This window comes from Mus caroli, unplaced genomic scaffold (assembly GCF_978045245.1).
Source record: "Mus caroli unplaced genomic scaffold, Mus_caroli_1 scaffold_4, whole genome shotgun sequence".
NCBI classification, from domain to species: domain Eukaryota; kingdom Metazoa; phylum Chordata; class Mammalia; order Rodentia; family Muridae; genus Mus; species Mus caroli.
In genome coordinates this window covers 111,169,594-111,310,621 of record NW_028227259.1, presented here as the reverse complement: position 1 = coordinate 111,310,621, position 141,028 = coordinate 111,169,594, and the positions used below count along the sequence as shown (strand labels likewise).

The 141,028-nt window shown below is 40.1% G+C and overlaps 1 protein-coding gene across 1 annotated transcript; it reads left to right on the top strand.

Moving 5' to 3' along the window:
• The first annotated feature begins 32,199 nt into the window (after positions 1-32,199).
• On the top strand, positions 32,200-133,427 carry Hfm1 (helicase for meiosis 1). Its single transcript, XM_085836978.1, has 39 exons — positions 32,200-32,258; positions 34,676-34,773; positions 38,740-38,852; positions 40,021-40,321; positions 51,888-52,150; positions 52,419-52,466; positions 58,960-59,030; positions 59,619-59,751; positions 60,554-60,705; positions 61,657-61,734; positions 61,942-62,097; positions 65,222-65,422; positions 65,505-65,593; positions 67,497-67,540; positions 67,726-67,827; positions 68,239-68,384; positions 70,057-70,151; positions 71,374-71,507; positions 74,196-74,243; positions 77,592-77,672; positions 82,357-82,448; positions 83,696-83,802; positions 83,891-83,938; positions 85,026-85,123; positions 85,204-85,335; positions 90,991-91,076; positions 91,636-91,719; positions 91,833-91,990; positions 93,498-93,601; positions 93,996-94,142; positions 108,359-108,439; positions 109,001-109,116; positions 118,381-118,460; positions 119,983-120,086; positions 125,337-125,576; positions 128,130-128,220; positions 131,340-131,451; positions 132,177-132,328; positions 133,220-133,427. The coding sequence occupies exons 2-39, from the start codon at positions 34,703-34,705 to the stop codon at positions 133,287-133,289; spliced, it is 4,428 nt and encodes a 1,475-aa protein (XP_085693104.1). The 5' UTR covers positions 32,200-32,258; positions 34,676-34,702; the 3' UTR covers positions 133,290-133,427.
• The last annotated feature ends 7,601 nt before the right edge of the window (positions 133,428-141,028 follow it).

Below are 141,028 nucleotides of genomic sequence, written 5' to 3'. Positions count from 1 at the left end.
TGCCAGGGCCACAATAAGGGATTGGGCCAGGAAATTCCCTACCCCTTCTAGGCTGGAATTTTGGCCCGCCTTGTTCAGGTAACCCCACTACCGGGAGTCATGCCATAGCCAGAACTTGACCACACCAGCTCTGACATTCTTAGACGACAGTCCACCTCCACTAGAGCAGCCTAGCCCAGAACAGAGAGACTGTCCAGCTATAGGCTGTAGGCATGTTTATTCAATCAATAATTTTTACTAGCTCCTGGAATATAACTGTGATTTTCATGCTACAATCTGTTTACATGGTATACAGGTGTATGTGTGTGTGTAAATATATACATAGTAAAACAATTTCTAAGGAGTTAGTATTATTACCATTCATTAGATTAGTTAATACAGTGAAAGGCCACAAATATTTTTTTTTACTTTAGCATTAATAGTGAAGAATTATAAGTAGTGTTTTCTGATAGTTCTTCTTCTTCTTTTTTTTTTACAAGAAAGCCCCAATTTACCTGTTGCCCATGAAAAATACATTTACCTCATGATCTTCCACAAGGCACAGATGGAGAAAATATGACAAAACTCTATGCTGATTTTATTAGTCAGGGTTCTTTAAGGAACAGAATTGACAGAATGAATATGCATATGTGTGAATGTATGTATTTATGTGAATGTGTATATATGTGTATGTGCTATTTATCAGAGTGGCATGCATGCTGTGGTCCAGGTTGTCCAACAATGGAAAGGCAAAGGATCTGGTATCTTTGCTCGATGTCTCAGTAGTTCCAATCTGCCGCTGGTGTCCCAGGAAATTCCTAGAGAGCTTCTGGCCTTCAGTTTTGGATTTCCAAAGGAGTGGTTCCAACACCAATGACACCTCAGCATCAGGGTAAATGGACTTGCCAGCGAAAGTGAGGGGAGCAGGCAAAGAGCAAAACTTCCTTCTCTTCCGACTGTGTGGGCTGCCACAGGTGGCCTAGATTCACGGTGGACCTTCTCATCTCAGATGATCGGGATTTACAGTGGATCTTGCACCTCAAACAAACAAACCTAGAAAAATCCCTTATAGGAAGGCCCACATGCTTGAGTGTCAGTTAATTCCAGATGCAGCTAAGCTGAGAACCAAGATTAGCCCCCATACTCTTGTCCTTGTTAAAAGCATGGCTGCGGGGCTGAAAACATGGTTTAATCGTTCAGAGCATGGGCTGCTCTTCCAAAGGACTGAGGTTTAAGTCCCAGCACCCACATGGCAGCTCACAACTGTCTGTAACTCCAGTTCCAGGTGACCTGGCAGACCTCCATGGAAGCCGAACATCGATGTAAATACATTTTTAAAGTTTCTTTTCTTTAAAGCATGACTGGACCGTCGGTGGGTCTGATGATAAGAAGGAAGGGAAGAAACTAGGCATGATGGTTATGTGTAATTTCAGCACTTGGGAAGATGAGACAGGAGGATCATCACAAGTTTGAATACAATCTCGGCTACATTAGAGAGACCTTATTTCAAAAGCTAAAAAAATAAAATAAAATAAAAGTGTAAAGGGAAGGGAGAGCTGTCATAGGTGTGAGGCAGTGGTGGAGCTCTTCACTCCCCTCAACTTCAAGGCCCTGAGTTCACTCCCTAGTACCACCACTATGAACACACACACATTCACTTACACTACACACACTCAACACATAGACAGATATCATTCAATGCTAGAAATAAAACTTGAGACCGGTGATTCATGTAATGTATGTCAAATAGCCCAAAGAGTTGTTTGTGAGCCTTGAAACCTGGGGCTGAGAACATAGCAGAACAGGCCAGGACATGCCCGGGCAGGCCCATCGTTAAGACATTCCTGAGGCTGCTTGGCCATAAAGATAAAGAGAATGACATGCCCGGCCTGGCACCTCCCTATCTCCCGCCCTTCTGACCTAAGTTAAATGTTAACAGGCTGCTGATGTTTAAATGAACCAATCATGTGAAACCGCGCCAATTCCTTCCCCAGCCCCAGCCCCTTTTCTATAAAAACCCCTAGCTTCCAAGCCTCGTGGTTGAAACCACTGTCTCCTGCGTGAGATGTGGTTTGACCCGGAGCTCCGCCATTAAACTACCTCATGTTTTTACATCAAGACGGTCTGTTTGTTCGTGATTCTAGGATGCACGCTGAATCCGGAGTTGAGTGGGGGTTTCCCCACTAGGTTCTTTCAATACCTCTATGTGACTCTTCCTCCAAAGCAAGGACTTTGATCTCAGAGATATAGGGAGCCAGTGGGGAATCAAAGTCTTCTCAAAGACCTTGAGTTATATACTTTGTATGTGAGTGTATGCATACATGTGTGTAGGAGGGTACATGTGGGTAGAAGCAAGAGGATTTCCTCAGGTTTCATCATTTCTCAGGTGCTGTCTATCTTTTGTTTTGTTGAGACAGGGTCTTTCTTTGACTTCGAACTCTCCAACTAGGCTAGGCAGGCTGGCCAACATTCTATAAGTTCCACCCACTTCTGCCTTCCTGTTATTGGGATCACAAGCTCACACACAAACCCCACTTTAAAAATATGGGTTCTTGGCATCCAATTCAGGTTCTCATTCTTCTAGGTCAAGGGCTTTACCAATGCATTGAACTCTCCAGCCCAAGCTATACACTTCAAGAATATAGAGCTCCCATCTCTCATGGTCATTGCATAGGTAAGGAAGTAATGTGGGAACCAACTATCAAAAGAGAAAACAGAGACCCACAAAAGAGAATCTTTAGTGCCTTCTTAGAAACAACATAAAAGAGAGCATCTCAAATATCAGCCTTAAAATTAGAACAGAAGCCAATATACATTCTGGTATTTGATCCTAGAAAGAGACAAAGATCTTCTAAACACTCTTCTATCTGACAGAAATCATGTCTCCCAGATGGTGTTAGGCTTCAGTAATCAGGATTTCTGGCCCTGTGAATCACATCTGGAACTTGTCAAAGCAAGTTAACTTTACAAGACAGCTCCTTGTGGCAGCACCCCTGGCCAGGGTGCTCCTTCTGTCGAATTCCCACTGTCCTTTCCCCTTGAATAGTCACCGTGATTATAAAAATGAGGGGAATGTTCCCTTAAACCTCAGGTTGTGCTTGGGGGAAAAGTGGGGGAAGATAACAAAGTTGCCATGATAATAACTAACAATCAGCATTCCAAATGTTCTTCTCTCTCAAGCAAACCTTGAGTGAGCAGTTACGGAAATGAATGTGGCTATCTTGTTATATTTGCTCTTCTACAGTATGAGATTAGGAAATCCTTTTAACAAAAGTAGCAAAAGGACTATTCAGTTGCAAGGCCTGCAAATCTGTTGTTAAATTCTATAAGAATCCAGAGTCTGAGACTGTTTGACTAGACCCTTCAGTCCCAGCATGGCTTCAGTCAGTAACTCATCAGAATGTTACCTCTGCCTGTTACGAACCAAGAAGTATGCCTTAGTTCACAGCTCTTTCTACTGTAGTGTTCTAGCAAGCCCCATTGGCAGATACTGAAGCATAGGGAGACGATTTGTGACAAGCCAGGCCCAGGAGGGTGCACCCCATGCATTCCAAGAAAACACCAGGCAATGTGAGAAGGGAACAGTATGTGATCAGGCTCCAGCTCTGTGGTTCATGTTTATTCAATAGTGTCAAAGCCCTCAAGGTCATATGGATCCTAACATGGACACGCCCAAGGTAAAGGGGTAGGAGCTCCTAGGTGGATTCTTTTTAGCCCAAGGCCAGTAGTCTTTTAACAGCAAGTGCTAGTAATAATAGAGCCAGGAAATAAGATGTTATAGACTTGTGGCATCCAGGGAGGTGAACTTAGTCTTGTGTAGAGTAATCATCCCTTAGTGTCTCACTCTATATCTGGCTCTTAGGATCCCCGGGCCTCAGCTTCATTAGTCTTCAGAATGAAACATTGGCTTGATCAATGATTTTCACACACACAGTGCCTTGCCATTTATTTCTTCATAAACCTAAGATACAGGGCTAGGAATTACCTACTTGCTAAGATGCACCTTTCTGTGTGTAGATGCACACGTGGTAATGAAGAAGTATAGCAAAGTAAAAACAAAATTCGAGGCTTTTAGGCCCAGGCTTGGGAGTGTGGTCTTTGTGGCTTAGTACTCCAGGTGCTGGTCATAAAACAGATAGCAACATTCCTTCCTCCACCCACCCGCTCTCTGGGTTCAAAGAGTGTTCATTCAAAGAAAGTCACCCTGGCCCACCCTGACCATTGCTGGAACCTGCAATGCAAATGTGCTATCTTTAGGGGCTCTTAGATTGTTAGGGGCTCGTAGAAACTGTCTTGAGAAATAACCCTCACAATTACCAGGTATTCCTCGTGACACTTGTGACTTTGTACTTCCTTGTGACTCTTAACTGGTATTTTTGGTATTTTCCAACAATGCCCTCCCCACCTCCTTGAGTTGTGGTTTCTTCCTTTAAATACCCCCTTACTCAGCTACTCGGGGTGCCACGGTCCTCTACCCCTGCGTGGTGTATAACCATGGGCCCGAGAGCACTCTTGAATAAAAATCCTCTTGCAGTTGCAGCAAGACCATTTCTTGTGTGATTTGGGGTGTCGCCTCTCCTGAGTCAGAACGTGGGGGAGTCCTCACGTTGTGGGTCTTTCAGTAACATCTGGTGTAGAGACATCTTTCAAAACCTCCTTTATCAAGGGTTCTCAAATGCTTCAACCCCACTTCTAGCCCACCGTCCAAAGACAGTGAAGAAAAGATGGTAAATAGGACAAGAGGATGTGAACCTGTTTAGAACTAGCTCTTTGGGGAGATTCCAAAGGCTTGTGCAGGCCAGGATCTTTGGAAAATCGGCAAAGGCAAGATAGAGCTTAGTTAAGGCTTGTTCCCTTCTCACAATACACCTTTGTTTCTTAGAATGGATGGGGCGCACCCTCCTGGGTCTGACCTGTTACAAATTTTTACCCTATGATTTGCTATCTTTATCAGGACACCAGCAGTTCAGTTCAGTAGTGTCAGGATATCAAGCATAAATCAGCAATGGTGGTATGATCCAGCAGAAACTGCCAGGTAGCCACTGAATTGGCACGCGTGACCAGGAACAGCTAGTATGCTAGTCTCTGCTGTGGCTCTCTCAACAAAGTGAAGATCAGCAAAAATGCAAGGCCAACAAAGTGTGTGAGGCCAATGAAGTGTTGCACAGCTAGCTCTCTCCAAACATCATGTGCCCTCTCATGGGTCTTGCCTCAGCAAAATACCATGTGAGTCTACATCACATGACTCAACCAGAAACTTCCACTTCAACCTAGTCTTGGTGTATGCATGCTGATTGATGTACACTGAGAGATGCACCCAGCCTTCCACCCTGCTCCTGGCCATCAGCTCATGTGAGACCCTCTGAGTCATTCATTCTTCATGGCCGGTACCCCAACAAGGGCCTCTGGAGGTTGTTGCTGGGAGCCATCTCAGTGATGGCCAGGTCTCACAGAGGAGGTAAGGAATCTACAAGGGGAGAGTAAGGCAGGCATGGTGATCAGAGGAATCTTGCAGCCTGACTGATTGGCAGTCAGCACGCTTCTTTATTATTAGTACAGAACTCAGTAGACAGGGATAGAGTCATGTTGTTCCAAAACAGATCATGTCATTTTGGCCCCAGACATACATTTTAACTTCCTCTTGGTCATAAATTTAGTCATCATTGATGAACTGTGACAGAACAGAGTTATCTTTCACAATCATTTTCCCTCATCACACCCATAACCCAACATTTAAGAATCTTGCACTTTCAGCCAGGCGGTGGTGGCACACGCCTTTAATCCCAACACTTGGGAGGCAGAGGCAGGCGGATTTCTGAGTTCAAGGTCAGCCTGGTCTACAAAGTGAGTTCCAGGACAGCCAGGGCTACAAAGAGAAACCCTGTCTCGAAGGAAAAAAAAAAAAAAAAAAAAGAATCTTGCACTTTCAAGGGCACTAGACAAAGAGAAATTCTCCATGCCAGCCTGGGCAGATTGCCAAGTATTGCAGTGTTTTGTTAACTCTTAATGGTCACAGTGTTAATTGTCATTAAGCCCAAGAAAAATCTTCAGACCAAAGCTGCTGCAGTTATTATTCAATTTCTGCTGTAATAAAATGTTTATATCAAATAGGATTTATTCTTATATCTAATCTTGGTATTCTTTTGTTGCTTGGTCATATGACATGAGAGTGGGCCTGCACAAACTAACCTTTCCAAGAAGGGAGGATCTTAGTATTTCATTCTTTTATCATTTATCCACACCATTCTTTATCTACCAATATAAGCCCCTGTGTAGGTCAGAGATAACCCTAGCCACTCTAACTCTATTGCTGTATCTTTTCCTTGAGTGGCACACCATATGTAGCCCCCAATCTTATATGCTACACAATCACCTGAGCCTATAGTAGGAAAAGACTTTAATTTGATCTGCTGCCAAATCCTTTAGCTCTCTGAATTTGTTTACCTTTTTAAGTTTACTTTGTTCTGATCATCTTGTTCCTGAGTGAGAACAGAGGCAGATGTTCCAAGTCTATCTTGGAGTCAAAGCCTCATAAGGAGATCTCTGGTGTCTTTATTTGAGTCACAACCTCCAGGGCATAAGGAAGACCTTCAAGTAGCGCTTTAAGGATAGCTCCCTAAAGTGGGAGAGGTAGTATGCTCAGAACTTCTTTCTTGGGGAAGCTTAGAAGCAGTACTCCTGGGAGAAGGCATAAACGATTCATAAGAAATTTCCCACCAATCCAATATTCCTACGTTGCACAACTATTAAGAGCACACCAAGCCCCCCCCCCCCAAGCATGTAGCACAGGTCAATTAAGACCAAAAGTGGAAGACAACATGACAGCAACTGCATCACGCACCTCAGCTTTGCTGGATCTTTGTCAAGCAGCTGTGCTGGCTTTATGACTTGCACTGTTTCCATTAGACGTGGTTGTGCCAGGTTACCTTTGTTCCCACGTCTATTCTGTTATACTTTTGATCATAATTTTACCCAGACTCTTCTGGAACCATGGAGAACAAGCACACTCAGTACGCTTGTTAGTTTAAACCACTATGGGACTAATTCTGCTCCTCCCCTGCCCTAGAGCTGCCTTTTGGGAAAGGAGGCTGTAAGCCTGCTCCTGGTCCATGAACCAGTTTGCACTGAGTTTTTCTTGTTGCCTCCCCTTCCTATTTCTTGACTTTTGGGAAAGGGAAAGACTTGATTCGCATAACTCTTCTGATACTCTTTCCCCTCTTCCTGATCCCAGGGTGACCTTTCTACCTACTGAGCCTTTTTTTTTTGGGGGGGGGGGGTTGAGACAGGGTTTCTCTGTGTAGCCCTGGCTGTCCTGGCACTCACTTTGTAGACCAGGCTGGCCTCGAACTCAGAAATCCGCCTGCCTCTGCCTCCCGAGTGCTGGGATTAAAGGCGTGCGCCACCACGCCCGGCTTTTTGTTGTTGTTGTTGTTGTTGGTTTTTCGAGACAGGATTTCTCGTGTAGCCCTGGCTGTCCTGGAACTCACTCTGTAGACCAGGCTGGCCTCGAACTCAGAATTATGCCTGCCTCTGCCTCCCAAGTGCTGGGATTAAAGGCGTGCGCCACCACGCCCGGCCTATTGAGCCTTTTTAACCTTCTGATTTACACACTGGTGGCATGCAGCAGAGTGGACAAGCGCCCTGAATCTGGATCCACCTGTACCTGGCCTCTACTTATATAACTAAGCTACCTGACCTCAAGAAACGTTCGTAGTCACATCTGCTCCAGTTCTACTTTATGTAAAGCAAGATTATGAACATCCCCACCAGTTTTTTATTAATAAACGTTTTAAATAAAAAAAATGCTGTGGTACTAATTTATCATAAACATAGAGATTTACACAAACCAGATCTATTGCCTTACAGTTCTAGAAGTCCTGAGCAGATGATGAAATCTGCTTCTTTTTTCTTCCATTTTCTACACTTGATCTTAGCCAAGGGGCCACGAAATGATACCTTTTTCTTTTTTCAGACCATCTGTATTCTGTAGAAGCTGGTCCTCTACATCCAAGCTGCCTTCTAACTGGGCACTCTGCTTCCTTCTTCATTATACATCTCTGTTACTTAGCTTTCCCTCTTTCATTGGATTCTAGCCTGGATAATCTAGGCTAATTTCCTCATCTTAAAACTCTTAGCTTAATCATATCTCATACTTTCTTTTGATTCATAAGATAGCAAGCACCTGCCACAGTTTGGGGGAGTAGGAGATGAGCATCTTGGGGTGAGGCATTATTCTGTCCTCTACCATCTAACAGGATTATTATGAGGAATGAGGTGAAAGAATGGAGGTCCATACATGCTTCTCCAACACATGCATCTTATCTAGACTAGTGGTTCTCACCCTCTGGGTCGTGACCCCTTTGGGGGTCAAATGACCCTTCCACAGGGTCACATATCAGATATCCTGCATATCACATATTTGTATTATTATTCATAACAGTAGCAAAATTACAATTATGAAGTTAACAAATGAAATAATATTATGGTTGGAGGTTACCTTATCGTGAAGAACTGAATTAAAGGGGCACAGCATTTGGGAGGTTGAGAACCATTCATTTAGACCCTCTTTTCCAAGAATGAGCTTGTCTGGGGTTTCCTCCTGGCTTTTCTTTCTACCTTGAGTTCCTCTTGTCGTTTCTTCCTTACTCAAATTTCCCAAGAAAACCTGGGAGGGACAGTATACCTCCAGTTGGTACAGTGTGGAGTCACATCCTGAAAAACAGAGTCCCATCCCACCAAAGGAAGGATGCTTTATGAAATTCCCATGTTAGAGAGCGTATGCAGCAAGGTGAAATTCAATGCAGTGGAAAGAGGCTAGAACTTGACATTGAGCCGAGGCAGTCTTCCTCGGTTTGTCTGAAGAGAGCCAGCTGGTCTTCCACAGTCCTGAAGAGCTGTGCTAGCCTGGCTGAGCTAAGGCAAGACTGCAAACCATCAATAGTCATGTGACCAAAAAAAAAAAAAAAGGACAGCACTGAGATCCTAAGGCCAGGAAGGAAATTCCTCTTCAACGCTGGGAAAAATGTAAGAATGTGTCTTCTCTCAAGTAGGGTCAGGAAGTCCCCAGAGGGAAGCCTCTGTGTCTCGTTCTGTGAATGACCTCTAGAAATCAGAAGCCTAAGCCGTGTGGGAACCAAGGAGCTGTTTTAAGGATTAGAAAGAACACTAAAGGCAGGATCTGTGATTGTAGGAAAAGGAGAAAATGCATTCATTTAGAATTCAGAGCAGCTGCAGGATATGTAGGCCAACAGAGATGTCTGGTCAGGAGACACCAATGACCTCTGGCACTTATTGCACATCAGTAAGGCTCCCCTGGTTCTGAGTTACTGCCACGTTCAGGACCAGATGCTTGGGACTTAACAGTTTATCTTGTCTTTTTTTTTTGTTTGCTGTTTTTATTCATTTGCTTATGTTCTAGGTAGGTTTCACAAGGATCTCGTGGTGAGTCTACCCCAGCCTGTCCATCATGCTGGCATTATTTTATCTTGAATTGTCGAAGCAAATTGTTATCGTGTTGTTTTATTCTACTTGTGGCACTTCAGCTGAGGTTTTCCTTGACTTTAAACTGAAGGATCATGTTGTCTTACAACAACATTTCTGGGAGAACAGAGTTGGATAGTATACACTCACAGGCTTGGTATTTAGAAGATATTCTGTCCCCAAAGCACAACATCAGGACCCTCACAGCCTAAAGAAACCAACTTAAAAAAAACAAAACCCACTAATCAGGTGATTTTTAAATTAGAATTTAATGTTACATACTTTTGGACAGGATACTTCTTATAAAGGGTATTTATAAAACCAGAATAGGTATTATATGATTACTTCTGTGCTGAGGATAAGTGTATTCTTTTGTTTCTTTTTGTTTTAACAGTCACACCAATTCAGGAGTAAGCTACCTACCATACCCACTTTAAATGTACTCTTAAAAAACAGTGGGGGGGCTTGATCATGGAGTGCTTGCCTAGTGTGGACAGGGCCTTGATTGCTATCCCAAGCACCTAAGAAAAAAGAAAAAAAGAAAGAAGAATTGGAATTGGAAAAAGAGATGGAGAGAGGTAGGGGTGGGGGAATCTGGTTCGTTCTATCTCCTCTTATAAAGAAGGGAATGACTGTCTTGGAAATCAGTCTACGAGATGGGGTCAGAGAGGCAGACAGGAGATGAAATCTTACTAGTAAGTCTTAGAAGAAGATTACATTTTTATACCAAACATGCAAGGGAAAGACCATGAAAGACCATGAAATCCTTCCTCTGTTCAGATTTTCAGATTAGACACATTGTTTAGGTAATAATGTGGAGGGAAGAGACACAATCCTCTGTGTAGGGAGAGTCAGGAGACACGGCCCCAGGTTAATGCACGAACTCTTCTCACACAGCCAGATCCATATTTCCTCTGTTTTCTGGCCCTATGGTAATGGACAACTTGTTTAACCTGATGTCTTGGCTTTCTTAACTGCAACTGAAATAAAAATATTGAGCCCTCGTAGGTCCAGTGCAATTTGACAGAAGAGTTGTCTGTAAATAAATGTAATTTAAAATATTATGTCATGACATTGCAGTGCCTGCTATGTCATGAGACCAAACATGTTATCTTATTGTCTGTGGGTGAGAAATGACAACAATCTGGGATAAGGCAGTGACAGAGAGGTTGGGAAGGGCATCAAGCAAGTGGAACCGAAAGAACTTGGTCTGAGCTGATTAAGGTGGCTTTAAAGGTAATGGAGAGCCAGGCCTGGTGGTTCAAGCCTATAACTCCAGCCTCTGAAGAGCCTAAGGCAGAAGGACCACAAGGCCTTCTTTGAAACAGGGCTTCCTAGCTACAAGTGAAGTTCGAATCTAACAGTTATCTTAAAATAATTAAAATGAATTATTTTAAAAGGGAATTATCTGATATGCCAAGTCCTGCATGGCTAACACAGTTCCCACCCCTGGAGCAGAGCTACCAGGGCATGGGGCTTGTTTGTTAATATATATATATATATATTATATAATATATATATATATATATATATATATATATATATATTACTTTATGTTCCTCCTTCAGGAAATATTCTCCCTGTCAAAGTTATCAGGGAATGTTCTCTCTGCCAAGGTTAATGACTCCCTGATAATTGGAAGCAGTTCAGGAGGCAAGGATGTATCTAATGCCCTTAGCAAAATGATAAACACTTCAAGACAGCCCTTAAGGCTGTGGGAAAGAACTCTGAAAACATGAGTTCAAGAATATACAATTTCTTAACTATGCAAAATATAAGGATGCAATGTGAATTTATATGAGGGGTTTCATGAACTTAAAAGAACATAGGCAGCTGCCCTGTAAGCCAACTTGTCAGAAAGATAATAAGGAAGGATATAAAAAGATTTAGGGATTGCTGATCACAGGGCAAGATCCCACCCAGCTAAGTTTATTGTTTGTGCTTACAAAGGTAGACAGATTACTGACTTCAAAGTCAGCCCAGGTAGGGTGGGAATGGTATGGTGATCTCAGAGCCAGATCCCACCCAGCTACCTTATTGCCTGTGCTTACAAAGGCAGGCAGATCTCTGAATTCATTGCTATGTTAAAAAAAAGTACTTGCTGTGTTTTCTAAGAGTCAAAGGGCTGATTCATGGTATAATCAAAAGGGAACCTGGGGTGGACAACTGAATTGATATGGAAATAAAAGACTGGGATTTGATCTGCAAGAGCTGATCTAGAGATCTCTGGAGAGTAGAACACAAGGCTGTCAGTATGTACCCACCATTGACTTTAAGTTGTTATTTCGACACTCCCAAACACCCTTTCCTCAGAACCTCTCTCCAAGTTGAAGCTGGTCCTTGACACTGATATACTGAGCACATGAAGAGAAAAGGAGGGCTCAGTTTTTGATTAAGTGTCAGACAACATCTGACATGGTGGCACATACCTGTCAGCATTAGGACTCAGAGGCAGAAGGTTCTAGAGTTTGAGGTCAGCTTGGGCTATGCATTGAGACTCCATGAAGGAGGAAAGAAGAAGAAGAAGAAGAAGAAGAAGAAGAAGAAGAAGAAGAAGAAGAAGAAGAAGAAGAAGAAGAAGAAGAAGAAAGGGGAGGGGAGGGGAGGGGAGGGGAGGGGAGGGGAGGGGAGGGGAGGGAAGGGGAGGGGAGGGGAGGGGAGGGAAGGGAAGGGGAGGGGAGGGGAGGGAAGGGGAGGGGAGGGGAGGGGAGGGAAGGGAAGGGAAGGGAAGGGAAGGGAAGGGAAGGGAAGGGAAGAGAAGGACAGGAGAGGGGAAAAGAGGGGGGAAGAAGAGGACAGGAAGCTCAGGGAGCTATTTCAATTCACTGGGTAAATGTGGGAATCTATACTTCAACTGTCTGGGTTTATGGTCTTTTCCATACCTCCCTTTGTGTAGGTCACACAGTCACTGTCATCTTGCTTGAATTTCTGTGTACTGAGTTCACATCTTATTCATACGTGTGCACAGATTAGGAACTTTTTCTCTAGCTAAGATTTGGGTGTTGTTAATACTGTATATGACCTTATCCTTGGGTGGTGTGTTAGCCAGGGTTCTCTAGAGGAACAGAACTAATGGGATGAATCTATCTATAGTAAAAGGGAAAGATTTATTAGAGTGACTTATAGGCTGTGATCTGAGCAGTCCAGCAATGGCCGTCTCCTGATGGGAAGACAGAGAATCCAACAGTTGTTAGTCCAGAAAAGCTGGATATCATAGCTGGCCTTCAGAATGTTGGACACACACACACACACACATATTCTAATATCGGTGAAGAAATGCCTTAGCAGCAGAGCAGATGAACTGCCAGTGAGAGTGAGATCGACCAAAGAACAAAAGCCTCCTCTTTCATGTCCTATATGTGGGCTGCCACCAGAAGGTGGGGGCCAGGATTTAGGGTTGATCTTCTACCTCAAGTGGTCCAATCAAGAAAAAGCTCTCACAGATGAGCCCAGCTGCTTGGGACGTAGTTGATTCCAGAGGTGGTCATGCTGACAACCAGGATCAGCCACCACAGGAGGTAACAACATTATTTTTAACTTTATTTAATATTATTGTTAACTTCTTTTATTATTGCTACACATGCACCTGTGTTCCAGGATAGCCAGGAATCCTTTGGGGGTTATACCTTGGCCCCTTGGCATTGTCTAGCTATGCTCACTTGCTCTGGGAGGGCTATCACTTTCAGGCTAAGGCCTCTCTCCGAGGTATAGCTTCATCTGGTGCTCTATAATGCATTCATTCACTTCACATTTGCTCTGTATTCCACGATGACTTTGATGTCCCCGTCCTCCTGCCTCCTCCTGGGATCACAGGTAAGTGTTGCAGTGTGCTTCGTCTTTGGCTCTAAGTGCAGCCAGGGTGTTTGCAGACTGCCCTGTCTCAATGCCACCTGACCATTGCGATAAGGAAGTTCAGCCCCTTTTCTGAAGGACCTGGAGCTCTGAACTCTCATGGCGTCGTCCCCTTCCTTCCCTTCCATTCCCTTACAGGCCTGAAGCTGTATACCTGTATTTATTTCTTCTTTTATTTTCCCCCCTTCTTTTTGCAGTTGCTGCAAGTCTACTCAGTTCTCCTCAGGGACTTTGAGTTTGAAACTCAAAGGCCAGGAAGAGGGTCTTTTCAATCCTGTTTCTTCTCTAACAGATTTTCCTCGAGGCCATGAAAGAAGGGGAGATGGCATTCTCCTTCAACACTGACCTGCACCCTGGTTTACCCAGGACAACACCAGTGTGATCTTTTTTCCTTCTTGTGCCCTCTCGTTAGTGCCGTCTCAAACCCTCATGGATTGATCAGATGGTGAGTTTTACAGTCTCTCTGCTTCAAAAGTCCCCACTTAAGGAGGTTCAAGAGATGGTTCAGTCAGTGAAATGTTTGTCCTGCAAGTATCAGGACCTGGGTCTAGACCTCCAACACAAAAAGTGTTGTGTAAGCTGACATGTGTCTGTACCCCAGCACTGGGAGACAGAGATACACATATTCCTGGAGCTCACTGACTGGCCAGGCTGGCCAAATCAGCGATCAGTGAGTGCTAGATGCTGAGGGGGTGGCATCTTAGAAAATAAAGTGGAGCTCAAATGAGGAAAGCACCCATTGTCAACCTCTGACCTACACACACACACACATCCACACATGCATGAATACACACAGACACACACATAGACACACATGCATGAATATACACAGACACACACACACACACACACACACACAGGAGTGTTGTTATATACATATAGTGCCTTTCCTCAAATACTTGCCTGAAAAAAAAAAACTGTCTTATTTTGCCAAGAATTCTTTCCCTACATATAGTGAAATAAATGAAAATTAAGGAAGATCTCTAAATAAGTCAACTAGAAAAACAATAATTTCAGTATACACACATAAGGGTATGTGTGTGCCATTTAGCCTTTTCTCTTTTACATCATCTTCCCTTCTCCTCTTCTCTTCTCTTCTCTTCTCTTCTCTTCTCTTCTCTTCTCTTCTCTTCTCTTCTCTTCTATTTCAAGACAGGGTCTTATGATGTAGTTCTGGCTTAACTAGAACTTGCTACATAGAGGAAACTGGCCTGAAGCTCAGAGCGCTGCCTACCTCTGCCTCCCGAGTGTGGTTTTAAAAGATGTGCTTTTCTGTGGTTTAAAAAGTCTTCATTGCTCCTGTAACTTGTAGTGACAAAGAAGACCTCAGTTGTCTACTGCTGCAGGCTCATTCTTCCATTTTGGAATTCTGATTGTCTGGGAAAAAGTGGGAACACAGACAATTCCTTGACAAAAAAGTTGTCACTTTCTGCCATTGATATGGTCTTCCACTAACATAGTTTCTAGCAAAATGATCAAATTTATATGTGTCCGATGTAAATTTTTATGTGCATGTATATATGTATGGGCCTGCAGGCAGTGTGTCTGGTCAGAGCCCAACTCACTGACTCCAAACCCACACCTTCCTGCTGTATTTTTTGGGAGAAGATGAATGTTGGTTGTATCCTCATACGGCAAAGGACTGGAAAGATAAAGGACATGATAAGGATCTCGGTCTCATCTTGCATGGTGTAATCTACAGGCGCCATCTCTGGATGTTATTACATTCCAGATTAAATTTTAACATGAGTTTTGGAAGATCCCATTGGCTGACCTTGTAAAAGAGCTTTAATTTCGTGTAGAGAATGCTATTTTCAGATGTGCTGTTAGGAAACATGATTTGGGCTAGAAAGATGGCTCAGCGGTTAAGAGCACTGACTGTTCTTCCAGAAGTCCTGAGTTCAATTTCCAGCAACCACATGGTGGCTCACAACCACGTGTAATGGGAATCCGATGCCCTCTTCTGGTGTGTCTGAAGACATTGACAGTATACTCCACACATGAAATCAATAAAAATAAATATTTTTTAAAAAGGAAACATGATTCTTTTTTTAATATTCTTTTATAGACCTGAGCCATTACCTTTGGGATAGGAATAAGATTAGAAAATAGATGGAGCATGCTTGCTGCTTTATCACAACTATCTCCAAGAAATACCCAAGGGGCCACATGAGAAATACCCAACTCACCCTATTCCAGTGGTCTGAGCTCTTTTTATTTATTTGTTATCACAACTATCTCCAAGAAATACCCAAGGGGCCACATGAGAAATACCCAACTCACCCTATTCCAGTGGTCTGAGCTCTTTTTATTTATTTGTTTGTTTGTCTATAAAATTTCAAGGCGGGGTTTCTTTGTGTAGCCCTGGCTCCTGGAACTTGATCTATAGATCAGGCTGACTTAGAACTCAGAGATTCTCCTGCCTCTGCCTCTCAAGTGCTGGGATCAAAGGTGTGTGCTGTCACCACCCAGGTGTGGTCTGAACTCTTAAAGGTGCTGCCACCTTTCAATAGTGCCATCCTGTGAACAAGTCTTCAGTCATGGTGAACAGTGGGCCATGAGGGGCACAGACTATTCTCATGTCGGTACACGCCACCCCTAGAACACATTTTCTACTACAGTGGACCATGAGGAGCTCAGCCAATCTCACATCAATCTGTCAGATGGGAGAGGGAGCTGTTCTTTTGAGTATTTAGGGGAAAATGCATGAAGGCAAAGAAAGGGTGGAACTTTATGCTTAGAAGAACGTTCTGGAAGCAGATTCTGGGTTCCTCAGATACTCAGTAGCTCTGGCGCTTCCTTCTTTGGAACTTGAAGCTTTCTTCCCTCTGCCTCCAAGATCACATATATGCCAAGTTCCCTTTCAGAGTGATTTTTGGTTCTTAGGTTTATTTTTCTTGTTGTTGTTTTGGGTTTTTATGTTTGTTTTTTGTTTTTTGTATGGTTTCACGTGGTGCAAACCATCCTTGAATTCCCTATGTAGCTGAGGCTTCTCACAAGCTCCTTACCCTCTTGCCTCCACCTCCCATGTGCTGGGATTGCAGTATGTATCACTGTGCCAGACTATGCTCCAGATAGATAGATAGATAGATAGATAGATAGATAGATAGATAGATAGATAGATACATAGATACATAGATACATAGATACATAGATAGATACATAGATAGATAGATAGATAGATACATAGATAGATAGATAGATAGATAGATAGATAGATAGATAGATAGATAGATAGATATCAGCCTACTTTTGTGCCTCACGCATGCTAGACAAGCACTCTATTGCAGAACTACATCCCTAGCCAGAATGTCTCTTTCATACAGCAACTAATTTAGTTCATATTCTTAGGCTCTGGTTATGACAATGGCTACTTCATTAGTCTTCCTGATTTTTAGTCTCCATTCTTTTCTTCTTTCTGACATATCAAAATTAAACTCTTTTTTTTTTTTTCTGGTTTTCAAGGCCCTCCAAAATCTAGCATTGACTGTTCCTATGAATTGGGTTTCTAACTCTTTCTTCAAACTGTTTTCCTAACTATGGTCTGATCTGCCACACTCTTCATAGGCTAGTCTCACCAAAGCCTGATTTTGTCTTTATGACCTAACTTTTTGGTCTGTTCCCTGTGATAGTTTGTATATACTTGGCTAGGGAGTGGCACTATTAGAAGACATGGCCTTGTTGGAGTAGGTGTGCCACTGTGGGTGTGGGTTATAAGACCCTCATCCTAGCTGCCTGGAAGTCAGTATTCTGCTAGCAGCCTTCAGATGAAGATGTAGAACTCTCAGCTCCTCTTGCACCATGCCTGTCTGAGGGTTGCCATGCTCCAACCTTGATGGTAATGGACTGAACCTCTGAACCTGTAAGCCAGCCCCAATTAAATGCTGTTTTTATAAGTCATACCTTGGTCATGGTACCTGTTCACAACAGTGAAACCCTAACTATCTTTGACTTCCCTTGTACTCAAAGTCTGCATCTTCCTCCTGGAATTCCTCTATTCATTTTCTTCTCTCTGTTCCTGCTGTTTCCTAAAGCAGACTGTGGCCTCTACTGAATGACCTGCAAGAAAAGTCTCTGGTGTGTTAAAAATGCCTGCCGTGTGTGGGGAATGGCCAAGCTCCCTTTTCCTGTGCACCCTATATTTATTTTAGTTCATGGCATTCCAACTTAATGTCATCGCCATAGCAAACTGGACCAGATGTGTTTGAGCTAAATGGCTTAAGAGGTGGTTTGTCATGACCCTGACCCTATTGTGGCGGGTCCTTGTTTAGGAAAGGATAAAACACTGGGAAAATGGCTTATGGTGATAAATACAACATTCTTGATTCTCTGTGCAGCCGCTGCCACTACCACACGAGGAACATCAAATCCAGGTGCTCTGCATGGCCTGAGAAGCAGGTCCCTTTGCCACTCCAGATTTCCACGTATTTTTGAGAATAATCTCTATCACTGCAGTAAGTTGGTGCATGTCTTTTATTTAAGTCAAGAAGGGTCCCCCCCCCTCAGAAATATTTCAAATGGAAAGCACATGGGTAACTCAGGCAAGATCAGTTGGCTACTTTTCAAGAGCCTCCATAAGATGGATTATCTTGGTGGATTTATCGCAGCCTATGTTCTGGTTCTCAGCCTATAGATTTAGATACTGGGTTTTATCAACATAACACAGATCTATTTCCCATTACTGGTACACATTAATCAACTCACAAAGACTTAGAAAAAGCCAGTTTATCTATAAATTAGTAGCTGTCCTAAAAACTGGAATACTTTACAGAACATCATATTCCTTAAAGACGAGAGTGAAGAGGAGGGTCTGTGTATCACAACATCCATGGAGGTGGGTAGGATTAATTCCAGGAGCTGCACATAACCTTCAGCTGATATCACTGCTGGGGAAGAGTGATGACCTTTCTTCAGCTCAGTATTTGGCAATGGATCATCTGTGATGGAGAGTTATCCATTCAGGGGAAAAGGCTCTTTCATCTGTGTCCAACGGTTCTTTCTCTTCTGAATGATGACAATAATAAATCATACCTAAGAAGTTGACTCAATAGTTGGGTCTGGAGGACTGAGGTAGAAGTAAGAATTAGAGATGCCCCTCCTAGTTACTTGATTCGAACATATGGGTGCCTAACAGCCATTTTATTTATGTAGAGATAAGATTGTGGGTTCAGTTTTGGACATAGAGTGATGTGGGAATGACTTCCAGATTGAACTGCACTGTAGGGAGTTATCTATGCAGACCTGTTACTCAGGTGTGGGAACTGTGCCAGAAACATAAATTTGGGATTCGTCAGCGTATATATGACTGAAATCACGGGAGTTGATATAGGAGTCCATGGTGTTGCCCTCAGGGAAATACCCAGAAAACAAAGAGTAGATGGCCTGGGGCAGGATTCTGATCTCACCAAAGTTTAGCTGTTAGGTAGAAAATGAGAAGCAGATATAGAGACTAAGAAAGAGTAGACAAAAACTCTGCTCACATGGAAACCGAGGCCCAAGATTATTTACACAAAGTGGTGTTTCTCACACAGAGTGGGACAAAAGTTCTGGTACAAAATGAGACTGGCACTTCCAAGAATGAAGTGTCTTGGATGTTGCAGACCAGACACTGCTGCCCCTGAACTCTCTACCCTCCTGGGAAAGACTTCAAGGAGACTTGGCAAAGTCCCCTGAACCATGACATGTCCACTCTCTCTGATGGAGGCCTCTTTATTTATTTGCTACATAAATGAGAAATTTAGCAGGATTAGCAACAAAAGAATGACAGAGATGTTGCTCTTTGGTGCCCTCACAAGAAGTAGCATCAGGGGTGCTATGGGCTAGTGGGGGTAAAATGAAAGTAAGCTGAGAATTCCAAGGTTTGCCTGGAAGAAAAAAGCAAAGGCATGTGAGTGAGTGAGTGAGTGTGTGTGTGTGTGTGTGTGTGTGTGTGTGTGTGTGTGTATGTATGCATGTGTGTGTGTGAGAAAGAGAGAGATAGTCTTTGTGTGTGTGAGAGACAGAATACAGACACAGACATACAGAGACAGACAATATATGTTTGAGAGACAGAGACAGAGTGTGTATGAGTTGTGTGTGTGAAAGAGACAGACAGACAGACAGACCAACCAACAGTGTGTGTGAGAGAGAGAGATAGAGATACAGATACAAACACAAACACAGACAGTGTATGCGTGTGGTGTGTGTGTATGAGAGAGAGAGAGACAGACAGACAGACAAACAGACAGACACAGACACAGACACAGACACAGACACAGACAGACTATGATGTTACTAAAAACTAAAGGAGGAACCAAATCATGGTATTGCAAAACCGTTTTTTGAAGGGTGGATATTAGTATGGGAGGGTCTTAGCATGTAGCCTAGGCTGGCCTGGAGCTCACTATGCAGATCAGGCTGGCCCTGAACTTACAACCAACCCTTCCTCTGATTGCCTTTTTGGTCCTGGGATTACAGGTATGCACCACCATGACTGACTTTAAAAAACTCTTAAACATTATTATTAAATAATATTATTTATTTTTCTTTTTTGTGTGTCTGTGTAGTATGTGTGTCTTTGTATTGTGTGTTGTGTGTGGTGCGTGTGTACGCAGGTGTCATTTGAATAAACATGTGTGAGTGTTCTTGTAGAAGCTGGGGGTATCTTCCTGAATCACTCTTCACCCTGCATTTTGAGACAAGGTCTCTCACTGAATCCCACACTTACCAGCTGACTAGGCTGGCCTGCTAACACCCCCAGAGACCCTCCTGTTCCTGACCCATCCTGATGCCTGGCTTTTTACAAAGGTCTGAGAGATCACACTTAAGATTGTAAAGTATGAAAAAAAAAAAGATTGTAAAGTATGGGTTGCAGGCACTTTACCAAATGAAATCCCTGCCCATCCTATCAAAATATCCTGTACAAAGTTACTTTTTAATTTACCACAGAAACTCTGCTTTAGTGTGTAAAATAGAATTTTGTCTTTAAAACAATGGATCATTAATCACTCTACAAAATAAGTTTAGAAACACTAGACTGTTTCCTGAACTATTTGATGCCCCAGGAGAGTGACTTGAAACAATGATGGCAGAAGGATGTGGAGACTTGAGTGACCCCACCATGACTGTCCTAGTTAAGCTAAGGTCAAAGGTTAAAACTGGGCAATACTGAGCATACACCTAAAATGGCAGTTGACAACTTCTGTCTATAGCATGGAACTCCAATAAAATTAAGGACCACTGCCTGCCTCGGCACATGCTCCTCTCCCACTTCTCTCCAGACCCAGCTTTCTGGGCTTAAAGTGGCAAGCATGGATACAACCCTGGTTTCTGGCCTTCATGGATATCTTAGCTCATATACATATCCCGACTCAGAGAGGCACACATACATGGCTAATTAAAAATAATGTACATTGTAGTGTACAGATAATAGGAAGCAGACAGAAAGTAAGTTCTGTGCTAGGCTAAGTCTAGTTCAGTAAGACCTTGCCACCAATAAACAAACAAACAAACAAGACCAACAGAGTAGTGTCTGGACTGTTACTCAACAGTATAGTTCTTGGTGGTATATACAAGGCCCTGAGTTACATCTCTCAAAACACACAGAGGAACTTTACATAGTAGACTATATATTAGAGTTTCTTTCATCAAACTAAATGTTAAAGCATGTAAATTGCTTTATAACGCTTAAGTTTTAGAGTAATCGATTTTAAATTTTGATTTGCATATGTCAACTGAAAAGTATACTTTCAAATAACCAAGATTTATTTACTGTTGATCAAATAACCGTTAAACACTGATTACTCTGTGCTGGGGACAAAATCATAAGCACTTTTTGAAGAGTCTAAACCCACTAGGGAATAGACATGATGTAGTTTTATTTTCCCTCCTCCCTTGCTTTCTCAGAAGCACCTACAGCAGAGGCATAGGTTTCTAGCATCAAACAGCCTAGCCATCTTAAACACCAGTCTCATCCTTCTTGAGTATAAAGCCTCAGCTTGCTCCTGACTCAAGAACCAAGTCAGGGAAGCAGGGGCCTCTTTACCACCACCGTCTGCTCCCTCATCCTTCTCAAGCTTTCTGGGCTTGAGGATGGGGAGGAGAAATGAAGCAGAAAAGGTATTATTCTTTTTACTTGTTTGCATCCATTGCTGAAAACCCTGCATGATTGCTGCTCTTAGAAAAGGTTCCTGGGGCGGGGCAGTGGTGGTGCACGCCTTTAATCCCAGCACTTGGGAGGCAGAGGCAGAGGCAGGCAGATTTCTGAGTTCAAGGCCAGCCTGGTCTACAGAGTGAGTTCCAGGGCTACACAGAGAAACCCTGTCTCAAAAAACCAAAACAACAAACAAACAAAACAAAACAAAACAAAACAAAACAAAAAAAAAAAAAAAAAGGAAGGAAGAAAGAAATGGGTCCTGGGATGATTGGTGAGATGACTCAGTGGGTAAGAGCACTGACTGCTCTTCTGAAGGTACTGAGTTCAAATCCCTTCAACCACAAGGTGGCTCACAACCGCACGTAATGAGGTCTGATGCCCTCTTCTGGTGTGTCTGAAGAAAAGTATAATAATAAATAAATCTTTGGGCCGGAGCGAACGAGGTTGACCAGAGTGAGCAGAGGTCCAAAAATTCAATTCGCACATAAAGGCTCACAACCAGCTACAGTGTACTCATATACATAAATAAATAAATAAATAAATAAATCTTAAAAAGATCCTGGGCATGTGTGTCTGACCTGTAGCAAGTTTCTAAAGACTGGTGTCTGCAGGAACCCTGTGGAGTCCTTTAGAGAAATGTCTTCCTCTAGACTATCATGGGAGTTATAATATACTGCCTCTTACTGCTGGCATCTCTTCAACCAGCAGAATGCCCATATAGCAGGGGTGCAGGGGTGCAGGGGTGCAGGGGTGCAGGGGTGCAGGGGTGCAGGGGTGCAGGGGTGCAGGGGTGCAGGGGTGCAGGGGTGCAGGGGTGCAGGGGTGCAGGGGTGCAGGGGTGCAGGGGTGCAGGGGTGCAGGGGTGCAGGGGTGCAGGGATCCCAGGATCTGCATGGCATAGCTCTCATTCCTCTGTGTTCTCATATTCATCCATGGATATTCTTGCAATGCCTATGTGAACAACCTTTTCTCTGCCCTCACCCGTTGACTCATAGTTGCAGACTGGGCTAATGAGATCACTGCCTAGAAAGAAGTTGAAGAATGAGATTCTTGTGTTATGAGCACCTTGAACTTTCTAAGCTCTTTCTTGGTACTCCAAGGCTTGGGTGGTGTATGCACCATGAGAGTTTCTGGATCCCAGCACAGGGAGGTGGGGCTAAGGTGGAATCTGGAAGAATGTAAGAATGTCTGAGTTGAGAAATGAGAGTCTAAATTAAGCTTCACCTAAGTTTCAGAGAGAAATGACATGGGGGGGGGGCAAGAAAGAGAGTGGGGGAAAGAGAGAGGAGAGAGGGGAGAGATCCAGAGATGTGTAAAGGGAAGGGTCATTTCAAGTGTTCTGCTGAATACTGAGAAATAATCATGGAAGGAAAGATGCATATTTGTCATGGTTTTATTGAGAGAGCCTGGCCTAATGTGGAAGAGTGATAGAGGATGACTCCCAACACCAACCTCAGTCCTCCACGTGCATATGTGCACACACATGCTCCCAACATATGCACGTATGAATAATAACACACTCATGGAAATGGAAAGAGAACATAACAGCTTTCTTATGTTCACATAGAACATAAGAAACATAGAAACATTAATACACAAAAGTGAAGAGGCAAGCCTTTATATAGTGAAGTCTGTTTTCATTTTTAACACATAACACTTCAAATATTTGATAATAATGCAATTAATAACACGACAGCTCTCACAATGTAGGTTACTGTGCTAGGCTCTATCTGCATAACCCTAGTTCTCCATCAGATTGTTTGAGGTGGGTACTGCTGCTTCTGTTTCACAGGTGAGGAAACTGAAGTACAATGTCTTTTAGGAGCAATGAGCTCCAACATAGGCACCAACACAGGCCTAGGGAATGGCAATGCCCACACTCTTATTCACACATTATCCGTCTCCCTACAACTCTTCTAATAACAACGGTGATAATTAAAACAAATCATTGTTCGTTAAGCATAATTACTCCAAATCTATAGGAGTTTCAAATATTAACTTTGTCATGGTGATACTTCTGTGAACAGTAAGAAGAACTTTAATCCTAGAGGGAGTTTATTAAGGATCTATCACATGCAAATTTTGGAAAGCATCATTTAAGACTATAAGCTCTCCATAATAGCATTTGGTCAACCTAACTTTTTTTTTTGGTAAGAAATCAAAGTCTATGAACTTTTCTGTCATAAAGCGTATATATTTCAAAAGATCTATTGTACCACTTAGGTCAAAAGTAAAGCATAATAAGATATGTACTTGCTTCTCATCCATTGCCAAATAACAAAAAATGGTCTGAGGACTTATAAAAAATTATTTTAAACCACGAGATGAAACAAAGCAGCACTGAGAGAAACCTAAGTCCGAGAGCTCGACAGAAGTCTACATACACCCAGCAGCAAGTATGAAGTGTTCCTGTGAACCCAGCAGCCGATGAGCTGAGACCCCGGGACCTAAAGCAGTGCATCAAAGCAGGAATCATCCAGAGAGAGCAGAGTAAGCCACCCACCTCCTAAGATGCCGAGCTTAAAATATTAAAGCTGAGGCAATGCTGTAGCAAGGACTCTGCAGCTATGGTGAGAAGAGACTCTGCTCCGGGACTCTGGTTTAGCGCACAGAGGCAGCTGGTTCCCCGAAGCAGCATCAGCGCATCCCATCCCTGTGTTCTGGGAACGCTATGATTAAAGGGCTGCGGAATCACAGAGAACTCGGGCTTTGCTGATTCCCCCTCCAATATCTCTCAGAGTTGTGCGAGACGCATTTTAGGAAAAAAAAAAAAAACCCAACTCGTTGAGATCACAAGTTTTAAAAGTAAGGAGCTTGAAAAAGATTAGATATGAATGACGATCACTTCATGACCTTTTGGCTAAGATCAGGTGTAAAAGCTATAAATACATTGTTGCACATTAGCTATATTCAGATATACTGTTGTTTGTTTTTGTTAGGATTTTCTTATATAAAAGTTATGTATTTTTTCTGTTCATATAGATTATAGAAGAAATGACCAACTGAACATTCATTCTTCTCTGGACTGCAGAATATACTGTGCACAGGACACAGCCTTGAGGACTCTGTCCTACCTCTCAGACTTCGGAGGCTTTCCCTCCTCTGTGCCCTGCAGAGCCCTTACATGGTTCTGTTCAAGCTTGGGCCACCCATATTGTTACACTGTTTTCTGCCCACACACACAGGGTCATTGTAGGATCTAGCTGGTGGAAACCAGTCACATCTGAATGTCTGAGTCAGACACTGCACCTCTGCTGTCATTAGATTTTACTGACAAGAGCTCAGGCACAAAGGCACTTCTTGGTTCCTGCACTCAATCACACGAGGAGTCAGTCATCCTATCCCTAGCATGGTGAGCCCAGTCATAACTTCATTTGTATAGAAGATAAGAAAATGGATTTTAGTGAATATTTGGCAATATTCACCTAGGGAGAAAGAGAGGATAAACAGAACTGTTAAGATTATTTTACTTATATAGTCACAGGGGGTATAGTATAGTTGCACAGTAGCAAACTCACTCAAAGTCCTGGGTTTCAAAAGATCTAAAGATCAAAAGATCTCAGCATGTACACACACACACACACATACATACACACATGACAAGGCACACTGAGGTGAACTTTATTTATTGATTTTTAAAGATTTATTTATTTACTATATGAGTACACTGTAGCTGCCTTCAGACACACCAGAAGAGGGCATCCAATTCCAGTACAGATGGTTGGTTGTGAACCACCCTGTGGTTGCTGGAATTTGAACTCAGGACCTTCAGAAGAGCAGTCAGTGCTCTTAACCACTGAGCCATCTCCCCAGCCCCGTGAACTTTATTTATAGTGGAGGTGCATACATCATTTGCCATAAAACAGTCTCAAAATTTGAAAATTACAATCTGAAACTAGTAATGTATTTTACAAATTTAGGAAAATTTTATTCTGAATTCCTATTTATCTTGAAATAGCCAGGATTTATAAATGTATATCTTTAATTTCATGTCTCATCCTTTTCTAGATCATATCATTAAGATAAAAAGGCAAACATTTTGGCCAGGCAGTGGTGTCGCATGCCTTTAATCCCAGCACTTGGGAGGCAGAGGCAGGCAGATTCTGAGTTTGAGGCCAGCCTGGTCTACAGAGTGAGTTCTAGGACAGCCAGGGCTACACAGAGAAACCCTGTCTTGAAAAAAAATCCAACAAACAAACAAACAAACAAACAAAAAGGAAAACATTTTGAATTTTGCAAGAGCTGTAGATAATATAAAGAAAAAAGAGTAGGGTGTGGTGACACACACCTGGAATGTCAGTGTCTGGGAGGCTAAGGCTAGCGGATTGCCATGAATCTGAGCAGGGCTGGGCCACACAGTGAGTTCAAATCTAGCCTTGCCTACATAGTGAGCTTGAGTCAGCCTGGGATATCCAAGAAGGTCCTGTATCAAACAATTAAAAGAAAGAGAAACTATGTAGGCATCCCACTGATCACTAAAAAGTGTTAGGTCACAAAGCAAACCTCTGATGGCAAGGCTGCTGACAATGTCGTTAGATGTTGCCCCAGGCCCATCTAGGGTGAATTCTTACCTGGTAAACAGATAAAACAATTATTTTATTTTATGAGAGTTTTGCCTACATGTACATCTGTGTACCATCTGCATGAAATGCCTGCAGAGCCCAGAAGAGGGCATTGGATTCCCTGGGACTGCTGTTATAGTCAGTTGTGAACTGGTGGGAAAGCAAGCACCTTATATGACAGTCATGGGTGGGTCTTTGAGCTGATGCAGGCTGTTCGGGTTAATTGGGAGACAGATGTATTCTGTCTGAGATACTTGACCTTGGGGGCTGACTTTCCTGACAAACAGAAATCCACATCACTAGATTTCTGAGGAATGCTACTTAGGTCTGTTTGGGGGCTGGATAGATGGCTTAGTTTAAGTGTCTTAGCTGCTATTATATTAATCCTGCAGAAGATGCAGGTTTGACTCCCAGCACCCATAGGGCAGTTTATAACTGGCTATAACCCCAGTTCCATCTCTTTCCCGAGAGGAAACTGACACGGGATATGGCAACAACGGTTTAGACACCAAAGACTTCTTGTCATAACACGGTCTTAGTTAGGGTTACTATGGCTGAGTTAAAACACCATGGTCAAAAGCAACTTAGGGATGAGGGGGTTCATTCAGCTTACACTTCCACATTGTAGTTCATCACTGAAGGGAGTCAGAGTGGGAACTCACACAGGGCAGGAACCTGGAGGCAGGAGCTGATGCAGAGGCCATGGAGGGTGCTGCCTACTGGCTTGTTCCCCATGGCTTGCTCAGCCTGCTTTCATACAGAACCCAGGACCACAGCCCAGGGATGACTCCTCCCACAATGAACTGGGCCCTTCCACATCAATCAGTAATTAAAAAAATGCCTTACAGGCTTGCCTATTGTCTAACCTTCTGAAGGCATTTTCTTAATTGAGGTTCCCTCCTCTCAGATGACTCTAGCTTGTTGACATAAGACTAATCAACAAATACATCTCCAAAAAGAGCAAAACCTAACTGAGAACTCGATATCCAGGAAAAATACTTTGAAGGCTGAGACAGGATTACAGTGAATTCAAGGAGAGCTACAGAGAGACCCTGTCTCAAAAACAAAACAACAACCATATAGTAAATAGTTCGAAGAGAAGGTAGAATAAGGTGAAGGATCTTTCAGATGAAGAACCCTAAGGAAAAATCTCCCCATCCTACCCATGGCACAAGAACTACTAAAGGAAACTTCAAGTTGAAGAATATCAGCTCAAAACTTTTCTATGGGGAAGAAATGAGGAACAGGAGAAATGCGAACTATATGGGAAATTTTAGAAAACTGAGTTATCTGTTAGTTCCTCTAAACCATACACAATTTTTGACAAGCAAAAATGAGAACATTGTATAAAGAGTTTAAAAAATATATTTTAAAGGGGGTGGTGTTGCATGCTTTTAATCAAAGCACTTGAGAAGTAGAGGCAGATGGATCCCTATGAGTTAGAGCCCAGCCTGGTCTACACAGCTAGCTCCAGGACAGGCCAGCCAAGGCTACATAGTGAGACCCAGCCTAGGGCTTTGGAGATGACTTAGTAGTCAAAGTGCTTGTTCTGCAAGTCTGAGAATATAATCTTCAGATCCCATATAAATGCTGGGTGCCTCACCTATTATTCAAGCCTTGGAAGTCAGAGACAGGAAATTCCCAAGTCAGGTGGCTAGCATAAGGATGATCAAGGAGGAATCCAGAGTCAACACAACTCAAGTGCATTTGCTCCCATGCACATATGCACACTACACACACTTGTCAATGAAAACACAGGTGGAGCAATACAACAACTGTAACATGAAGAATGGTGGAGATGGAGGCAAAGGGACCTAAATGGCTGTGTTACTATAGTAATACTAAACAAACTGTATAAAATTTAAGAATACATATCAAAGTATCTAAAGCAACAACTAAAATAATCATTAAAGAGCTAATATATAAATTAAAACCCAAAATTCAAGACTCCTTAATCTGAAAGAAACCCAGAAACAAACATTTGAGATGACATATATTAACAAAGTAGTAGACATGAGTATAATCATATTGATTATTACATTAAGTATAAATGGACTAAATACTCTAAACAAAGAAATGAAGGTGATCACAAGAGGTTAAAAAGCAGAGCTAATTACCTACTGACTATATAAGTATATTTTAACTGCAAAGGTGTACTTTGGATTGGTTATAAGATAAATATATAGACACATTAATAGAATTAAGTCCCCCAAGCTGAACCACAAATAGCCTATATGTTTCAAACAAAGTTTCTCCAGAAATTCGATGAGGAAAGGAAATAAACACTTCTAGAAATGTGGGCTAGTTGTATGAAAACAACAATAAAGACAATCTACTTTTACTTCACACAATGCATAAAGTTAACTCAAATGTGTGAAAGACCTAAAGATAAACTTGGACATATAAGCCTGCCAGAAAATAATGTAGGAATTGTCTTTGCCAACTTGTGCCTGGCAAAACCCACAAATCACAAAGATAAATGAGCATGAGCTGAATTTGCTCCAAATAAAATATTTTCTGTTTTAAAAAGGAAAAGGAAGAAGCCACAGTGTAGGTGAAAATTTTCTCTATCAAAGTCCTGTATCAAAGAACTGACTGACTGACAGAGAAGACCCAACAAGGTCACAGCTCACTAGACACTCATAAGAGTATGTTGAGTAATGATCTTTAATTTCATTAATTATCTGAAGCCGGGCGTGGTGGCGCACGCCTTTAATCCCAGCACTCGGGAGGCAGAGGCAGGCGGATTTCTGAGTTCGAGGCTAGCCTGGTCTACAAAGTGAGTGCCAGGATAGCCAGGGCTACACAGAGAAACCCTGTCTCGAAAAACCAAAAAAAATAATAAAAAATTAAAAAAAAAATTATCTGAGACATGAAAAGATGCCATTTGGACCATTAGAAGAGGCAAGAGGAGAAATCCTGACACTAAGAAATGTTACCAGTTTGTCTGAATGTTCCACTGCTGTAAAGAGACGCCAAGACCAAGGCTACTGTTATAAAAAAAGAAAGCATTTATTTGGGAGTATGCTTATTGCTTCAGAGAGTTAGTCCACTATCACTTCATCAGGGAGCATGGTGGCATGTAGACAGAAAGGCATGGCATTGGAGCATTAGCTGAGAGCTTTACATCTTGATCCATAGGCAGCAGGCAGAGAAATGAGACCCCCATGTAACCTCAGGCTTTTCCACCCTCTGCCCCAGTTCCTGAAATAAGAGACTTAATTATTTGAGAATAAATTCCCAGATCATAGTCTTGGGTTTGTTCTCTGACTAGCTCCTAACCTAGTTAACCCATTTATTTTATTCTGAGTGACACATGGCTAGTTATCTCTTCCCAGTTTCATGCATCTGACTCCTTGTCTGTCTCCTCAGACTTCGGGCAAGTCTTTCTTCCCAAAACTGACTGTATATCAGAGTTCTCTCTCTATTGAAACTCCCTCCTCCCACTTCCTGCCTCAGCTCATTGGCCAATCAGCTTTTCAATGATAGGTGATGCTTCCATACAGTACACAAGAGATTCTCTCTACAACCCTGGGCCTGGTGTGAGCCTTTGAAACTTCAAAGCCCACCTCCTTACTCACACGGGCCCCCCACCTCCTTACCCCCTCGGGCCCCCCACCTCATCCAAGAAGGCCATGGCTTCTAATCCTTCCCAGTTTGTCAACTAGGGACTAAGAATGTAAATACAGGAGTCCATGGAAGCCATTCTTATTCAAACCACCCCACAGCTGAAAATTAACTAGAACATTCACACTTTCGACAGGCATATAAAATTATAAGGCCATCTAGGAAAACAGTGTGGAACTTTCTTAAACAGTGAAGCAAATACTACTGTAAAGTATTTATTCTCTGTCTAATCATTCATTCTACTCCAATATACACACAAGGAAAATGAAGAGATATGGCCATATTAATACTTTATGTGGGGGCTAGGGGATGGCTCAGTAGGCAAAGACTCCTGCCATCAAGTCTCAGACTCACGTGGGGGAAGGAGAAAACAGTCTCCCAAAAGCTCTTCTCTGACCTTCACACCAGTGCAGTGGCATGAGAGTCCATCTCTCCCGACCTGATCATGCACAAAATAGATATATAGAAATGTTACAAATAAAGAACCTTCTATAGCTTTATAAGTGAGTCTCTTATAATTGTTCTTATAATAATACATCCCTTATAATAATTCATAATAAGCCCAAATTGGAAACCTAAACACACTTCCAACAGTGAATGGACAAACACACTGCAATGTATCCATCCCAGGGCTGTAGTGGTCAACAGTAGAATGAATGGCGTAGAACATCTCTCGTCCAAAGGAGTAAGATGCCAGGATACAAGACAATAGGGACAAATCTGATAATCATGAGACTGAGTGAAAGAAACCAGATGCAAGATATAGATTCCATTGATCGAGAGTGCAAAGTGCCCCTTATAGATAAAGAGCAGATCAGTCTTTGCCTGAGGCCGAGGGCAGACAGGGCAATTGACTAAAGGAAAGGAGGATGGGGGAGGGGGTGAAGGCGGGTGGGAGTGGGGGTGGGGTCCTGAAAATGTTCTGTGCTGTTTCTATTACGGTGATAACTTCTTGAAAAAAAAAATACACACACACAAAACTGTTAAGACTGATTGAGTTGTATATTTTAACTGGGTACAGTTCAGGGTACATAAATTATTTATCCATAAATTTTATGATAAAAAAATTAGAAAGGCCTTGTTCACTACTTTTCCTGGCTGCAGTCTCTTCTTATTCAGCAGAGGTTTTGACCCTGACTCTGCATCTGCCTGCTGAAACCATGCGTATGAAAGCACAGCCAAAGAATAATTTATACTGCTCAAGAGTCCCTTAAAGATGGGAAAGGAGCCAGCTATTTCCTGAGCCTTTTCTTCTCTGCATTATAGACTGCTAGATCTCCTTCCCCCAGCGTGTGTTTTTAAATATTCTTTAAGCCTTAAGCTCCCTAGCTTTCCTATTTTCCTGTGCTAGTCGTCACCGGTCCTTATAGCATGACTCACCCAAAATGGAAGGTATTACCTGCTGAGTTTTGCTCCAGGGAAACAGCAAGAGGAGCAGATGGGTAACGCGGATCCCCTGGTTCTGCCCAGGTCTACTCTTTCCTTTTATTATTTTATGTGCAAGGGCTTTCTGCCTACATCTGTGCATCATGTGCAGAGGTCAGAAAAGGGCACAGGATTCTCTTGAAGTGGAGCCACAGACAGTTGTGAGCCATCCCAGGGGTGTTGGGAATCAAACTTAGGCTCTCTGGAAGAGCAGTTAGTGCTCCTAACTACTGAGCCATCTCTCCAGGTCCTAATTTTTAAATCTTAAGAAAATTAACTATTATAGAACTCGCAGTATAATAAACGAGTTCAAATTATTTCCTTGGCTTAAGATTTTACTCTATTTCAGAACCCAGAAATTAGGATGTAAAATTTGCCAGAAGTGAGCTGTTTATAAGTGAGACCTAAACATTAGTTTTGTGGTTTGAAGGGGTTATTCAGCTCTGCCTCTGCACTGAGTACCGAGGTGAGCACGTTTGCATCACAGTTCCTACCTCTTGGAGAGAGACTTCCCAGCAGCAGAGCTTAGTTCTGTCAGAGGCCAAGAAGCCAGGACCTGTGGTGTGCCGGCAAGCTCTGTGGAAGGGAAAATTCAGAGCCTATCATGGCTTGGGTGCTCACTTGTGGGAAATAAAACATTAACAAGCCTCAGAATTGCTCAGAGGCTGCTGTGTTTTATGCGATCTGTGCAGATGACTTGTATGGCGGGCAAAGTTGCCACTTGAGAGTAACGTCAATAGAAAAAAAAAAGCACTTTGTATGCTTTGTATATATATATGCTTTATATATATATGCTTTATATATATATATATGCTTTATATATATATATATATGCTAAATAACAATAGATACTTCAAAATACAGCAGAGATCTGTTTGAAGTTTTTAAGCATACACTTTTTCTAATCATACAGTTAAACAACGAAACACAATGTCAACGTCTGCTTAAGGAAATAGAGTGTAGAAAGAAGAGCTGGGGGCCAGGCATAGGCACGCTCTGGAAATAAATAATTGATGTTTGGTATCAAATATTTACATCAGATGTATTTCCTGACCTCTCTGGGTAGACTGTTTAAACTCAGTCTTGTAGCTCAACAGTGACCTAATGGGTGCCATTTTAAATTAGACACTTAGGTAGGAAGAAAATGGAGGTTCCAGGGCTACGGCCTAGCTAATGCCTGGCGGTAGAGGACCCCCAAGGTAAGATATTTATTTAATGATTAGCGGTAAGCCCATCAAAACCAACCACACATCTCTGAGGGAAACAGTTGGGCTGGGAAGGGGACTGGGGGCTGCCGATCCATTCTTAGGCGTTTGACTAAGCCGGGCTTGGGGGGCGTTCGAAGGGTGGGTAAATCGGCGCTCGACTCAGCGCCCCCCGGGCAGGTGGCTGTGGCCTGGGCGGGACGCGCGCCTCGCGTGGGCGCGTGTGGGGCTCGGTGAGCGAGCAGTGGCGGGGCCGGGGAGAGGAGGGAGGTAGGGTGGGTGGGTGGGGAAGCGCGTGCCCGGGGGGGGGGGAGGTGGGGAAGGAGGCGCGTGACGGGGAGGGAAGTGCGAGGTAAGGGGAGGGGATGTGTGGGGTGTGGACCACCCGGCCGGGCAGCGGGGCCTCGGGCGCCCTCTGCGGGCGAGCGGGCGAGCGAGCGGGCGGCTCCCACGCATTCCCGTCAGGGAGCGCGGCCTGAGGCCTGAGGCGCACAGTGTGGTGGGGGGTTCGGAGGCGCGGCGGGGAGGGCGCGCATGCGCGTCGCCTCAGCCTCCCGCCCGGAGCGCGCCGGGCCTGTCTGCCCCGCACTGCGGACTGTTCTCCAGTCCGCTGTCCTCCCCTCGCGCTCAGTTGTGGTGCGTGGTCGCGCTGGGCCTGGGCCTCTGCACGGTAGTTACGCGTGGACATGTGCGCTTCTGACATAAGTACTCAGTTGTTTGTTTGAGACAGGTCCTCGCTCTATAGCCTAGGCTATCCCTGCCTAGCTTCGTCTTCCACCTCCCAGGTGTTGAGGTTGCTGTTGTGATCCACTCGCTTCTAAGTATGTTTTCAGATGCAAAAATTATAAGGAACCCGCTGTCCAGTACTTTTATACAACAAGTAAAAGATCATAGAGATTAAGATACTAAGGTTGTCAGAAATACGTTGTTACATTTTGATGTAAGGTGATAACTTTTTAATTAAAGTTTAAGGTTTAGATATTCTAAATTTGTCACAAAGTTCTTATTTCAGAGCCTAGCATAGTGTTACAAGCTTATAGTCCAGCCCTGGAAAGGTGGAGGCAGGAGGATCAATTTAAGGCCAGTCTCAGCCAAGGTCAGTATGGGCTACATCCACAAAAAACAAAAAAACAAACAAACAAACAAAAAACAGGTCTCACCGTGTAATACAGAAATATAGTGCAAAATTCTGTAAGTGATATCGCCCCAAGTATTTTTAGAGTCCACACTGCGACCTGTTTATCTGGTAGTCAAATTGTTTTATACATTTATAGACTATATTTACTTGTTTTAGTTTTTGCTGTTTCTTTTTGTTGGTGACTGGATGGTTAAGAAAACAAGAACAATGTACCAACTAACCAGACTCCCTCAGAGCCCCAGGGACTAAGCCACCAACCAAAGAGCATGCATGGGCTGGTCTGTGGCCCTGCTCCATATGTATCAGAGACTATCTTGTCAGGCATCAGTGGGAGGGGAGGCACTGGTCCTGTGGAGGCTTGATTCCCTAGAGAAGGAGTGGGATTGGGTGGCTGGGTGGGAGAGCTCACTCACAGAGGCAGAGGGGAGGAGGGATGGAGTGGGGTGCTCATGGAGGGGAGACTGGGAAATTAAGAAGGGAAGACATTGAGAAGAGAAAGATAAATAAATATGGGGTGGTAGACCAAATAACTAAAACAGTGAAAGCCCACAATATTCTGGTTTATAAGAAGCACCCTGAAGTGGATGCAGAATTTAGCCTCTCTCCTGTGCATTTATCAAGAGGTGCTCTCGATGTAGCCTTCCTACCCAGATCACTCCTGCATGTGTTTTTTGTCTTTATTAGAGAAGTCTCTAATACTGGTGACATATTCTAACTTGGTAATGGGCTTGTTGCCATGAGATGGTGCTCTTGTGGTTGTTAAACTTTTAGTTTCTGTTCTGAGGACAAGTTTGCGGTGTATCATCTATCACGTAAGGAATGGAAATGTTTTTTTTTATGATTTGTCCATCTAATTTCATTCTTTGGCCTAGAGAACACTTCATTATGCTTCAGAATTTAGAAAAACAAGATATATTTTGATGTGCAGTGGGGTTGGATAATTTAAATGAAAAAGGAGCAAGGTATGCTTTTAACCATGGGGATCCACACACTGAAGGATGGAGTGGAATTTGCTAGGTGAGGAAGAGAAGTATGTTCTAAGCTTTGCTACAATTTTAAGAGAAAGACCTGTGGGGAACACAGGAATGAACAGAGAAGAGTACACTCCATTGCTAAGGCATTTAGACATTTACAGAAGACAGAGTTCAAAGAATTGTCTGTGACTATATTCAAGAAAGCATTCTGGAAAATTAGTGATTTTGATACACTTTTCTAGAAATTATATTTTAGATACCTGTAAACAAATATAAACCACATTTTTTTTAAATTATAGATTTCAGACAAGGTCTGTTTTTCAACAATGCCGAAGCCAGACGATTGCTTCTTTTCCATGGATAATTCGTTTTTCAGTAGCCCAGATGAAACTGAAAAGTAAGTAAGCCTTACCTATTAATGCACCACTTTCAGTTTTATAATTCTAAGGACCTTTAATTGTTCCCTCTGATAACCTAAAATAAATAAAAAGTGAACAGATTGATATTTCAGTTTTATGTTCAGAAAACATAGAATTCAAACGTAATGGAGTAACTGAAGTTTATTATTTAAAATGTTATAGTTTGAAAATAGATTTTGTTTTGTTTGCTTCCATACCTGATTTGTCAGATTAAGGCCAAGATAAATACTAGAAGTAATGATCGAATAGCTCAGGCTGAGAAGGGAGACAGAGTGGGCCAGCGCTGTGCTGGAGGCCAGGTGTGATGACACGCTCAGTGAAGGTAGGAATGAAGATTAATGCCAAAGGCCACAGCAGCAGGGAGTGCAAGTCAGTCAGATGTTTCTCATGTGTGGATTGCTCTCTTCTAAATTTTCTGTTTTTTTGCCTTGTTAAAACATTTAAATTTTTTTTACTCATTCAAATATCAAATATTGTTTGGGCACTGAAAAGGATTTAAAAAAAGACTGAAAAGCCCTTTTACTTCAACTATTAAAGCCATGGTCAAGATTGAATACACACGTGTGAATAGGCCATTAGTTGACTAGGGGCTGGTGAGATGGCTCAGCGAGCAAGAGCACTGATTGTTCTTCTGAAGGTCCTGAGTTCAAATCCCAGCAACCACATGGTGACTCACAACCATCTGTAACATCCGTAATGAGCTCTAACGCCCTCTTCTGGTGCGTCTGAAGACAGCTACAGTGTACTTACACTGTAAATAAACAAATAAATAAATCTTTGGGTTGGAGCGAGTGGGGCTGAGCAAGCAGACCAGAGCAAGCAGAGGTCCTAAATTAAATTCCCAACAACCAGATGAAGGCTCACAACTACCTATACAGCTACAGTGTGTACTCATATACATAAAATAAATAAATCTTTTAAAAAATGTTGACTAATTCCAAAATCAAAACATGTTCAAAGGAAATGACAGGTGTATCTGTGCAATGAACTTTCAGATGTGGGAGATCACCTAGGCTTCTCATGTTAAGGGAGGGCTTTAGGATGCTTTCAGGGCTTCGATCTTTCTTTCAGCAGTAAGAAAGTAAGTCCTGATGCCAGAATACTACAGCAAACAAGCAAGGATGGAGCTAGGATAGTTCACAGTACTTTCAGGAGACCGTCTGTAAAGATTGCCTAGAGTATGAGATTCATAAAACAGAAGCAGTGAGACATAAACCAGAAAAGTTAATTGTGGGTAAATTGTTTTTATGTTAAATATTTGAATAAGAATATTGGATGTTGTTTATATTTTAAAAACTAAGGAATTAAATTATCGAGCATTTCTTGAACAACATACTTAAGTGTAAGAAGCATTATACTAAGTCCTGCTGACTTAAGTAGAAATAAAGCCCGGAGGTGTTCACACTCAAGATGGATTATCAGGTTTATCTATTTCTTTCCTTGTTTTTATCTATTATCTGTCTATGTATACATATTGCACAAGGGCCATGAGAATTATTATGGAGTCTGTACAAAGAAAGAAAGAAGACAATCTTTGAGAACCTATGGAGATATCTTAGGAAGTGTAGGATTTGTTCTGGGTGTTAGATGAATGTAAAGCCTATTGCCTGAAACAGTACCTGGTATATGGTATCAATAAAAATTACAAATTGATGAATGAATGAATGAATGAATGAATGAATAGTAGAACATCCATATGTGGGTATGAGAGTGAGGCAGGACAAAGTTCCAAGCAAAATAAAGGAAATATCTTTGAACAGAAAGAAGAGGCACAGAATGTATTCTCTATTTACTGTTGTGTTAGTCATCATTCATTACTGTTAGAAACATCTTAGGTAATAATTTTTAAAACTGAAAGAGGTATTTGGCCCACAGCTGGAAGCTGTGGTCTCTTGACCTGTTGCTTTAGGACTGTGGAAGGATAGTGTGTCCTGGGGGGATGATAGAATAGAGTAAACGTCACCTGTGACAGGAGGAGCACAAAGGGACAGGGAGAGGCCAGTCTCTCAGTATTTCTTCAGATCCACACCTTAGTGAACAAACTTACACCTGGGACTTTTACCTATGAAAGTTTCACATTCTCCTAACCAAAGCAAGCCTTTAACACATGGGCCTATGTGGACATTGGACTGATTCGTTTTGTTAGGTTGACACAGTTTTGAATAGCCTGAGAAAGGAAACCGAGTGAGGGATTGTCTAGATTAGATTGGTCTATGAGGATGCCTTCAAGGGATTTTCATAAGGCTTAGTTGAGATAGGAAGACTCACTCTGAAGGAGGGCAGCATCATATCTTGGGCAGGGACCTAGACTGATTGAAAAGAAGCTTTGGTTAGAACAAGAACAGTAGAAATGTAAAGAAATGTTTCATTTAAGAATTATTGTAAGGGAGATTTGGGAAGACCCAATGTATGTCTGTATGTAGTAAGTAGAAAATATTGTACTGTTTGGGTTTTGGTGGTTAGGAGATGGTACCTGTAGGAAAAAAAACCATAAGGATAATTTAATTTTGTGAGGAGACTGAGTAATAGAGCTAGATGTCAGCTTGTAACTCATTATCTTCTTAGATTTTTTCTGAAATTGTTCCTGTGCAAAAGGAGGCACTATACTTACAAAGGTCTGCCTGCAGGATTTGCCTTTGACTAGAGTCTAAGAACTTAGCCTTCAGGAAGTTCCCCACCATTAACTATAATAGTGGCTTACTGTGCAGAAAGTGTTTATACCAGTAATATGACTCAGGCTGAAAACCTGCTTCTCCTCTGGAATCTGGAATTCATGTGTCAGTTAGGGGTACTTATGTGATTAGTCTTCAGTTAAAACCCTGTGGACTGAATCCCTAACAAGCTTTATTCCTTGGTAACACTTCATGTATCTTGTCTCAGGTCATGACATAGGGAATTCAATGTGCCTGAGAGACTCTAGTAGGAGAGGACCTTTGGAAACTTGTATATGGGGTCCTCAGAAGTTAATCCTATACTTACAAGTAGGACTATGTACCGAATCTTATGACCCATTCTGGCATATATTCCTGAGAGCCTTTGATATCATCCTTACTTTCAAATGTTCTGCCTATTGTTAGGCAGTTTGTCAAACATAGATAATGTACCATAGTTTTTTATTGGAAAATATGGGCAGAGTAGGTATGTGCTAGGTTATAAGAGGTAGAAAAGTAAGACTGTCACTTCAGAAAGCTTAGCCTCCTACATTTAAAGAGGGGGAAGAGGAGGAAGAGAAGGAAGGAGGAAACAGAGGCAGTAGCAGCAGCAACTGCTACTACCAACACTGGGACTAGGCAGTAATGATATATGGTGCTCTTTCTTCTCAGTTACATTTCCTGTATCCCTACGTATTTTTTGTAGTAATAAAACAAAAGAAACTTTGATTAGAAAAGAAAACTTTAAGCAGTATCATTAACAGAGTCACAGCTAAAGGACAAGGAGGGTAAAGGTACCCACTTGGAGCAACAAGTTATTGTAGCCTTTAAGAAATTGTCAGTTTCTGTGATTGTCTTGGATTTTCTGTGATTTATGAATAGTTATAGACCAAAAATACTTCTGTTAGAGTATTAATTTTAATAGGTATAGGAATAATCTAGAACATAGTAACACATTTACATGCTGGTTGTTGATAACCCATGATTATAGGTGAGGTGTGTCACAAGTAATCTGTTTTATACAGTAGTTTAAATTCTACAGTTTGAGAAGAAGATGAAGAGGAGTTTTAGCCATCATTTAGGTAGTGTTCCTCTGTGGCAGTGTCATCAGTCCTGTGACACATGGAAATGATATTGAGAGCATTGACACACAGGGATAAAGCAAAACCATGACAGAAAGTTTGTCTATGGGATGTTTGTCTAAGAGTTTGCACCCAAGTAGTGTTTAATAAATAAATGTTTTTTGATAGACCTTCCTTATTAACATATACTCACATTTTATATTTTATATAGCTTTCCAGTTAAGGAAAAATCACTGGATTGGTTTCTCCCTCCTGCTCCACTGATTTCAGAAATTCCAGATATTCAAGAGTTAGAGGAAGAAATGGAAAGTTATAAGCTATTAGGTAAATTGTCATATTTCTTGTGAAGCCAAACTCATGCAGTTTATGGCAGCATAAAAATCTGACATATTAAACTATTAATTCCTTTTTTAATAGAATAAAAGTCAAAGATTTGTATATGCCTATCAAATCTCAAGATCTAAACATTCACCTTCTTACAAACATGTACATTTACCTAGTGCATAATTACTACCACACATGTGTTTGTACACATTTACCTAGTGCATAATCACTACCATACATGTGTTTGTACACATTTACCTAGTGCATAGTCACTACCACACATGTGTTTGTACAAATTTACCTAGTGCATAATCACTACCACACATGTGTTTGTACACATTTACCTAGTGCATAGTCACTACCACACATTTGTTTGTACACATTTACCTAGTGCATAGTCACTACCACGCATGTGCCTTGTTCTTTACAATGGTAAAGTTTTCAGAAAGCCAAATTCTGAAGTGTATTCAGTGAAAAAAACAAGATTCAGCCGGGCGTGGTGGCGCACGCCTTTAATCCCAGCACTCGGGAGGCAGAGGCAGGCGGATTTCTGAGTTCAAGGCCAGCCTGGTCTACAAAGTGAGTGCCAGGACAGCCAGGGCTACACAGAGAAACCCTGTCTCGAAAAAACCAAAAAAAAAAAAAAAAAAACAAAACAAAAAAAAAAAAAACAAGATTCAGTAGATTATCTATAGTTTGAGATAATGTTTAGCATTGTCAGGCTAGTGATATAGCAGAGCATGTGCTTAGCACACAGGAGGGCCTGTGTCATTCCCCATACTAGAAAACAGTCTCCCGAGACAAGCATGCTCAGTGCATGGTTCTTGTAATATTCGAAACTTTAATGTTTTATTATAACTCATACTTTATATGTTTGCATATTTTAATTCTGTTACAGTTACTTAGTATGTCCGTGTATGGGGTGGGTGCTGTCACTGTTTGTGTAGTCAGAGAACAACTTGTAGGAATCAGTTATCTTCTTTACCACGTGGGTTCTGGGAATAGAACTCAGGTTTTCAGGCTTGACAACAAATATTTTTACCCACTAAACCATGTCACTAGCTCTCTTTAGAAATGTGTAATTGAAAAAATTTTATCATTATTTAGAAAATTTGTTTCCATGAAGAACATGTAATAACTAATAATTAGTATATTTCTTTTCCCCTAGGGAAAGGAAAGATGCCAAGAATGTTAACATCAAACTTGAAGATCATTAATGAAGACACAAATTGTATTTCACCAACACAAAAATTCCATTTTTCCTGTAATGTACATGAACAGGATTACCTAAATTTAGGAGGATCAAATAACAATGACATGTCACATGTAGCTGGGAAGCTGATGTATGGTTCTTCTCAGAAATATAAAAATCACATGGGTGCTAAGAGTCCATCTTCAAAGAGTCCTGGTGATACAAAATTACATGATGTGGCAGAAGACAGACAGGGCACATCAGCATTCAAAAAAAGGTAACTAATAAGTTAAACAATACTCAGTAATCTAATCTAAATATTAGGTGTACACTGAAAAGAAATATACTAGGATGTAGATGAGAGGGAGAGTAACAAGGCATGTTTATATGAGAATCAGGCCTGGGATTCCACTCAGGAACCATATGTCCTTTCCCTCAGGAGCTTAACATTTACAGCGATGGTACAGATAGTGGATAACTAAAACTAACTCACTAAATGTTTTGTAATGTGACAGTTATTTTAACAACAGTTATTGGTAGAGCAAAGATTCTCAAGCTTTTCTTATCAGTAATCTTTAATACTTAAAATTTTCTGAGGAATTTCAGCTTTTGTTTAGGTGGGTTATGTCTAACTAATAATTAGCCATACTGAAAGTTAAAGCTGAAAACAAAAATAAAACAATGCTAAACCCACTTCTAGTTAGCCGTAAGTCTGTGTACATATGCATACATTCATTCATTCATTCATTCATTCATTCATACATATGTATACTGTTGGTTTTATTTTGAGACAGGATCTCATTATGCAGGTCTAGGTAAAATGGAACTCACTATGTAGACCAGCTTGAGCTCAAAAGTACAGAAATCTTGCCTTTACCTCCTCATCACTGGCTTTAAAGGCATATTCTGCCATGCTTGGTTCTAAATAATATATTTAGGCTACACTCCAAAATGACCCTTTTCATAAATTAGAAGATGAATAGATTAACAGTAAAGTGACAAGCCAGCAGGGGCAGAAACTAAGTATGTATATTATATGTTCTCACATGTGTTAGCTTCCTACTGCTGTTAACATACCTGAGAAAAACGACTTGAAAACAAACAAATCTTACATTAGCAGGCCAATCTCTTGGTTTTGGGAGTTTCTATGCCTTAGCCTCCTGAGAACTGGGATTATTTTAGGTTACACTTCTGATTGTATTTCTTTGTAAAAATTTTTTCTCTCTTTTTTTTGAGATTATAATAATGTCATTTCCTCTTTCTTTTCTCCCTCTAAACCTGTGATGCTTGGGCCAGGGAGTGGCACTGTTAGGAGGTGTGGCCTTGTTGGAGTAGGTGTGTCACTGTGGGTGTGGCCCTTAATATCCTAGTCCTAGCTGTCTGGAAGTGAGTATTCTGCTAGCAGCCTTCAGATAAAGATGTAGAACTCTCAGCTCCTCCTGCACCATGCCTGCCTACATACTTCTATGTTCTAGCCTTGATAATAGGCTGAACCTGTAAGCCAGCTCCAATTAAATGTTGTCCTTAAGAGCTGCCTTGGTCATTGGGCCTGTTCACAGCAGTAAAACACTAACTTAGACACATCCTTATTCTCTTTTAAAAGCATAGACTCTATTTTCATTAAATGTTGTTATGTACATATATGCATATACATGTATGTTCCTAAATACATAAGTGCAAACTGTTGAGTTTGATTATGTTACTTGTATGTATTTTCATGGTTGACCATTTGATATTGGATAACCAGTTGGTGTGCTCTTCCCAAGGAAGACTATTTGTCCCATCCTTAGCATTCCTTGGTTGCCTGTAGTTCTTATTATAGGACTGAGGCCTCTTGGGCATCTTTACCCCCAAATCCCTGTTCACATGTGTTGTCATCCTTGTTCAGCTCATGTTTCAGCACTCATACTGGTCTGATCTTCCTAGGAAACACAATATCACAACAAACTCCCTGATCCTCTGGCTCTCACAGTCTTTTCTCACCCCAGTTCCACAGCATTCTCTGAGACTTAGGTTTAGAAGTGTTTTGTAGATGTAGCCATGGGAACTAGACTCCACAACTCATGATTAGTTGTACTTTTCTGTAATGTCTCAGACTGTTGCAAAGAGAAGGTTTCTTGATGAAGAGTGAGGACTACACTGATGTGTGGACATAAGATGCTGTGACTAGGTGTCAGGGGTTATGCTGGTTTAGTAAGGTGGCAGTTGCAGGTTCTCCTCTAATAGCCATGACTTCACTAGCTCTGGGTAGTTGGTTAGGTTTCCTGTAACAGCATGATTTCTCTTCTGGTGAGTGGGTCTTACAACCAGCTAGAGATGTGAGACATGCAACAAATGTGAGGCCACAGCTACACCCCTAGGTTATCATGCCATGCTGGTCATTGTTGTGGTTCACAGGTGTCACAGCTGGGTATAACTGTTGGTCGCATCCCTCCTGTGGGAGTTTGCATGGCACCTTCTGATAACGTGGAAGCTGGTACTTAGAGAGGGAAACTTTCAGGTCAGATTTGTTACCTGTCCTTGTTTACTTTACCTCCTGTAGTTCTTTGTCTAATCACTTGTTTTTCTCTGCCATTCACACTGCAGTAGCTTTTATCTTAATACACACAGGACTACCAGTATTTTTCTATTTCCTAAAAGGATCAGAGTTGAAGAGATTGTTATTTAAGTGATTATTACTGTATTTTCATATTGAGGTTGTGCTTTGGCTTCCTGTGCCATATTATATGCAAACCATTAACTATAAAAACAAATAAATCACAAGTCCCTTCCGGTCAGCGCCAGCACTGGGTCACCTTGGGCACAGAGTCTGTAGACACCCCAAGGTCCCCTAGAGGACTCTACACACGATCTTAGAACCAGTGGTGAGTGGAACAAAACTTCTGTTCCAATCCAATCACGTGGGACCTGAGACAGCATTAGAGAAGCAGGAAACTCGGCCTGACCAGGGTCACAAGTCCCTTCCGGTCTGCACCAGCACTTGGTCACCTGGACGCAGAGTTGGCAGACACCCCCAAGGTCCCTAGAGGACAGCTTCTGAGACAGACCCCATTTCGGGCTCCAGACATTGGAGCACCTTCTCTGCCAGAGGACAGGTGTCTGCCCTGCCCAGGAGGGCTTTGCCGGAGCACCTGGGGGAGCCATCTTGGTTCCTGGATCCCTCCAAGACTAGTCTGTGGAGGTGGGAGTGTGGACTAGAGCTAACAGCTTCTGTGACAGGCCGAAGCAACACAGCTTCTGGGACAGGTCCTGTTTCAGGCCTTCATCTTCTGCCAGGAGGGAGGTTCTAACGCCAGATATCTGTGCACCTTCCCTGTAAGAGGAGAGCTTGCCTGCAGAGAGTGCTCTGACCACTGAAACTCAGAGGAGAGAGCTAGTTTCCCATGTCTGCTGATAGAGGCTAACAGAATCACAAGAGGAACAATCTCTAACTAGAGACAACTATAACAACTACTCCAGAGATAATCAGATGGCGAAAGGCAAACGTAAGAATCTTACTAACAAAAACCAAGACCACTCACCATCATCAGAACACAGCACTCCCACCTCTCCCAGTTCTGGGCAACCCAACACACCCGAAAAGCTAGACCCAGATTTAAAAGCATATCTCATGAGGATGGTAGAGGACATCAAGAAGGACTTTAATAACTCACTTAAAGAAATACAGGAGAACACTTCGAAAGACTTACAAGTCCTTAAAGAAAAAGAGGAAAACACATCCAAACAGGTGATGGAAATGAACAAAACCATACTAGACCTAAAAAGGGAAGTGGACACAATAAAGAAAACCCAAAGTGAGGCAAAGCTGGAGATAGAAACCCTAGGAAAGAAATCTGGAACCACAGATGCAAGCATCAGGAACAGAATACAAGAGATGGAAGAGAGACTCTCAGGTGCAGAAGATTCCATAGGGAATATCGGCACAACAATCAAAGACAATGCAAAATGCAAAAAGATCCTAACTCAAAACATCCAGAAAATCCAGGACACAATGAGAAGACCAAACCTATGGATAATAGGAGTAGATGAATACAAGGACAGAAACTACACCCTAGAAACAGCAAGAAAGTAATCCTTCAACAAACCTAAAAGAAGACAGGCACAAGAAAAGAATGCCAACTCTAACAACAAAAATAATAGGAAGCAACAATTACTTTTCCTTAATATCTCTTAATATCAATGGACTCAATTTCCCAATAAAAAGACATAGACTAACATACTGGCTACACAAACAGGACCCAACATTTTGCTGCTTACAGGAAACCCATCTCAGGGAAAAAGACAGACACTACCTGAGAATGAAAGGCTGGAAAACAATTTTGCAAGCAGATGGTCTGAAGAAACAAGCTGGAGTAGCCATTCTAATGTCGAATAAAATCGACTTCCAGCCCAAAGTTATCAAAAAAGACAAGGAGGGACACTTCATACTCATCAATGGTAAAATCCTCCAAGAGGAACTCTCAATTCTGAATATCTATGCTTCAAATGCAAGGGCAGCCACATTCATTAAAGAAACTTTACTAAAGCTCAAAGCACACATTGCACCTCACACAATAATAGTGGGAGACTTCAACACACCACTTTCATCAATGGACAGATCGTGGAAACAGAAACTAAACAGGGACACAGTGAAACTAACAGAAGTTATGAAACAAATGGATTTAACAGATATCTAAAGAACATTTTATCCTAAAATTAAAGGATATACATTCTTCTCAGCACCTCATGGTACCTTCTCCAAAATTGACAATATAATTGGTCACAAAACAGGCCTCAACAGATACAAAAATATTGAAATTGTCCCATTAATCCTATCAGATCACCATGGACTAAGGCTGATTTTCAATAACAATATAAATAATAGAAAGTCAACATTCACATGGAAACTGAACAACACTCTCCTCAATGATACCTTGGTCAAGGAAGGAATAAAGAAAGAAATTAAAGACTTTTTAGAGTTTAATGAAAATGAAGCCACAAAATACCCAAACTTATGGGACACAATGAAAGCATTTCTAAGAGGAAACCTCATAGCTCTGAGTGCCTCCAAAAAGAAATTAGAGAGAGCACACACAAGCAGCTTGACAACACACCTAAAAGCTCTAGAACAAAAGGAACAAATTCACCCAAGAGGAGTAGACGGCAGGAAATAATCAAACTCAGGGGCATAATCAACTAAGTGGAAACAAGAAGAACTATTCAAAGAATCAACCAAATGAGGAGCTGGTTCTTTGAGAAAATCAACAAGACAGATAAACCCTAGGCAGACTCACTAGAGGGCACAGGGACAGCATCCTAATTAACAAAATCAGAAATGAAAAGGAGACATAACAACAGATCCTGAAGAAATCCAAAACACCATCACATCCTTCTAGACAAGGCTATACTCGACAAAACTGGAAAACCTGGATGAAATGGACAAATTTCTAGACAGATATCAGGTACCAAAGTTAAATCAGGATCAGATTAATGACCTAAACAGTCCTATATCCCCAAAGAAATAGAAGCAGTCATTAATAGTCTCCCAACCAAAAAAAGCCCAGGACCAGATGGGTTTAGTGCAGAGTTCTATCAGACCTTCAAAGAAGATCTAATTCCAGTTCTTCACAAACTATTCCTCAAAATTGAAGCAGAAGGTACTCTACCCAGTTCATTCTATGAAGCCACAATTACTCTGATACCTAAACCACAGAAAGACCCAACAAAGATAGAGAACTTCAGACCAATTTCCCTTATGAATATCGATGCAAAAGTACTCAATAAAATTCTCACTATCTGAATCCAAGAACACATCAAAACCATCATCCATCCTGACCAAGTAGGTTTCATTCCAGGGATGCAGGGATGGTTTAATATAAGGAAATCCATCAATGTAATCCACTATATAAACAAACTTAAAGACAAAAACCACATGATCATCTCGTTAGATGCTGGGAAAGCATTTGACAAAATCCAATACCCATTCATGATAAAAGTCTTGGAAAGATCAGGAATTCAAAGTCCATACCTAAAAATGATAAAATCAATCTACAGCAGGCCATTAGCCAACATCAAAGTAAATGACGAGAAGCTGGAAGCATTCCCACTAAAATCAGGGACTAGACAAGGCTGCCCACTTTCTCCCTATCTATTCAACATTGTACTTGAAGTCCTAGCCAGAGCAATTCGACAACAAAAGGACATTAAGGGGATATAAATTGGAAAGGAGGAAGTCAAAATATCACTGTTTGCAGATGATACGATAGTATATATAAGTGACCCTAAAAATTTCACCAGAGAACTCCTGAACCTGATAAACAGCTTCGGTGAAGTAGCTGGATATAAAATTAACTCAAGTCAATGGCCTTTCTCTACACAAAGGATAAACAGGCTGAGAAAGAAATTAGGGAAACAACACCCTTCTAAATAGTCACAAATAATATAAAATACCTTGGCATGACTCTAACTAAGGAAGTGAAAGATCTGTATGATAAGAACTTCAAGTCTCTGAAGAAAGAAATTAAAGAAGATCTCAGAAGATGGAAAGATCTCCTATGCTCATGGATTGGCAGGATCAATATAGTAAAAATGGCTATCTTGCCAAAAGCAATCTACAGATTCAATGCAATCCCCATCAAAATTCCAACTCAATTCTTCAATGAATTAGAAAGGGCAATGTGCAAATTCATCTGGAATAACAAAAAACCTAGGATAGCAAAAACTCTTCTCAAGGATAAAAGAACCTCTGGTGGAATCACCATTCCTGACCTAAAGCTTTACTACAGAGCAATTGTGATAAAAAAAAAAAAAAAAAAACCGCATGGTACTGGTATAGTGACAGACAAGTAGATCAATGGAATAGAATTGAAGACCCAGAAATGAACCCACACACCTATGGTCACTTGATCTTCGACAAGGGAGCTAAAACCATCCAGTGGAAAAAAGACAGCATTTTCAACAAATGGTGCTGGCACAACTGTCGGTTATCATGTAGAAGAATTCGAATTGATCCATTCCTATCTCCTTGTACTAAGGTCAAATCTAAGTGGATTAAGGAACTCCACATAAAACCAGAGACAGTGAAACTTATAGAGGAGAAAGTGGGGAAAAGCCTCAAAGATACGGGCACAGGGGAAAAATTCCTGAATAGAACAGCAATGGCTTGTGCTTTAAGATCGAGAATCGACAAATGGGACCTTATAAAATTGCAAAGCTTCTGCAAGGCAAAAGACACTGTCAATAAGACTAAAAGGCCACCAACAGATTGGGAAAGGATCTTTACCAATCCTAAATCAGAGAGGGGACTAATATCCAATATATATAAAGAACTCAAGAAGGTGGACTCCAAAAAATCAAATAACCCCATTAAAAAATGGGGCTCAGATCTGAACAAAGAATTCTCACATGAGAAATATGGAATGGCTGAGAAGCACCTGAAAAAATGTTCAGCATCCTTAATCATCAGAGAAATGCAAATCAAAACAACCCTGAGATTCCACATCACACCAGTCAGAATGGCTAAGATCAAAAATTCAGGTGACAGCAGATGCTGGCAAGGATGTGGAGAAAGAGAAACACTCTTCCATTGTTGGTGGGATTGCAAGCTTGTACAACCACTCTGGAAATCAGTCTGGCGGTTCCTCAGAAAATTGGACATAGTACTACCGGAGGATCCTGAAATACTTCTCCTGGGCATATATCCAGAAGATGTTCCAACTGGTAAGAAGGACACATGCTCCACTATGTTCATAGCAGCCTTAATTATAATAGCCAGAAGCTGGAAAGAATCCAGATGTCCCTCAACAGAGGAATGGATACAGAAATGTGGTACATTTACACAATGGAGTACTACTCAGCTATTAAAAAGAATGAATTTATGAAATTTCTAGGCAAATGGATGGATCTGGAGGGTATCATCCTGAGTGAGGTAACCCAATCACAAAAGAACTCACATGATATGCACTCACTGATAAGTGGATATTAGCCCAGAAACTTAGAATATGGAAGATACAATTTGCAAAACACAAGAAAATCAAGAGGAAGGAAGACCAAAGTGTGGATACTTCATTCCTCATTAGAACAGGGTACAAAATACCCATGTAAGGAGTTACAGAGACAAAGTTTGGAGCTGAGACGAAAGGAAGGACCATCTAGAGACTGCCGTATCTGGGGATCCATCCCATAATCAGCTTCCAAACGCTGATACCATTGCATACACTAGCAAGATTTTATTGAAAGGACCCTTATATAGCAGTCTCTTGTGAGACTATGCCAGGGCCTAGCAAACACAGAAGTGGATGCTCACAGTGAGCTATTGGATGGATCACAGGGCCCCCAATGGAGGAGCTAAAGGGGTCTGCAACCCTATAGGTGGAACAACAATATGAACTAACCAGTACCCCCCAGAGCTCGTGTCTCTAGCTGCATATGTATCAGAAGATGGCCTAGTCGGCCATCAGTGGAAAGAGAGGCCCATTGGTCATGCAAACTTTATATGCCTCAGTATAGGGGAACGCCAGGGCCAAGAAGTGGAGTGGGAGGGGGAGTCTGGGGGATGGTATGGGGGACGTTTGGGATAGCACTGGAAATGTAAATGAAGAAAATACCTAATTCAAAAAAAAAAAGAACAGTCAAAAAAAAAAAAACCAAAGGAAAAAAAATAAGCCTATTATAATAATAGCAGGTTTCTCAATAGAATTTTAAGTGAGAGGGCATGAAATGAATCATTTCACTCTCTTAAAGTTACTAACTGAGAGTACAGATTACTATATCTAGAAAAACTGTCTGTCATAATTGATAGACTTTCTACAATGAAAACAAACTAAAAAACTCTATGCCACTAAGACAGCACTTTATAAGATACTTAAAGGAATTCTCTAGATATAGAGAAACAAACACATCTATAAGGTTATAGGAAGAAAAACCACCAGGAACCGTCATTAAATAAATAAAGGATAGGAAATCACCAAACAACACAAATCAGCAAAATGAAAGGAATTAATGCATGTCTTTCAATAATTAAATATTAATGGCATCAATTTCCTAAAGACAAATAGACTAGATTAAAAAAAAAAAACAAAACAAAACAAAAAAAAAAGGATCCAGAGATGGGTGTAGTGGCACCTGCCTTTAACCCCAGCACCTGGAAGGCTGAGGCAGGTGGATTTCTATAAGTTCAAGGCTAGTCTGGTCTGCATAGTGGGTTTCAGGACAGGTGGAGCTACATGGGATGACCCTATTTTGAAAAACAATCATCATCACCATCATCATCATCACAGTAATAGTAGTGGTAGTAGTCTCAATATGGGAAGGAAAGAAAAGAGAAACAGCATCCATTTGGTGCCTTTAAGAAATGCACTCTACCGTCAAAGGCAGGTACAATCTTTGGGTGAAAGGACAGGGAAAGGTATTTTAAGCAAATGGAACTAAAAAGCAAGACATTGCCATTCTAAAATTAGACAAAATATATTTCATACAAAAATCGGAGATATAAAAAGACACTTCTTACCAATTATGGAAGCAATATATCAAGAAGATATGATTCTAAGCATAAGTTTTAAACATTGAACGTCAGTGCACCCAGTTTCATAAAAGATTACTGGATACAAAGAAACAGATTAACTCCAACAAAATAGTAAGTGTTTGACTTCAGTATTCTATTCTCACCAATAAATATGTCCTTTTAACAAAACATGAACAAAGAATCATCTGAGTTAAACGCCTTCCAAGATCAGAGACCTCACAACATCTACAGAAAGTCCATATAGACACTGCAGAATATACATTGTCAGCAGAACAAATGTATAAAAATTTTAAATAATTTCTTACATTCTGTCTGACCACAATAGAATAATTGCAAATCAACAGCAAGAGAAACTAAAGAATACATACAAATGCATAAAGACTGAACAACACACGAAACAGCCTGAGTCAAATGAGAACAAAACACCCCTAATGGCATGTGAAGTGAAAGCACAGCACACCTAGGCCTGTGTGACACAGTGACAGTGGCCATGAGAGGAGGCTTATAGTTTCAGATGCCTACATAAAACAAACTAAACAAAAAGAGATAGCCTGTAATCTCAGTACTCAGAGGCAAAAGCAAAAGGATCACTAGATGTTCAGGGCCATAGCATGTTCTAGGCTAAGCAGGGCTACACAGTGAGACTACTACTATGTCTCAAAATTAACATGAAAACTAGATTTCAAGTAAACAGAGATGAACTGTAGGGCCAAGGAAGATTCGGTTGACTGGGAACTATACATATGAACATAGATGTGTCAGCATCTTCTAGCACAAATGGCATGCTTGATAATATTATGCTTTTCCAATGGTTAGTTTTGCTAGTTAGTAATATCCTTTACAAAAGGCACCTTCCGTGTCTGGTCATGGCCAGGGATCTCCCCAGAGAAAAGACACAGACAGACTGGCAGATACACACAGACACACACACAGACACACACACACACACACACACACACACACACACACACACACACACACGAGTGTGTGTAAGACAAAAGTCTGGTTTTGTAACCTAAAAACCAAACAAAGCTGAAAATGAAAAGAAATAATTACACAGCTGAAGGCAAGGTATGAAAATAGTAGGAAAATCTGTCCCTTAGACTGTCAGTTCTCAGCCTGTGGGTTACGACCCCTTTATGGGGGTTGAATGATCCTTTCCCAGGGGTCACCTAAGACCATAGGAAAACAGAGATATTTACATCACAATTCACAACAGTAGCAAAATTACAGTTATGAAGTAGTAACAAAAATAATTTTATAGTCGGGGTTCACCACAGCATGAGGAGCTGTATTACAGGGTTACAGGATTAGGTAGGTTGAGGACCATACCCCCATGCAGTTGCTTGTAGACTTTCCAGTGAACTTGTCTGCTTTCTAACTTCAAACTCAGAAAATGTTACTTCCTTCCCTCCCTCTTTCTAGTTCCTTTCTCACAATTGTGGAGATTACATGCATGGCTGCCTTTTCTCTAACTACAGAGAATCATCCTCAGATTGCCTTCTGTGCTCCTTTTGAATTCATCTACAAGGCCAGGGCCCTGCAAAACGGGCTCTGCATCCTTTCTTAACTCAATTAGAGAAACTGCTGTTAGGATTTATTTAGCGAGTCCCCTACCTCAGCACTTAGCTGACTTTCATCAGTTTAATTAGATATCTGTTGCTGTGAATAACTTACTTCAAAGCTTACTGGCTTAAAACAACAGTAAACTTTGTTAGTTTTAATGTTTTTTATGTGTTAGGAACAAGTTAATTAGTAGCTTAAGCCTGGGGTCTCCCATGAAAAAGCATAATTGGGGTTTCATAAAAGGCCACAATCAGTCACATTGTATATAGTTACCTGATGTCTCCCAAGGATTCTTGGTTCACTTTTTGTCAACTACTCCTTTTGTCTGTCAAGTTGGTGTTGACTGTTGACAGGATCCTTCAGTGCCTCTCCACATGGGCCTCTCCAGGGTTTTAAAATGTGTTTCCATGGTATGCTGACTAGCTCTCTGTAGCATAATCTATCCAAGAATCCTTGTGGAAGGGAAAGTGTCTTCATGAGCTTATAGTATTATCAAGCATAGCTCAGAATTGCCTATGTATAGTACTACTTACTAGAATGTATGCTGTGACACAGGTCAGTTCTGGCTTAGTGAGTCCATTTGTAGATCATAAACGACTGTGACTACCAGGAGACAAGGACCATTGGAGCCAACTTGGAGACAGCCTGCCACAAAAACTTAGATGAATTTTAGGAAACGATAAACTATAGTTATGGGTATTTTTAAGAGAATAATTTTACGCTAGTTTTTGAGCAAATGTTAAAAGCAGAAAACGTGGTGGTGTGTTTGTCTCAGACTGTCTAGAACATGTGACAATGAACATGACTGTGACTATGCTGATGGAAGTTTAAACTTGAGTTCTCATATCAGCCCAGTGAAACTTACCCAAACAAAAATAAGCAAAGAGAATGCATGGACGTGTAGCAATAGTAAGCAGAAACGTCAGTATTCTACAAGCAAATTCAAAGCAAATGATGCTTTTTCTGCTTCTGGAGTTGGACAAGACATAGTCAAAGCACTGTCATTTCCTGCTGCATCTCAGCCTCATGATATTCAAGGTAACTTCTTACTTATTTGCCTATTTAGTTAGTTGCTTTTTATGAAAATACAAACTAATTTGCATTTCTTAGCATAAAGAAGAATACAAAATAGAGTAAATAAGTTCTCTTACCATGTGCAATTTATGCATTTCCATATATGTTTTATATTTTTTAGCTCTGTCTTTACCTTTTAACTTACCTCTCAGTAAATGTTATACAAATGTTATTGGAGCTTTTTATGGAAAGTTTAAAAATCCATATAATTATATAGTTTTTTTTTTTTTAGGCATAACCCCAAATGGCTTAGGTTCTTTGAAAGCTGTCACAGAAATCCGTATCCTTTATTTCATAATAGCTACTTTCCATTTATCAAATCATATATTTCAAGATTTTGTTTCATTGTACTCTTGTGTGTTTACTTTGGGTAGCATTGAAAAAGATAGAAAAATAAGTCTTGGATCATGTAAGAGACACACTATGAACGTCAGAGCTATTCCAAGTGTGATCTGCAGGCTTTCTAGTTTATGAACTGTTTTCAGGCTGTGATAATATAAACACAGAAATCAGATTTGTGGCCTTGGAAGAACTTTGATATATTGACTTGTACATACAAATACAGATATAAAACAAATAAGGGAACTCTAAGCAAATGCAGCTTTTTGTGGATTTGAGAACATTTTACTAACTAATATTTTAGAAGGACTCTCATTTGAAGTTTTTGAAAATCAAGTTTGTATACCTAGACATTTCTAATGTGACTACTTGAATGTATTCAGAATATTCTTGTAATAATACTCCTTTTACATCTACAAAGAAGAAGATGAATTTCAGATTACTGAGTAGTGTCTTAGATATTTTTCTATTGCTGTGATAAAACACCATGACCAAAGCAATAAGCAGTTTACAAAAGAAAACATTTACTTTGGCTTACGGTTTCAGAGGGTGAAGAGTCCATCATGCAAGGGCAGAGTGGCAGCAAGCAGCAAGCATGTTGGCTGGAACAGCTAGCTGAGAGCTCACATTTTGATCTGCAAGTCGAAGGGGAGAGAGCCTGAGAATAGTAGCAGTCTTTTGAAACCTCAAAGCCTACTCCCAATGACATACCTTTTCCACACTTCCTAATCTTTCCCAAGTGGTTCCATAAACAGGAAACCAATGTTAGAATCCAGCAAAAGCTAGGCTGGCATGGTAGCCTGTAATGGAGCTAGAGAGTGAAGATGGAGTCACCAGAGCAAGGTGACTTAGCCAGAATAGCCTGAAACAGTAAGCTCCAGTTTTAGCAAGAGAACCTACCTCAATATATAAAATAGAGAGCAAGGGAAGACACCTGAGGTCAATATCTGGGGTGCCACATACATATGCACACATGTGTATTTGCACTAGTAGAAGAGGAACATAAGAAATAGTTCAGTAATAGGCAATTAACCATTGTCTAATTAGACCTAAATGCCCCATCTCTAAGGACTAGCTTCTAAGGTATCAGAAAGTACTACTCAAGCTTCCGAAGGAAGGAGGCAGCCAACCACTAGCCTTGACACCTGTGAACTACATCAACAGCTAGTGTGGTACGATAGTCTTAAGGGTGCAGTAGTGGCATGTATACCTTGGAGCTACAACATCTCCCTAATTGGACTTATGATCCACTCATAAGAGAGAACTCATGCTGGTACTGGAGACATAACTAACTGCTCAATGATAGTGAAATCATGGATCTTAGAGGAGATCCTACAACTATCACTTTACTAAGCCAGCACAGTCCCTGACAACATTCTAAACATTTGTCCTTTCACCTACAGATAAGTGTAGTTTTTACCCTTAACAAGGAAACACCTTTGTAATAGACAGAGTCCATTACAGAAAACCACAACCAATCAAAATGCAGATTAATGGAGTTCAATCCCAGTGGATACACTATAAAACACTCCCACACCTAAGGCTCAAAAAACATTGCAAAAGAGGAGGCATAGACTGTAAGAACCAGAGGATCGGAGTATTGCCATGAGAGTGTGTCTCCTAGTAACATTGGAAACTATAAAGTTTGGGCAACATGACTACTCAAACATGAGGTGAACAAGAATGATATCAATGAGCATGTCAACATGGATGAGGAAAAGTCCAGGAGGCCTCAACCCTACAGGAAGAACTATAGGCAACTGAGGAGAGCTGGGAGTAGGAGATGTGGTCTTCCCCAGGGAAGAGCACACCAGATGGTTGTCCTGTGCCAAACAGTCAGCCTTGAAAATACACGTACAAGTAACATTATATGGACTGAGTAGGTTACATTTTAGAATATAATATGTATATTATATATTATTGTACATTATATAATATGCATATTTTATATTTTATACACTTTATAATATAATAATTATATACAATAATACATAACGTTATATTATATTGTATAATATGTATATTATATTCCTAAATATATGCATGGAACAATTAGAGAAAAAGAGGTCATGAATTTAAAGGGGGTAGGGAGAAATAGGTGAGGAGTTGGAGGGAGAAGAAGGACAGAGAAATATAATTATATCTCAAAAATAAAATTAAAAACCAGCTATCTGGTTATCTGTATGATGGGGTGTTCTTTTGTTGGAAGCATTTTGATGGTTTAAAGCTATCCTTTGAAGAATTTTAAGGATTTTTCATGTTATAGTAGCACTCTGATGTGGTTCTATTATTTAGATGTCATTGTTAAGTCTATAGTTGTTCACGTTGGTTTATTTTTTTTAATAACTTAATATATTGCCAAATTCACTGATCTTCTGTACTTTGTTCAGAGTAAACAGCAGAAGAGTTTGTGGATTGTTTGGACACATATATGTAACCAAGGTCTTTTCTACTGGTGCTCCAGTTCCTAAATAATGACTCTGAGACTTAGTTAGTTATATGTGAATAAATGCCTGGGTTATAAGCTTGGGCATATTCCTGACTAGCTTGTAACTATATAACCCATTTATTCTATTTTATGTGTGCCACATGGTTGGTTACCTCTCCTCAGTTTCATATGTCTGTCTCCTCACAGTCTGGGGAGATCTCTAGCATATTACTATCTCCCAGAGTCTGTCTTCTGTCTGTCTCTGTCGGTCTGTCTCTGTCTCTCTCTGCTGGAACTCCTACCTTCTATTTCCTGCCATTTGCTAATAGGCCACCCGTTTTTATTGACAGGTGATGATGCTTCCACACAGTTTCCTAGCCAGGCAGGAGGCTAAACCCCTGTAAGAGAGAGCTAGTAAGGAACAGGAGCCTCAGCACATGCCAGCAGACAAAAAGACTTCACAGAACCGGGCCCGATAGGTTCAGCTCCCAGCAGGTGCCCACGGCCATGATGAGGCTCAGCTCTCACAGGAGGACAAACAGATCAAAGGCTAGCAAGGGCAGCCTGCTAGCCTGAGTGGAGGGAGCCAGAGCTAGCCACCATAAGCACGTGCTGGCCTGAGGAGCTTGCTGATGCACAGGAACCCAGAAGAACGTCTGCCTCCTTAGAGTCTGGGCAAATTTCTTGCATATCACTATGTTCCAGAGTTCCTCTTTCTCCTGGAACTCCCTCCCACCTTCTATCTCCTGCCTTTTGCTAATAGGCCATTAGTTTTTTATTGACAGGTGATGCTTCCACACAGTTCACAATCGATTCTCTCTACACACGCTTACAGATTCTTTCTTAGTATTTGACTCTAATTAGATCCTCAGGACAACACCAACTCTTGTCAGACCTCTCTGGCTCCAGAGCTGCAGCCTGCAGTTGTGCCAGCAGACATCCTCCAGGATAACAGATAAGTGCAGCGCACTGCTGAAAGCTTGTGGAACAAAAGACACATTTGGTTTTGAGTGTTCAGTGATAGTAGACGATGCATCTACCAGCTGAGGTTTATTGTGCACCGGGAGACTGAATCTATGTCTACTCTGTTCAAAGATTCATTTTGTGAATATAAATTGATGTAGAACTATCTAATGAGAGAAAAGACAGCATGAAAGGCCTCTCTTAGGCTTGTTATAAATAAATATTTTATATGGAAAATATTCCTTGAGGGAAACTGTTATTCTTTCAAAAGCTGATTGACTGTCAAACTCTAAATTTTATTTTTATTTTGTCACAAATATATTTCCATATACATGTTTCAAATATATTTTTTAAGTTTTTATTTTCATTTGTGTGTATCTGTGTGCCTGCTTCTCTGTATATATTATGACAATATTATGACATGCTGAAAGTAAAATGAAATAATAATTTAGAAATTAACTACATGGTTTAATAAGTGCAAACCTACATTAACTTAGACACTGTTGTGAGCTTGTGAAATATACCAATTAAGAAAAGAGTAAATACTTGTCCTTGAGTTACTGTTTTTGCAATGGGAGGTAGGGGTGAGTTAGAGCTGAATAATTGTGAGAAAAGGTAAAGGAGAATGAAATTAGGACTGTTGGAATTGAAGGCTCAAGATACTGAATTTAATAAAATATGCAGGGAAGGCTTTCTTTCTTACTTACTTTCTTTCTTTCTTTTTTCAAGTCTAAACTTGTATTTTTTATTTAACAATATGTGAATTTTCAATTATGTGCAAAATAAAAAATAAAATATAATGATGAAATTCAAAAGAGAGGAAAAGGATGGAAAAGGCTTTGAAATATTCAGAAATTATATATTATTTAATGACTTTTCTCAAAGCACACAAAACTTCCTTGTTTCTTAAGCTGTAAATAAAGGGGTTTAGCAGAGGAATCACAACTGTGTAGAACAGAGAATACATTTTATCCTGGTTTTCACCTGGTGAAGACCCCATGACTCACGTACATGAAGAGGAGGGTACCGTAGAACAAAGAGACAGAGAGCAGGTGAGAGATAGAGAGCAGGTGGGCACTGCAGGTGAAGAAAAGAAAGCTTTTCTTTTTTTATTAAATATTTTCTTTATATACATTTCAAATTTCAAATGCTATCCCAAAAGTTCCCCATACCCCCGCCCCACTCCCCTATCCACCCACTCCCACTTCTTGGCCCTGGTGTTCCCCTGTACTGAGGCCTATAAAGTTTGCAAGACCAATGGGCCTCTCTTCCCAGTGTTGGCCGACTAGACCATCTTCTGATACATATGCAGCTAGAGACACGAGCTCAGGGAGATACTGGTTAGTTCATATTGTTGAAGTCCTTCTTAATATGGTGAGATGTAAGCCATAAGGTGCAAGAGAAAGAAATTCGAGAGAAAAATGAAGCTTAAAGGCAGGGGGAAGATGTCATGGCGGGTACATGGCTGATGTTTCTGAATAGTAGAGTCCATTATAAATAAAGGAGGAGAGTATGAGGGTAAAGGTCAGAGGATCCGAAGTCAGAGCAATAAAGGCTCATAGGAGATTGAAGGGAAGAGTTGGGAAATAGGATGTAGGGTCTTATAACCATTTTCTTGGAGGGAAAGGGGGAAATTTAGATAGAGAAGTCATATAAATCTGATGTAAACGTTTTAAAAGCATTACTAGAACAACCCTTGAGTACTTAAATACCTTATAAAATAGTTGTTAGACAACTGTGCTTTCAAATATATTTTTTAATTTTTAATGTACTTTTATTTGTATGTGTGTGCCTGTATATGTAGGAGTTCAAGGGTCACTGGAACTAGATCACAAGTGTTTGTAAATTGCCTGCTGCTGGTGTTAGGATAGAATTTGGGTTCTCTGCAAGAAAACAAGTTCTCTTAACTACTAAACCATCTTTCTACCTTCTAATAAGCTCTAAATGCCTCAGTGATAGAAACTCATTCTTTTTTGGAGATTTCTAGATCTAGTAATACATTTTGCATATAGTGGTAATGACTGTATGTGATCAATTGCAACTTCATTAGAAGACTGCCATTAAAAATCCCTGAGGCTGGCAGCAGTCTCACCTTAGAGCAGTGGCTTGCAACCCTCCTAATGCTGGAAGTTCCTTCTGTTGTGGAGACTCCCAACCATAAAACTGCTGTGTTGCCACTTCATTTTTGTAATTTTGCTTCTGTTATGAACCATAATTTAAGTATCTGTGTTTTCTGATGGTCTTAGGCAACCCTATGAAGGTGTCACAACTGACATGTTGAGAATCATTGCTGTACAGACTAGGTTAATTAATTACTCTTTGTATCTTATTACTATCTTTAAACTTTCTAAAAGGGGAAGGGTGATCCGAGTTCATCTTATTAAGCAAATATGCATAATGAAGGGATTCAAGATTAACTGACCAGGAATACATTTCCACTAATGACATGCAGCCAAAATTAGCAACTAATAATTGAAAATTTGAGCACTAAAGAAAATATAAAAATTGAGCGTCTTAGTTAAGACAAGAAAAGAACAAACTAAAAATAGTTCTGATTGCCATGTCTCCATATATTCAGATCTTCTTCATTCTATTTAACTCTCAAGTTATATCCCTTTTGTAATCTTTTGTTTTCCCACAGGAATTTTACAAGTTCTCTTTAGAATAAAGGAATGTGGAAGCAGAGTAAAATAATTTCCATTTTTTATTTTAAAAAAGTCTTATGTATGAGTATTTTGCCTACATGTTGTACCACATGTACACCTTGTGTTTGAAGAGGTCAGAAGGGGGTATCAGATCCCATGTAATTTGAGCCACCATGTGAGTACTAGGAATCAAACCCAGGTTCTCTGCAAGAACAAATGTGCTTAGCTGCTTAGCCATCTCTCCAGCTTCCGTCCATTAACTCTTAAAATGCTTAATTAATAAGATACCTTATTACTATAAGATACTATGAGGGTCAATAGCACCAAAACTGAAATTTTAAATTAAAAGTAAACATTTTTAAATTCTGAAATATTTAACTCCTTAATGTTATTCTAAGCGGCAAAATTTAGAAGTATATTCAAAGAATTCCCTTACTTCAACTATATACAATCCAAAGCCTTTGATGATGTAAGTATCTTCCACTTGTTTAATTATCTTCCTCTTCTCACTAGCTGTGGTCTTGTATGCCTTAAGAGATTAGAAAATACTTGTTAAGTGAGTGCATGAGTCATATAGGGAGTTAGCTTGTATTTATTAAATTTATAAGAATTTCATTGAAGGGTAAAGGGATGACTTTGTCTTATGACCAGCATATCTTTTTTTTTTAAACATTGGATAATCCTCTTTTTTTAACTTAATTTAATTTTATTTATTATATGTAAGTACACTGTAGCTGTCTTCAGATCTCATTATGGGTGGTTGTGAGCCACCATGTGGTTGCTGGGATTTGAACTCAGGACCTCCGGAAGAGCAGTCGGTGCTCTTAACTGCTGAGCCATCTCACCAGCCCCCAGCATATCTTTTTGACAGAATTGTACAGTATGAGAAAATGTGTTGTTCTTGAGGTTGAGATGTCTAGAGCAGGACTACACATAGGAATCAGAGAGGTCAACGTGCTTGAGCCAGTAGTTCTTATCTTCTTAAAGCACATTTTTCTAGAAAATGGAGAATGTATAAAAAATTCTATATATTTATAATTGTTCAATTTTATCTCAGCTTCTTTACACAGATAGGAATTTTGTGATTTGTGCCCCCACTGGTTCTGGGAAAACTGTAGTGTTTGAGCTAGCAATAACAAGATTGTTAATGGAAGTACCATTGCCGTGGCTAAACATGAAGATTGTTTACAGTAAGTATATATTATAAAAGTTATGATTAGTTATAATTAAAGATCGAAGTAGAAACAATGTTATTACAGGGCATAGACAGTATTATTTGGTATTAAAAACATTATTTAGTTATGGTGCTCTGACTAAATCTGTAAACAGCACTTTACCACTGAGCACTACTAGCCGACAAATTCTCCCCACACTATTGGGGTTTTTGTGTGTGTGTGTGTGTGGTGCTAGACATTGAGCTCTGCACATGCTCGGAAAGAGCTTCACCACTGAACTATAACTCTAGCCCTCTGCACATTTTAATAAAGACGCGCCACAATTGGTTTCATCTCTTACATTAAATTTGAAATGTTTTTCTAGAGTTGATCATAAAAAATATTTGAATCAAGGATTTGAACTTTACACTTATTAAAAGAGAATAGTCAAAATGAGCAAATAATCATATATTTTACAATTTTAGAAATTTACATAGAAACATCTATTCTCCTTTTTAGGTGTATATTTTGTAAATGTCCCCAAAATAGTATATACATACAATTTGGAGAGATAACTAATCACAAAAGACTTTCCATGAAGAGCAATAATCACTTGCTGCCCCATCTCTCCCCATCTGGAGATTGCCTGAGCAATCACTTAGGTTTAAGTTTTTAGTTCTTCTTGGTGATTACTTTTATAGCTTACTAGGTTTGTATTGTTAGTTTTTATTTTATCAATATTACACAGCAATGTATGTTTTAGCTTACTTTTATTAACTAGACTTAAAAAAAACATTTTAAAATTACACTAATGTTCAAAATAAATATCTTATTTTAGTGGCACCAATAAAAGCCCTTTGTAGTCAGCGGTTTGATGACTGGAAAGAAAAGTTTGGGCCAGTAGGCTTGAATTGTAAAGAACTTACTGGTGATACAGTAATGGATGACCTATTTGAGATTCAGCATGCAAATATAATTATAACAACTCCAGTAAGTACTATTTACATTTCATTATTTACTTGAAAATATTTGTCTTCATTCAGAAACATTATTAAAAGGAAACACAAAGTGCAAGCATGTATTTTCAATGTAAACAAAATGATAAAAGTACTAGCATTCAGAAAATGGAGAGAATATCCATAAATAAAAAGGTGGACGAGAAACGACGACATATGTGAACAACGAGTAAGACAAACCAATTTGTAATTGTGGATAGTTTATAGTCATATTTATCCATTATATTCATTTGTCCACGTATATATTATAGGAGGAGTACCTTGATAGGGCTTAACAGGCATAATTAGCAGCCCAGAGAGGAGGCTCAGCGGTTGAGAGCACTGCTGCTCTTCCAGAAGACCTGAGTTTGATTCCCAGCACTGACATGGTGGCTCACACCATCTGTAACTCCAGTCTCAGGATGTCTGATGTCCTTTTCTGGTTTTCACAGGCATGCATGCATATGTGGCATAAACATATGTTCAAGCAGAGTATTCACACACATAAAATATGAAGAGATTGTGACTTGTGGTTAAATCAATACATATATGGTTAAATAATTTTCGAAGACTGAAGACCTGGTTCTTTAAGACTTCTTTTTTTTTTTTTTTTTTGGTTTTTTTTTTCGAGACAGGGTTTCTCTGTGTAGCCCTGGCTGTCCTGGCACTCACTTTGTAGACCAGGCTGGCCTCGAACTCAGAAATCCACCTGCCTCTGCCTCCCGAGTGCTGGGATTAAAGGCGTGCGCCACCACGCCCGGCCTCTTTAAGACTCTTAAAATCATTCAAGTAACTTTGAATCCTCATCTCTTTGGGGAGATTTTTAAAGACTCAACCAAAACACTGCCCTTTGTAATATGTCTGATAAAATTTATCAGTGTCTTAATAAATACTTTAACTACTTGTGGTTTCTTGTTAGATTGAACTACTTGTATTCTTTCTGTAGGAGAAGTGGGACAGTGTGACGAGGAAGTGGAGAGACAACTCTTTTATCCAGCTGGTTCGACTCTTTCTCATCGATGAGGTAGTAAACACGTTCACTTTCAGAGATAAACACAGATGATATTTAAAAGGATAGAAAGAAAAGACATTTTAGTAAAGTAATGTATTTAGTCCCTTAAAATGTAAAATGCTTACTTTTTCAAGGAAAAGTATTAATATTGTGTATTTTAATTGATTAAATAAATTTTTAGTTTTATACCTAATTATTCTCTCTTGATTTCTTGCTTAGGTGCATGTTATTAAAGATGAAAATCGTGGTCCAACTCTTGAAGTTGTAGTTAGCAGAATGAAAACTGTACAGTCTTTATCTAGGGCTTTAGAAAGTGCCAGCCCTATTCCAGTAAGATTTGTAGCTGTGTCTGCAACAATTCCCAATGCTGAGGATGTAAGTCAGAATCTTCACCTGCTTCACCTTTTATTATTTGTGGGATATTTAGTCAATTTGATCTCAGAGAAGATGATATTTTCTGTTGGTCACTGTATTAGTTAGGGTTTTACTGCTGTGAACAGACTCCATGACCAAGGCAAGTCTTATAAAAAACAACATTTAATTGGGGCTGGCTTACAGGTTCAGAGGTTCAGTCCATTATCATCAAGGTGGGAGCATGGCAGTATCCAGGCAGGCATGGTGCAGGAGGAGCTGAGAGTTCTATGTCTTCATCCAAAGGCTGCTAGTGGAAGACTGACTTCCAGGCAACTAGGGTGAGGATCTTATACCCACACCCACAGTGACACACCCATTCCAACCAGGTCACACTTATTCCAACAAGGCCACACGTTCAGATGGTGCCACTCTCTGGTCCAAGGATATACAAACCATCACAGTCACTTAATAAGTTTAGTAGGAAAGTGTATGTAGAAAATTATTAGTGCCAGATTTCATTGACATAATAAAGTTACAGCCATAAAATTTGATAACATTTAATAAAATATTTTCAGTACAAATATGTTATTTGCTTTTACCTAAAATTCATAGTTTTACCTATATCAGGCACCTTATAACTTGGCTAGTAATGTGTCATGTATGATTTGACAGGACAGGATATGCCCAATTCTCATGAAAACAGACAGGAAAGAGAGGCTATTTAAGAGAAAACACACACACACACACGCAGAGGAGGTATTTTTTACTGGGAGAGTTTTACAGAGACAGGTTGCAGAGAGAACAAGCTAGACACAGGTGAAGACAGAACAAGTCAGAGAATGAGAAGGAGCCAGAAGATTAGAACAGATTGCCAGGGTTATTTTGAGGCCAAGCAGAGCCAATCAGACATGCCCATGCCGAGAGAAAAGCAGATTGAATTAGTCAACTTGAAGAGTAGTTTGAGCTAGAACAGCTGAGTTGACCACCCAGCCAGAGTTCAGAAAGAAATAGAAAGAAAGGGTGAGCGTATTCAGCAATGAGCTCAGAGGTAGAAAACATTCTAGGCCTAGATGAGATTGTATGGAGGGTAGAAGCTTCCAGGACTAGGCCTAGGTTAGCTGACAGAGGCAGTAAGTCACGGAGAGGACAATTACTACAGGAGAATAAAAGATAATAGTTGTTTGCACTATTATACTTTCTTTTTTTCTTTTTCCAGAGCTGAGGACCAAACCCAGGGCCTTGGGCTTGCTAGGCAAATACTCTACCACTGAGCTAAATCCCCAACCCCACTATTATACTTTCTGTAATCATGTATGACTTTTTCTTTAATTCCTAAGCAAAGTTTTCACTTTACTATATGTATATTATATGGTTTGCATGCATGTATGTTTATACATGCTTGGTACTCTTGGAGGCCAGTAGAAGGTGTTGGATTCTCTAGAACTAGAGTTACAGATACTTGTGAGCTGCCATATGGGTGCTAGGAATTGAACATAGGTTCTCTGGAAGAGCAGCTGGTGCTCTTAACCTTTGAGCCATCTCTCCAGGCTCTTAAGCAAATGTCTTATAAGCTAGTATATATAGTCTTACTTTTCCTCACTCCTATTTACTTCTCAGCCTATTATGGTTTAGGTAATACTTAGAAATTACTTTTGTAAATAGTTGCTATATTGTCTCTTCCCTTGGCAAATTTTGTTTTTATTTTTAAATTTCTTATTCTTAAAATTACGACTGGTTTTGTTTATGTTCAAGAACAACATAGAATGTTCATTATTTTCAATGGGTAGATATAGGGTATAGAGGGCACACAGACAAGCACTGGAGAAGCCAGAAAATGTCAAACACATGGATTATCTTTTCGAAGGAATGAGGTGCTTAGGTGTTTTTCTTGGAATGTTGGGGCAGAGTGTACTTTACAGCCTGGTAACCTTTACTATCAGTGGAGTCAGGCTCCACTCATTCTCCCAGACTTATGCTCTGCTTTCCTGGACTCCATCTACCTAAATCTTGAGAAATGGTTCTAGGCCATGAAAACCCATCCTTCTGAGTGGTGTCATGTGTGCTTTACAACAGCCTTAGTGACTTCTGTGTTATTATAGACCAGGCCAGGCCAATCCTGACACCCACAGGCATTGTGTTTACCTCAGTCATTCTCCCTAGATCCTAAATCTTGGGCACTGTTTTCTGAGTCAACAGTACCCATCTTTGTGAAAGAATCTAGTTATCCTTTGTAAAGAATTTCAGTGTAAACATGTCTTAAATTTGCTGTTTGCGAGGACCCTGCAGGAGTCCATGCTGACCATGATCCACAAAGGTGAGAATGAGAACTCAGTTAACATTGACTTCATTATTCACCTGGATCAGACCTGGGGAGTTTAATGCCAGGCGGTTCATTGTCAGTGTAAGTAAAACACAGTGCAACCACTTGCCACAGAATCAGTAACTGATGAGTAATTCTAATACTGCGTCTGAAATGTGCTTTTGGCGCTGCCATCTCTTGAGAGTTTATTTGGGGTCTGGAGAAATGAGTCAGAGGTCAAGAGCACTTCCTGATCTCCCAGAGAACCACAGTTCAGTTGGTGCACCCATGTCAGGACCCTCACAACTGCTGTAACTCCAGGTAGGTCCAAAGGATCTGATGCACTCTTCTGCCCCCCATCCCCGCCACATATTTATTCTTTGATTACAAGACCAACATAAGGCAGTCATTGCTTTGTTACTGTGTTGCTAATGTTGAGGGACATTCAAAAGTCTCGGTCATTTTCAGGAGTAGTTCTGAACAGTAAGCAGGACTTACAGCACCACAGAAACTTTGATTTTTATGAACAAATTATTTCAATTCTAGTTTGGGCTCTTATGAGGGAATGTAAAACAAAATACTAATGGCTAGTCGAACTCTACCATATGAAAGGATTTACAGTCCTGAAACACTGATATTGGTAGCATTTACTAATGTAATGTTAGTGAAATATGTAATGTTGAAAAAAGATGGTTTGATTAAATACTTTCAGACCATGACTTTAACGTGATCTACAATCCTGTTATTTTAGCTATAGAACTTTACTAGAAAAAATGTAATGTACATACTTCTGGGTTTTTTGTTTTTGTTTTTGTTTTTGTTTTTGTTTTATGTTTTGTTTTGCAGATCGCAGAATGGCTCTCAGATGGTGAGAGACCTGCTGTATGTCTGAAAATGGATGAGAGCCATAGACCTGTGAAACTTCAGAAAGTAGTCCTGGGTTTTCCCTGCAGTAGTAGCCAAACTGAATTTAAGTTTGATTTGGCCCTCAACTATAAAGTATACAGTGTTATTCGAACATACTCCGATCAGAAGCCCACACTTGTGGTACGGATTCTTAGTTGCTGGCTTGGGGAGTGATGTCCAGTTTTTAACCTGATTGATATGTAATTCTCTGATATATTTTCAGTTTTGTTCAACAAGGAAAGGTGTGCAGCAGGCTGCTTCTGTTCTTGTGAAGGATGCTAAGTTTATCATCTCTGTGGAGCAGAAACTACGGTGTGTGCAAAAGGGGAGGACCTTTGGGGATCGCTTAGGTGAAGTGAGAACATGACGCATCCCTCAACCTTATCTTCAAGCCTAGGTTTCTTATGTGTACAATAAAAATAACAGTGGCTTTATGGGTTGAGTGAGAAAATGGAAAAGTGGAATTGAAAACAAAAGTGTAGGTATAGGGGAAAGGGGACCTGGATAGTTGTAAATAACTCGAAGCCTCTGCTTGCTGGGAGTGAACAGAGGTCAGATTGTGCTGTCACCTTTAGTCAGAATAAGAAGTGACAACAAGAAGTAAGTGTGTCTCCTCGCTCAGACTAATGATGATGTCAGTTTGGAAGGTGGGTGGAATTCTTTGTGCTTTAAGAGGTTTATTTGCATAGACTCTGTGTCTTCTCTGTGCTCTTAGCTGAACGTATCCCTGAGAGCCTGAGATATACAGGCTGTGGGCTCCCTTAGAGCCAGGACACATATCACCCCACCCTCACTCTCTACCACCCCCTTCTGCCCACAGGACAGTTGTTGGTTTCATACGATCAAAACTCTTTCATAAATTCCTCCTCTCCTTAAGTGTGTTTGTTTGTTTTTTGTTTTGTTTTTGTGTTTTACATAAAGGGAATGTCCTTATGAATATATGCCAATGGCAGGGAGAAGTACAGAACACAATAAAAAAGTTATGCCTATTTTTTTATTTATTTCACTTACTAATGATGTAGTAGAGTTTTAAACGTTGTCCTTCCTTCCATCACTGTGACACTAGGAACTGAGGAAGGGCCCTGTGCATGGAAGGCAGGCGCTTCACCGCTGACCTTCTCCCCAGCCCCATCTTTGCTTCTGTTTCACAGCACTGGCACAGGTTGAACCTCAGTCATTCTGCCTCCCTCTCTGTCACCAAGACATGTGGGTCACCAAGGCGGGCTTGAAACTTCTTATTTCTTACAAACATTATTAGGCAGATTCTGGGACTGGTTTCTTCTGACCCCATGCACATAATTGCATGCATTGGGGTGTTTCTTTTTTTCTAATTTTTTGGTTTAGAATGAGTTTTAATGTTACAGCTAATACATTCTGAACAGGAAAGCTAGGTATTCCATGCTGCTCCTGTTGGCATATAATCCTAAGGGCCTTTCACACAGTGACTCTTACTGCTGCTCCTCCTCCCACACTCCTCCTCTGCCCCAGTCCACTTCCCTTGAAATAGTCCCTGTGGTTTAAAGATGGCTTTCAGTGCCTCCTCCTGCTACAGATGCACCCTGGCTGCCACTACCCAGGGATTTCCATAATATTGAAAACAAGCCAGGACAGACTCGTAAAAGTATATGAAGAAGGCTTTCCTTTAATAAAACTTGTCAGAGCTTGTGGATTTTTGTTTGTTTTGTTTTTTTAAAAGATAGCTTTTGGATGATGGTGTTGTGAAAATCTCTTTTTAAAATAAGATCCTGAGTTCAAATCCCAGCAACCACATGGTGGCTCACAACCATCTGTAATGAGATCTGACGCCCTCTTCTGGTGTGTCTGAAAACAGCTAGACTGTACTTACATATAATAAATAAATAAATCTTGGGGCAGGAGTGAGCGGGGCTGGAGCGTGAAGGAAAAAAAAGAAAGAAAGAAAGAAAGAAAGAAAGAAAGAAAGAAAGAAAGAAAGAAAGAAAGAAAAGCCAGGCGTGGTGGCGCATGCCTTTAATCCCAGCACTTGGGAGGCAGAGGCAGGCGAATTTCTGAGTTTGAGGCCAGCCTGGTCTACAGAGTGAGTTCCAGTAGAGCCAGGGCTACACAGAGAAACCCGGTCTTGAAAAACTAATAATAATAATAATAGTAATAATAATAATTAATAAAGAATAAAAATAATAAACTTTCAGAATTTCCTGATGTTACAGAGAATAACATTAATTTTATATTTTAATAGGTTGCAGAAGTCTGCATATTCTATAAGGGATTCAAAGCTGAAAGGTAAGTTTAAAGACAAGTTTCCTTTTTTTGTTCTGGAAACTGAACCTGGATCCTCAGGGGTGCCTAGTCAAGCCCTGTGCCATGGAGCCACACATCCAGCCTGAGATGACTTTAAGTACTGATAGCAGGGGTCAGTGCTGGTGACATGGTAGCAGTGGCTGACAGGCAATGTGTTCCTATTATAGATACCTTGGTATATGGTGTTGGTTACCATCATGCTGGAATGGAGCTGTCAGATAGAAAATTGGTTGAAGGATTGTTTACCTCTGGAGATCTACCTGTTCTTTGTGAGTAGAACATATTTCTTATAGATAGTAAAAATATTTTGAGAAAGTATTTTAAGAGAAAAAAGCTTAAATACTCTAATTAATTTCTTCCAAGACCTTTTTTTTTTTTTTTTTTTTTTTGAGATAGGGTTTTTCTTCCAAGAACTTAAAAAGAACTGTGCATCCATATTACAGTAAATTTTTTGGCAAGATATAATTCTTTATCATTTTATTGAACATAAGACAATTTGAAAAGAACTTATTAGCTGTTTTGTTTTTAGGGTATATTATTATTTTATATAACAAAGTCTTCTATGCCTTTTCCTAAATTTCTTAAGAGTTTTTAGTTCATTTTTATCAGTATATGTTTTATAAGCAGATATCTTCCCAGGATAATTAAGTTATAAGGCTTGGTTATCCCTACTCTGATAGTCACTACCAGTACTCTAGCTATGGGCGTGAACATGCCGGCTCACCTGGTTGTTATCAAGTCTACCATGCACTACAGTGGAGGTGTGTTTGAAGAGTACAGCGAGACCGACATCCTGCAGATGATTGGGAGAGCTGGCAGACCCCAGGTAAGGGACAATAGCTTTCCTCTTCCTTTGTTTTTGACATTCTAAATATAGCAAAGAAGGGGGGTGCGGTTGTGTGGTTTCAGTTTGCATTTCAAATTAGATTGAAAAATAATGTAATTTAAGAATCAACTTTAGTGATGGAATAAACTTCAAAAGACTCACTAGCTGGGATATATACACTTCATATTCCAGCTTTGCCTAAGCTGCTCTCTGTGGATGAGGGTACTGTTAAAGGAATTTTAAAGGGCCTTTCCACCTTATATTGTTATTTGAATAAAGATGTTTTGTCATTTTTATGTTTATTTTAGAAGCTGGACCACAATAAGAAGCCAAGGCTGAACTCAAACTTGCCGTCTTTCTGGTTTTGCCTCTTAAATACTAAGATTATAGGCATCAGCCACATGTCAGGTAGTCTGGGCATTTTGAACAGGCAGTTTTTCATTGTGAAGGGCTGTTGTGAGTTACAGAACATGTAACATCCCAGGGTTGTAGCATTAAATGTTATAATTAAAAGTCAATCCATATTTATCTCAAAATATGTCTGACAAGTATTTGAATGAGGAAGTCATTTGTATAGATACTAAAAGAGCAACATCCTGGAAGAAAATAATTTTCAAAGTATAAAAATGTTATGGGCATACAAGTTTTTAATTTTAGGGGACAAATGAGATCTATCAAATTATACAGTGTTATAGTTAGGGTTATTATTACTGTGATGAAATACCATTTTGATCAAAAGCAAGTTGGGGAGGAAAGGGTTTATTTGGTTTACACTTCCACATTAGTCTATCATTAATGGAAGTCAGGGCATGAACTCACACAGGGCAGGAACTTGGAGGCAGGAGCTGATGCAGAGGCCATGGAGGGTGGGTGCTGCTTACTGCTCAGCCTGCTTTCTTATAGAGCCCATGACCACAGCCCAGGGATGGCCCCACCCACAATGGGCTAAGCCCTACCACATCAGTTACTAATTAAGAAAATGCCCTACAGGCTTGCCTACAGTCCTGCCTCCCCCCCCCCCCCCACTTTATTTTTGTTTTCTTGTTTACTTCAATACTTGGAGGATGAAAGAGAACTTATCTACTAGTATACCTTTAATTGTGATGTTATGTATTCTTTTGTTTAAATTATCTTTAACCTTTTTTTAAGAGTCCAGTCATTATCCAGTCCACCTTCTGACAGTTCCTCATCCCATTTCTTTCTTTCTTTTCTTTTTTTTTTTTTTTTTTTTTTTTTTTGGTTTTTCGAGACAGGGTTTCTCTGTGTAGCCCTGGCTGTCCTGGAACTCATTTTGTAGACCAGGCTGGCCTCGAACTCAGAAATCTGCCTGCCTCTGCCTCCTGAGTGCTGGGATTAAAGGTGTGCGCCACCACTGCTTCATCAAATTTCTTAAGTGAGATCCCACCTTTCAGAATGACTTTAGTTTATCAGCATATATGAAAACTACATTAAATCTTAAATTTTTAATTCAGTTTACAAAGATTTATTTTGACTTTAATATTGTCAAAATTAAGTTATATTGAAACAAAAGTAATATTTACAGTTACACTTGGGAGACTTTTTAAAATTAAACTTTTTGTTAATATTAAAATTCAGCGTGAAATGAAAGTTCTGAGAGAAAGACTGTGTCCTCTGTGTGCTCTAACCTTTCCAACCCTGTGCTCTGTTGCAGTTTGACACCACAGCTACTGCAGTCATTATGACTCGACTAAGTACAAGAGAGAAGTATGTGCAGATGCTAGCTTGTAACGACACTGTAGAGAGCAGGTAACAGAGAGCAGTTCCAAAAGGAAATTAGACTAGTGTGGCGTGTTTCCTTTAGTGTACACAACGGAGATTGGTTTGCGGATTTCCTAAGGCCATTTGCTTGAAATAGTCTAACAATTTAACTGTAAAACTAACGTAATTTTAGGAATTAAAGACAACAGAATTATCTAGTGGTGATTTTTTTGTTTGTTTTTTTTTCCTTTTTTTTTATTAGGTATTTTCCTCAATTACATTTCCAATGCTATCCAAAAAGTCCCCAATACACTCCCCCCCCCAGCCCCCCACCCACCCACCCCCACCCCTTGGCCCTGGCATTCCCCTGTACTGGGGCATATAAAGTTGGCAAGTCCAATGGGCCTCTCTTTCCAGTGATGGCCGACTAGACCATCTTTTGATACAAATGCAGCTAGAGTCAAGAGCTCTGGGGTACTGGTTAGTTCATAATAATGTTCCACCTATGGGGTTGCAGTTCCCTTTAGCTCCTTGGGTACTTTCTCTAGCTCCTCCATTGGGGGCCCTGTGATCCATCCAATAGATGACTGTGGGCATCCACTTCTGTGTTTGCAAGGCCCCGGCATTGTCTCACAAGAGACAGCTATATCTGGGTCCTTTCAGCAAAATCTTGCTAGTGTATGCAATGGTGTCAGCATTTGGAAGCTGATTATGGGATGGATCCCTGGATATGGCAGTCTTTAGATGGTCCATCCTTTCTTCACAGCTCCAAACTTTATCTCTGTAACTCTTTCCATGGATCTAGTGGTGATTTTTAGCACACAATGGTACATATCTTTGTTCTAAAAATCCTAAAAAGGTAATAAGGTCTTGTTAATTATTACTATATTATAACTTACAAGAATTAAATTTGTAATTACTAACTTTTAATAAGAGAAATATTGTCATACCTTAAGCTTTATTTTATAATGAGAGAGAATAATATCTGGGATGGTATTCAGTGTGCCATAAGTACTTATCTTTGGTAAAGTCGGATAGAATCCGCGCTAATGTCACCACAGTGACCTTTGCAAAAACGTGTCGAGAACTGTGAAATAAGGAGAAACCTCAGTTCTTTAAGATCTTCAGCTGCCTTTCAAAGATTTTCTTATATTTTTGCAATTTATTTCATTATTAAAGTAGCAACTAATATGTATATTATTAGAGCTTAAAAAGTAAAATTTATGTTCTTGAAATTCACATTAATCATGCAGAGTTTTTCCCCCATTAGTTTGCACAGACATCTTATTGAACATTTAAATGCAGAAATAGTGCTGCACACCATCACAGACGTGAGCATTGCTCTGGACTGGATCCGATCAACAATGCTGTATATCAGAGCTCTGAAAAACCCATCTCACTATGGTTTGTTACTTTGACCTGGAAATATAGTGATTGTTTTTCAAACCACCAGGGTTTTTATTTATACTGTTAAAGATTAGATTACAGAAACTAATAACCAACAGAAAAAAATAGTAGCAGTCAGCAATATATTCAGAGGTAAGAGTAGGCAAAATGAGAACACACTGTTCTACTCCTAGTCCTTAATTAAGCTTTAAAATCAACACTGTTAAAAATAGACTCAGTGGAAGAAAAAAAATTAAGTACATAAACTAAATTAACATAAGTTAAAGCTTTAAAGTTTTGAATCTTTCTCATACTTATCATTCAGCTTCCCTCTCATTCTAAATTTGTAGCTGTTCATTTTCCAATTTGTAAGAACACAAAGCAAATCATAAAATAAAAGCAAATAAGGTGTAATTTTCCATTTTATGCAAACAATATCCCATTATATTAGTTTTCTAACAAATTGCTTAAAACACAATATCTTGGAACAACGGACATTCATTATCTCATTATCTCATTGGGTTTCTGAACCCAAGCGTCTCAGCTAGCAGGTCTGGGTCAGAGTCTCTCTTGAGGTGCTGGCAGCACGTCAGCCAAGCTGCAGTGGCCTGAAGGCCTGGCAGGGCTTGCAGACTCGCCCAGAAGGCTGGCACAGAACCCTTGGCTGAGGCTTACTGTTTCCAACGTGGAGTTTTCCTGCATCTCTCTTCCTGCAGGAAGAGTAATAAAAGACAGGCTGGCTAAATAAAAGCTGCATTTCCTCGTTTAACTAACTTTAAAACAAGTTAGTCCTAGCCACCTGCAGGGGAGAGGAACTGAGTCAGTTGCTTTGTGGCCTTGGCAAACCATGAATCACAGAAATCTCCTGCCCTAGCCTCCCAGCTTCAGAGCCTTATGCCACGATTGTTCTGCACCTTTCTTTGTAGTTTCTCCCTAGTATATTTTGGAGGGTTTCTGTTTAAGTTTTAGGCTAGTGTATGAAGTGATTGGCTTTACTGTGACATTTTCATCGTGTCTGTCGTTGTGCTTTCTTATGTTCATGTCCTCCTACTGCTTTCCCTCCCTCTACAGCCTCCTATGACTGGACCTTCAGATCCCCACAAACATGCTCCCTTCTGCATTATGTCACTTGATCCATTACCCTCTCCATCATCCTTAAGGTCTCCTTTTCTCAGAGTCTTCTTGCACATCACACACACCCACACACACACTGGATTACACACACGAGTCTGGCTTATTTCTCTTAACATAATGATCTTCATTACCATTTATTTTCCTGAATATCTCATGATTTCATTTTTCTTCATGGCTAGAAAAAAATCCATTGTATACATATGTCCATTTTTTTTATCCGTTCATCTGTTGGCAAACATTTAGACTGATTCAGTTTCTTTCTATTGTGAGGAATGCAGCAATGTCTAAGGCTGGGCATGCATCCCTGTGGAATATGCTGACTAAGCGTCCCTTGGTTATTTACTGAGGAGTGGTAAAACTGAGCCATAACATATTCTATTTTTAAAATAAATACCTAAGGATTTATTTTACTTGTTTATTTGTGTATATATGTCTGTGTGAGTATACATGTATACCTAGGTAGTGGTGAGTGGGGTCTAGAAGAAAGCAGCACATGTCCTCCTCTGTCATTGCTGTACCCCTTTGAGGGATGGTTTCTAACTGAACCTGCACCTCCAGCTTTCTCACCTAGTCATCCTCCTGTCTCCACCTCCCTTAGAGCTAGAGTGACAGGCAGGTGTGAGCTGCTGACCTGGGTGCTGGGAACCTACCTCAGACCCTCTCTTAACCAGCCCCACCTGACATGTCTAAACAGCTCCAGTTGATATGAAGTCTCCAGTCAGAGGGCACATCATTTTAAAATGTAGTGCCTATTGCTAAATTATTGTCCTTAGTGGCTTACATGGTTGTCAGCAGTTCTTGGGAGTACTATATTCACATATTCCCTACAGGGTATATACTTGTATCTTTTTATCAACTTTGTGCAAAATTCATCTTTGCTGCAATTTGCACTTCTTTCTCCTTGTGAGTAATTTATTTTGTAGTGAATTTTTTATATTGTATTACCACAGTAAGTGACAGCAATCTTAGGTATAAAAGTTAAATTAAATATATACACATAGACACAGATACCCACATCCAGTATGTAGAAGGTTTTCCATAAGTATGCTCATGTTATATTATATTTCCTGAATTTCATGTAAACGGAAGTATTTCCTTTTCTTCTTCAGTTTCTTTTAATTCATAGTGTTCACGGGATTGCTTTAAATTCCTTTTGTTATAAAATTATAGACCCAGTTGTATCAATACACCACATTTCAGCCAACTATTTTGTGGATAGGCATATAGATCATTTCCAAATTTTGACTATATACACCTGCCTCAAGTGCACTTAGTTCTACACAGACATGCAGACATAACTAAATATAATAAAATAGATCTTTAAATGGATTCTACATGGTTCTTGCTCAATAGTTTCAGATTACTTAATACAGATTAAGAAAACAAAATATAGCCAGTTGAAAAGATTTCAAGATAGTGGTTGTGATCTATGAATAGTTAAGCCTTTTTGAGCTCATTAAACTGCTATTAATCTATATGAAATATAGATACGAATTTTATGTGAAGTTTAAATTGTAAAGAAAAATTAAATACACTCTCATTTTTTAAATAAATGTTTAATCACTTACACAGGTTTTCCATCTGGATTGAACAAAGATGGGATTGAAGCAAAATTACAAGGTTAGATATATTTCCTTCTAATATCTATATATATTGTATACATTTTGATGAAAAATATCTGTTACTAAAGAAATAATAATATACTTTTGTAAATTATTTTAAAAAGTAAACTTGTCTGGAAAACTATTTTTTACGTACAAAATTTGGCATGTATAGTTTTTCTGTATTGATTAATTCTGTCAGAATATCTGCTTTTGTATAAAATATTAACTTGGCTTTATTTTGATTGTTTTTTAAATGACCTTGATCTCTGAAAACACTGCCCATAGATTAAATACTTTTTTGTTTGTTTGTTTGTTTTCGAGACAGGGTTTCTCTGTATAGCTCTGGCTGTCCTGGAACTCACTTTGCAGACCAGGCTGGTCTCGAACTCAGAAATCCGCCTGCCTCTGCCTCTCAAGTGCTGGGATTAAAGGCATGCGCCACCCCTGCCGAGCTAGATTAAACACTTTTTTTTCCTTTTTTAGGTTAATTTTAATTGAAAATATAATTTTGGATTTATTGTGGGTTCTCATTCAAATCTGTGCAATAAGCCGGGCATGGTGGCACACGTCTTTAATCCCAGCACTTGGGAGGCAGAGGCAGGCAGATTTCTGAGGCCAGGCTGGTCTACAGAGTGAGTTCCAGGACAGCCAGGGCTACACAGAGAAACCTTGTCTTGAAAAACCAAAAATAAAATAAAATAAAATAAAATAAAAATCTGTGCAATATTTCCCTTTCAAACTTCAACTTTAATCCTTCACTAAGTATTTTTAAACTATAAAAATTCAAAAAGCACTTATTAGAATTCAATATTGCTGTGTCTTCATTGTGTTGAGACTTTCAGCAAAAATAAAGAGTTTTGGATACAGTAACATTAATTTTAATTTGTTCTCTGAATAGTTATATGTGGCAAATAAAAATACAGAGATAAAGTAACTAGTAAGGGCAGAGGCTGAAGGCCAGGTTAGCCATCTGGAGCCTCTCAGCTCCCTCAGGTCCAAGGGCTACTGCGTTCTGAGCCCTGACATCTCCCTTGGAGGAAAGACAGCAGCACAGAGCTTGCTACTCCAAATCTGATTTTGCTTCTTGCTCAGTAGCCTCTAAGAGTGTTACAGTAACCACGAGAATAAAATGCAAAGTTTCACAGTGCCTACAAGGTACAGCACATAGCTCCTGCCTCTGTCTCTGACTTTATTTCTTGTCCCTTTCTCCATTTTATTTCTTATCTCTAAATTGATCCTTGTATGTTAGTTACAGTATGCCCATTGTCACTAGTTAGTTACAGGGCTCTCATTGTCACTATGTTAGCTACAGTGTGCTCATTGTCACTAGGTAGTTACAGTGTGCTCATTGTCACTCAGGGTCTTGTCATCATCTGTTCCTTGCTCTTGGAACATTCTCAAGTATTGTACATGGCTTGCACATTTATTTCATCTAAGTCTCTGTTCAAATACCCACCTGTCAGAGAGCTCTTCCTTGCTGTTTTATTTATATCTGTTTTCACTTAAAGATAAAATTACTTTCATGTTGTAGTTATTACTATTTTTTGACCTTGGAAAAATGCCTTTATTGTGAAAATTAGGGATATCTATACTTCATATAGAAATTATATATTTATATGGCTAAATCAGAAATGTGTACAAACCTTAGTTAAGTGTTTAAAAAACTATTAGTTTTTAAAAAATCTTTCTCAGCTTTATTTTTTTTAGTTGTTTACAACACCCAAAATGTATTATTTGTGGATTTGGTTTTTCATTAAAATATAAGTTCTACATATATGAAGAAATGTGTACTGTCCACTATAAATGTGATGTTCAGTATATAGGATAGCAAAAATCTTCCCTGATCGAGTGACTGATTAGTGATAATAAGCTAATTTTAGCTTGAGCGAGGATAACTAAGGTAATTAGAAAACATTTAAGAGCCATAGTTATCAAATGTGTTAAGCTGTGCCAAGCTGACTGCATGACACTGCTCCTTATAAGGACTGTAAGGGCCTTTATGATTGGCTCCTCTGTAGGACCGGGCAGGGTGTACTGCTCACTCTGCTCTAAACTGTCTCCCTTCTGGCTGCTGCACGGGGCACTGGGGACAGTAAGCAGTAGGGTATGATTGGAAGGTGTTCACTAGTTTCTGTCAGTTACTCGCATGGATTTGTATTGCTTCCTCTTCAGAGGTTTCTGAAGACACACATGGCAGCCTCTTCAGAGAGATAGAAATAAAAAACTAAAAAGCATCAGCTAGAAAAAATTAAGTGATTATTTCAATAAAGTGGCAAACAGGATGAGGGGTAAGACTGACAAGTTTGAGAACAAATTCATAAAACTCTTTGATTATATACTTTGGAAACAAGAGAATGGGCAGTGAGTGAGGTCCATGGACCTTGTATAAACCTCATTGAGAAATTAGTGTGGCAAAGAGGAAGCAGTAGTGACCCCTTCTGCTGAGGGCATCTGCAGTCCCCTCAAACCACACAGAAGTATAGAGAGCAGCAAATGGCTCAATATGATGCTAAAAGACACAACTTTGGGTGGAGAGTTAAGATGTTAATGGCACATGTGAAGTTGTATGTGGAACTACATGCAACAGATACAGCATGCCTTGGGTTCCACTATGCACATGAGGGAGAGGGCCTGGGCTCCACTATGCACATGAGGGAGAGGGCCCTGGGCTCCACTATGCACATGAGGGAGAGGGCCCTGGGCTCCACTATGCACATGAGGGAGAGGGCCTGGGCTCCACTATGCACATGAGGGCCCCAGCCCCCTGTAAAGCCAGGCAGAGGAGCTGTTATACTTTTTCACCTCCTTGGGGGTGTATCTTTACTGAATAAGTTCTCTCACTTTTCTGGATCCTATCTACATGTCTGTGCATTTCCTTGATTTGGAGCCATCAGGAGTAGCCCTGTGAATTCTGGTGTCAGCCAGTATCATTTTGTGCTATTTTATGTTTGATAAAAGTTTATAAGAAAAACAATGGCATAGTGGAGAGTAGATAACAAAACAGTTCCTTAGACTTGGAACAAGTACTTCAGCCTCAATTCTTTAGTCTCCCAATGTGTATGTGTAATTTTTGCATGTTTTATTATTTATTATTTTATTATGTTTTATTATTTATTATTATTTATACACACACACACATATATATATAATTTCAGATGTTCCAAGTGCTGAATGGTATTTAACACATTAATTGAATGTTGTTTCCCGAGGGTTTTTTTTTTTTTTTTTTTGCTATTTAAAAGACTCCAGTTCTTCCAGAACAATAATGCTATAGCAGACATCTTCAATATATTTAATAGTAATTTTAATTTTCATTTATTTCTTATTTTACTAAACTTAAAATCTGTTTTCTATAATTGAACAGAATTATGTTTGAAGAATCTGAAAGATTTATCATCACTAGACCTGATAAAGATGGATGAAGATGTTAATTTCAAACCAACAGGTATTTTTCCTTATGGTGTCACTGAGTTTAACGCTTGTTTACTAAGACTAAAATTTTGTTTTACTAAAATTTAACCAATGGTAAAACAAAATTATGACCTTGTTTCCAATAGTATATCATCATTTATAGCTATAAGGCATCATTTCCTTGTCTATTAAACACATCTAGTAAATGATCGAGTGACATGCTTTCTTTCTCAGCACCGATGGATGCTGCCTGATTTTCTCTTCTGGACACTGCTGTGTTGGTTCTGCTTTTAAATGGGAGTCTCCTTGACCTTTCTTCTTACTATAGGCTTCAGACTTCAGATCTCTGTTTCCAGTTTCATTTTTTGTGAAATGCAGTTTAGTTTTACAGATGCAGCTATAAACATATATAAAATCATTAACAATTGCATCTTGTGGCCGGGCAGTGGTGGCACAGGCCTTTAATACCAGCACTTGGGGACAGAGGCAGATGGATTTCTGAGTTTGAGGCCAGCCTGGTCTACAAAATGAGTTCCAGGACAGCCAGGGCTATACAGAGAAATGCTGTCTCAAAAAAACAAAACAAAACAAAACAAAACAAAACAAAACAAAAAGAATTGCATCTTGTATGTTAGCAGCAGCAGAGCTGAAAGGAAACAAGGTTGTGTGCTGCCAGGTGTAGTAGCTCATGTTCTCTCAGACTAAAAAGGAAACAAGGCTGTGTACTGCTCAGGTGAAAACAGTATTGTTGACTTTTACTAAAGAAGAGAGTATCAGGATGAGTCAGGATGGAGGGAGGGTAGGTAAGAAAGTTTATATGAGCTTAGGCGTGGGCATTAAGGGAGGGGATTCCTTCCTTCTCCCTTAGGGAGGGATGACCTGCATGTGTGGGCATGTGTTTCTCAAGAGTCACACTTTAGTGTCTTTTTAGCAGTCATATGTATGACTTTCGTGGCTTCTGAAGTTACTTTGTCCAAAAGATTCTAAGGAACGTTTTCCTTCTATTTCTCTCCCTTTTGGTAAGCTAGATGATAGAACAGTTTCATAGGGTCACAGGAGCCAAAGGCAGCCTTTGGATCTCAGCTCTGTCCAGCTAAAATATCCTGTTAGTTCTTTGAGGGTTGGTCTGTGTGTCTGTCTGTCTATCTATCTAGTTCTTTTCACAACAGGATTTCTCTGTTTAGTGAACTCACTCTGTAGATCATTCTGGCCTTGAACTGATGGAGATCTGCCTACCTCTGCCTCCCAAGTGCTGGGGTCAAAGGCTTGTGCCTCCATCACCCAGCTCTTTGAGGATTTGAGGATTTATAAATGATAGCCATATTTCTGTTAACTATATTGGTTGACTTCAGCAGAATGCTATTTTATAATTATTTAGACTGCCATTAATGCAGGTAGCAGTTCCTAAATGTTATCTGCAATTCTTTGGGTTTAAAAAAAAATCTTTCTGTTTGGCTTTGAGACAGTCTCACTTTGTACCCATTGCTGGCCTCACACTACAGACAACCATCCTGCCTTAGCCTTCAGCGTGCTGGAGTTAAAAGTGTGTGCCATCACATCTCAGTTAAATTGTTTTATGATTTTCTTGCTCTTTCATGTTACTAATATTTTATCTTCTTTTTTTAAAGATTTATTTATTTATTATATGTAAGTACACTGTAGCTGTCTTCAGACATCCAAGAAGAAGGTGTCAGATCTCATTATGGATGTTGTTAGCCACCATGTGGTTGCTGGGATTTGAAATCAGGACCTTCAGAAGAGCAGTCGGTGCTCTTAACCACTGAGCCATCTCTCCAGCCCATATTTTATCTTCAATAGTTTATTATTGTGTATATAAATTCTATTTATATACTCTTTAATACTTCTGCTTCATATAGTTTTTGTTTTTTAATTTGTGGTCACAATACTCAAATATTTGGCTAGTTTTATCTATTATCTTATTAATATTTTTCCTATTTTAAGAAAGATTAATCATTTTAAAACAGCTGGTATCTGTAAGAAGCTTGGCAGTCATTAAATTGGCATGTAGATCATTTAGGAAGGAAGGAATGAAGGGAGGAAAGAAGGAAGGGAGGAAGGAAGGAAAAAAGGAAGGAAGGAGGAAAGGAACGAAGGGAGGGGAAAGAATAAGGAGGGCAAATCTGAGCATCCATTGTAAGCCTAGGTGCATTTGACAAAAGTGATGGGGAAGTAAGTCGGAGATGGGGTTGTCTGTGGGGCAGGCTCTTACCTGGTGTGCCTACATTAGCTTACTGTCATTTTACTGCCTAGGAGGGTCTTATGAAAGTGGGATTTTGTGTTGATTTCATGGTGATGGATTGATTCAGAGTAAGTGCAAATGGAGCCATTGGCTGTAATGTTTCTTACAGTAAGGAGTCTAAAAGATGCCTTCTTACAGTTTCTATTATCTCTGCCCTGCAAACTCTGCTTTTTTTAAGGCATTTTTTATTAGACATCTTCTTCATTTACATTTCAAATGCTATTCCCAAAGCCCCCTATACCCTCCCCCCCCCGCCCTCCTCCTCAACCCACCCACCTGCTTCCTGGCCCTGGCATTCCCCTGTACTGGGGCATATGATCTTCGCAAGACCAAGGGCATCTCCTCCCATTGATGGCCGACTAGGGCATCCTCTGCTACATATGCAACTAGAGACACAGCTCTGGGGGGGGGGGGTACTGGTTAGTTCATATTGTTGTTCCTCCTATAGGGTTGCAGACCCCTTTAGCTCTTTGGGTACTTTGTCTAGCTCCTTCATTAGGGGCCCTGTGTTCCATCCAATAGATGACTATGGGCATCCACTTCTGTATTTGCCAGGCATTGGCATAGCCTCACAAGAAAGAGCCATGTCAGGGTCCTGTCAGCAAAATCTTACTGGCATATGCAATAGTATCTGGGTTTGGTGGTTGTACATGGGATGGATCCCCAGGTGGGGCAGTCTCTGGATAGTCTTTCCTTCTATCTTAGCTCTGAACTTTGTCTCTGTAACTCCTTCCATGGGTATTTTGTTCCCCGTTCTAAGAAGCAACGAAGTATTCACACTATGGTCTTCCTTCTTCTTGAGTTTCATGTGCTTTGCAAATTGTATCTTGGATATTCTAGGATATCATCCTGAGTGAGGTAACCCAATCACAAAAGAACACACATGATATGCACTCAACTGATAAACGGATATTAACCCAGAAACTTACTAAGATACAATTTGCAAACTCTGCTTTAATAGCCTTGAAATACTCTGGATTTATCAATTGATAACTATATTGGCAGCAAGTCACTTTGCATTTCTGTTTACTTGTAAGTCTTTTGTCTCCATTTTGGTTCCATACTTTGACTTTGGATTGTTTTCTTTATAGTTTTTTCTCTAGCATATTTTTCTTACCTAAGAAACTTTATTCTGATTAATAAATCAACAAATACTAAGTGCTTTCTTAAATTTTTAAATATTTTGTGGGGTAGGGAAATACTCTATATTAATTTTTAAACAGATGGTGAAAGGGCCATTTTTAAATATATTCCCCAAATAACAATATTCGTGTGGTTTACATTGCACATTGTTCTTTCAGAAGCTCCTTCTGACACACTACATTACTGCATCCTCATTGCACACACTCAGCAGGCTCCTGCTTGGGACAGTGACTCGAGCTGACCTAGCTCCTTCCCAGGCTCTCTTAGTTAATTCTGTTTTATAACATTCTTAATGCTGCTCACTCTGTTGGCATGACAGGCATAGTCTCTTCTTCAAGAAAAACTATGGTTCATACATAAATACCAATGGCTCCCATGAGACCCAGTATGCCACTTCTCTCTTCCTGGCTGTTTTCTGTGTATATTTGTAGGACTGGAATAGTTTGGATGTGGACAAGTACTAATTAGACCCCATGGCCTCTACAGTGAAATCTTCCATCCATCTCACTGCTTCTCCCATCCCCTCTTCCCAGCCACCTTGTTATTCTATTTTAAAAGCATTTTATTTTGAAACTCCAATTTAACTAAAAATTGCTAAAGAATTATGTGATGCTATTAATCTTACAAATCAGATCCAAGTTTTGAGCTCCTTTGAATTAAAGCTCCTTGAGGCTGCTGTAGCTTGTCATCCATCATTTCTTAATTTACAAAATTAAGCAACATTTACTAAGTATTGGGCACCACAGCCAAATTTTAGGTATATACCTAAAATTTTTATTACCTTAGTAATTGAGAAATATACACACAGTCTTCTAGGTTGTAAGTGAGGTTTATAACAGGTAGGCTACGGGGAGCTCAGGATTATCAAGCTATGCCCCTTTCTAAAGTGTTGTAAAGACTGTCTTCTTTATTTTCCTGTTTTTATAAATAAATCTTGATTCTCCCCAAGGTCGTAATGGCTTTGCTTCCTGTCTGCAAGTCATATTAGCCACATTTAAAATGTTACTTAAAACTCAATTTTCCTATTAGGTCATCCTATACTGGCCATTCTCTTAGGTAAACTTCTTCTCAACTTAAGCTTGCATGTAAATATTGTCAGTCAGTGGATTCTGTTCTCTGTCTTCCTGTGGTTATCTCCAGCAACTGTAAGTCCTGTGCATTGTGCTTTCTACATTTTGGGGATGTTTGGGGGTCATTACAAGCACACAGTGCACATTAAGTAGATGTTAAGAAAATGCTTGTTAAACTTATTTCTTAAAAACCAAGTTGTATCACCTAATGTGGAAAATGTTTCTTTTTCCATCTTTTCTAACAGAGGCAGGAAGACTAATGGCTTGGTATTATATTACATTTGAGACAGTCAAGAAATTTTGTGCAATCAGTGGAAAAGAAACTTTATCAGATTTAGTAAGTTTCATTGGAAATTAATAATAATAGAATAAGAGTAATATTGGAGAGATAACTCATCTGTATATCTCCTATAACTTAAAATTGAATGAGCAGAAAGGAAAAAATAATTTAGTTATGTCTCCCTCTAATCATAAGATAGAGAATTTAACTTCTAAGAATAAATTATATTTTCATTTTTGTTTCTCACCAAAGCTAAGAAAACTTATATACAAATAGGTATGGCAACTATCCTACAACTTACTTGATTATGACAACTTAAAGTATAGCATCCTATATTAGCAGAGTCTGCCATGAATGAATGGCATGACATTCATCCATTCACACACGAGTACATGAATTGCTGTGGTGCTCTGGGCCTGTATCCTTTTCCCTAAATTATTTGCCTAAGCATTCCTGTAACAGTGGAAATAGAATAGTGTTGTGACAGCCCAGGTGGGGACCAAAAGCTGATTCTAGAGAAAATGGGACCAATAAATTGGTTGTACTCAGAGATCAACAGTGGGAAGAGTTTTGCAGCTATCATAATGAAGGGACCAACAGACTTCTGCTGGAAACATGGGTATACAGAAGAGATTGGTAGAAGATATTTATTTTTAAATTTGAACCATACTAGATATCATTAGTTACCACAGTAATTATTTTATTAAAGACTGCACAGTAAAATTCTGTTAAGGAGTCATGTGAGCAAAGTTTGATAAAGGAAAAGATTTATATTTCCATGTAAATGTTTTTCTTCTCTAAGAAGAAATCGAGATTAACTAATATTCAGTGTCAGCACCATTTCACTCAGTTTATTGTGTGAAAGATTTACAACACCTAGTTCCATCCCCACAACTAGTCTACAAATACAAATTTCTTAGTTTTAAAGGTATCTTTTTATTGCTAAATCATTGGGATGGTGATTTGCAAACTACAGAAGGATAACTAGCAGCAGCCACCGGCATGACAGGCAGGAAAAAGAGCAGCATGCACTGGGCCTCTCTCGACCCTGAACCTGAGTGATATTCTGGTAGCTGATCACATTATCCGTCTCAATGTCTGGCATATAGAAGCTGTTCCTAAGTATTTGTTAGTGAGTGAATCCTTAAAGAAGTAAAATGTAGAAAGCCAGCTTTAAGTTCTTCTTTGCTAACAAGTAAAGCCAAGGTGTGTATAGACAACATGAAAAATAAGTGAATTCAGAGAAAGAGGGTAAAAAATTTTAAATGTGATTTGTTAACTTGACAGATATTTAAATTTTATAGATTTCAATGATATCCAGCTGCAATGAGTTTCTAGATGTGCAGCTGAGGATAAGCGAAAAGAGAATACTTAACACCTTAAACAAAGACCCAAACCGGATAACTATCAGGTACAGAGGCTACACATACTTCACAGAACTTGAGAGGGTTTATAATAAATAGTTAAATAATAAAGTTAACCATGTGTTTTATTTACAGATTTCCAATGGCAGAGAGAATTAAAACAAGAGAAATGAAAGTAAACTGGTAATAAAAGTTTATTTTCTGATGAATTAAACTACTACATACTGGTTTGTGATTCGTATGTATGAGGGCTTTTCTTTTTTTCTTCTTTTTTTTTTTTTTTTGGACAAAGGCTACATGTATAGTTCCAGCTGTTCTCACAATTCACACCTTTTTCTGCCATAGCCTCCTGTGTGCTGAGAAATGATTGCTGGTGTGAACGACCATGCCCAGCTTCCATTTCAGTTTTAAAATATTTTTCCTTTAATTGAATTTAATTTTTTTAAAAATATGTGTTTACAGAAAAATAAGGAATCAGAATTATATGTAAAATCAGTTTCTAAGACTTTAAGATAAACTGTGAGCCTAGGGATGTAACTCAGTGGTAGATTGCCTACTTAGTGTGTGCAAGTCCACTACTATGGAAGGGAAGGAAAGGAGAGAGAAGGGAGGGAGGAGGAAGGTCAGACAAGCAAAGACAGAAACAGAAGAAAAATTTAACTATAAAAGTCACTTGTACAGCATATCCTGTTAAGGCAAAGTAGACTATTAGAAAGAAAATGTTTATGCTAATTGGGATCTCAAGTTAGCAAGGATGAAGTGTGCATGAAAATTAAATTTTTCTTTTGAGTCAAGGTCTCTGTAGTTCTAGATATCTTAGGACTTGCTGTGTAAACCAGGCTGACCTCAAACTCATTGAGATCAGCCTTTTGATTTTAAAAAGTGTTCTACTTACTAATAAAGCATTGCTATTAATGTAGTTTGCTCCAGTAATTTAACAAATATCCCAGTGACCTTCTTACAGCATTCAGAAGAACCTCATCCAGAACTTCATCAGTTCTTTGCTAAAGATTTTGAGAGTTCTGAGACAGAGAGAACCTGACTTAGTAAAAAAGTATAATACGATAATGAGAACTCATTGTTTTATGGTTGGGAAAAGGAAGTCAAAAGGATCTGCAACAATAGTGAAACCAACAGAATCTCATAGCACTGTACAAATCAAGGCAGAGAGAGATCCTAAGGCATAGCCAGTCCATGTCAAGTCCTGGGTCTCTCTGCCATTGGAAAGACTGTAATCTTTAAAAGGAAATAATGAACCATGTTTTCCCAGTCTTATTCAGGCTCAGCTAGGATGCATTCCTGTACAAGATTTTGCTTTGACACAAGATACAGTGAAGATTTTCAGAAATGGCTCACGAATTGCAAGATGTATGTTAAATCATTAATGGATTTTCAACATTCTCCCAGTAAATAATATACTATATTTAATATTGAAAACTTTGTTTTAGGGTTGTCAGATTTTGTGGCTGCTCAGGAAAAGAAGTTTGCTGTGCTTTTAAACAGTGTGATTTTAACTAAATGTTTTAAGTGTAAACTCTGGGAAAACTCTAAACATGTATCAAAACAGCTGGATAAAATTGGTAGGTATCAAGACAGACAGGCTGTTTGTCATTGTCTGAAATTTCTTTTATATGTTATTATTAATTATATTATTTTATGATGATTGTACATTTTTAAGGAAAATGTGCCATTTAAAGTGCTGTGCTGGTATTTGAGAACTGGAATTTTACTTACTCTTACTTTCATGATTAATCCTGAGAGAGGGCTGATGAGGTGGCTCTGTGGGTAAAAGGGCTTGCTGCCATGCCTTATGACCTGAGTTCAGTCCTTCAAAGCCACATGGTGCGAAGATAGAACTTACTCCTCTGACCTCTATATGTGTGTTCTACACACACATACACAAATATATAAGCGATGCAAAACAATTGGTTATTATACATAAATGGAACGATTAAACCAAATACAAAAATACATGAGAAATCTTGTAGCGTGTAATATTAAAAACAATCCACGCTATTGCCAGCTAGGCACTGGCCAGCCATCTCAGTCAGTTCCCAGACCCCATGTTTCCCTTTTGCTAAAGCCTGTCCCACCTTAGCAGGCTCTGCCTCTCCAGAGCTCCGAAATCACTCTTCCCCACAGGGGTGTACTTCTCAGAAACCCATGCTCTGCCTTGGTTACCTTTCCTTGGAGCTCAATTGAATCATCACGGAAGGAAAACACCAGACAATCTTAGTTTAAAATCAACAGATAACACAGTCATTGGGCACAGAACCTAGCATCCTAAATTCCCCAACTATTCTATGTTAGAAATCTTCCGGCCCAGGTCTACATTGTGTCTGCCTTGCTCCCACCGACCAAAATAAAGTTCCCTCCTCCTGCCTTCCCTCTTCCTCTCTTATACCAAGAAGTCCTACCTCCTTCTTGCCCAGTGTTTGGCTTCTTGTATTTATTATTTTAGCCAATTAGGGGAAAATTTCATTACAAAAACTAATTTTAAAATTTGCGTTGTGAAAATTGTTTTTATATTGACAGTTTTGTTTTGATAACTAGATGACTGGATTATTATCTCTTACTACTATAATTAATAATTAATGTGTCCTTAATGACAAGATATAAAACTATTAAGATCAGACCTAGGATCTTGTGTATGATAGAAAATTAATTCGTTTATTTGTATCTTAATTCTGTTTTTAGTAATAGCAAGCTATTAGTGTCTGTCATAGCACTCTGGAGACAGAGGCTGCTCCTGACTACTTTCTGATAGGACGAAATGCAGGGCATGCCCTAAAATACTGCAACATGCCCTACAAACTGAACCCAGACTGAAGAATTCTGGTATTTTTTTTCCAGTTTCTTATCTTGACTTTGTGACCGTACTTCCTAAATAATGCCAAGATCAATAGCCTCATTAGTTTTGTCTTATATGTGTGTCTTGAGAACATTAAAAAGTATGCATAATGGAAGCTGGTTGTGTTGATGCCCTCCTATAATCCCAGCACTCAGGATACAGAGGACTAAGGACTAGGAGTTCAAGGCCAATATTTATTATGGTAGTAAGTTTAAGGACAGTCTGAACTATTAATATATGAGATCCTGTCTCAAAACTAGGCAAACAGCTGTTCATGGCGACACATGCCTAGCACTTAATCCTAGCACTTAGAGGCAGAGGTAGACAAATCTCTGAGTTTGAGGCCATCTTGATTTACAAAGTGAGTTCCAGGACAGCCAGGGCTACCCAGAGTAACCTTGTCTCCAAAGATCCTAAAAAACAAAACCGTAAAACAAACAAACAAACAAAACAAAACAAACAAACAAACAAAACCACCTAACCAAACAAAAAATTATGTGATGGATCTTTAGGGATTACCATTTGGTTGTTTTGGGTTTGTTTGTTTTAAAGTGCTAAACATCAGACCTAGGTCCTTGTAAAAGCTGCATGAGTATTCCACAACCCTTTTGTCTCTTCTGTTTTTACAATAGGATCCAGCTATGTAGCTAAGTCTGCTTTGGGGAATTTGTGATCCTCCTGGGGATCACAAAATCTGGGAGTTGAAATCACAAGCATTCACTATCTCAGGTTTTTTTTTTTTTTTGCTTTTTTTTTTTTTTTTTTTTTTTTTTTTTCTGAGACAGGGTTTCTCTGTATAGCCCTGGCTGTCCTGGAACTCACTTTGTAGACCAGGCTGGCCTGGAACTCAGAAATCCGCCTGCCTCTGCCTCCCAAGTGCTGGGATTAAAGGCGTGCGCCACCACGCCCAGCTTATCTCAGGTTTTTTAAAACTAATATTTATCATAAGTATTTTTAATGTATGCATGCCAGGTGTGCGCAGGCGCCCACAGATTACAGAGGGGAGTACATATAGGGTCAGGTGCCCTAGAACTGGAGTTACAAGGAGCTATGAGCTGCCCAGCATGGGTTCTGGGAACCAAACTCAGTCCTTTGAAGAGTGGCTCTTAGCTGCTGAGCCATCCCTTTAACCATGACTTTCTTTGGGTTTTTGAACTTTTTTTGAACAAAGATCTCAAGCAGATTTTTAAAATCTCTCTGTGTCTCTGTCTGTCTGTCTGTCTGTCTGTCTGTCTTTGTCTGTCCCTGTCCCTGTCCCTGTCTCTGTCTCTCTGTCTGTCTGTTTCTCTGGCTGGCTTATTACTGGCCTCAAACTCACAGAGATCTTCCTGCCTCTTTAGTGCTGGGATTAAAACTCTAAGCTACCATGCTCCACAAGTTCTACTTTTTAATTTCTGTGAAATTCAAAGTCAGTGGGGGTAGCAGAGCTGGCCAAAAAGTTCTGGGATCTGGGATAATGGTGGGATTAGCTAATAAAATCAAAATCTAGTAGAAATTCCTATTGGAAAAGTTCACTGTATTAGCTACTTATTTCGTTGCTGTGTCAAAATAACTGACAATAGCAACTTAAGAAAGGAGACTTTATTGTAGCTCACGGTATCATAGATAAACACCTTTGTAGTGGGCAAGGCATGACTGCAGAGTGTGGTGTGGTTGCTCACATAACATCTGCAGTCAGGAAACGAGAAAGATATTGAATGCTGGTGCCTGGCCTGCTTTTTTTTTTTTTTTTTTTTATTCAGTGGCCTATGTGACAGTACCACCTACATTCAGAGTGGGTCTTCCTTCATCAGTTAAGCCTCTCTGGAATTACCATCACAGACACACCCATAGATGTGTTTTCTAGGTGTTTTGGTTTGGTTTGGGTTTTTATATTGTTTTGAGTGTTTGGGGAGGTTTTTCCTGTGTGTGTCTGTGTACCACACGCATGCAGTGCCCCCTGCAGGTAGAGGAGAGTGTTGGCTCCCCTGGCACTGGAGTTACAGATGGTTGTGAGCAGCCAAGTGGGTGCTGGGAATTGAAACCTTGTCATCTGGAAGAGCAGCCAGCTCTGCTCTCACCCGACAGGGTGTTGCTCAGCTCTTCCTAGGTGATTCTTGATCTAGTCAAATTAACAGTGAAGATTAGCCATCACACTGAAGGCCTAGCAAACTAAATGTCAGAAAATAGCATCTTACTGAAAGATTTGAAGTTAGTTAAATGGCATCTGATAAGTTTTTTCTACTCAGGTTGCTTTTTTTTTTTTCCCCCCTTCTAGAGTAGTGTTAGCCTGGGTGTCTGTTGTATTCTGTCTTTCCCAGATTTATGAAACACCAATCAGCTTTCACATAGTACTCATCACCACTGAACATAAAAAGAGGAAGTAAGTCTAAAAACCAAACTTGAGAGAATCTAAACAGAAGATAAAATCTAAGTTCCTACCAAGAATCATGAGAAATACAAGATAATAAAACTTGACTTCAATAGTGGTTTAAACAAAATAAAATAAAAAATTAGAAATAGATTTGATTGAAACAAAGGAATATTAAGCAAGTATTTATGATTAGAAGGTATGATTCAAGAATGAATAAGAGAGACTCCCAAGAGGTAAAGAACCAGATGTCTGTTACACCTTCATCAGTAATTCATATCTTAGAAAAGTAGGTCATGTTTTGGAATCACACAATTCTTAAAGTATTCTTTAAACAGGATTTGCATAAATTTATCATAAGAGGGTATGAATTTTAAATTATAGTTTCTGAAAGCATAAGCAAAAAAAGTAATCCAAAGGTAAAATGAACAAAATAAAATAAATAAACAAAAGAATAGCAAATGGGACTGAGGAACACTCAGTAAGAGGCGAGGGGCAGGACACTAAATGGAAGCAGTTATGTGGGTCAGTCATGCAGTTAAGAGAATTCAGCTGCAGAAACAAAGTTGCCATTTCATTGTAAATGCATGGGAAGTGCTAGGCTGAGTTATAAACCATGGCTCTCTAGGCTAGGTGCAGAAACAGCCCACTTTATTTCAGACAAGCTCAGAAATTCATAGCTTCACGAATAGATCCATCTTAAATCATGCCGCCTTTGTTTAAAATTCAGGTATGAATGTATTTGTCTATTGGTGCTTACAATGATTAGAAATGAACATTAAGGAGTTGTAAATGCTAGAGGCAGTATTTTTACAAATTATAACATTTATTTATTTAAGTGTGTATGTGAGTATGTTTGTGACATGGAGGTCAGAGGGCAACTTGATGGAGTTGGTTTTCTCCTTCTACCATGTGGGTCCCAGGAATCAAAGTGAGGTTTTCAGGCTTGGTCGCACCTTTCACCACTGACATGACTGTGTCTTAAGAATGACTGCAATCCTATTGTTGGAACAACATGATGTACTAACCAGTACCCCGGAGCTCTTGTCTCTAGCTGCATATGTATCGAAAGATGGCCTAGTCGGCCATCACTGGAAAGAGAGGCCCATTGGACTTGCAAACTTTATATGCCCCAATATAGGGGAATGCCAGGGCCAAAAGAATGGGAATGGGTGGGTAGGGAAGTGGGGGGCGCTATGGGGGACTTTTGGGATAGCATTGGAAATGTAATTGAGGAAAATATGTAATAAAAATATTAAAAATTAAAAAAAAGAATGAGTATGAGAATCTTCCAAGAATAGCTGAAAATTTGAGTAAGGAAATAGGAGTGTCATACTTTATGTGTAATAAAACTGAGGGTTGAATTATGTAGATCAGGGAGATTTTGTTTCTTTTATAAAACACATAAATTCTATTAAAAGTCAGAATTCTAAATATAAATTAAGTTGTTAGTCAACTTTATGTTACTATAACAATGCATTGGAAGCTGGAAAGTTTTAAGTGAATGAAGTAATTCATCTTGCTCTTTTGCACTTTCAAGGGCATGGTACTATCATCTGGTTCTCACTAGTGAAAGTCTTCTTGGAGATCACATGGAGAGATAGGAAGCAAGGTTGGGGGAGATGCCTGCATTGCTCTCTCTGCAAGAGCCCACTTCTTTGGGCAGCCCCAAGCAGTTCCAGAACATTAGCACTAATCTACTTAGGAAGGTAGAACCAGAGTCCTAGTGACTTCCCACAGGACCCACCTTCAGAGTCCTCCACCTGCTCAGCACTGACACAGTGAGGCAGACACACTCAACAATGTACAAACCACAGCCATTAGATGTTTGACTGAATCTTTTTAAAGGGGTTGATTTGCAACTAAATTTTGCAGCCCTGGGGATTGACACTAGGCTCTTGTGTGTGCTAGGTAAGTTCTATCACCAACCTACATCTCCAGCTAAAAGAAGTATTTACTAATGTAGTTGCTAAGTGCTTATTCAGATTTCATTTAAAACAGCTTAAAAATTGCCCTTTCATTGATTTTCCATAGGCATATCATTGTCAAATACCATGGTAAATGCAGGCTTAACTTCTTTTAAAAAAATAGAAGAAGCAAATGCAAGAGAACTTGAACTGGTATGTAGTATATTCTGTGTTCCCAGCATTACTGAATTCTATTTAAATTCCAAACCCCAGTGTATAATGTCTTCATTTCTATTAAAAACTATTTGTTTGGATGTGAGAGATGACTCAGTCAGTAAATTCCATGCTACACAAGCCTGAGGATCCGAGTTCAGAGCCTAGCACCCATGTCAGAAACTAAACCCAGAGTCACATGCCCATAACTCCAGCTCTTAGAGGTGAAAGCAGGAAGATCCGGGTGTGGTGGTCATGTGGTCCAGTGCAGTCAGTGGGCACTGAGTGCAGCCTGCCTACTGAGAAAAGGTGATGAGCAACTGAGGAATACACCCAGTGTTGATTGCTGGTCTCCTCACCACACACAGACACCTACATATGTACATACATGAACATATAAAGCACACACAAAAATATTTTCTTCTTCCATAGTCATAAGTATTTCAATTACAGAGGTTTGGGGTGAGAAACCTTATATTAAACCTGTGAAGTCTAAGAAATATTTCATTAAGAGTTTTAAGTGTTTGTGATAAGAGTATAATGATGTAAATATGTTTAGATTTTAAATAGACACCCACCATTTGGGACCCAGATAAAGGAAGCTGTAACGTATCTGCCGAAGTATGAGCTTGAGGTGGAGCAGGTGAATATTCTGACTGTCTTTTTAAAAGTAAAGCCTTCCATTACTACAATTACAGCAGAGTGTGAACAGTGAGATTACTTTAAAACATTTAATACTTATTCTGTTTTTTGAAGATTGCAAGATACAGTGATATCAAGGCAGAAATACTGGTGACCATTATATTAAGAAACTTTGAGCAGCTGCAAACTAAAAGAACAGCACCAGACTTTCACTATGCCACCTTAATCATAGGCGATGCAGATAACCAGGTCATTTTTAAGCACAAAATTATGTGAGTAATTATGGAATAGCTACTTGACTTTATTTTTAAATATATTGCACTTAAAATTATTACTAGAAGATATAGTAATTAGATCACCACAAATCAATTAAATTACAGTTTCCTGGTGTAACAGTGGGGCAAGTGTTCCTCAAGAGAAGGAAGAACAATACTAACTTTGGGTGTGTTACTTTAGGTCTTTCTGTTTAGAATCAAATGAAGAAATTATAAAGTCTGTCACCATGGAGGGAATTGTTACAAGAGAACAAATGGACTCTGGGGACTTTCTGACTCTGCTGCCTTTTTCTTCCTTTATGGCCTTACTATTCCTTGAATACAGTCTTCTATCAACTCAGAATATAACCCCTCTCTCCAAATTAACATGTAAACAGCTACAGTAACTCAATTACAGTATTACAGCATTATTCCACTACAGAATACAGGCAATCAGATCAACCATAGAGGAAAGATCTCTCCATGTGCCTAGTCCTCTAGTGTGCCATTTCATAAGTTTCTCTTCAGCTGTTTTTAGATAGTTTTCTCCCTCAGAATGTCATAAGTAGATTCTTTGGTTGCTAATCCTTTTTTAGTATTAATAGGCTCCAAATACTTAATTGCTTAGCATTTGTATGACATAGGTGCATCGTAATTCACATTTTTTTTAGATGAGAACATTGAAACAAACATTTAAGTCACATATGCCAGCATCTAGTAGCTAGTTGGTAACAAATCTAGATTGACCCTAAGTGTTCTCATGCCAGAGCCTGCACTCACTGCTACTACAGTACTAAGTTTGGGAATGGCAGAGACTATAAATCCAGGCTCTCCTACTTGCCAGGATACAGGAGGATGCATGCAAGATTTCTAAAAGAGCTGAACAGCAGGACATTCTTCTCACAGGAACTGCTCTTCAACTAACTCTGGTACACTTGGAACATGCCGCAGTATAAATCCTTATTTCTGGGGACTTGAGCTCAGTTCAGTAATAAGTTTCCTCTTGTTTGTCTTGTGTCAACACCAGATGTAAACTATTTAAAATTCAACTTAAAAGATTGTTGAAGTGATTGTACACAATTACACTTAAGTGGCATTGATTTAGAAACAACTCATGCCTTACTGATAACAACTATATTTTTCTATTTGACCTCATGAGTCAGTGTAACTTGGGATCAACTATTGGTAAAATAATTTGGGTCAAGGTAGTTCCACTGTCATTTGTGGTTGAACATGCCTATAATCCCAGCACTTGGGAGGTGGAGGCTCAGGAGTTCCAGGTCATTCTTAGTTATAAAGCAAGTTTGAGGAGACATAGCTACATAGCAAGCTTGAAGAGACAAACAAACAAAAAAAATCTCCAATGACACATTATTTTTCCTCTCAGAATTTGATGAAAATAATTTTAGTAATTGTCTACTACTATTCAGGATCTATCTTAAGAAAAACTAGTCCTTGAAATCAATATATTAGTTCATCTAGTGTTTGGATCATATTAAATTATACATTACTGTTTTTTTTTTAGGGATTCTGTCTTGTTAAAAAGTGGAAATTGGGTTAAAAAAATTGATGTGAAGAGAGCTCTTATATCAGAAGATCTCAGCATAAATCTAATCAGTTCTGATTATGGTGAGTTAGTTGAAATAATGGTGATATCAATATAAAAGTGTGACAGCATTTAAGAATCATTTCCTTTATGCTTGCTGGTACAGAATAATGATATACTTAGGATGAATGAGCACATATATGTTCACATATGTAGATAGCATAATTCAGTTCTGATTGTTTACTTAGAAACCATTGTTTTCTAAGACAGTTAAATTTCAGTTATAGAATTTTAACTTTTAATAAGGTAGATGTGTACCTTTTCATTTGTCATATTTTAATCTTTTCAAAACATTTTAATTTTCTGTACTTCTTAGCTCTAGTGCTACAACCATATGAGATATAAAAAGAAATAGCCTTGTGTAAGGACTTAATATGATTTTAATAAGCATTTGCATATATCTTTTTCTCTTTCTAGTTGGTCTTGATATTCACCAGAAATTTACAGTCTTTTATTTCGGACCCAGGAAGTTTGTAAATGAAACAGTTATGGAAAGAAGCTCAGAAACAGATATTTCTCATTCTGACTACTCAGGTAGAGCCACTGCAACAGGATCCAGTAAAGGTAAATAGAACTATTAATTTCTAATTTCTATTAGAACATCAATATGACCAGGGAGGAGTGTTACTTCAGGATAACTTCATTCAAATGGCTGCTCTCTAGAACTACATATTTAGGTTTCATATAATAATAACAACATATTACACTAATAATATATACTAGGAATTCTCTTTTATGATTCATATTTTTCAAAATAGGGTGATAGTTGGGTAACAAATTATTTGATTAGTTTTTGTATGCATTATTCCTCTTCATGTGTACTTCACTTCTAGGGCCAATGTCTAGAAAAGAACAGTGATGTGTGGGAATCCACAGACTTGATAAAGCAGAGCAGAGCGAAAGTGAACTTTTTCTTTAATTTTGTATTATGAGTGATTTTAAGCATACACTGATGTAGACAGAAGTGTGTAATGATTCTAGTACTCACTAGCTTCCTTAAACAAGAATCAACTTATAGCTTTTACTATGTACCCAATACCTTGTTTCAGTTTTCTCTTTTTATATTCTGAAGCAAAACTGTAAGTAAGTCTGTAAACAATAAATATTTTTCAAGCTATACTGTACACACAAAAACTAATGTCATACATTACTGAGTTGATGTTGGAATTACTGTCTCATATGCTATATAAGATATTATATAAGATAATAAGATAATGTATTCTGTACATCTTGGTATTACCAAAATGTACAGGGTGGCTCCTTAATCCTTTTGGCTTGCCTCTAGTCATTTCAGTAGTTCTCTCATAGTGCCACAGTAGGGAGGAGCTTCGTGCATCACAGCCATATCCTGATGGCAGAACTAAGCTAATACTGGGACTGCAGGCAAACCATCAAAATTGCTACTTTGGTCAAGTGTTCCCCTGAACATAATTCCAAGTGAAGACAACCCAACCAAGAATAGTCAGTCACCTTAAAACAAATGAGAAGGGGGATCACAAATGAGAGGACACATAAACTCCAGGAGATCCGCAAAGTGCAACAAAGAAACTTTAGAAATGTGAGGTAGCATTCCATTATAACACCCTGCATGCTGATGCTGCTCAGTACCACAGGGAAAGGTGAGGGGCTGAACATCAGTGACTGAGGACTCAAGTAATCAGGGAAGGAACATAGTTCAAGACCCAGCCAAGGAAGTTAAAATCAGTTTAACACCTAGACAACAAAGTTACCAAAGTCGATGAAAGAGTCAGTGACATGGAGGGAAAATCAGCAAGGAAACTGAGATGTTTAAAAAACATTCTAGAAATGGAAACAAACAGAAGCTCAGCAGAATCCACCCGCTGGACAAGACCAATCTGAAGAGCAAGCCTCAGTGGTGGAGAACAAGGTTGAACATGACCAGCACTTCCAAGAAACATTCAGGAGACTAAACCTACAGGATAAGTCATGTCAAACAATTTAGACAACCTATTAATGAAATTATAGCTGAGACTCTACAAAGAGAAATAATTAAACAAAGGAAGCATTTGGAACCCCAAATAGATTTGACCAAAAGAGAACCTTATGATTTATCATAGTCAAAATGTCAAAAATAAAAACAAACAATACAAACAACTGTAAGGGAGAAACAGAGAGGCAAAAACATCAGAATAACATTCACATCTGTCATCTGCAACCTTAAATATTGAGCCAGGAAGGCAGAAAACGATACAAGTCAAGTCCTGAGAGTAAATAACTATCAAGAGTTATACTCAACAAAGTATGCTATTAAAATCAAGGAGAAATAGGAATATTTCAGACAAGCAAGCTAAGGCAACTTATTCGGACTAAGCCAAAAATACAGAAATATTCTGAAAAGAATAGTATATATGGAGGAAGAAGACAGACTGACTCTCCTACTAGAACACAGGAAAGAACACCCTTCATATGAAGACAGACGACCCGCAGGGACTGACAGGGACTTAATCATGCTCAATACAGCAAACCAGCAAGCATCCAATACTACCAGGGGAGGAAGAAAAGAATTACCAATAAGCCAGCCAACCAGAACAACAACCAATAGAGTCATCAGTAATAGCTAACCCTTCACTAATTGAAATGCTTCAAAATGGTTTGTAGAAATGAAAGACTCAAAACCAAAATAAAACACAGCAAAAGCCATCATCAGCACCTTGAATAAAAATGCACTTCACTTATCAGTGAAAAGACACAGCCTGTCCTAGTTTATTCTCTGTTGCTATAGTAAAACACTAACCAAAAGAAACCTGGGCAAGGGAAGTGTTATTGGCTTACAGGCTACATACAGTCCATCAGCTGGGAGAGCAAGGCAGAAGATTGAGGCAAGAACCTGAAGACTTGAACTAAAACAAAGGCCATAGGGGAATTTTGATTACTGGAAATCTTGCTCACTTCCAAGATTTCCACTCAGCTACCTTTTTTACATACCTAGCCCCACCTGCTTAAGTATGGTGCTGCCCACAGTGGGCTGGGCCCTATTATATCAATTGACAACCAAGAAAATGTCCTCCCTGACATACCCACAGCCTACTCAAATAGAGACAGTTTCTTTGTTGAGATTCTCTCTTCTCTGGTGTGTCAAGTTGATAACTGAGATTAGCCATCACAAGGACTAACTATATTTAAAGCAAGATCTAATTATCCCTTTTCTCCAAAGAAACTCGTATAACTAGAAAAGACAACCAAATAAATTTAGAGTCTATTGCTCACCAAGCAAATAGAAGCCAAAAGCATGCTGGTATAATCATTCTCACATTGATAAGTAGACTTCAAATAAAAACTACTCAGAAAAACATGAACCACATATTAATAAAGGAAACCATTCATCCAGAGGTTATAAGCATTGCAAATATCTATGTACTTTTAGTGATATGATGATACAGAGGCTTATTATATTTTAAAGCTTAGGCCTTTTGCTGGGCAGTCTCCTGACTGACTAACCCAATCCTGGTATTACATCCCACCATGTGGCCAGGTCTACCTCTTGTGTTCTGCTTTGGTTCCTGTTTACTGACTGAATCTTCCACTGTCTTAGGGCTTCACTGCTGGTGAACAGACATCATAACCAAGCACCTCTTATGAGCACATTTAATTGGGTCTGGCTTACAGGTTCAGAGGGTCAGCACATTATCATCAAGGAGAGAACATGGCAGCATCCAGGCAGGCATGGTGCAGGAGGAGCTGAGAGTTCTACATCTTCATTCTGCTAGCAGAATACTGGCTTCCAGGCCACTAGGTTGAGGGTCTTAAAGCCCACACCCACAGTAACACACCTACTGCAACAGGGCCAAACCTTTTTTTAAATTAGCTATTTTCTTCATTTACATTTCAAATGCTATCCCAAAAGTCCCCCATACCCTCTCCCCACCCACTCCCACTTCTTGGCCCTGTACTGAGGCATATAAAGTCTGTAAGACCAAGGGGCCTCTTTTCCCAATGATGGCCAACTAGGCCATCTTCTGCTACATATGCAGCTACAGACATGAGCTCTGGGGGGTACTGGTTAGTGCATGTTGTTGTTCCACCTATAGGGTTGCAGACCCCTTTAGCTCCTTGGGTACTTTCTCTAGCTCCTCCATTGGGGGCCCTGTGTTCCATCCAGTAGCTGACTGTGAGCATCCACTTCTGTGTTTGCCAGGCACCAGCATAGCCTCACAAGAGACAGCTATATCAGGGTCCTTTCAGCAAAATCTTGCTAGTGTATGCAATGGTGTCAGCGTTTGGATGCTGATTATGGGATGGATCCCCGGGTGCAGCAGTCTCTGGATGGTTCATCTTTCGTCTCAGCTCCAAACTTTGTCTCTGTCACTCCTTCCATGGGTATTTTGTTCCCAATTCTAAGAAGAGGCAAAGTGCATACTTTGGTCTTCGTTCTTCTTGAGTTTCATGTGTTTTGCAAATTGAATCTTGTATCTTGGATATTCTAAGTTTCTGGGCTAATATCCACTTATCAGTGAGTACATATCATGTGAGTTCTTTTGGGATTGGGTTCCCTCACTCAGGATGATGCCCTCCAGGTCCATCCATTTGCCTAGGAATTTCATAAATTCATTCCTTTTAATAGCTGAGTAGTACTCCATTGTGTAAATGTACCACATTTTCTGTATCCATCCTCTGTTGAGGGACATCTGGGTTCTTTCCAGCTTCTGGCTATTATAAATAGGGCTGCTATGAACATAGTGGAGCATGTGTCCTTCTTACCAGTTGGAACATCTTCTGGATATATGCCCAGGAGAAGTATTTCAGGATCCTTCAGTAGTACTATGTCCAATTTTCTGAGGAACCACCAGACTTATTTCCAGAGTGGTTGTACAAGCTTGCAATCCCACCAACAATGGAGGAGTATTCCTCTTTTTCCACATCCTCATCAGCATCTGCTGTCACCTGAATTTTTTATCTTAGCCATTCTGACTGGTGTGAGATGGAATCTCAGGGTTGTTTTGACTTGCATTTCCCTGATGATTAAGGATGTTGAACATTTTTTCAGGTGCTTCTCAGCCATTCGGTATTCCTCAGGTGAGAATTCTTTGTTCAGCTCTGAGCCCCATTTTTTAACGGGGTTATTTGATTTTCTGGAGTCCACTTTCTTGAGTCTTTATATATATTGGATATTAGTCCCCTCTCTGATTTAGAATTGGTAAAGATCCTTTCCCAATATGTTGGTGGCCTTTTTCTCTTATTGACAGTGTCTTTTGCCTTGTAGAAGCTTTGCAATTTATGAGGTCCCATTTGTCGATTCTCGATCTTATAGCACAAGCCATTGCTGTTCTATTCAGGAATTTTTCCCCTGTGCCCATATCTTCAAGGCTTTTCCCTACTTTCTCCTCTCTATAAGTTTCACTGTCTCTGGTTTTATGTGGAGTTCCTTGATCCACTTAGATTTGACCTTAGTACAAGGAGATAGGAATGGATCAATTCGCATTCTTCTACATGATAACAGCCAGTTGTGCCAGCACCATTTGTTGAAAATGCTGTCTTTTTTCCACTGGATGGTTTTAGCTACCTTGTCGAAGATCAAGTGACCATAGGTGAGTGGGTTCATTTCTGGGTCTTCAATTCTATTCCATTGATCTACTTGTCTGTCAGTATACCAGTACCATGCAGTTTTTTATCACAATTGCTCTGTAGTAAAGCTTTAGGTCAGGCATGGTGATTCCACCAGAGGTTCTTTTATCCTTGAGAAGAGTTTTTGCTATCCTAGGTTTTTTGTTATTCCAGATGAATTTGCACATTGCCCTTTCTAATTCATTGAAGAATTGAGTTGGAATTTTGATGGGGATTGCATTGAATCTGTAGATTGCTTTTGGCAAGATAGCCATTTTTACTATATTGATCCTGCCAATCCATGAGCATGGGAGATCTTTCCATCTTTGGAGATCTTCTTTTCTTCAGAGACGTGAAGTTCTTATCATACAGATCTTTCACTTCCTTAGTTAGAGTCATGCCAAGGTATTTTATATTATTTGTGATTATTGTGAAGGTTGTTACTTCCCTAATTTCTTTCTCTGCCTGTTTATCCTTTGTGTACAGAAAGGCCATTGACTTGCTTGAGTTAATTTCATATCCAGCTACTTCACTGAAGCTGTTTATCAGGTTTAGGAGTTCTCCGGTGGAATTTTTAGGGTCACTTATATATACTATCATATCATCTGCAAATAGTGATATTTTGACTTCTCCCTTTCCAATTTGTATTCCCTTGATCTCCTTTTGTTATTGAATTGCTCTGGCTAGGACTTCAAGTACAATGTTGAATAGGTAAGGAGAAAGTGGGCATTCTTGTCTAGTCCCTGATTTTAGTGGGATTGCTTCCAGCTTCTCACCATTTACTTTGATGTTGGCTACTGGCCTGCTGTAGATTGCTTTTATCATGTTTAGGTATGGACTTTGAATTCCTGATCTTTCCAAGACTTTTATCATGAATGGGTGTTGGATTTTGTCAAATGCTTTCTCAGTATCTAACGAGATGATCATGTGGTTTTTGTCTTTGAGTTTGTTTATATAGTGGATTATGTTGATGAATTTCCGAATATTAAACCATCCCTGCATCCCTGGAATGAAACCTACTTGGTCAGGATGGATGATGGTTTTGATGTGTTCTTGGATTCAGTTAGCAAGAATTTTATTGAGTACTTTTGCATCGATATTCATAAGGGAAATTGGTCTGAAGTTCTCTATCTTTGTTAGGTCTTTCTGTGGTTTAGGTATCAGAGTAATTGTGGCTTCATAGAATGAATTAGGTAGAGTACTTTCTGTTTCTATTTTTGGGAATAGTTTGTGAAGAACTGGAATTAGATCTTCTTTAAAGGTCTGATAGAACTTTGCACTAAACCCATCTGGTCCTGGGATTTTTTTGGTAGGGAGACTATTAATGACTGCTTCTATTTCTTTAGGGGATATAGGACTGTTTAGGTCATTACTCTGATCCTGATTTAACTTTGGTTCCTGGTATCTGTCTAGAAATTTGTCCATTTCATCCAGGTTTTCCAGTTTTGTTCAACATCCCTAATCATCAGGGAAATGCAACTCAAAACAACCCTGAGATTCCACATCACACCAGTCAGAATGGCTAAGATCAAAAATTCAGGTGACAACAGATGCTGGCAAGGATGTGGAGAAAGAGGAACACTCCTTCATTGTTGGTGGGATTGCAAGCTGGTACAACCACTCTCGAAATCAGTTTGGCGGTTCCTCAGAAAATTGGACATAGTACTACCGGAGGATCCAGCAATACCTCTCCTGGGCATATATCCAGAAGATGTCCCAACCGGTAAAAAGGACACATGCTCCACTATGTTCATAGCAGCCCTATTTATAATAGCCAGAAGCTGGAAAGAACCCAGATGTCCCTCAACAGAGGAATGGATACAGAAATTATGGTACATTTACACAATGGAGTACTACTCAGCTATTAAAAAGAATGAATTTATGAAATTCCTAGCCAAATGGATGGACCTGGAGGGCATCATCTTGAGTGAAGTAACACAATCACAAAAGAACTCACACAATATGTATTCATTGATAAGTGGATATTAGCCCAAAACTTAGGATACCCAAGATATAAGATACAATTTGATAAACGCATGAAACTCAAGAAGAATGAAGACCAAAGTGTGGACACTGTGCACCTTCTTAGAATTGGGAACAAAACACCCAGGGAAGGAGTTACAGAGACAAAGTTCGTAGCTGTGATGAAAGGATGGACCATTTAGAGACTGCTGTATCCAGGGATCTGTCCCATAATCAGCTTCTAAACGCTGACACCATTGCATACACTAGCAAGATGTTGCTGAAAGGACCCAAATATAGCTGTCTCTTGTGAGACGATGCCGGGGCCTAGCAAACACAGGAGTGGATGTTCACAGTCAGCTATTGGATGTATCACAGGGCTCCCAATGGAGAAGCTAGAGAAAGCACCCAAGGAGCTAAAGGGATCTGCAACCCTATTGTTGGAACAACATGATGTACTAACCAGAACCCCGGAGCTCTTGTCTCTAGCTGCATATGTATCGAAAGATGGCCTAGTCGGCCATCAATGGAAAGAGAGGCCCATTGGACTTGCAAACTTTATATGCCCCAATATAGGGGAATGCCAGGACTAAAAGAATGGGAATGGGTGGGTAGGGAAGTGGGGGGCGCTATGGGGGACTTTTGGGATAGCATTGGAAATGTAATTGAGGAAAATATGTAATAAAAATATAAAAAAAAAAAAAGAAATTTGTCCATTTCATCCAGGTTTTCCAGTTTTGTCGAGTATAGCCTTGTCTAGAAGGATGTGATGGTGTTTTGGATTTCTTCAGGATCTGTTGTTATGTCTCCCTTTTCATTTCTGGTTTTTCTAATTAGGATGCTGTCCCTGTGCCCTCTAGTGAGTCTGACTAAGGATTTATCTATCTTGTTAATTTTCTTAAAGAACCAGCTCCTCGTTTGGTTGATTCTTTGAATCGTTCTTGTTTCCACTTGGTTGATTTCAGCCCTGAGTTTTATTATTTCCTGCCTTCTTTTATTCTAGAGCTTTTAGGTGTGTTGTCAAGATGCTAGTGTGTGCTCTCTCTAGTTTCTTTTTGGAGGCACTCAGAGCTATGAGTTTTCCTCTTAGAAATGCTTTCATTGTGTCCCATAAGTTTAGGTATGTTGTGGCTTCATTTTCATTAAACTCTAAAAAGTCTTTAATTTCTTTCTTTATTCCTTCCTTGTCCAAGGTATCATTGAGGAGAGTGTTGTTCAGTTTCCATGTGAATGTTGACTTTCTATTATTTATGTTGTTATTGAAGATCAGCCTTAGTCCATGGTGATTTGATAGGATGCATGGGACAATTTCAATATTTTTGTATCTGTTGAGGCCTGTTTTGTGACCAGTTATATAGTCAATTTTGGAGAAGGTACCTTGAGGTGCTGAGAAGAAGGTATATCCTTTGATTTTAGGATAAAATGTTCTTTAGATATCTGTTAATCCATTTGTTTCTTCACTTCTGTTAGTTTCACTGTGTACCTGATTAGTTTCTCTTTCCACAATCTGTCCATTGATGAAAGTGGTGTGTTGAAGTCTCCCACTATTATTGTGTGAGGTGCAATGTGTGCTTTGAGCTTTACTAAAGTGTCTTTAATGAATGTGGCTGTCCTTGCATTTGGAGCATAGATATTCAGAATTGAGAGTTTCTCTTGGAAGATTTTACCTTTGATAAGTATGAAGTGCCCCTCCTTGTCTTTTTTGATAACTTTAGGTTGGAAGTCAATTTTATTCGATATTAGAATGGCTACTCCAGCTTGTTTCTTCAGACCATTTGCTTGGAAAATTGTTTTCCAGCCTTTCACTCTGAGGTAGTGTCTGTCTTTTCCCCTGAGATGGGTTTCCTGTAAGCAGCAAAATGTTGGGTCCTGTTTGTGTAGCCAGTCTGTTAGTCTATGTCTTTTTATTGGGGAATGAGTCCATTGATATTAAGAGATATTAAGGAAAAGTAATTGTTGCTTCCTTTTATTTTTGTTGTTCGAGTTGGCATTCTGTTCTTGTGGCTGTCTTCTTTTAGGTTTGTTGAAGGATTACTTTCTTGCTTTTTCTAGGGTGTAGTTTCCATCCTTGTATTCATTTTTTTTCTGTTATTATCCTTTGAAGGGCTGGATTCGTGGAAAGATAATGTGTGAATTTGTTTTTGTCATGGAATACTTTGGTTTCTCCATCTATCGTAATTGAAAGTTTGGCTGGATATAGTAGCCTGGGATGACATTTGTGTTCTCTTAGTGTCTGTATAACATCTGTCCAGGATCTTCTGGCTTTCATAGTCTCTGGTGAAAAGTCTGGTGTAATTCTGATAGGCCTGCCTTTATATGTTACTTGACCCTTTTCCCTTACTGCTTTTAATATTCTATCTTTATTTAGTGCATTTTTTGTTCTGATTATTATGTGTCAGGAGGGATTTCTTTTCTGGTCCAGTCTATTTGGAGTTTTGTTGGCTTCTTTTATGTTCATGGGCATCTCTTTCTTTAGGTTTGGGAAGTTTTCTTCTATAATTTTGTTGAAGATATTTGCTGGCCCTTTGAGTTGAAAATCTTCATTCTCATCTACTCCTATTATCTGTAGGTTTGGTCTTCTCATTGTGTCCTGGATTTCCTGGATGTTTTGAGTTAGGATCTTTTTGTATTTTGCATTTTCTTTGATTGTTGTGCCCATGTTCTCTATGGAATCTTCTGCACCTGAGATTCTCTCTTCCATCTCTTGAATTCTGTTGCTGATGTTCGCATCTATGGTTTCAGATTTCTTTCCTAGGGTTTCTATCTCCAGTGTTGTCTCACTTTGGGTTTTCTTTATTGTGTCTACTTCCCTTTTTAGGTCTTGTATAGTTTTGTTCAATTCCATCACCTGTTTGGTTGTGTTTTCCTGTTTTTTATTAAGAACTTCTACCTTTTTAGCAGTGTTCTCCTGTATTTCTTTAAGTGAGTTATTAAAGTCCTTCTTGATGTCCTCTACCATCATCATGAGATATGCTTTTAAATGCAGGTCTAGCTTTTTGGGTGTGTTGGGGAATCCAGGACTGGCTGAGGTGGGAGTGCTGGGTTCTGATGATGGTGAGTGGTCTTGGTTTCTGTTAGTAAGATTCTTGCGTTTGCCTTTCGCCATCTGGTAATCTCTGGAGTTAGTTGTTATAGTTGTCTCTGGTTGGAGCTTGTTCCTCCTGTGATTCTGTTAGCCTCTATCAGCAGACCTGGGAGACTAGATCTCTCCTTAGTTTCAGTGGTCAGAGTACTCTCTGCAGGCAAGCTCTCCTCTTATAGGGAAGGTGCACAGATATCTGGCGTTTGGACCTGCCTCCTGGCAGAAGATGACCGCTCGAAACAGGGCCTGTCCCAAAAGCTTTGTAGCTTCTGTAGTCCATACTCTCACCTGCACAGACTAGTCTCTGAGGGATCTGGGAACCAAGATGTCTCCCCAGGTGCTCTGTCTAAGCTCTTTCAGGCGGGGTAGACACCTCTCCTCTCAGGGCCAAACCTTCTAACAGTGCTATTTCTTGGGCAGAACATATACAAACCATCACACCCACCTCTATTTTCTCTGCCTGGAAGATCCATCCTCCACTGCCTGCCCAGCTATTGGCCATCAGGTTTTTATTACAGCTAATCAGATATAATTCTAGACTGCCTTAGGCAGGTGAGGAAGAACAAGTATTTACAGAATATGAGCCAGGTGATGGGCCATAAAAATAACAATACCAAGATTCTGCCAGCATTTAGCTCTCTGCTGGAACAGAATTAACAATTGAGACCACAGAGACACACCTTCACACAGTGTACCTCAACATGTACTCAATCTTGGGGCCCACAGTTTCCTGAAGTAAAGAGTAATAACATTAAAGGTCACATGGGTCCTGACACAGTAATAGTAGTAGGAGATTCACAAACTACCTCACTGTCACGTCTACAAGGCTGTTCAAACTAAAACACAGCCTAGGAGCTTCAGAATGAATTACACCACCCATCAACAGCACTTAAGAGATAGCTAAACAGCTGGGCGGTGGTGGCGCACGCCTTTAATCCCAGCACTTGGGAGGCAGAGGCAACCTGGTCTACAGAGTGAGTTCCAGGACAGCCAGAGCAATACAGAGAAACCCTGTCTCAAAAAAACAAACAAACAAATAAACAAAAAACAACAACAAAAAAAGGCTAAACAATATTTCATCGATACAGAGAGCATACACTCCTCACTCCTGATGAGACCTTGGAATCCTGCCAGGAAATACTGCGGAGTCCCCAGAGCTCCTGTCAAGTTTCTAGACCCCTGTTAATTTCTGCTAAGGGGAGCACAGTTGCATACACTGTTCTGGTGCACCATCTTGTGGCCGCTTTTCAAAACACAGCTCTCAAAAGTCTTTATGAAGAAGCTTTATGACAAAAGAACAATATATAAGGCATTTCCTCCTAGTCGTCTCATCTCCTAAATAGTAGGTTTTCTCTAACTGAGTAAAATGGACCCTTTCAGGTAGAATCAGCACAGCTACCATAACTCCAGAGGAAGAATGCTTGAGAGAAAAGGCTCTGGAAGTTGACCACAGAGATTAGACACTTCCAATTTTCTATATATTAAGCCCGTAGTTTGAGCATGTACTCTGCATCTGCTACGAGTTAGGTTTTTTACACACACAGTAGAAGACAACTGAGGATGACCAGATAGTTGAGGAAAATGTGGAATGTGGAAAACCTCAAAGCAAACACAAGTGGATAGAAGACCAATGGGACAGTACCAAAATGTAAACATAATAGCAGCCTCCTAGAAATTAAGCATCAATTTGCTACTATAAGTGTAATAATAGGCCATAGATGAAAAGAACAAGAATAGTTGCAGAGAAGGCAAGTCTGTGATTAGATGCACACACTGGAGACAAAGTGCAATCTAAGTGATCCCTGGATCCATGTGGTAGGAGAGAACCAGCTCCAAGAAGTTGTTCTTGGCCACACACACACACACACACACTCACACACACACACACTCACACACACACACACACACACACACACACACTCACACACACCTGGCCTTAACACTTTATTTTGGAAAGAGATTTTTTTTACAGTATAGTAGACATCTGTATTAGCCAGAAGATGGGGATGTTCCATTATTTTTCTAGATTTTTAGAGTTTTCTTATCTCTAGTTTCAGAATAATTACACGGAATTTTTTTCTGTCTTTTCCTATAGTCACAAAATGGCTTTATCTGAGTGTTGTTTGTATTTTCCAAGTCGTGTTCAGTTGAGAACACTGTAGTATAACTATTTGCTCTCAGATGCCAAGGATTTATTATTATTACTAATACTCTCAGCACTTGTATGTGACAGTTAATCTTCGCTGTGAATTTGACTGGATTTACAGTCACATAGGAGACACCCTTCTGGTTTCAGGAAGTGTATGTGCTCTGTGTGTGGGTATGTGAACCTGAATGCAGGTGCCCACAGAGGACAGAGGGATTGAATCTCCTTGGAGTGAGAATTACAGGCAGTTGTGAATCACTCTGGCTTCTGTGAGCTTGGGTCCTCTGAAAGGCAGCTCATGCTCTTAACTCCTGAGGTGTCTGTCTCCAGTTGTCAGATGTTTTGTCACAGCATCAAGACAAGTGGCCAACACTGCTACGCAGATTTTGTCGCTGTAACACCTGAAACAGTTAACTGAGGAAGGATTTATTTCAGCTCAGCAGTTTTAGCTTGATCATGTTAGCTGGCTGCAGTGGTTCTGGGCCTGTGAGGTAGTGAGCATTGGGGTCAGGGTGTGATTGGGCAGAGCTGCTTATTGATGTTATCTAGGAGCAGAAAGAAACACGTAGGAGCCAGGGATGAGATAAGTCTTCCAAAGCAATCCCTGCCCAAGCTTGAGGAGCTAGACCCCATGTCCTAGTGCCATTCTTGATGGTGCTGGGTTATAAAACCCTAGATGAATTGGTCCAGAGAGGACAGCAAGAGCCTGCATGCACCAGTCACCAGTCAGGGGCCAAAACCAAAGCCTTGGGGGTACATTTTATATCCAAACCATAGAGTACCTACCATACCAACCATCTCAGTCCTCAAAGAAATCAGACGCCTGCCTTTGTAGTGAGACGCCTCATCAGTTTCTCCAGACTGCTACAGATAGATTTTAAGTGTCTAACTGTGCCATGACTTGAAAGGATTGAACAAGGACACTAAAAACAAAGTCCAAGGAAGGTTATAAATGTCTTCAACACTCTGCAGTATTCCAGGTCACTTAACATTTGTGTTCCAGCAAAGACTGTGCCCACAGTCTTCTATCCCACGGTCACCTCTATATGGATATTTTCTCCTTGTCCCTTTCCTGTGTCTAGACCCTTTTATCCTCTAAGGACAATTAACATATCATCCCCTCCTCAGTGTTACTAGTCAGAACTAAAACCAAGAAAAATATATTTAAAACATAGTAAATGTGACAGGCCTGGTAGCAGTTCTAGTTAGGGAACTGAGGCAGGAGGCTCAGGTGTTCAAGGCCAGCACAGGCAACTTAGATGCTTTTTCAAAACAAAAGGTATGAAAAGCAGGCTGGGGTATAGCTCAGTAGTACAGTGCTAATTTAGCATGCACAGAACCTATGTTCAATCTCTAGTACTATAGTAATAATAATAATTAATAATAATAATACAGAAAACCCACATATTGTCAGATATTAATTTTATATACTTATATAGATATATTAATTTATATCAATATAATATATGTGATTAATAAATTATATATGTGGATACATTTGTTATAGCTTAGAGACACCAAGCTGGAAGTATTCTTTCCTTTCTTTGAATTCTTGTAGCAAATTTTATGTCCCTAAAGCATTTATTTATAATTCACTAAGTTTATACGACATCCTATTTCCTAACCAATCAGGATGCCCTCAAAATGCTGTGAGATTTGCTTTTTCCAAATGCTCAGCCTTAAGTACAGAACAAAGTTTAAAATCCCTGTCTTCATTCTCACTTCCATAAGGATAAAATTTGTTGTTGATACTCTGCTGTATTTGGTTGTACTTACATTAGAGAAGCTGAAAGCTGCTTATAGGTGGCTAAATGTTCCATATGAAAAGCTGGGGTGAATTTGATAGTGGGACAGAGACTGTTACTAGAAATATCTTTTTTAAAAAACTGTATAGGTTAATATTTGAAAAAGTGTGAAAGTTGTATTCTTGCTACTACCTTGTAAAAAAAGAATGGACTGAAAGTGTTTGTATTAAATTTATAGTAATATTTATAATAACAAATGGATTTCTTTCTTACATTAATTTAGGAATAGCTACCTGCAAAAAACCTGGTAACAGAGAATGCCATCATCATTGTAAAAATAAACACGCATGTGGACATGACTGCTGTGAGTGTTGTTAGGATTATTTCAAAATCCTTGCAGAGGGGCTGAGTCCAGTTCCAGTCACCCACAGTAGTGGTCTACAACTTCAGTTCCAGGGGCTGGGACCCCCTCTTCTGGCCTCCAAGGGTGCCTGCACTCATGTACACACACACACACACACACACACACACACACACACAATTAAGGATAAAAACTATTTTTAAAAAGAAGTGTATTTAGTGAATAATAATCATATGCTAATTTTCTATGTATGATACTTATATCATTCAACTTATAACTTTACAAATAGTTTTCCTTTGTGGTAGGGAAAAACAACATGAAAAAACTAAACGTTAGATTTGACATTTCAAAGACATTTAGTTTAGTTTTGTTTTTTAATTCTACCAACAACTGTAATACAAAAAAATCTAAAGTTTCACTGGCCATCTGGTCAAATGTCTTATCCAGTACTTTGGAGGCTGAGACAGGAAGATTGTGAGTTGAAGGCCAGATTGAGCTGCATAGCAAGATCCTGCCTTAAACAACAGAAGTGACCAGAGAAGAACCTGTGCTTTCTTTTCATAGGTAAGATTGGAGTTGCACAAAAGCCGGAAGCTAAAGAGTCGGCAATGTCTTCATATCTGTCTGACTTAAAAAGCAGAGATGCTGTTTCTTCTCTTCCTCTAGCCAAGCGACTCAAGGCAAGTTTTTATCCTTTGTTCTGCAGGTAACCAAATGCAAATGTCACTTGTCCTCTGTGTCACTTAGGAAAATGGAGATCTACAGTGTTTTTTAAAAGTCTTTATGGGCTCGACTAGGAATGATCATAATTTATAATCACTTGATAAATCTATTTTTGGAACCTAACTGTGCAGCCCCTTCCTCCCCAAGTCTAGTGACTGTTCAAGCTAGAGAACGAGAAAGGGAGTCTGAGCTCAACTTGGGGCAGCAGTAGTTGGAACCAGGAAAGGTTGCCCTGTCTTGGCTTTGAGCTGGACTGGGTTGGAAATTCTGAAGTAAATTTGGATTCTTGCCCCCAAGGCTGTGAATGAACAAGAGCCTTTCTTCCAAGCAATGAAGCAACGAGTGTCTACTGCTTGGTAGGCTAGTCACACATAGCCTTTCCTTAAGCCTAGGTCTACAGAGCTAGTCCAGGACATAGCCAGGGCTACACAGAGATATTCTGCCTCAAAAATGAACGAACGAACGAATGAATGAATGAATGAATGAATGAATAGGAAAGGAAGGGAGGAAGAGAAAGAAAAGAATTTGTAGTTGTTTATGTTTTTCCTCACTCCCTTCTTTCCTCTTTCTCTTCCTTCATTACTACTTATTCTTCAATATTATTATTTCTTTTCATCTTTTTAAGAATAAAGGATTTGCCACTATGCCAAAGTATATGGATAAGTAACGCATATTTAGTCTCAAACTTCATTGAACCTATGGTTGAATAAAGAATACAAATAAGCGCTCTTCTGGTCTGACCAGCACCGGGGTAGCTAGAGCGCAGGGTCGGCTGACACTCGCCAGCTACGCACAACACCCGCCACAGGATCTCAAGACTTCTGGTGAGTGGAACACAGCTTCTGCTCCAATCCAATTGTGTGCAAGACCTGAGACTGCATTAGTTAGGGAAGCAGAAAACCGGCCTGAGTAGGGCCACAAGCCTCTTCCAGTCTGACCACCAACAGGGTAGCTAGGGCGCAGGGTCGGCTGACACCCGCCAGCTGCCCACGACACCCGCCACAGGATCTTGGGACTTCTGGTGGGTGGAACACAGCTTCTGCTCCAGTCCAATCTCTCGGGACCTGAGACTGCTTTGGTTGGGGAGGCAGAAAACCGGCCTGAGTAGGGCCACAAGCCTCTTCCGGTCTGACCAGCACCGGGGTAGCTAGGGCGCAGGATCAGCTGACACCCGCCAGCTACCCACGACACCCGCCAGCTACCCACGACACCCGCCACAGGATCTTAAGACTTCTGGTGAGTGGAACACAGCGTCTGCTCCAATCTTTAAACAGTGACAATGATAACAACTAACCCCAGAGATTACCAGATGGCGAAAGGTAAACGTAATAATCTTATTAACAGAAACCAAGACCACTCACCATCATCAGAACCCAGCACTCCCACTTCGCCCAGTCCAGGGCACCCCAACACACCGGAGAAGCTAGACCCGGATCTAAAAGCATATCTCATGATGATGGTAGAGGACATCAAGAAGGACTTTAATAACACACTTAAAGAAATACAGGAGAACACTGCTAAACAGGTAGAAGACGTTAAAGAGGAAGCACAAAAATCACTTAAAGAATTGCAGGAGAACACTGCTAAACAGGTAGAAGACATTAAAGAGGAAGCACAAAAATCCCTTAAAGAATTGCAGGAGAACACTGCTAAACAGGTAGAAGACATTAAAGAGGAAGCACAAAAATCCCTTAAAGAATTGCAGGAGAACACTGCTAAACAGGTAGAAGACATTAAAGAGGAAGCACAAAAATCCCTTAAAGAATTGCAGGAAAACCAGACCAAACAGGTGATGGAATTGAATAAAACCATCCAAGACCTAAAAAGGGAAGTAGAGACAATGAAGAAAACCCAAATTGAGGCAACTCTGGAGATAGAAACCCTAGGAAAGAAATCTGGAACCATAGATGTGAGCATCAGCAACAGAATACAAGAGATGGAAGAGAGAATCTCAGGTGCAGAAGACTCCATAGAGAACATCGGCACAACAATCAAAGAAAATACAAAATCCAAAAAGATCCTAACTCAAAACATCCAGGAAATCCAGGACAAAATGAGAAGACCAAACCTACAGATAATAGGAGTAGATGAGAATGAAGATTTTCAACTCAAAGGACCAGCAAATATCTTCAACAAAATTATAGAAGAAAACTTCCCAAACCTAAAGAAAGAGATGCCCATGAACATACAAGAAGCTTACAGAACTCCAAATAGACTGGACCAGAAAAGAAATTCCTTCCGACACATAATAATCAGAACAACAAATGCACTAAATAAAGATAGAATACTAAAAGCAGTAAGGGAAAAAGGTCAAGTAACATATAAAGGCAAGCCTATCAGAATTACACCGGATTTTTCACCAGAGACTATGAAAGCCAGAAGGGCCTGGACAGATGTTATACAGAAACTAAGAGAACACAATTTCCAGCCCAGGCTACTATACCCAGCCAAACTCTCAATTACCATAAATGGAGAAACCAAAGTATTCCACGACAAAACCAAATTTACACATTATCTTTCCATGAATCCAGCCCTTCAAAGGACAATAACAGAAAAAAACCAATACAAGGACGGAAACTATGTCCTAGAAAAAGCAAGAAGGTAATCCCTCAACAAAACTAAATGAAGACAGCCACAAGAACAGAACACCAACTCTAACAACAAAAATAAAAGGAAGCAACAATTACTTCTCCCTAATATCTCTTAATATCAATGGACTCAACTCCCCAATAAAAAGACATAGACTAACAGACTGGCTACAGAAACAGGACCCAACATTTTGCTGCTTACAGGAAACTCATCTCAGAGAAAAACATAGACACTACCTCAGAATGAAAGGCTGGAAAACAATTTTCCAAGCAAATGGTAGGAAGAAACAAGCTGGAGTAGCCATTATAATATCTGATAAGATTGACTTCCAACCCAAAGTCATCAAAAAAGACAAGGAAGGGCACTTCATTCTCATCAAAGGTAAAATCCTCCAAGAGGAATTATCAATTCTGAATATCTATGCTCCAAATACAAGGGCAGCTACATTCATTAAAGATACTTTAGTAAAGCTCAAAGCACACATTACACCTCACACAATAATAGTGGGAGACTTCAACACACCACTTTCACCAATGGACAGATCATGGAAGCAGAAACTAAACAGGGACACAGTGAAACTAACAGAGGTTATGAAACAAATGGATCTGACAGATATCTACAGAACATTTTATCCTAAAACAAAAGGACATACCTTCTTCTCAGCACCTCACGGTACCTTCTCCAAAATTGACCACATAATTGGTCACAAAACAAGCCTCAACATATACAAAAATATTGAAATTGTCCCATGCATCCTATCAGATCACCATGGACTAAGACTGATCTTCAATAACAAAATAAATAATAGAAAGCCAACACACAGCCGGGCGTGGTGGCGCACGCCTTTAATCCCAGCACTTGGGAGGCAGAGGCAGGCAGATTTCTGAGTGCGAGGCCAGCCTGGTCTACAAAGTGAGCTCCAGGACAGCCAGAGCTATAAAGAGAAACCCTGTCTCGAAAAACCAAAAAAAAAAAAAAAAAAACAAAAACAAAAAAAAACCAAAAAAAAAAAAAGAAAAAAGAAAGCCAACACACACGTGGAAACTAAACAACACTCTTCTCAATGATACCTTGGTCAAGGAAGGAATAAAGAAAGAAATTAAGGACTTTCTGGAGTTTAATGAAAATGAAGCCACAACATACCTAAACTTATGGGACACATTGAAAGCATTTCTAAGAGGAAAACTCCTAGCTCTGAGTGTCTCCAAAAAGAAACTAGAGAGAGCACACATTAGCAGCTTGACAACACACCTAAAAGCTCTAGAACGAAAGGAAGCAAATTCACCGAAGAGGAGTAGATGGCAAGAAATAATCAAACTCAGGGGTGAAATCAACCAAGTGGAAACAAGAAGAACAATTCAAAGAATCAACCAATCGAGGAGCTGGTTCTTTGAGAAAATCAACAAGATAGATAAACCCTTAGCTAGACTCACTAGAGGGCATAGGGAAAGTATTCTAATTAACAAAATCAGAAATGAAAAGGGAGACATAACAACAGACCCTGAAGAAATCCAAAACACCATCAGATCCTTCTACAAAAGGCTATACTCAACAAAACTGGAGAACCTGGATGAAATGGACAAGTTTCTAGACAGATACCAGGTACCAAAGTTAAATCAAGATCAGGTTAATGATCTAAACAGTCCCATATCCCCTAAAGAAATAGAAGCAGTCATTAATAGTCTCCCAACCAAAAAAAGCCCAGGACCAGATGGGTTTAGTTCAGAGTTCTATCAAACCTTCAAAGAAGATCTAATCCCAGTTCTTCACACTATCCCAGTTCTTCACAAACTATTCCACAAAATAGAATCAGAAGGTACTCTACCCAACTCATTCTATGAAGCCACAATTACTCTGATACCTAAACCACATAAAGACCCAACAAAGATAGAGAACTTCAGACCAATTTCCCTTATGAATATTGATGCAAAAATCCTCAATAAAGTTCTCGCTAACCGAATTCAAGAACACATCAAAACAATCATCCATCCTGACCAAATAGGTTTCATACCAGGGATGCAAGGATGGTTCAATATACGAAAATCCATCAATGTAATCCATTATATAAACAAACTCAAAGACAAAAACCACATGATCATCTCGTTAGATCCTGAAAAAGCATTTGACAAAATCCAACACCCATTCATGATAAAAGTCTTGGAAAGATCAGGAATTCAAGGCCCATACCTAACCATGATAAAAGCAATATACAGCAAACCAGTAGCCAACATCAAAGTAAATGGTGAGAAGCTGGAAGAAATCCCACTAAAATCAGGGACTAGACAAGGCTGCCCACTCTCTCCCTACCTATTCAACATTGTACTTGAAGTCCTAGCCAGAGCAATTAGACAACAAAAGGAGATCAAGGGGATACAAATTGGAAAAGAAGAAGTCAAAATATCACTTTTTGCAGATGATATGATAGTATACACAAGTGACCCTAAAAAATTCCACCAGAGAACTCCTAAGCCTGATAAATAGCTTTGGTGAAGTAGCTGGATATAAAATTAACTCAAGCAAGTCAATGGCCTTTCTGTACACAAAGGATAAACAGGCAGAGAAGGAAATTAGGGAAACAACACCCTTCTTAATAGTCACAAACAATATAAAATACCTTGGCGTGACTCTAACTAAGGAAGTGAAAGATCTGTATGACAAGAACTTCAAGTCCCTGAAGAAAGAAATTAAAGAAGATCTCAGAAGATGGAAAGACCTCCCATGCTCATGGATTGGCAGGATCAACATTGTAAAAATGGCTATCTTACCAAAAGCAATCTACAGATTCAATGCAATCCCCATCAAAATTCCAACTCAATTCTTCAATGAATTAGAAAGGGTAATGTGCAAATTCATCTGGAACAACAAAAAACCTAGGATAGCAAAAACTCTTCTCAAGGATAAAAGAACCTCTGGTGGAATCACCATGCCTGACCTAAAGCTTTACTACAGAGCAATTGTGATAAAAACTGCATGGTACTGGTATAACGACAGACAAGTAGACCAATGGAACAGAATTGAAGACCCTGAGATCAACCCACATACCTATGGTCACTTGATCTTTGACAAGGGAGCAAAAACCATCCAGTGGAAAAAAGACAGCATTTTCAACAAATGGTGCTGGCACAACTGACGGTTATCATGTAGAAGAATGCGAATTGATCCATTCCTATCTCCTTGTACTAAGGTCAAATCTAAGTGGATTAAGGAACTCCACATAAAACCAGAGACACTGAAACTTTAGAGGAGAAAGTAGGGAAAAGCCTCGAAGATATGGGTACAGGGAAAAATTCCTGAATAGAACAGCAAAGGCTTGTGCTGTAAGATCGAGAATCGATAAATGGGACCTCATAAAGTTGCAAAGCTTCTGCAAGGCAAAAGACACCGTCAATAAGACAAAAAGTCCACCAACAGATTGGGAAAGGATCTTTACCTATCCTAAATCAGATAGGGGACTAATATCCGATATATATAAAGAACTCAAGAAGGTGGACTCCAGAAAAATCAAATAACCCCGTTAAAAAATGGGGCTCAGAACTGAACAAAGAATTCTCACCTGAGGAATACCGAATGGCAGAGAAGCACCTGAAAAAATGTTCAACATCCCTAATCATCAGGGAAATGCAACTCAAAACAACCCTGAGATTCCACATCACACCAGTCAGAATGGCTAAGATCAAAAATTCAGGTGACAACAGATGCTGGCGAGGATGTGGAGAAAGAGGAACACTCCTTCATTGTTGGTGGGATTGCAAGCTGGTCCAACCACTCTCGAAATCAGTTTGGCGGTTCCTCAGAAAATTGGACATAATACTACCAGAGGATCCAGCAATACCTCTCCTGGGCATATATCCAGAAGATGTTCCAACCGGTAAGAAGGACACATGCTCCACTATGTTCATAGCAGCCCTATTTATAATAGCCAGAAGCTGGAAAGAACCCAGATGTCCCTCAACAGAGGAATGGATACAGAAAATGTGGTACATTTACACAATAGAGTACTATTCAGCTATTAAAAGGAATGAATTTATGAAATTCCTAGGCAAATGGATGGATCTGGAGGGCATCATCCTGAGTGAGGTAACATATTCACAAAGGAACTCACACAATATGTACTCACTGATAAGTGGATATTAGCCCAAAAACTTAGGATACCCAAGATATAAGATACAATTTGTTAAACGCATGAAACTCAAGAAGAATGAAGACCAAAGTGTGGACACTGTGCCCCTTCTTGGAATTGGGAACAAAACACCCATGGAAAGAGTTACAGAGATAAAGTTTGGAGCTGTGAAGAAAGGATGGACCATCTAAAGACTGCCATATCCAGGGATCCATCCCATAATCAGCTTCCAAACGCTGACACCATTGCATACACTAGCAAGATTTTGCTGAAAGGACCCAGATATAGCTGTCTCTTGTGAGACAATGCCGGGGCCTAGCAAACACAGAAGTGGATGCTCACAGTCAGATATTGGATGGATCACAGGGCCCCCAATGGAGGAGCTAGAGAAAGTACCCAAGGAGCTAAAGGGAACTGCAACCCCATAGGTGGAACATTATTATGAACTAACCAGTACCCCAGAGCTCTTGACTCTAGCTGCATTTGTATCAAAAGATGGCCTAGTCGGCCATCACTGGAAAGAGAGGCCCATTGGACTTGCCAACTTTATATGCCCCAGTACAGGGGAATTCCAGGGCCAAAAAGTGGGAGTGGGTGAGTAGGGGACTGGGGGGGGGGGAGTGTATTGGGGACTTTTTGGATAGCATTGGAAATGTAATTGAGGAAAATACCTAATAAAAAAATTTTTTAAAAAAAAGGAAAAAAAAAGAAAAAAAAAAGAACACAAATAAGCAAGTGATTCTATGACAGACGTGTAAGTACTTGATTTTAGATCAAAAGTGTACATATTTGATGAACCAGGAAGTGATCCTAAAAGAAGTGACTGAGACAGAAAGGATAATCCAGGTACAGAGAATGCTAACAAAAATAGTGATGAGTATAAGTAGACTAAATTTTAAAGGTCTGGAGTATTTGGTGGTAGTGGAGAGATGTTCCAAGTAGCTGAAGTAGCAGTATATCTGGAAAAGTAGTGAGCAGTGAGGCCGATAAGGAAAATAGGAACAACATGCAAACAATTTTGTTATTTTAGAGATTTATATTTCACACTCAAAATATTTAGAAATATTAAGGTGCTTTAATCAATGACATGCTCAGTGCTGGATCATTCTAGCTGCAATGAAGAGGAGGAGTTAAAAGATTTTTAAAAGTAGGAACATGATGTGATTTATATGCTTGGGCCAGGGAGTGACACTATTAGAAGGTGTGGTCTTGTTGGAGTGGGTGTGGGCTTTAAGACCCTCATCCTAGCTGCCTGGAAGTCAGTATTCTGTTAGCAGCCTTCAGATGAAGATATAGAGCTCTCAGCTCCTCCTGCACCATGCCTGCCCGGATGCTGCCATGTTCTCACCTTGATGATAATGGACTGACCCTCTGAACCTGTAACCCAGCCCCAATTAAATGTTGTCCTTATAAGAGTTGCCTTGGTCATGGTATCTGTACAGCAGTAAAACCCTAACTAAGACACATGGAAACTCATTAGGTTGTTTTGCCGGAATTGAAGCAAATGATGGTAATCTAGGTTGTTGGGTAGGCAGTGGAGAAGTGACTGGGCTTAAAACATTTTTTCAGAGGTACTTCATTGGTTGTGAGGGCAAGGTGAAAGAAGCAGCTAAAGTCAATGCCCATCTTTCTGGCTTGATCAACTGGGAGAAAAGCTGGGCCTCTCTAGAGCAGAGAGAGTGAAGGGAAATCAAGTTAGGGAAGACAGAATAGATTCACTTTAGGAAATACTGGATTTAGGGCTGGAAGTAGTAAAGTGCTCAGTGGTTTAGTGCTTGCCTAAAGTTTGTGTACCAGTTACTTTTCTATTGATGTCATAAAAATTCCATGGCTAAGGCAACCTACAGAAGAGGGTATTTGGATTTTTGGTTCCAGAGGGTGAGTTTAACATGGGGGGGAGGGGGAGGCGTGGCAGCAGGACCAGAAGCTAAGGGCCCACACCTCGAACTGCACATATGAAGCAGAGAGCACAACATGAAATGGCAAGATTCTTTAAAGTCTCAAAGCCTACCTCCAGTGACATACTTCCTCCAGAAAAGCCACACCTTGTAAACCTTCCCAAACAATGCCACCAGCTGGGGATGAAGTATTGAAATACATGAGCCATGGGGGCATTCTCATTTGAATTCTGAGTTCAATTTTCAAATACCATATCGCAAAAAAACAAGATATCCACATAAAGATGTCCTTAGAGGCAGTTGGCTATGCCTAGAAATCAGAAGAGAAAGGGAACAAAAATAGAAATATAAATTTGAGAGTCATCTGTAGAAATGTGGTAATTTAAGGCATGGAAGTCAAAAGATCTTTCTGACAGTATATCATATATCATATATAGAGTGAGAAGAGAGGGAATAAGTTTAAACAAATGAAAACTATCTATTTTTAAGAAGGGGCTGAGAAGAATATTTGAGTTGAGAACTAGTCCAAGACTCTCCTAATTCATTTACTATTTGGTTTATTTGTGAAAGTGATAGTTGAAACTGTAATAGCATTTTTTGTTTTTAATTCACAGATACAGATGAACAAATCTCAAAATGTGGACCTTAAAGAGTTTAGTTTTACTCCAAGGCCTTCCCTTTCCAGTATATCAAGGTACAAATACAATGTTACTATCTAAGGTAAAGTAGTCAGTTAAATGCTGCTCCTCCAGACAGCCACCTATTCAAGAGGAGTTAGTCACTCCCTACTCGGTGAAAATCACTGTAATCATTTAGTTTCATAATACAGCAACACTATCGTAAGAGCTGTTACCATTTCTTGAATCTCTTTCCTAGGAAACCATCCATCCCTAATGTCATCCCCTGGTTCTCAGCTTTCTAAGAGACAGGAGGTGCTTTACAAGGAAGCCCATGTTGGTATACCCAGTCTAATCTTTCCCTGCAGGTGCTAATTCCATATTAATAATACCTTAGACTTGAAAAATACTTTATAATTTGAAATTTTGCTTGTGCAATATATCTTTTAACTTTCATAACAACCTGGCTCATAAAATAATGTCATCACATGCTATTTTATATTGTTTATTAACTGGTTGATGCTGTGAAACAGTATCTTGGTATGTAGCCCAGGCTGGCCTTCAGTTAATTATATAGTCTAGACTTGTCTCACACTCATCATCCTATTGCCTTAACTTCTCAGGTGCTGAGAGTATAACTGTATACCTCAATGCATGATGTTTATTTAATTTTATTAATAAAAACCTAGACTTCATATTTCTAGTTAATAATTAGAAGACCTCAGATGATAGATAATTCATTGTTCTTTTCTTATATCATGATATAAGGAAGAGAATTTGTATATATAATTTCCTATTCAGCTTAGGATATTCTTTCCTGCATTTTAAGCGTATCTTTTGTTCTTGACAGTTTAACCCTTGCATAGAATGAATTTCAGTACCTTCACTTCCTATCCCCTCTCACCCATGCATCTTCTCCCACTGAACACTCTTCTCCTTGTGCCCTCCCCTACGTCTCTGTGTGATCTACTGCTTTAATTAGGATCCTTTGCATGAGCATGGGCAGGAGCTATTTACTGGAGCACAGGCAAATTACCAGTGCCTGCTTCATTGAAGAAAGTGACTCCCTGAGTCAACGTCTCTCAGGGAGGGGTCAGATAGGAGAATTGTAACTGCTAGGATGACATTCTATTTATTTGCCGACCATCATAGAGATGATCAGTCAGAAGTCTAGATCCAAGTACTACTTCAGAAATCATTACTTCTGCTATCAAACTGACAGTAGCTTTATCAGATTTCTGAAGACTATGATGATGGCATGTATCCACTGGGGCATATAAAGATGACTCAGCATTGGGACATGTAAAGATGATCCAGCACTGGGGCATGTAAAGATGACTCAGCAATGGGGCATGTAAAGATGACTCAGCAATGGGGCATGTAAAGATGACTCAGCAATGGGGCATGTAAAGATGACTCATCATTGGGGCATGTAAAGATGGCTAAGTATTGGCCTCTTTCTTTTCTTCCCAAGCTAATTACAATTCATCACAGAACTGGGAAGTGAATAAACCATGCTTTTTTATTTATATGAATAAGTAGTTTCCAAGGCCAAAGTCATTATACTTTCTTTTTATCATTTTGCTCATCTTCATAAAGGTCAGAATATTTAAATACCCCTGAGTTGTCAATATTAGAACAGAGGAATCAGCATGAAATCTATGGAAAAGTTCAACAGGGACCATATGAATATCATGACAAAGGTAAGCTGCTGTTGGTATTGAATTGTGAGGGAGTTTAATACTGCTAAGGAAAATAAGTTGTTTAACTGAAAACTCAACATCCAAAAGGATTATGAATATTAACTAACAATAGTTTTTTCTTGGATTATTGAACCAATTTCAAAATTTTTTAGGTTATTTCAAATTGTCTTGCTATATAACAAAGATTGTTTTTAAGTATCTTCCATACAAAGTGTTGACTAAAGATAGTGTGAGAAAGAACTCAAAAAATTAGAAATTCTTGTGTTAATGAAGTATTAAAATGATGAATACTTTCAGAAATTTAAATAATTTTATGGATTTGAAATTATTACAATTTGATAAAATATTTGTGTGACCTTGTGGAAATTGTTTAACCTCCTTGGGTCTCAGCCTAATCTTTAAAATGAAAGTACTGGGGCCAGTAAAATGGCTTAGTGGGCAAAGCCTAATGACCTATCTCCAGAATCTACATGGTAGGAAGACAGACTTCACTCCTGCATGTTGGCCTTTGACCTCCACATACACACTGTGGAATGTGACACACATGCAAGGATGCACGTGCATGCACACACGCACGCACGCGTGCACACACACACATTCACAATAGTAATTTTGTGAGGCACAGGAATTTTGTAGTCTAGATTTTCTTTTTATCTGTGCCTGTCATTAAAAGTGCGGTGGTGGTGCACGCCTTTAATCCCAACAGAGGCAGGCGGATTTCTGAGTTCGAGGCCAGCCTGGTCTACAGAGTGAGTTCCAGGACAGCCAAGGCTACACAGAGAAACCCTGTCTCGAAAAAACAAAAACAAAACAAAACAAAATGCAGCAGTACATACAAATTCTTTAGCACAATTATTTTGGGTTTTCTTGTTACTAGTGTTAGTTCCCTGGTTCATGTGTTAAAAGCATGATGTTTTGAGGTGATGAAAAGTAGCCCTGGCCCGTAAGCCATTATTCAGGTAGCTGTATGTAATGTAAATGGAACCGTGAGCTTTGGAGCTTCCTGAGAACATCTTCACCCCCAGCATTGGCTTTGTCATTTTTAAAGCTTTATATCTCCTTTATCACAGTTTAAGATCCTAGGTCGTTGCATATGCAGCCCAGTGGTACAGTGCTTGCATAGCAACATCCTGGATTTGATCCCAACATGTCAAAATTAATAAACAAACAGATAACTAGATAGATAATATGGACAAGAGCATCTGCTACCTCTCGTGGCCTCCATTGGCTCCAGTGTGGGATCAGAAGTTTCACAACCTCACTGGGATGATTAGAGAACCTATCCAAGTAATCATGACAAAACAGGAAGCTCACACTCTCAACCTTTTTATTTTAGCCTTTTTTCAACCCACAGCCCTCCGACTTGTTTCTTCCCTATACTGCCACACTATTCTCTGTTCTTCCTACACACAGCTTCCCTGCATGTCATAGTCTCTCACTTTACTTCCTTTCCACTTATCCTGAACCCTGATTAGAGTATGACACAAAAGTCTCATCTAGACACCCGACCCCAGCACCATCTGTGCTCTTGCTCTACAGTGGACACTCTGTCTCTCTCCCTCTTCTTTCACTTTAAGGAAGGAGCCATGTGTAAGACAGTGAAGCTGACAGGATCTAGAAACAGTCTTCCTGGGCCTGTCTTCTAATCTGCCATTCACCATAGTCCCTCAGAGTATACTTACCTACTTCATCTCAATTCTCCTACCCGATCATTTTAGACATTTTAGGATTAAATGAGATAATGCTTGTAAAATTCATAAAGTAATATCTAGTGTTATTAATGGTAGCAATTAATGTGTTTACTATAATTTTCACACGTTAGACTTCATTGTCAAAACATATGTTAAATTTTGAGACTGTTTTAAGAAAAACATGGTAATTTTATTATCTGTATTCCAGTTTCACAAAGAGAAAAAGAAGAAAAAAGTATTAGAAATTATATGAGAAAGCATTTTGAATCATAAATTTAATTTGGAAGGGACCTTTGTGCAGTTTCTCATTTTACAGTAAAGAAAGCCAAGATTCCAAGAGATTAAATGACTCGCCCAAAATCACACACCTAATTAATGGCAGGGCCAGAAATAGATTCCATATCTCCTGACTCCCAGTCCAAGCCATTTCTAGAAAATGAAATTGACTTTTAGTTATCAGTAGAAAATTGAGTGTTGAACTTACAGTGTATGAACTCTGTCAGATCTCCACCATCTCATCCCACCTCACCCGACTTACATAGTTTTCTGATTTCGCTTCTATCATTAACCCTCTATTAGTCTCAAAAAGAATTATTTTTTTCTTCCATTAAGGCTTAACCTGAATTCCGTATAATTGTGCCTTCCCTGGGGATTTAAAAGGCCAGTTATTTCTCTTCTCTATCCAATATTTTCATTTCTACTTTTTCAGTTCTGGTTTATTTTTTGAGAAAATGTTATTCCACATACCCTGCCTTGCTTGGAGCTGTCGTCCACACTTCCTTCCCCCTTGCTCGTGGTGCATCTGCCACCCATGTGCGCTGTCTGCTCTCTGCTATTTCCTCTGAGTGTGTAAATATGCGTAAGCATTGCCTTCTTCAGCCACAGCTAGCTCCTATCTCACTAATGACCTGTGTGATAAGTGACTTGACATTCAACACAAAGGGACTTTGTGTCACACAAGACTGTAGACTGTCACACAAGAGGTAAGTGGTTATCTGCATATACACTGGAAGTCCAAGTAGGCCTCTGGCTTTAATCTTGGTTAAATCCAGGCACTCAAATGATCTCATCAGACCTCTGGGTTTCTCTGAATCTTTTAGCTATGTTTCTTGTGAATTGCTTCACTTGTTAAATAGGCTTACTTACATGGTAAGCCCTCCCAATTTGTAATCTTTCCAGTTTAACAACCTCAGTAGAAAAAGATAGTTTTCTCTTGTAGTTGTACAGACTTGAATTCATTCTAGTTAGTCTACTTTGAGTAATGTAGTCACTTGGATAAATCTCAATAGCTGGGGAATAGACATTCTGTCCCTGTAGCTCCAGGGGAAGCAGGGTACCATGAACAATGACCTCAGGAGGATCACCTAGGATGACAAAGGTATGTTTTTCCCCAAAGGAAAAGAAAGATTCTTCTACTGATAGAAAGTTCAGCATGCCAGAAAGATGATGAAGATGGTGATGATGATAGTTAATCAGAGTCCTGTGGTCTCTGCATCTGTATCTTGCTTTCTTGACACACTGAAAAGTATTGAGAGAACAATTTACATTTGCTTATTTCCATCTTGGTCACTATTCTCTCACTAAAATTGAGGTTCTTCATCATTACTTTGAGACTGCTCTTCTTGTGCCCTGGAGTGACTTAAGTGCTCCATTCAGTGAGAGCTCTGAAGGACTTGACACTTCTATTCTGGCCTGCAGAAAGCCTCTCTGGTTCAGTCAGTTGCTCACATCTCAGACTTGTTGGGCTCATCTTCTTGCTGGTGTCTCATACAGATCCATCCCCCTCTGTCTCCATCTCCCTGCTCCCCCTGCTCCTCCTCAGCTCCCTGTTCCTAGCTCCCACTTCCTCTCTTTCTCTCCCTAGTCTTTTTACTGCAGACTTCTACACAATACCTCCTAAGCCACATCTTAAATCACCAGCTAACTCCTGATAATTTGTAAGTCTGTCTTTTCCTAAGTACAAATCCATTCCTGTATCCACCCTCCTGGGTAGAGCTGCCTCAGTGTTAGCAGTGCCCACGTCTAAGCTTTGGTCATTTGTGCAGCATTCTGTTTCTTCTCTCTTCCCTTAGGTCAGTGTGTGACTTTTGAGCTGCTAATGGGAGAGAAAGGAGGCTTCTAAATCTCTCTCTACACTGAACTCAGCACAAACCCTGTGTCTGTCATACTGTACACTCATATTTGCTCTCTCCTCTGCTGTTCTCACTGACACTCAGGCTTTAACACTCATCTCAGGCATTGTTTCAATAACTCTCACATGTTACCTGCTTCAGTCTATTATTCTCCAATCCATAAATATTCCAAGTAATCAAACAGCATCTGATCATGCAGCCTTTGTGCAAGAGCATCTTCAGTGGTTGTCTTTGCTGATAAGACAGAAAGATCTTAAGGTGACAATTACTTTGGTGTGGTCTGACCCACGCCTGCCAGTGAGTCCTTCTTTCTCTCTCTGTGTGCTCCAGAAATCCTGAGGACTCCTAGCTCCTGCCTGCTCTGGCCTCTCAGACTGCTGTTTTTCATAGAATATCTCTCCTGCTCCACAGCCACGGCTCTATCAAGCTGAGAGAGCTACAACTCTTCTTAGATGGTTTGAATATTAAAGAGGTCTTTTCTACTCTAACTGTTCTTCTCGCTGTATTTCCATGGACTCTCATACCACTTCTGTTTTTAGTGTCTGTCCTACTGTGTATGACAACACACTGAAGTATAGATGGGAGCTGTAGCTGGAGCCTCAGCTGACAGATGAAGAGGGAGGCACATTTGAGTGAGAAGGCCTCAGAGGAATACTGCTTCAGGCTTACACTGTCTTATGAGAAATTCTTGTTAAATTTTCAGAAATCTTTCAAACACTGTTAAACTGCTAGTAGATTTTATACTAAGCGCTTTATGATCATTTAAAATAAATTCCAGTCAAATAAATTATGTTAAAAACAAAGATGATAGTGCTGAAAAATTAAACTTCCTGATATACTATGTGTTGTATAGTATATGTTATATAGTATATGGTATACTATATGTTGTATAGTATATGATATGCTATATGTCGCTACTATCTGTGTTCTCGTCATTTTTCAGTATAGGAAAATACTTGGAATGGGCTGCTACAAAGTAATTTACAGTAGGCATTAAAATCCATTAAAATTATGGGGCTGGTAAGATGGGTCAGTGGGTAAATGAGCTTGTGGTGGCAAGTCTAGAGAACTGAGTTCAATCCTCAGGGTCTACATAAAGTAGAAGGGGAAAATCGGCTCCACAGGGTTGTACTCTGCCCTCCACCAATGCACTGGAGCATGTGCACCCCCATGCACATAGCACCCACAGAGACTCAGTGAGAATGATAATACAATTAATCTACCTAAAATTAAATTTTGTGAACCTCTCAGTACCTGTAATCCAGTAAATAGAATTGTCTGAGCAATGTACCCAGTACTTGGCATGTGCTTCTGAAAGTTGCTGCTCAGCTCTGCACAGCAGCTGAAGGATGTCTCATACATCAGTTTAAAATGATGTGTGTTTTTGTGCTTCAACAAGTGCCTACACTCTTCTACACACATAACAGATTTTCCTGGATGGGACTATTGTACAACTTCAAGTGAAAAGATCCCTCAAACGGTGATGTTCAGCCGACGTGCTAATATACCTGGAAACCACAGAGTTGCAGATGAAGACAAAAGCAAGTCCTCAGAAGTTCCGGGTGTGAACTTAGAGCTAGGAAATGAAGTCTGGGATGACTTTGATGATGAGAGCTTAATAGAAGTTATGAGCCTTTCAGCTGATGCTGAGAAGATGGCTGCATCAGGTAAACTGTGTGTCTTCATAAAGAAATTTCATTAGAAAGGGTTTGAGTAGTTTTATTTTGGTCCCTGAGACAGACTCACTCTCTCTGTCTCTCTCTCTGTCTCTCTATCTCTGTCTCTCTGCCCCCCTGTCTGTCTCTCTCTCTGTCTCTCTGTCTCTCTCTTGTGCCTTTTTGTTTATGTTTGTTGGAGTAACATTCTAATTTTTCACAAACCTAAAAAGAGAAATGTCTTTTCCACAAAGAGCGTTTTCCCTCTGAGGGCAAAGGCCAAGATTGCTTCCTATTGGTGGCATGAGAAGCAAGGTGAGTTTTTCTTTCTTACCCTATTTCCCCTCTCTTTTTAATTTTTAAAAATTATTTTGAGACTATGCCGGGGCCTAGCAAACACAGAAGTGGATGCTCACAGTCAGCTATGTGATGGATCACAGGGCCCACAATGGAGGAGCTAGAGAAAGTACCCAAGGAGCTAAAGGGAACTGCAACCCTATAGGTGGAACAACAATATGAACTAACCAGTACCCCGGAGCTCTTGTCTCTAGCTGCATATGTATCGAAAGATGGCCTAGTCGGCCATCACTGGAAAGAGGCCCATTGGTCATGCAAACTTTATATGCCCCAGTACAGGGGAACGCCAGGGCCAAAAAGTGGGAGTGGGTGGGTAGGGGAGTGAGGGGGAGGGTATGGGGGACTTTTGGGATAGCATTGGAAATGTAAATGAGGAAAATACCTAATAAAAATATTTAAAAAGGAAAAAAAATTATCTTATATGTATGAGCAGATTGCTTATATGCTGTGCAGCACATGCATGCAGTGCACACAGAGGCCAGAAGAGGGCATCTGGTCCCCTGGAACTGGTGTCATGAATGGACCAAGCTGCTATGTGGGTGCTGGGAATCAAAGGAGTATCCTCTGGAGGAGCAGCCAGTGCTAGTGCTCTTAACTATTGAGACATCCCTCCTGTGTCTTAGCAGTCCTATTAGATCCAGGCTGTTTGTTAAATTGACATAAAACAGACTATCTTGGTCTCCATTCTGAGTTCACCTAGGGTCTCTGTGAAAGACAAAAGTGTTATGTTTTTATTCATCTGCTTTCAAGGAAAGAGAATAGCCTGAGTTCTAGTGGAAGTGCTCACTTTTGGGTATAAAAATAAGTAAGTAAGAAGGTTGGTGCTGTCTGTTGGAAGGTGTATTTAAATCAGACACAAACCCAAAACCATGACACAGATAATGAGTTACAGACAGATTTGCTCTGATTACTAAAACAGTTCATTGAAACTCTTACCAGTCACTTGACTAGAGGAAAAGATGGCGATATGCTTGCCATATGGACAGACAGAGAAACCAGTTCCTCAGACTGCAGAACCCTCTTCCCCCTATTGCTTGCTGATACATTCTACCACAACCACCTGAAACACATCATAACAGAAGGCAACAGCCCCAGGAACTCATTAGGAGCTAAAATGCTATTGTCTTGGGATCCTAAAGACCTCACTCTCTCAGGAAGATCAGAGCTTGATCACTTACACAGAACAGATCTAGAAATCTATGATGTGGATCACTAGGCACATTTGCTGTATCACTGAACAACTACTAACCCCTAACTGAACACTGTAGATGTGTCCTGCAAGGTAAAAGTAGGTGTATGCTGACCCTCTGAGGTGACCTAACCTGTGCGGCCATAGCTTTGCCACTGGGAAAACCTTTTCCCCATTTGTAGAGTATTTTAAACAATTACTTTCAGACCATTAAAAAGGCTGAATAAATTTCAATTTGGTCATATATCTGAATTTAAATACTAAGTCAATGTTGATAAGCTGAAAACCTTTAAACATAGTAGCTAATAAACCGTATGTTTTGTAGTTTATTTTCTTAGCTTTTTGTCTTATGTTTTCTGTGTAAATCAGTTTTGATTATGGAGAATTACCTTTGTCAACTTTACACAGGCTACAGTCATCCAGGAAGAGGAAGCCTCACTGAGAAAGGGCCTCCATCAGATTGGTCCGTAGACAGTCTGTGGGAGCATTTTCTTAATGATTGGTTTGGGATGGCCTAGTCCCCTGTGGGCAGTGCCATCCTTGGAAGGTGGCCGGAGGTGGATATAAAACAGCAAACTGAGTAACCCATGGGGAGCAGCCCCGTAGCACTTTTGCTTCCTGGTCTGTACTTCAGTTCCCACCTCCAGGCTTCTACCCTGCCTTCCCTTTGTGATGATCAGATTTAAGTTGAAACAAACCCTTCCCTCCCCAGATTTCTTTTGGTCATGGTGTTTTATCTCGACAATCAAAAGCAAATTAGGACATATACTCCTTTCTTTAATTTTTTCCTAATTTCTGTTTTTTGTGATGGCTTTACCAGCTGTCTAAGAAACTGATGCCCAAATTTCATGTGAGTTCTAGGGAAGCCACATGCAGTCCTCATGCCTGCACAGAAAGCACTTTACCCACCAGCCACCTCCTCAGCCCTGCACGTCCTTCTAAACAGTCCTGATTACAGACATGCACTTCCATTAGCTGCCAAATGGCATTTCACTTCAAAATGTTCTTTCCTCTCGTAGGACTTGGAGACACTCGTGATTCAGGTCTCTGCGGAAGTAAGCTACCTTTCCAGAAGTCAAGCAGCAGATTCCAAAGAGACAACTCAAACAGGCAAGCTTCACACTTGAGTCTGTAACTCCTAGAACTTTATATCCCTGTGAAACACAGTTGGAGAGGTGTCAGAGAATCAGAGTGTGTTAACCAATCTGAATTTGCTAGTGCTGGAGGTTTCTTTCTTGAGTACCATCATCAAACCACTTGCATCAGAACTGTCTAGCAATGCTCGTTAAAAGTCTGAGTTCTTGTCCCACATCATCAGACCCACTGAATCATGGTCTCTAGGGTGGAACCTGGGAACTTCATAGTTTCCAAACACGTGGGAAAGAGATGAATAGGCATTCTAGGTTTAAATTTCTTTTTAAGAAAAGGACATTGGCTTAAGCAGACAGGCCATTTACAAGGATCGTTGATGTATGTTTTGTGTGGCCATGGGAGTAAGGATGAAACTACAGAGTGTAAGGGCCTTAATTGCCGCAATAAGTACTCATTTCATTCTCAAACGCAAGAGCCTTCAGAAGACTATCTCAATAACGAGATACTCATTACTAAGCTGTAGATAGTTATTGCTGTCTACAAAATATAGTTTAGTGTTGTCAGGTATTGTGATTATTCAAGGAAAGTTAGGAATGTGACACTTTATGGGATGTTTCGTGGTCTTTAAATTTTGACATCTAGTTCAAAGAAATCAACATACTTGGCATTACCTCCATCAAAGCACAGCAACAGTTATCCGTGTAGACCAGGACTAGCTTAGGGGTCTCCAGTAGTTCCCCTCCATGACAGATGATGCAGACATTCAGTTTAATCATTTAAAGAGTCATTTCAGCACTGAGGGGGAGACAAGTGAGGAAGCTGACTGGGTGAAGACACTTGCTACTAAGCCAGGTGACCTGAGCTTGATCTTCAGAATCCACATCCTGGAAGGAAAGAGACAACTTCCACAGTTTGTCCTGTGATCTACACACACACACACACACACAGACACAGGTTTTTATATCTCAGATATAATCTATTCAATTTGATAATGAAATAAGATAATGGAGAAGGGGAAAGAATGCATAGCAGCTAGATATAGAGAGATATTTCTGAGAATACAGGAACCACAGATTTGAGAAAGAAAAAAATCATCTCGGAAATGTTCAATTTGAAACAGTTTTGCTGAAGTGCAAAGTGCATTTGGAAATAATAGACTTGATAAGAAATCAAGACAGAAGAGGAATTTTGGCCAGAAGCAAAAAATGCTGGCAGTGTCTATTCTGGTCTACATAGATCACTTAGCGATGCAGAGCATCAGGCTCACAGGACCTCAGACTCAGACAACTGCAGAGTCCACCTTGCCCACACGTTGCTGGTTTCCTGCCACTGGGCCTTAGAGCACTGTGCTCACCACTAGCAAGGTGCTCACGGGCCTGCCAAGGCAGCTCCACTGACCAGCTCGTGCACCTAAGGTGCTCCACTGACCAGTCGTGCACCTAAGGTACTCTGGGTTTTGATCTCCTCCACCATCTGGCAGTTTTTTAGAGTTGTACTCTTATCCCTTAATTTATTGATTTTGAGTCTGAGTCAGGAAAGAACAAAAGCAGCAAAAGAAAATAAAGCTGTGGGTAGGAAAGGACAAAAACAGCATGAAAACCATTTTCTACACCATGATTTAATTCTGGAACAGTTTAGAAGATAGATTGCCCATGAAAAACACTATCAGAAGTTGCTCCATGGGAGAAAGCCCATGAGAGCTGATGACCTGGTGTGCCTTCAAAACCTGTAATTGTGTGTGTAAATATATAAACACACCTATAGTACATATGTGTGTGGGTGCATGCACATTGGTGTGTGTGTGCCCACACACACCTATGGAAGCTAGAGGACAATCTTGGGCTCATTCCTCAGGCATGGTCCATATTACTATAATTATTTTCTTGTGTCTGAGTATCTGTGTGAGCATACGTGCACACTGGGAAGGAATGTGTTAAGGACACACAGGCCATAGGAGACCCTCACTGTCCTTTCACTGTCCCCGAGCCTGGGCCTCAGGATTTCTTGGCTACACTGGAAGCCTGAAAGCACCTGTGATCCTCTTACCGAAGCCCTACTCAGAGCGGGAGCTAGAGGAATGGGGGATGGCTGGCTTGTTATGTGGGCCCTGGAACCCTAACTCCAGTCCTCTGAATTGTACAACAGTCACTCTTCAATGCTGAGCTGTCTCTCTAGTCTGTGTTGTTATTGGTGGTAGTTGGTTGGGTGGGTGGGTTTGGGGGGTTGTTTGTTTTTGAGACAGGATCTCTCACTGATTGGGATCTCAAGCAGACCAGGCTGGCCCACTGATGCCAGGACCACCTGTCTCCATTTCCCCACACAGGGTCCCATGCATGGATCATGTTTTCACCTGGGCTTTAGAGCTCAAAAGGGCCAAGCACTTACAACACAAGCACTTCAGCAACAAAGCTATTTTCATACATGGTCTGTTCTTGTGTTAGATAATACTTCACTGATGGCTTGTTTACCACTTTATATCTAGTTTCTAGCATAATTATGGCACATAGTAGTGAATGATGAGTGTGTTCTCATGTATGAATTTTATAAAAAGTTATGAAGTCTTATATATAGTTATATGAAGGACTGTGGTAACTATGTGAATCCAGAATACAGAAAGGAGGATAAAGCTTAAGCAATGTGAGTTTAGAAAAGATTTACAGGTTTCAAGGTTATAGAAAATCAAGCATAACCCTGAATCTTAAAGGAAATTGTTGAATTTCTTAAATAAAACTCTAATCTGGAATGTATAAATTGGTTTGTTCTTGAGGAAAGGAAGTAGCCAGATGTGGTCCCAGCATCGGGCAGAGTTGAGGCCAGCCTGGTCTACACAGTAATTCCAAGACAGCCAGAGCTACATAGTGACACTATGTTTCAAAAGAAGAGGAGGAAGAGGGGGAGGAGGAAGAGGAAGAGGGGGAGGAGGAAGAGGAAGAGGAAGAAACACCAAGTTCTCAATGAGTATTGGAAACAATATCAACTTTTTTTGCAGGAGATATTCTTTATATTGTTCACGGAGTAACTATTGATAAGCTTTATATTAAACTTGGTATTCTTTTCAGAGTAACTATTAATGTAGAACAGTAACGGTTTGTTTTTCACGGTGTTCTATTTCATACATAATTAATTTTAACTTTTAGTTTTGCTTCATCACCTGGGAAGCCAGATGCTTATTTACGAGATTGTTCCAGGTCCAGCTTCGCGCTGTCCTCTGTGGCAGAGATCCCTCAACGAGCTGGGAATGCAAGTCTTGTAAGCCACGTACTTTTGTTTTTATTTCAAATTTTCTTTGAATACCTAGCTTTCTGTGATTGCTGCTTTTTTAAATTGGGTATTTATTTCATTTACATTTCCAATGCTATCCCAAAAGTCCCTCACACCCTCCCACACCCACTCCTACCTCTTGGCCCTGACATTCCCCTGTACTGAGGCATATAAAGTCTGAACGACCGATGGGCCTCTCTTTCCACTGATGGCAGACCAGGCCATCTTCTGATACATATGCAGCTAGAGACACGAGCTCTGGGCGGGGGGGTGGGGGGTACTGGTTAGTTCATATTGTTGTTCCACCTATAGGGTTGCAGATCCCTTTAGCTCCTTGGGTACTTTCTCTAGCTCCTCCATTGGGGGCCCTGTGATCCATCCAATAGCTGACTGTGAGCTTCCACTTCTGTGTTTGCTAGGCCCCGGCGTAGTCTCACTAGAGACAGCTATATCTGGGACCTTTCAGCAAAATCTTGCTAGTGTATGCAATAGTGTCAGCGTTTGGAGGCTGATTATGGGATGGATCCCTGGATATAGCAGTCTCTAGATGGTCCATCCTTTCGTCTCAGCTCCAAACTCTGTCTCTGTAGCTCCTTCCGTGGGTGCCTTGCTCCCAATTCCAAGAAGGGGCAAAGTATCCACACCTTGGTCTTCGTTCTTCCTGAGCTTCATGTGTTTCGCAAATTGAATCTTATATATTGGGTAAAACATAGGTCAATTTACAAGAGAGGAGACCGCTGACTCTCTCACCAGTGATTGAGAGGCTGTGCTTGACCCACTCTAAGAAAACACCACAGTCTCCCAAGTTTAAGGATGTGGATATTTTTATTGGAAACAGTGGCTCTAAAAAGGACATTGATCTTAGGTAAGCTCTTTAAATACATTTAATGGCTTTACTAGTAAAATTTTTACAAAGATTTTTTTTTTTTGGTTCATTTCTAAGTGTGTGTGTGTGTGTGTGTGTGTGTGTTTGCCTGTGAGAACAGGAGTCTAGTCCTTTTGGAGCGGGGGTTACAGGCAGTTGTGAGCCGTCTGATATGAGTGCAGGCGTTGGACTCTGGAAGAGCACTGCGATGCTCGTAACCACTGAGCCACTTCTCCAGATCCTCCTTTGTTCATTTAAAGATCAAGCAAAACCTCTGTTTAAAGTGGAAAGTTTAGATCTCCTGAGAACCGAGGAGCCTTACAGCCATCAACATTAGGTATACTGATTTTTAAAACAAATGTTTAATGCTATTAATTATAAAACATTGAGTTGATAAAGGAAGTTTTACTGACTTGAATGCAGAATGTTTTCTTGACAGAATATACTGTAGTGTCATTGGAGAAATCCACATGAAATCAGGTACTTATAGAATCTCAGGTTGTGGTTTACTCCGTTAGCTCCACAGGTTCAGTGTCACAGTAGTAATAAATGTCACAGCACCCACTGCTGGCCATTCCTGAGGGGACCTCTGCACCCCCTGTTTCTCTCTCCTTGGAGAGGCCAAGCTTAGAAAACTGCTTATGCTTTTACTGAGCAGTGTTATATTCCAATGTGTTTAAAGAAATAATTAAGAGGTCTGTTCCTTACCCTTTACAGCTTACAGTCTGTTGGTTTTAGCCCCAGACAATGTTATCTTACCATGTTTTCTATATTAACCTCACACTTTCAAGTGTAACTATAATGTTAACTTGTTTATTATGTACTTTTAAAATAAGCTGGTTTGCAAAAAAAAAAATACCAAACACTTTTGTATTTGCTTTTTCTCTCCAGTAAGTATTATCCTGATGATGCAGCTGAAGAAATGAAGGCCCTTCTGGGAATATTTAATGGCATTTTCTAAAGAAAAAATGTAGTTAATAAGGCAAAGTATAAACATGTGTAATGATTAAAAATGCTTTTTATTTCTAAAGATAATTGAGAATTGTTCAGAGTTTTTTTCTTAAGTTTGATTCATTCCTTGACTTTCTTATAAAAAAATATATGGACTGATAATATTTTTATTTTTATTATAACTTCTGGAAATGTATGTTTTTTTAGTAAACTGATAATTAATTTATCTTCATAAATAATTTCTTATTAAACCAATTTTAATAGGCTCTTATATTTCATTTTTATATTTTCTTAAGAAAGATGTCTGAGAAAGCACAATAATGCTGTCAGTGACCGTGTGTAGTCACAGTGTGTTCGCCAGCAGGGTTCCTGTGTGTCCTGCTCTGTTGTTTGCTCTTCTGCATTTTTAAGAATCCAGTAGCCTTTGAATCTGTTCTTTCATTTTGAGCAGTAATAAATGAAAATGCTAATCAGTGTGGACTGCTGTTTTGTTTACATTGTTTTTTCTTTTTTAAGGTATTTTCTTTATCTGTATGTGTGTGGTCCTACATGAGTTCATTTGTCCCATGTGAGTGCGGGGGCTCACAGAAGCCAGTGGAAATGTATTGCATCCCTACAACTGGAGATGCAGGTGGTTGTAAGCTGTCTTGTGGGTGCTGGGAACTGATCCTGGATCTTCTGCAAGAGCAAAAAGTACTCTTAACCATTAAGCCATCTCTCCAGCTACCATAGGTAAAAGATTGAAACTTTTAGGATACTTTTACTATAACAAAAAGGTATTTTCTATTTTTTTACTGTAAGTCTTATCTCAAGTTTATTTATTGAGAAGTAAGAGTTTAGGCTCATTTATAATTTACTATATAAATAATAGCTGAAGCTGAAACCACTTAAGAAATTTTAGAATGATGTTTTTGTCTCTAAGCATAAAAGCACAGAGGCCAGAGAAGAAAAGGAACTCATGGGTGAGATGATTACTGCCATTACTGGTGAATGTTGTTAGGAATGTGTACTACACTTCCATCAAAAGCTGAGCACAAAGCTCAGAATTCGGTCTCCTGTTAAGGATGGCCACGCCCGTCTTTACGATTGCAGTCTCTGTGTCTGAGCCTATCACACAACCTTTAAAGGTTCTTCAGATCCACTCAGATGAACAACTGATGCACTAAAGTGTGTTTATTCTTAACTTCGGCAGTAAAGAAATAAGAGTTTGATTCAGTGTGATCTGTTAGGTGAATCGCACTCTTCGGTCCTGAGGGTGAGGAGACCGCCGTTTCTGTTCTTCAGGAGTCTGCATGCTGGTAGAGGCAGTAAGTAAGATGCAATAAATACAGACATGCCTCAGGCCTCTGGCATAAAGCCACTCTCACTGGGAAGCAAACCATGTTAGTGTTTTGATTTACTGGCGAGTATAAAAGTTTTGCTGTAGCGTCTTATGTATGCAATAGTATTAATATCTTTAAAGCACAATGTGTGTATCTTTAAAATAGTCTATTGCCAAAATATGCTAACAGCCATCTAAACTGTTGGAAAATCACACCAATAAACTGCTCCTTGTGGGGTTCAATGCAGCACCTGCAAAGGACAATAAATGGAAGGAAATAGGTGGCATGTGCCCGTAAAAGCAGTGTACAGGGCACACTGCACCAATACACCCAGTGCACGGGGCACACCACACCTGTAGAGGCGGTGCACGGAGCACATTGAACCACAGAGGCAGTGCAGGAGATGCACTGCACCCGCAGATGCAGTTCACAGAGCACGCTGCACCCATAAAGGCAGTGTGGGGGTTGGGGGGCCACTGCACCCGCAAAGGCAGTGCGTGGGACACACTGCACCAGGAGAAATGGTGTGCAGAGCACACTGCAGCAGTGCACTGAGTCACTTGAGGTTGCTCTGGACCATACTCAGAGCTTCTCACTTAGGGCTGGAGTGTTCTCAGTGGTTTATATTTCCAACAAATTACCCAATGACCCTGTACTATAGGCTCAAGTTCCACATTGTAAGCATGGTTTTAAGAATTATAGGATATGGTCTTAGCTACACAGTTGAGGTGGCTTTCAGAGAGAAGTTAAAACTTGACCCTTAAAAAAATGGGTAACACTTTGTTGAGGAAAATGTAAGAAATGGACATTCTAGACAGAGTTAACAGCCTGAGCAGAGATCTGAAGAGGAAAGCATCTATTTGGGAAATAATAGATTTTTTTTTAACATAGGTTAATGCTATAGAGGTTTAGAATGTAACTTAATGCCAAACTGTGAAGATCTTGATGTGAAACCTAAACTTTAGAAGACTAATGTTTCTCGAATTTGCATTATCATAAAAATATGGCTAGTATATTAAATATATGAATTCCTGGACCTTAGAAATCCTCTTTGAGAACCCTTAGCCTGGGGATACGGGTCATATTCATCTGTGGAATTGTAGATTCTAACATGTCTGCATTTAAGAACATTTACTTTTGTGGGAATTTAAAAGGTTGCCAGTGAAGGAATTAGTGCAAATAAGAGTGAGGCTTGGCATCAAACAAGGTAATCAAGCTAGGAACCTTACCTAGGCCTTGGTCAGTTAGTCGGACAAAACAACATCCTTCAAGGCCTTGCTTCTCATGTAGATAAGGAGACTAGGAGATGGGAGGCCAGGCCAGTCAGAGTCAGAATCTGGGTGCTAATAAGGCTCCTGGTGATTTTATGCATATTAAAGTATGAGGAACACCTATATATGAAAGAAAGGAGAGGAAGCAATTATCAGAAATTTAAGAGAATCCATTCCAGAAGGCATATGTAAGAGTGATGACTATTTCTATTTTCTACATGTTGTGTACTTTGTTGTCATTGTTATTTTGAGGCAGGGTCTCACTGTGTGGTTCTGGTTTACCTGGACCTCACTCTGTAGACCAGGGTGGCCTTACACTCAGAGATCCAGGTGCCTCTGCCTCTGCCTCTGCCTCTGCCTCTGCCTCTGCCTCTGCCTCTGCCTCTGCCTCTGCCTCTGCCTCTGCCTCTGCCTCTGCCTCTGCCTCTGCCTCTGCCTCTGCCTCTGCCTCTGCCTCTGCCTCTGCCTCTGCCTCTCTGCCTGCCTCTGCCTCTGCCTCTCTGCCTGCCTCTGCCTCTCTGCCTGCCTCTGCCTCTCTGCCTGCCTCTGCCTCTCTGCCTGCCTCTGCCTCTCTGCCTGCCTCTGCCTCTCTGCCTGCCTCTGCCTCTCTGCCTGCCTCTGCCTCTCTGCCTGCCTCTGCCTCTCTGCCTGCCTCTGCCTCTCTGCCTGCCTCTGCCTCTCTGCCTGCCTCTGCCTCTCTGCCTGCCTCTGCCTCTCTGCCTCTCTGCCTCTCTGCCTCTCTGCCTCTCTGCCTCTCTGCCTCTCTGCCTCTCTGCCTCTCTGCCTCTCTGCCTCTCTGCCTCTCTGCCTCTGTCTCTGCCTCTACCTCTCTGCTGGGATTGAAGGCTTGCGCCACTACGTCCAGCTTATGCTTCCTACATATAATATAATGATATAGCTTTTAAAATTGCCTTTCAGAGTAGGTATTCTGCACCAGTGGTGTAATTATATTTATAATTCTCATGCATTAGCTGAGTATGTAGCTTGAGGGGTACTCAGATTTCTAGAGGGCTCTAGAGTTCTGTTTTAATTAACATAATAAAAGTAAATAATTCAGAAGAGTAATCTTTGTTTCAGTTTGAAAACCTTCTCCTAGCCTAATCTATCCCTTAAAGAACCTTACATACTTCAGCAAAATCCCACAGAAACAAGCAAAAACCTCATACTGTTCATTCCAAATTATTTGGAAAAATGCACATAGCTTGCATTTGTGCATATATGTTATAGCTATAAAAATTTGTATTTAATAAAAGGAATTAGAGGGTAGAGAGATGGCTCAGCCATTAAATGCACTGGCATCTCTTCTGGGGGACCTGGATTTTATTCCCAGAACCCATATGGTGGCTCACAGCCACCTATAACTCCAATTTCAGGGGATCCAATGGCCTCTCTGGTCTCTATAGGCACACATGAGGTAGTCAGACACATGTGCAGGCAACACTCAAACACATAAAATAATGATTTCTAATAATAAAAAGGAATTGCATTTAAGCTGATGTTATCTCTTTATAATAGTAAATGGCTTCAGTTCTTTAGAAACTGCACATGTAATAAACTCATTGGGTTTGGGGTTTTTTGTTTGTTTGTTTTATGACCTTTTCTAGTAATCAGTTTGGAAACCGAACACTTTTTACAGGTTAGAACTTTCCCTTTACATATACCCTGGGGTTTAATCGAGGGCTTAGACCTCCCAGAAGAGGCCTGCACCACTGAGCTACGTCACCATCACACAGACTCATTCTTAGGCCCAAATGGTTTTACTATAATTGTTTATTTAATTTAAAAAAATATCAAAAATTTAAATGACTGATTTCCAATTAGTTTTGCTTATAAAAATATTTGTATTCTTTCTGTCATTAGCTGAAATAATCGAATGGTGCAATAAATGAAAGCTTCAGTTTAGGTTTAAAATAAAAAAAGGTAAACCCTTCAGATTTTAAATTATTTGTCCCTGACTTGTTAGTTCCAAAACTGGAACCCATGTTTGTTCTGAATGAAGCAAAGAAATAAAAGGAAAGATATGTCTGATTGTAGGCATGGTGGAGGAGAAAGTTAATTGTAGATACGAGAGTGTAGGCAGAGGCAGACACATCTGAGAGAGTCCAGAGAGGCCTTGATGACTGCGAAAGAGGGGGAGAAGGAGGGGGAAAGAGAGGAGGGAGAGGGGAAAGAGGTGCAGCAACCAGGAGGCCAAAGGCACAAATGGGTTGTATATATACAGAAAAGCAGCCCAGGCCCTTGGACTGGAGGGCTTAAGGTAGGAGGCTGAGTATGCAAGCCGGGAAGACCTGTAACAGGCGGGGCTGAAGGATGCTGGGAGAACCTGGTGACCAGGTTCACTCTGATACATTAAACTTCAGCCAACATTTGTTCCCAACACTAAAGCTTGTAGCTCAGACTTACACACTTGGTCTGAAATGTGAACTGAACCCAGCTGCCCTCATGGTCCTTAAAGGTGTGAAGGAATTGTGCTCTAGCTGTGAACTGTACTATGTCAATTCTGCATACAACCCAAGCTGTGCTTACAGCTTTGAGATTCAGATATCGATTGTATATAAGTATTTGCATATTCAAATGAACTCGTGGTGCTTTATGGTTTAAAAGGAGGCAGATATCTTATTCCTCACTTATTTAGTAAAAAAAAATTACTAAACAGCTGCTATATACTAGGTAGACAAAGCTGGGACTCAACCAATTAGAACATACCTGGGTTTTCTCAAAAACCATTAATGTGTCGAAGATCAGTTAAGGGACAGTCCAGACTGGGCAGGCTATCTTAATGACTTAGTTTGTGTATCAGGGTTTGAGTACCTGGGTCGCCTTGCAGGTCAAATGGCGTTTATAACCAATACGGCTGTGCTTATGTCAAGCTGAATCCCTGCAAAGTCCTAGAAAGATGACTATGACCTGGTCATATTTTAAAGGACTCATAGATAATACAGGTGATTGATTAAACTTCGATAAAGATGCATGGGAGAAGTCAGAGTTTTTAAAACTCAACACTATACCTGTCAGATTTTATTACCAAAGTTCTCTGATACAAGGTTTCTATTCTAGATTCTGTGTAAGAGTTATAATATCCAGACTTTTTGTTTTGTTTTGTTTTTTTGTTTTTCGAGACAGGGTTTCTCTGTGTAGCCCTGGCTGTCCTGGAACTCACTCTGTAGACCAAGCTGGCCTTGAACTCAGAAATCTGCTTGCCTCTGCCTCCCAAGTGCTGGGATTAAAGGCGTGTGCCACCATGCCCAGCTATGTCCAGACTTCTTAAGAAGGGACCATTCAGACATGGCCAGGTATTATCATCATTATTACTGTTACTGTTACTATGTGTTCTTTCTGATGTACACCTCATTTTAGATGGTGTGAGCCACTGTGTGGTTGCTGGGAATTGAACTCAGGACCTCTGGAAGAGCTGCCAGAACTCTTAACCTGTGAGCCTTCTCTCCAGCCTAACATACTCAATACTCAATACTTTATTTTCATTAAGACCATCTCCTCAAGGCTCAGGAATCTGTGCAGAAGAGGAGATAGAAATACTGTAAAAGCCAGAGGTAATGGTTGATGTTTCCAAGGAAACCGTGTCTGAACATGGCTGGGTTTTTACAAATAGTAAAGCTGTGTATTCTTTGGCCAATGGATTATAACAGGAGGAGCATCAGAAGACAGTAAACAGGAGGAGCAAGAGGTCATTGAGGGATAGATTACAGATATAGGAAGCAACTAAAGACAAGATGTCCTCATTTTGCAGGCTGAAATATAGTGATCGGTAATAGTTGTTTGAGCTAAAATTATATAAATCAATCACTTTTCGATCATGTATAAATAAATTTGTATTTGTATTTAAAAATTTTTATACAATATATTCTGATCATGTTTTCCCTGTTCCCCACCCAATTATGCTCAATCAATCTCTCTCTCTCTCTCTCTCTCTCTCTCTCTCTCTCTCTCTCTTCCTCCCTCCTTCCTCTCTCCCTCCCTCCCTCCCTCCCTCCCTCCCTCCCTCCCTCCCTCCCTCCCTCCCTCCCTCCTTTCCTCCGTCCATCTCTCCCTCCATCTCTCCCCATGCCTGGTGGCTGTGGGGTCCCTGTTAGTCCTTCTGCAGGACAGTGGGTGACACAAAGGAATGGGGGTGATCTAAGAAGAAAGGCTGAGAGGGGCAGCAAAAAAGAAGTAGGGGGCCTGGAGTCTGCTCCTACAGGTGGAGTCCCAAGGGAGCAGAGGTAGGGTGAAAGGAGGGGCCATGCAGGCTGCAACAGAACTGAGAGTATCTGGGAGACCAGAGTCAAAGAACTCAGGAGACCCTGGGTCTTCCGTCCTTCATATTTTTAGCAAGGAAAACAGTTGGAGGACTATTATGGGAAGTTAAACTACTTCACTTATAGTAACCAAAACTGTAGATTTGGTTGTGAAGCAAAAACCAGACGTTCCTTCCTGCTTTTACCCACTTCCCTGTATTACCCATGTTGGTTCCATCTTTCGACTCTACTGATAAAGACTATGCAGTAGGCATACGTGAAGGAAGAATGTCTGAATCCTTGGATTTAAAAATTTTCAAAAACCAAGATTCAGCATTGCACAGAAGAGTTGGGAAACATCTGATGAGAGAAAGCCATGGAATCCTCCCCAAAAGACAACAGTTCTATAGGTCTGTGAGGAGAGGGGGCGGGGGGAGCGAGAGCGGTGTGCTGTGTGTGTGTGTGTGTGTGTGTGTGTGTGTGTGTGTGTGCATGTGCTGTGTGTGTGTGTGTGCTGTGTGTGCTGTGTGTGCATGTATGTGTGCTGTGTGTGTGTGTGTGCTGAGAAGTGACTTGCACACAGCTTTCTTCTGCACTTGTTTTCAAGCAGAGTGATTGATGCAAAGCATCACAAATCACTTTCATCCACACCAATCTGCAGATCCTGGGGGTCCAGGATCCAGGCCTTTCTCTTTAATGTGAGATGGTGACAACCCCAGAGTTCCCGCTGTGCTAATGGCTCAGAAGCAGCACAATACAGAGTGCAGTCTGTTAGAGTTCCAGGGGCAGGGCTGGAATGTCCAGGAGAGCATGCTGTCCTGTCGTAGCAGAGGTGTCATTTACTGGGAGACAGACGCTAGTAGAGGGCTGGGGTAGGTCTTTCAGTGTCCCCTTCATCTTATCACAGTGTGTCACAAGAGA

Coding starts and splice junctions, on each gene's coding strand:
- Hfm1 (XM_085836978.1), top strand. CDS start 34,703: ATGCCGAAGCCAGACGATTGCTTCTTTTCCATGGATAATTCGTTTTTC. Junction 91,991..93,497: donor ATTTTTAAGCACAAAATTAT/GTGAGTAATTAT, acceptor TTTTTTTTTTAG/GGATTCTGTCTTGTTAAAAA. Junction 120,087..125,336: donor ATATGAATATCATGACAAAG/GTAAGCTGCTGT, acceptor CACACATAACAG/ATTTTCCTGGATGGGACTAT.